Source organism: Apostichopus japonicus, chromosome 5, assembly GCF_037975245.1.
Source record: "Apostichopus japonicus isolate 1M-3 chromosome 5, ASM3797524v1, whole genome shotgun sequence".
Lineage (NCBI taxonomy): Eukaryota > Metazoa > Echinodermata > Holothuroidea > Aspidochirotida > Stichopodidae > Apostichopus > Apostichopus japonicus.
The window spans coordinates 13,256,500-13,374,259 of NC_092565.1; the positions used below are offsets into that span (position 1 = coordinate 13,256,500).

The 117,760-nt window shown below is 41.9% G+C and overlaps 2 protein-coding genes and 1 non-coding gene across 4 annotated transcripts; 1 reads left to right on the forward strand and 2 right to left on the reverse strand.

Moving 5' to 3' along the window:
* Positions 1-42,249: 42,249 nt before the first annotated feature.
* LOC139967721 (catenin alpha-2-like) lies at positions 42,250-63,816 on the reverse strand. Of its 2 annotated transcripts, none has more exons than XM_071971754.1 (21): positions 63,672-63,816; positions 61,475-61,637; positions 60,658-60,844; positions 60,031-60,197; positions 59,611-59,730; positions 59,360-59,449; positions 58,305-58,481; positions 57,298-57,501; positions 56,189-56,272; positions 55,478-55,630; positions 55,037-55,129; positions 54,568-54,724; positions 53,811-54,011; positions 52,215-52,366; positions 50,633-50,699; positions 49,706-49,758; positions 48,831-49,012; positions 47,941-48,046; positions 46,898-47,032; positions 46,419-46,535; positions 42,250-45,726 (listed from the first exon to the last, which is right to left on the reverse strand). In XM_071971754.1, exons 2-21 carry the CDS (start codon positions 61,589-61,591, stop codon positions 45,565-45,567), a joined length of 2,724 nt encoding a protein of 907 aa, XP_071827855.1. In that variant the 5' UTR covers positions 61,592-61,637; positions 63,672-63,816; the 3' UTR covers positions 42,250-45,564. The 2 variants fall into 2 exon arrangements, with proteins under 2 accessions (XP_071827855.1, XP_071827854.1); XM_071971753.1 differs by lacking the exon at positions 63,672-63,816 and adding an exon at positions 63,381-63,538.
* A 4,175-nt stretch (positions 63,817-67,991) lies between these two features.
* LOC139967724 (adipose-secreted signaling protein-like) lies at positions 67,992-116,858 on the forward strand. Its single transcript, XM_071971756.1, has 4 exons — positions 67,992-68,256; positions 78,310-78,561; positions 98,910-99,038; positions 105,788-116,858. Exons 1-4 carry the CDS (start codon positions 68,223-68,225, stop codon positions 105,892-105,894), a joined length of 522 nt encoding a protein of 173 aa, XP_071827857.1. The 5' UTR covers positions 67,992-68,222; the 3' UTR covers positions 105,895-116,858.
* LOC139968284 (small nucleolar RNA U13) lies at positions 71,911-72,009 on the reverse strand. The gene has a single exon (XR_011793291.1). It is a non-coding gene; the product is annotated as a small nucleolar RNA U13 (small nucleolar RNA).
* Positions 116,859-117,760: the final 902 nt, after the last annotated feature.

The window sequence follows — 117,760 nt, forward strand, 5'->3', positions numbered from 1 at the left end:
TATTAGGCCGATTAACTAATACTTACAGCTCCCCATGTAGGCACGAGCTGTAAAAGATCGGCAAAAGACGCACGTCATCGGGGTTCGAACCACCGATGCAAAAGAGAGTCTCGCTCATCAGCTCGTACAGTGCGCCAAGCCATCGCGCCACTGTATGGACTGAGATATTAGGCCGATTAATTAATACTTACAGCTCCCCATGTAGGCACGAGCTGTAAAAGACGCACGTCACCGGGGTTCGAACCACCGATGCAAAAGAGAGTCTCGCTCATCAGCTCGTACAGTGCGCCAAGCCATCGCGCCACTGTATGGACTGAGATATTAGGCCGATTAACTAATACTTATAGCTCCCCATGTAGGCACGAGCTGTAAAAGATCGGCAAAAGACGCACGTCACCGGGGTTCGAACCACCGATGCAAAAGAGTGTCTCGCTCATCAGCTCGTACAGTGCGCCAAGCCATCGCGCCACTGTATGGACTGAGATATTAGGCCGATTAACTAATACTTACAGCTCCCCATGTAGGCACGAGCTGTAAAAGATCGGCAAAAGACGCACCTCACCGGGGTTCGAACCACCGATGCAAAAGAGAGTCTCGCTCATCAGCTCGTACAGTGCGCCAAGCCATCGCGCCACTGTATGGGCTGAGATATTAGGCCGATTAACTAATACTTATAGCTCCCCATGTAGGCACGAGCTGTAAAAGATCGGCAAAAGACGCACGTCACCGGGGTTCGAACCACCGATGCAAAAGAGTGTCTCGCTCATCAGCTCGTACAGTGCGCCAAGCCATCGCGCCACTGTATGGACTGAGATATTAGGACGATTAACTTATACTTACAGCTCCCCATGTAGGCACGAGCTGTAAAAGATCGTTAAAAGACGCACCTCACCGGGGTTCGAACCACCGATGCAAAAGAGAGTCTCGCTCATCAGCTCGTACAGTGCGCCAAGCCATCGCGCCACTGTATGGGCTAAGATATTAGGCCGATTAACTAATACTTACAGCTCCCCATGTAGGCACGAGCTGTAAAAGACGCACGTCACCGGGGTTCGAACCACCGATGCAAAAGAGAGTCTCGCTCATCAGCTCGTACAGTGCGCCAAGCCATCGCGCCACTGTATGGACTGAGATATTAGGCCGATTAACTAATACTTACAGCTCCCCATGTAGGCACGAGCTGTAAAAGACGCACGTCACCGGGGTTCGAACCACCGATGCAAAAGAGAGTCTCGCTCATCAGCTCGTACAGCGCGCCAAGCCATCGCGCCACTGTATGGACTGAGATATTAGGCCGATTAACTAATACTTACAGCTCCCCATGTAGGCACGAGCTGTAAAAGATCGGCAAAAGACGCACGTCACCGGGGTTCGAACCACCGATGCAAAAGAGAGTCTCGCTCATCAGCTCGTACAGTGCGCCAAGCCATCGCGCCACTGTATGGACTGAGATATTAGGCCGATTAACTAATACTTACAGCTCCCCATGTAGGCACGAGCTGTAAAAGATCGGCAAAAGACGCACGTCACCGGGGTTCGAACCGCCGATGCAAAAGAGAGTCTCGCTCATCAGCTCGTACAGTGCGCCAAGCCATCGCGCCACTGTATGGACTGAGATATTAGGCCGATTAACTAATACTTACAGCTCCCCATGTAGGCACGAGCTGTAAAAGATCGGCAAAAGACGCACCTCACCGGGGTTCGAACCACCGATGCAAAAGAGAGTCTCGCTCATCAGCTCGTACAGTGCGCCAAGCCATTGCGCCACTGTATGGACTGAGATATTAGGCCGATTAACTAATACTTACAGCTCCCCATGTAGGCACGAGCTGTAAAAGACGCACGTCACCGGGGTTCGAACCACCGATGCAAAAGAGAGTCTCGCTCATCAGCTCGTACAGTGCGCCAAGCCATCGCGCCACTGTATGGACTGAGATATCAGGCCGATTAACTAATACTTACAGCTCCCCATGTAGGCACGAGCTGTAAAAGACGCACGTCACCGGGGTTCGAACCACCGATGCAAAAGAGAGTCTCGCTCATCAGCTCGTACAGTGCGCCAAGCCATCGCGCCACTGTATGGACTGAGATATTAGGCCGATTAACTAATACTTACAGCTCCCCATGTAGGCACGAGCTGTAAAAGATCGGCAAAAGACGCACGTCACCGGGGTTCGAACCACCGATGCAAAAGAGAGTCTCGCTCATCAGCTCGTACAGTGCGCCAAGCCATCGCGCCACTGTATGGACTGAGATATTAGGCCGATTAACTAATACTTACAGCTCCCCATGTAGGCACGAGCTGTAAAAGATCGGCAAAAGACGGACGTCACCGGGGTTCGAACCACCGATGCAAAAGAGAGTCTCGCTCATCAGCTCGCACAGTGCGCCAAGCCATCGCTCCACTGTATGGACTGAGATATTAGGCCGATTAACTAATACTTACAGCTCCCCATGTAGGCACGAGCTGTAAAAGATCGGCAAAAGACGCACGTCACCGGGGTTCGAACCACCGATGCAAAAGAGAGTCTCGCTCATCAGCTCGTACAGTGCGCCAAGCCATCGCGCCACTGTATGGACTGAGATATTAGGCCGATTAACTAATACTTACAGCTCCCCATGTAGGCACGAGCTGTAAAAGATCGGCAAAAGACGCACGTCACCGGGGTTCGAACCACCGATGCAAAAGAGAGTCTCGCTCATCAGCTCGTACAGTGCGCCAAGCCATCGCGCCACTGTATGGACTGAGATATTAGGCCGATTAACTAATACTTACAGCTCCCCATGTAGGCACGAGCTGTAAAAGATCGGCAAAAGACGCACGTCACCGGGGTTCGAACCACCGATGCAAAAGAGAGTCTCGCTCATCAGCTCGTACAGTGCGCCAAGCCATCGCGCCACTGTATGGACTGAGATATTAGGCCGATTAACTAATACTTACAGCTCCCCATGTAGGCACGAGCTGTAAAAGATCGGCAAAAGACGCACGTCACCGGGGTTCGAACCACCGATGCAAAAGAGAGTCTCGCTCATCAGCTCGTACAGTGCGCCAAGCCATCGCGCCACTGTCTGGACTGAGATATTAAGCCGATTAACTAATACTTACAGCTCCCCATGTAGGCACGAGCTGTAAAAGATCGGCAAAAGACGCACGTCACCGGGGTTCGAACCACCGATGCAAAAGAGAGTCTCGCTCATCAGCTCGTACAGTGCGCCAAGCCATCGCGCCACTGTATGGACTGAGATATTAGGCCGATTAACTAATACTTACAGCTCCCCATGTAGGCACGAGCTGTAAAAGACGCACGTCACCGGGGTTCGAACCACCGATGCAAAAGAGAGTCTCGCTCATCAGCTCGTACAGCGCGCCAAGCCATCGCGCCACTGTATGGACTGAGATATTAGGCCGATTAACTAATACTTACAGCTCCCCATGTAGGCACGAGCTGTAAAAGATCGGCAAAAGACGCACGTCACCGGGGTTCGAACCACCGATGCAAAAGAGAGTCTCGCTCATCAGCTCGTACAGTGCGCCAAGCCATCGCGCCACTGTATGGACTGAGATATTAGGCCGATTAACTAATACTTACAGCTCCCCATGTAGGCACGAGCTGTAAAAGATCGGCAAAAGACGCACGTCACCGGGGTTCGAACCACCGATGCAAAAGAGAGTCTCGCTCATCAGCTCGTACAGTGCGCCAAGCCATCGCGCCACTGTATGGACTGAGATATTAGGCCGATTAACTAATACTTACAGCTCCCCATGTAGGCACGAGCTGTAAAAGATCGGCAAAAGACGCACGTCACCGGGGTTCGAACCACCGATGCAAAAGAGAGTCTCGCTCATCAGCTCGTACAGTGCGCCAAGCCATCGCGCCACTGTCTGGACTGAGATATTAAGCCGATTAACTAATACTTACAGCTCCCCATGTAGGCACGAGCTGTAAAAGATCGGCAAAAGACGCACGTCACCGGGGTTCGAACCACCGATGCAAAAGAGAGTCTCGCTCATCAGCTCGTACAGTGCGCCAAGCCATCGCGCCACTGTATGGACTGAGATATTAGGCCGATTAACTAATACTTACAGCTCCCCATGTAGGCACGAGCTGTAAAAGATCGGCAAAAGACGCACGTCACCGGGGTTCGAACCACCGATGCAAAAGAGAGTCTCGCTCATCAGCTCGTACAGTGCGCCAAGCCATCGCGCCACTGTATGGACTGAGATATTAGGCCGATTAACTAATACTTACAGCTCCCCATGTAGGCACGAGCTGTAAAAGACGCACGTCACCGGGGTTCGAACCACCGATGCAAAAGAGAGTCTCGCTCATCAGCTCGTACAGTGCGCCAAGCCATCGCGCCACTGTATGGACTGAGATATTAGGCCGATTAACTAATACTTACAGCTCCCCATGTAGGCACGAGCTGTAAAAGATCGGCAAAAGACGCACGTCACCGGGGTTCGAACCACCGATGCAAAAGAGAGTCTCGCTCATCAGCTCGTACAGTGCGCCAAGCCATCGCGCCACTGTATGGACTGAGATATTAGGCCGATTAACTAATACTTACAGCTCCCCATATAGGCACGAGCTGTAAAAAAACGCACGTCACCGGGGTTCGAACCACCGATGCAAAAGAGAGTCTCGCTCATCAGCTTTTACAGTGCGCCAAGCCATCGCGCCACTGTATGGACTGAGATATTAGGCCGATTAACTAATACTTACAGCTCCCCATGTAGGCACGAGCTGTAAAAGATCGGCAAAAGACGCACGTCACCGGGGTTCGAACCACCGATGCAAAAGAGAGTCTCGCTCATCAGCTCGTACAGTGCGCCAAGCCATCGCGCCACTGTATGGACTGAGATATTAGGCCGATTAACTAATACTTACAGCTCCCCATGTAGGCACGAGCTGTAAAAGACGCACGTCTCCGGGGTTCGAACCACCGATGCAAAAGAGAGTCTCGCTCATCAGCTCGTACAGTGCGCCAAGTCATCGCGCCACTGTATGGACTGAGATATTAGGCCGATTAACTAATACTTACAGCTCCCCATGTAGGCACGAGCTGTAAAAGATCGGCAAAAGACGCACGTCACCGGGTTTCGAACCACCGATGCAAAAGAGAGTCTCGCTCATCAGCTCGTACAGTGCGCCAAGCCATCGCGCCACTGTATGGACTGAGATATTAGGCCGATTAACTAATACTTACAGCTCCCCATGTAGGCACTAGCTGTAAAAGACGCACGTCATCGGGGTTCGAACCACCGATGCAAAAGAGAGTCTCGCTCATCAGCTCGTACAGTGCGCCAAGCCATCGCGCCACTGTATGGACTGAGATATTAGGCCGATTAACTAATACTTACAGCTCCCCATGTAGGCACGAGCTGTAAAAGACGCACGTCACCGGGGTTCGGACCACCGATGCAAAAGAGAGTCTCGCTCATCAGCTCGTACAGCGCGCCAAGCCATCGCGCCACTGTATGGACTGAGATATTAGGCCGATTAACTAATACTTACAGCTCCCCATGTAGGCACGAGCTGTAAAAGATCGGCAAAAGACGCACGTCACCGGGGTTCGAACCACCGATGCAAAAGAAAGTCTCGCTCATCAGCTCGTACAGTGCGCCAAGCCATCGCGCCACTGTATGGACTGAGATATTAGGCCGATTAACTAATACTTACAGCTCCCCATGTAGGCACGAGCTGTAAAAGACGCACGTCACCGGGGTTCGAACCACCGATGCAAAAGAGAGTCTCGCTCATCAGCTCGTACAGTGCGCCAAGCCATCGCGCCACTGTATGGACTGAGATATTAGGCCGATTAACTAATACTTACAGCTCCCCATGTAGGCACGAGCTGTAAAAGATCGGCAAAAGACGCACGTCACCGGGGTTCGAACCACCGATGCAAAAGAGAGTCTCGCTCATCAGCTCGTACAGTGCGCCAAGCCATCGCGCCACTGTATGGACTGAGATATTAGGCCGATTAACTAATACTTACAGCTCCCCATGTAGGCACGAGCTGTAAAAGATCGGCAAAAGACGCACGTCACCGGGGTTCGAACCACCGATGCAAAAGAGAGTCTCGCTCATCAGCTCGTACAGTGCGCCAAGCCATCGCGCCACTGTATGGACTGAGATATTAGGCCGATTAACTAATACTTACAGCTCCCCATGTAGGCACGAGCTGTAAAAGACGCACGTCACCGGGGTTCGAACCACCGATGCAAAAGAGAGTCTCGCTCATCAGCTCGTACAGTGCGCCAAGCCATCGCGCCACTGTATGGACTGAGATATTAGGCCGATTAACTAATACTTACAGCTCCCCATGTAGGCACGAGCTGTAAAAGACGCACGTCACCGGGGTTCGAACCACCGATGCAAAAGAGAGTCTCGCTCATCAGTTCGTACAGTGCGCCAAGCCATCGCGCCACTGTATGGACTGAGATATTAGGCCGATTAACTAATACTTACAGCTCCCCATGTAGGCACGAGCTGTAAAAGACGCACGTCACCGGGGTTCGAACCACCGATGCAAAAGAGAGTCTCGCTCATCAGCTCGTACAGTGCGCCAAGCCATCGCGCCACTGTATGGACTGAGATATTAGGCCGATTAACTAATACTTACAGCTCCCCATGTAGGCACGAGCTGTAAAAGATCGGCAAAAGACGCACGTCACCGGGGTTCGAACCACCGATGCAAAAGAGAGTCTCGCTCATCAGCTCGTACAGTGCGCCAAGCCATCGCGCCACTGTATGGACTGAGATATTAGGCCGATTAACTAATACTTACAGCTCCCCATGTAGGCACGAGCTGTAAAAGATCGGCAAAAGACGCACGTCACCGGGGTTCGAACCACCGATGCAAAAGAGAGTCTCGCTCATCAGCTCGTACAGTGCGCCAAGCCATCGCGCCACTGTATGGACTGAGATATTAGGCCGATTAACTAATACTTACAGCTCCCCATGTAGGCACGAGCTGTAAAAGATCGGCAAAAGACGCACGTCACCGGGGTTCGAACCACCGATGCAAAAGAGAGTCTCGCTCATCAGCTCGTACAGTGCGCCAAGCCATCGCGCCACTGTATGTACTGAGATATTAAGCCGATTAACTAATACTTACAGCTCCCCATGTAGGCACGAGCTGTAAAAGATCGGCAAAAGACGCACGTCACCGGGGTTCGAACCACCGATGCAAAAGAGAGTCTCGCTCATCAGCTCGTACAGTGCGCCAAGCCATCGCGCCACTGTATGGACTGAGATATTAGGCCGATTAACTAATACTTACAGCTCCCCATGTAGGCACGAGCTGTAAAAGATCGGCAAAAGACGCACGTCACCGGGGTTCGAACCACCGATGCAAAAGAGAGTCTCGCTCATCAGCTCGTACAGTGCGCCAAGCCATCGCGCCACTGTATGGACTGAGATATTAGGCCGATTAACTAATACTTACAGCTCCCCATGTAGGCACGAGCTGTAAAAGACGCACGTCACCGGGGTTCGAACCACCGATGCAAAAGAGAGTCTCGCTCATCAGCTCGTACAGTGCGCCAAGCCATCGCGCCACTGTATGGACTGAGATATTAGGCCGATTAACTAATACTTACAGCTCCCCATGTAGGCACGAGCTGTAAAAGATCGGCAAAAGACGCACGTCACCGGGGTTCGAACCACCGATGCAAAAGAGAGTCTCGCTCATCAGCTCGTACAGTGCGCCAAGCCATCGCGCCACTGTATGGACTGAGATATTAGGCCGATTAACTAATACTTACAGCTCCCCATATAGGCACGAGCTGTAAAAAAACGCACGTCACCGGGGTTCGAACCACCGATGCAAAAGAGAGTCTCGCTCATCACCTTTTACAGTGCGCCAAGCCATCGCGCCACTGTATGGACTGAGATATTAGGCCGATTAACTAATACTTACAGCTCCCCATGTAGGCACGAGCTGTAAAAGATCGGCAAAAGACGCACGTCACCGGGGTTCGAACCACCGATGCAAAAGAGAGTCTCGCTCATCAGCTCGTACAGTGCGCCAAGCCATCGCGCCACTGTATGGACTGAGATATTAGGCCGATTAACTAATACTTACAGCTCCCCATGTAGGCACGAGCTGTAAAAGACGCACGTCTCCGGGGTTCGAACCACCGATGCAAAAGAGAGTCTCGCTCATCAGCTCGTACAGTGCGCCAAGTCATCGCGCCACTGTATGGACTGAGATATTAGGCCGATTAACTAATACTTACAGCTCCCCATGTAGGCACGAGCTGTAAAAGATCGGCAAAAGACGCACGTCACCGGGTTTCGAACCACCGATGCAAAAGAGAGTCTCGCTCATCAGCTCGTACAGTGCGCCAAGCCATCGCGCCACTGTATGGACTGAGATATTAGGCCGATTAACTAATACTTACAGCTCCCCATGTAGGCACTAGCTGTAAAAGACGCACGTCATCGGGGTTCGAACCACCGATGCAAAAGAGAGTCTCGCTCATCAGCTCGTACAGTGCGCCAAGCCATCGCGCCACTGTATGGACTGAGATATTAGGCCGATTAACTAATACTTACAGCTCCCCATGTAGGCACGAGCTGTAAAAGACGCACGTCACCGGGGTTCGGACCACCGATGCAAAAGAGAGTCTCGCTCATCAGCTCGTACAGCGCGCCAAGCCATCGCGCCACTGTATGGACTGAGATATTAGGCCGATTAACTAATACTTACAGCTCCCCATGTAGGCACGAGCTGTAAAAGATCGGCAAAAGACGCACGTCACCGGGGTTCGAACCACCGATGCAAAAGAAAGTCTCGCTCATCAGCTCGTACAGTGCGCCAAGCCATCGCGCCACTGTATGGACTGAGATATTAGGCCGATTAACTAATACTTACAGCTCCCCATGTAGGCACGAGCTGTAAAAGACGCACGTCACCGGGGTTCGAACCACCGATGCAAAAGAGAGTCTCGCTCATCAGCTCGTACAGTGCGCCAAGCCATCGCGCCACTGTATGGACTGAGATATTAGGCCGATTAACTAATACTTACAGCTCCCCATGTAGGCACGAGCTGTAAAAGATCGGCAAAAGACGCACGTCACCGGGGTTCGAACCACCGATGCAAAAGAGAGTCTCGCTCATCAGCTCGTACAGTGCGCCAAGCCATCGCGCCACTGTATGGACTGAGATATTAGACCGATTAACTAATACTTACAGCTCCCCATGTAGGCACGAGCTGTAAAAGATCGGCAAAAGACGCACGTCACCGGGGTTCGAACCACCGATGCAAAAGAGAGTCTCGCTCATCAGCTCGTACAGTGCGCCAAGCCATCGCGCCACTGTATGGACTGAGATATTAGGCCGATTAACTAATACTTACAGCTCCCCATGTAGGCACGAGCTGTAAAAGACGCACGTCACCGGGGTTCGAACCACCGATGCAAAAGAGAGTCTCGCTCATCAGCTCGTACAGTGCGCCAAGCCATCGCGCCACTGTATGGACTGAGATATTAGGCCGATTAACTAATACTTACAGCTCCCCATGTAGGCACGAGCTGTAAAAGACGCACGTCACCGGGGTTCGAACCACCGATGCAAAAGAGAGTCTCGCTCATCAGTTCGTACAGTGCGCCAAGCCATCGCGCCACTGTATGGACTGAGATATTAGGCCGATTAACTAATACTTACAGCTCCCCATGTAGGCACGAGCTGTAAAAGACGCACGTCACCGGGGTTCGAACCACCGATGCAAAAGAGAGTCTCGCTCATCAGCTCGTACAGTGCGCCAAGCCATCGCGCCACTGTATGGACTGAGATATTAGGCCGATTAACTAATACTTACAGCTCCCCATGTAGGCACGAGCTGTAAAAGATCGGCAAAAGACGCACGTCACCGGGGTTCGAACCACCGATGCAAAAGAGAGTCTCGCTCATCAGCTCGTACAGTGCGCCAAGCCATCGCGCCACTGTATGGACTGAGATATTAGGCCGATTAACTAATACTTACAGCTCCCCATGTAGGCACGAGCTGTAAAAGACGCACGTCACCGGGGTTCGAACCACCGATGCAAAAGAGAGTCTCGCTCATCAGCTCGTACAGTGCGCCAAGTCATCGCGCCACTGTATGGACTGAGATATTAGGCCGATTAACTAATACTTACAGCTCCCCATGTAGGCACGAGCTGTAAAAGACGCACGTCACTGGGGTTCGAACCACCGATGCAAAAGAGAGTCTCGCTCATCAGCTCGTACAGTGCGCAAAGCCATCGCGCCACTGTATATACTGAGATATTAGGCCGATTAACTAATACTTAAAGCTCTTCATGTAGGCACGAGCTGTAAAAGATCGGCAAAAGACGCACGTCACCGGGGTTCGAACCACCGATGCAAAAGAGAGTCTCGCTCATCAGCTCGTACAGTGCGCCAAGCCATCGCGCCACTGTATGGACTGAGATATTAGGCCGATTAACTAATACTTACAGCTCCCCATGTAGGCACGAGCTGTAAAAGATCGGCAAAAGACGTACGTCACCGGGGTTCGAACCACCGATGCAAAAGAGAGTCTCGCTCATCAGCTCGTACAGTGCGCCAAGCCATCGCGCCACTGTCTGGACTGAGATATTAGGCCGATTAACTAATACTTACAGCTCCCCATGTAGGCACGAGCTATAAAAGATCGGCAAAAGACGTACGTCACCGGGGTTCGAACCACCGATGCAAAAGAGAGTCTCGCTCATCAGCTCGTACAGTGCGCCAAGACATCGCGCCACTGTATGGACTGAGATATTAGGCCGATTAACTAATACTTACAGCTCCCCATGTAGGCACGAGCTGTAAAAGATCGGCAAAAGACGCACGTCACCGGGGTTCGAACCACCGATGCAAAAGAGAGTCTCGCTCATCAGCTCGTACAGTGCGCCAAGACATCGCGCCACTGTATGGACTGAGATATTAGGCCGATTAACTAATACTTACAGCTCCCCATGTAGGCACGAGCTGTAAAAGATCGGCAAAAGACGCACGTCACCGGGGTTCGAACCACCGATGCAAAAGAGAGTCTCGCTCATCAGCTCGTACAGTGCGCCAAGCCATCGCGCCACTGTATGGACTGAGATATTAGGCCGATTAACTAATACTTACAGCTCCCCATGTAGGCACGAGCTGTAAAAGATCGAGAAAAGACGCACGTCACCGGGGTTCGAACCACCGATGCAAAAGAGAGTCTCGCTCATCAGCTCGTACAGTGCGCCAAGCCATCGCGCCACTGTCTGGACTGAGATATTAGGCCGATTAACTAATACTTACAGCTCCCCATGTAGGCACGAGCTGTAAAAGATCGGCAAAAGACGTACGTCACCGGGGTTCGAACCACCGATGCAAAAGAGAGTCTCGCTCATCAGCTCGTACAGTGCGCCAAGCCATCGCGCCACTGTGTGGACTGAGATATTAGGCCGATTAACTAATACTTACAGCTCCCCATGTAGGCACGAGCTATAAAAGATCGGCAAAAGACGTACGTCACCGGGGTTCGAACCACCGATGCAAAAGAGAGTCTCGCTCATCAGCTCGTACAGTGCGCCAAGACATCGCGCCACTGTATGGACTGAGATATTAGGCCGATTAACTAATACTTACAGCTCCCCATGTAGGCACGAGCTGTAAAAGATCGGCAAAAGACGCACGTCACCGGGGTTCGAACCACCGATGCAAAAGAGAGTCTCGCTCATCAGCTCGTACAGTGCGCCAAGCCATCGCGCCACTGTATGGACTGAGATATTAGGCCGATTAACTAATACTTACAGCTCCCCATGTAGGCACGAGCTGTAAAAGATCGGCAAAAGACGCACGTCACCGGGGTTCGAACCACCGATGCAAAAGAGAGTCTCGCTCATCAGCTCGTACAGTGCGCCAAGCCATCGCGCCACTGTATGGACTGAGATATTAGGCCGATTAACTAATACTTACAGCTCCCCATGTAGGCACGAGCTGTAAAAGATCGAGAAAAGACGCACGTCACCGGGGTTCGAACCACCGATGCAAAAGAGAGTCTAGCTCATCAGCTCGTACAGTGCGCCAAGCCATCGCGCCACTGTCTGGACTGAGATATTAGGCCGATTAACTAATACTTACAGCTCCCCATGTAGGCACGAGCTATAAAAGATCGGCAAAAGACGCACGTCACCGGGGTTCGAACCACCGATGCAAAAGAGAGTCTCGCTCATCAGCTCGTACAGTGCGCCAAGCCATCGCGCCACTGTATGGACTGAGATATTAGGCCGAATAACTAATACTTACAGCTCCCCATGTAGGCACGAGCTGTAAAAGATCGGCAAAAGACGTACGTCACCGGGGTTCGAACCACCGATGCAAAAGAGAGTCTCGCTCATCAGCTCTTACAGTGCGCCAAGCCATCGCGCCACTGTCTGGACTGAGATATTAGGCTGATTAACTGATACTTACAGCTCCCCATGTAGGCACGAGCTGTAAAAGATCGGCAAAAGACGCACGTCACCGGGGTTCGAACCACCGATGCAAAAGAGAGTCTCGCTCATCAGCTCGTACAGTGCGCCAAGCCATCGCGCCACTGTCTGGACTGAGATATTAGGCCGATTAACTTATAATTATAGCTCCCCATGTAGGCACGAGCTGTAAAAGATCGGCAAAAGACGCACGTCACCGGGGTTCGAACCACCGATGCAAAAGAGAGTCTCGCTCATCAGCTCGTACAGTGCGCCAAGCCATCGCGCCACTGTATGGACTGAGATATTAGGCCGATTAACTAATACTTACAGCTCCCCATGTAGGCACGAGCTGTAAAAGATCGGCAAAAGACGCACGTCACCGGGGTTCGAACCACCGATGCAAAAGAGAGTCTCGCTCATCAGCTCGTACAGTGCGCCAAGCCATCGCGCCACTGTATGGACTGAGATATTAGGCCGATTAACTAATACTTACAGCTCCCCATGTAGGCACGAGCTGTAAAAGATCGGCAAAAGACGCACGTCACCGGGGTTCGAACCACCGATGCAAAAGAGAGTCTCGCTCATCAGCTCGTACAGTGCGCCAAGCCATCGCGCCACTGTATGGACTGAGATATTAGGCCGATTAACTAATACTTACAGCTCCCCATGTAGGCACGAGCTGTAAAAGACGCACGTCACCGGGGTTCGAACCACCGATGCAAAAGAGAGTCTCGCTCATCAGCTCGTACAGTGCGCCAAGCCATCGCGCCACTGTATGGACTGAGATATTAGGCCGATTAACTAATACTTACAGCTCCCCATGTAGACACGAGCTGTAAAAGATCGGCAAAAGACGCACGTCACCGGGGTTCGAACCACCGATGCAAAAGAGAGTCTCGCTCATCAGCTCGTACAGTGCGCCAAGCCATCGCGCCACTGTATGGACTGAGATATTAGGCCGATTAACTAATACTTACAGCTCCCCATGTAGGCACGAGCTGTAAAAGATCGGCAAAAGACGCACGTCACCGGGGTTCGAACCACCGATGCAAAAGAGAGTCTCGCTCATCAGCTCGTACAGTGCGCCAAGCCATCGCGCCACTGTATGGACTGAGATATTAGGCCGATTAACTAATACTTACAGCTCCCCATGTAGGCACGAGCTGTAAAAGATCGGCAAAAGACGCACGTCACCGGGGTTCGAACCACCGATGCAAAAGAGAGTCTCGCTCATCAGCTCGTACAGTGCGCCAAACCATCGCGCCACTGTATGGACTGAGATATTAGGCCGAATAACTAATACTTACAGCTCCCCATGTAGGCACGAGCTGTAAAAGATCGGCAAAAGACGTACGTCACCGGGGTTCGAACCACCGATGCAAAAGAGAGTCTCGCTCATCAGCTCTTACAGTGCGCCAAGCCATCGCGCCACTGTCTGGACTGAGATATTAGGCCGATTAACTGATACTTGCAGCTCCCCATGTAGGCACGAGCTGTAAAAGATCGGCAAAAGACGCACGTCACCGGGGTTCGAACCACCGATGCAAAAGAGAGTCTCGCTCATCAGCTCGTACAGTGCGCCAAGCCATCGCGCCACTGTCTTGACTGAGATATTAGGCCGATTAACTTATAATTATAGCTCCCCATGTAGGCACGAGCTGTAAAAGATCGGCAAAAGACGCACGTCACCGGGGTTCGAACCACCGATGCAAAAGAGAGTCTCGCTCATCAGCTCGTACAGTGCGCCAAGCCATCGCGCCACTGTCTGGACTGAGATATTAGGCCGATTAACTAATACTTACAGCTCCCCATGTAGGCACGAGCTGTAAAAGATCGGCAAAAGACGCACGTCACCGGGGTTCGAACCACCGATGCAAAAGAGAGTCTCGCTCATCAGCTCGTACAGTGCGCCAAGCCATCGCGCCACTGTATGGACTGAGATATTAGGCCGATTAACTAATACTTACAGCTCCCCATGTAGGCACGAGCTGTAAAAGATCGGCAAAAGACGCACGTCACCGGGGTTCGAACCACCGATGCAAAAGAGAGTCTCGCTCATCAGCTCGTACAGTGCGCCAAGCCATCGCGCCACTGTCTGGACTGAGATATTAGGCCGATTAACTAATACTTACAGCTCCCCATGTAGGCACGAGCTGTAAAAGATCGGCAAAAGACGCACGTCACCGGGGTTCGAACCACCGATGCAAAAGAGAGTCTCGCTCATCAGCTCGTACAGTGCGCCAAGCCATCGCGCCACTGTCTGGACTGAGATATTAGGCCGATTAACTAATACTTACAGCTCCCCATGTAGGCACGAGCTGTAAAAGATCGGCAAAAGACGTACGTCACCGGGGTTCGAACCACCGATGCAAAAGAGAGTCTCGCTCATCAGCTCGTACAGTGCGCCGAGCCATCGCGCCACTGTATGGACTGAGATATAAGGCCGATTAACTAATACTTACAGCTCCCCATGTAGGCACGAGCTGTAAAAGACGCACGTCACCGGGGTTCGAACCACCGATGCAAAAGAGAGTCTCGCTCATCAGCTCGTACAGTGCGCCAAGCCATCGCGCCACTGTATGGACTGAGATATTAGGCCGATTAACTAATACTTACAGCTCCCCATGTAGGCACGAGCTGTAAAAGATCGGCAAAAGACGCACGTCACCGGGGTTCGAACCACCGCTGCAAAAGAGAGTCTCGCTCATCAGCTCGTACAGTGCGCCAAGCCATCGCGCCACTGTATGGACTGAGATATTAGGCCGATTAACTAATACTTACAGCTCCCCATGTAGGCACGAGCTGTAAAAGATCGGCAAAAGACGCACGTCACCGGGGTTCGAACCACCGATGCAAAAGAGAGTCTCGCTCATCAGCTCGTACAGTGCGCCAAGCCATCGCGCCACTGTCTGGACTGAGATATTAGGCCGATTAACTAATACTTACAGCTCACCATGTAGGCACGAGCTGTAAAAGATCGGCAAAAGACGTACGTCACCGGGGTTCGAACCACCGATGCAAAAGAGAGTCTCGCTCATCAGCTCGTACAGTTCGCCAAGCCATCGCGCCACTGTATGGACTGAGATATTAGGCCGATTAACTAATACTTACAGCTCCCCATGTAGGCACGAGCTGTAAAAGACGCACGTCACCGGGGTTCGACCCACCGATGCAAAAGAGAGTCTCGCTCATCAGCTCGTACAGTGCGCCAAGCCATCGCGCCACTGTATGGACTGAGATATTAGGCCGATTAACTAATACTTACAGCTCCCCATGTAGGCACGAGCTGTAAAAGACGCACGTCACCGGGGTTCGAACCACCGATGCAAAAGAGAGTCTCGCTCATCAGCTCGTACAGTGCGCCAAGCCATCGCGCCACTGTATGGACTGAGATATTAGGCCGATTAACTAATACTTACAGCTCCCCATGTAGGCACGAGCTGTAAAAGACGCACGGCACCGGGGTTCGAACCACCGATGCAAAAGAGAGTCTCGCTCATCAGCTCGTACAGTGCGCCAAGCCATCGCGCCACTGTATGGACTGAGATATTAGGCCGATTAACTAATACTTACAGCTCCCCATGTAGGCACGAGCTGTAAAAGATCGGCAAAAGACGTACGTCACCGGGGTTCGAACCACCGATGCAAAAGAGAGTCTCGCTCATCAGCTCGTACAGTGCGCCAAGCCATCGCGCCACTGTATGGACTGAGATATTAGGCCGATTAACTAATACTTACAGCTCCCCATGTAGGCACGAGCTGTAAAAGATCGGCAAAAGACGCACGTCACCGGGGCTCGAACCACCGATGCAAAAGAGAGTCTCGCTCATCAGCTCGTACAGTGCGCCAAGCCATCGCGCCACTGTCTGGACTGAGATATTAGGCCGATTAACTAATACTTACAGCTCCCCATGTAGGCACGAGCTGTAAAAGATCGGCAAAAGACGCACGTCACCGGGGTTCGAACCACCGATGCAAAAGAGAGTCTCGCTCATCAGCTCGTACAGTGCGCCAAGCCATCGCGCCACTGTATGGACTGAGATATTAGGCCGATTAACTAATACTTACAGCTCCCCATGTAGGCACGAGCTGTAAAAGATCGGCAAAAGACGCACGTCACCGGGGTTCGAACCACCGATGCAAAAGAGAGTCTCGCTCATCAGCTCGTACAGTGCGCCAAGTTATCGCGCCACTGTATGGACTGAGATATTAGGCCGATTAACTAATACTTACAGCTCCCCATGTAGGCACGAGCTGTAAAAGATCGGCAAAAGACGCACGTCACCGGGGTTCGAACCACCGATGCAAAAGAGAGTCTCGCTCATCAGCTCGTACAGTGCGCCAAGCCATCGCGCCACTGTATGGACTGAGATATTAGGCCGATTAACTAATACTTACAGCTCCCCATGTAGGCACGAGCTATAAAAGATCGGCAAAAGACGTACGTCACCGGGGTTCGAACCACCGATGCAAAAGAGAGACTCGCTCATCAGCTCGTACAGTGCGCCAAGCTATCGCGCCACTGTATGGACTGAGATATTAGGCCGATTAACTAATACTTACAGCTCCCCATGTATGCACGAGCTGTAAAAGATCGGCAAAAGACGCACGTCACCGGGGTTCGAACCACCGATGCAAAAGAGAGTCTCGCTCATCAGCTCGTACAGTGCGCCAAGCCATCGCGCCACTGTATGGACTGAGATATTAGGCCGATTAACTAATACTTACAGCTCCCCATGTAGGCACGAGCTGTAAAAGACGCACGTCACCGAGGTTCGAACCACCGATGCAAAAGAGAGTCTCGCTCATCAGCTCGTACAGTGCGCCAAGCCATCGCGCCACTGTCTGGACTGAGATATTAGGCCGATTAACTAATACTTACAGCTCCCCATGTAGGCACGAGCTGTAAAAGATCGGCAAAAGACGCACGTCACCGGGGCTCGAACCACCGATGCAAAAGAGAGTCTCGCTCATCAGCTCGTACAGTGCGCCAAACCATCGCGCCACTGTCAGGACTGAGATCTTAGGCCGATTAACTAATACTTACAGCTCCTAATGTAGGCACGAGCTGTAAAAGATCGGCAAAAGACGTACGTCACCGGGGTTCGAACCACCGATGCAAAAGAGAGTCTCGCTCATCAGCTCGTACAGTGCGCCAAGCCATCGCGCCACTGTCTGGACTGAGATATTAGGCCGATTAACTAATACTTACAGCTCCCCATGTAGGCACGATCTGTAAAAGATCGGCAAAAGACGTACGTCACCGGGGTTCGAACCACCGATGCAAAAGAGAATCTCGCTCATCAGCTCGTACAGTGCGCCAAGCCATCGCGCCAATGTATGGACAGAGATATTAGGCCGATTAACTAATACTTACAGCTCCCCATGTAGGCACGAGCTGTAAAAGATCGGCAAAAGACGCACGTCACCGGGGTTCGAACCACCGATGTAAAAGATAGTCTCGCTCATCAGCTCGTACAGTGCGCCAAGCCATCGCGCCACTGTATGGACTGAGATATTAGGCCGATTAACTAATACTTACAGCTCCCCATGTAGGCACGAGCTGTAAAAGATCGGCAAAAGACGCACGTCAACGGGGTTCGAACCACCGATGCAAAAGAGAGTCTCGCTCATCAGCTCTTACAGTGCGCCAAGCCATCGCGCCAATGTATGGACTGAGATATTAGGCCGATTAACTAATACTTACAGCTCCCCATGTAGGCACGAGCTGTAAAAGATCGGCAAAGGACGCACGTCACCGGGCTTCGAACCACCGATGCAAAAGAGAGTCTCGCTCATCAGCTCGTACAGTGCGCCAAGCCATCGCGCCACTGTATGGACTGAGATATTAGGCCGATTAACTAATACTTACAGCTCCCCATGTAGGCACGATCGGCAAAAGACGCACGTCACCGGGGTTCGAACCACCGATGCAAAAGAGAGTCTCGCTCATCAGCTTGTACAGTGCGTCAAGCCATCGCGCCACTGTATGGACTGAGATATTAGGCCGATTAACTAATACTTACAGCTCCCCATGTAGGCACGAGCTGTAAAAGATCGGCAAAAGACGCACGTCACCGGGGTTCGAACCACCGATGCAAAAGAGAGTCTCGCTCATCAGCTCGTACAGTGCGCCAAGCCATCGCGCCACTGTATGGACTGAGATATTAGGCCGATTAACTAATACTTACAGCTCCCCATGTAGGCACGAGCTGTAAAAGACGCACGTCACCGGGGTTCGAACCACCGATGCAAAAGAGAGTCTCGCTCATCAGCTCGTACAGTGCGCCAAGCCATCGCGCCACTGTATGGACTGAGATATTAGGCCGATTAACTAATACTTACAGCTCCCCATGTAGGCACGAGCTGTAAAAGATCGGCAAAAGACGCACGTCACCGGGGTTCGAACCACCGATGCAAAAGAGAGTCTCGCTCATCAGCTCGTACAGTGCGCAAAGCCATCGCGCCACTGTATGGACTGAGATATTAGGCCGATTAACTAATACTTACAGCTCCCCATGTAGGCACGAGCTGTAAAAGATCGGCAAAAGACGCACGTCACCGGGGTTCGAACCACCGATGCAAAAGAGAGTCTAGCTCATCAGCTCGTACAGTACGCCAAGCCATCGCGCCAATGTATGGACTGAGATATTAGGCCGATTAACTAATACTTACAGCTCCCCATGTAGGCACGAGCTGTAAAAGACGTACGTCACCGGGGTTCGAACCACCGATGCAAAAGAGAGTCTCGCTCATCAGCTCGTACAGTGCGCCAAGCCATCGCGCCACTGTATGGACTGAGATATTAGGCCGATTAACTAATACTTACAGCTCCCCATGTAGGCACGAGCTGTAAAAGACGCACGTCACCGGGGTTCGACCCACCGATGCAAAAGAGAGTCTCGCTCATCAGCTCGTACAGTGCGCCAAGCCATCGCGCCACTGTATGGACTGAGATATTAGGCCGATTAACTAATACTTACAGCTCCCCATGTAGGCACGAGCTGTAAAAGACGCACGTCACCGGGGTTCGAACCACCGATGCAAAAGAGAGTCTCGCTCATCAGCTCGTACAGTGCGCCAAGCCATTCCGCCACTGTATGGACTGAGATATTAGGCCGATTAACTAATACTTACAGCTCCCCATGTAGGCACGAGCTGTAAAAGATCGGCAAAAGACGCACGTCACCGGGGTTCGAACCACCGATGCAAAAGAGAGTCTCGCTCATCAGCTCGTACAGTGCGCAAAGCCATCGCGCCACTGTATGGACTGAGATATTAGGCCGATTAACTAATACTTACAGCTCCCCATGTAGGCACGAGCTGTAAAAGATCGGCAAAAGACGCACGTCACCGGGGTTCGAACCACCGATACAAAAGAGAGTCTAGCTCATCAGCTCGTACAGTACGCCAAGCCATCGCGCCACTGTATGGACTGAGATATTAGGCCGATTAACTAATACTTACAGCTCCCCATGTAGGCACGAGCTGTAAAAGACGTACGTCACCGGGGTTCGAACCACCGATGCAAAAGAGAGTCTCGCTCATCAGCTTGTACAGTGCGCCAAGCCATCGCGCCACTGTATGGACTGAGATATTAGGCCGATTAACTAATACTTACAGCTCCCCATGTAGGCACGAGCTGTAAAAGACGCACGTCGGCGGGGTTCGAACCACCGATGCAAAAGAGAGTCTCGCTCATCAGCTCGTACAGTGCGCCAAGCCATCGCGCCACTGTATGGACTGAGATATTAGGCCGATTAACTAATACTTACAGCTCCCCATGTAGGCACGAGCTGTAAAAGACGCACGTCACCGGGGTTCGAACCACCGATGCAAAAGAGAGTCTCGCTCATCAGCTCGTACAGTGCGCCAAGCCATCGCGCCACTGTATGGACTGAGATATTAGGCCGATTAACTAATACATACAGCTCCCCATGTAGGCACAAGCTGTAAAAGATCGGCAAAAGACGCACGTCACCGGGGTTCGAACCACCGATGCAAAAGAGAGTCTCGCTCATCAGCTCGTACAGTGCGCCAAGCCATCGCGCCACTGTATGGACTGAGATATTAGGCCGATTAACTAATACTTACAGCTCCCCATGTAGGCACGAGCTGTAAAAGACGCACGTCACCGGGGTTCGAACCACCGATGCAAAAGAGAGTCTCGCTCATCAGCTCGTATAGTGCACCAAGCCATCGCGCCACTGTATGGACTGAGATATTAGGCCGATTAACTAATACTTACAGCTCCCCATGTAGGCACGAGCTGTAAAAGACGCACGTCACCGGGGTTCGAACCACCGATGCAAAAGAGAGTCTCGCTCATCAGCTCGTACAGTGCGCCAAGCCATCGCGCCACTGTATGGACTGAGATATTAGGCCGATTAACTAATACTTACAGCTCCCCATGTAGGCACGAGCTGTAAAAGACGCACGTCACCGGGGTTCGAACCACCGATGCAAAAGAGAGTCTCGCTCATCAGCTCGTACAGTGCGCCAAGCAATCGCGCCACTGTATGGACTGAGATATTAGGCCGATTAACTAATACTTACAGCTCCCCATGTAGGCACGAGCTGTAAAAGATCGGCAAAAGACGCACGTCACCGGGGTTCGAACCACCGATGCAAAAGAGAGTCTCGCTCATCAGCTCGTACAGTGCGCCAAGCCATCGCGCCACTGTATGGACTCCGATATTAGGCCGATTAACTAATACTTACAGCTCCCCATGTAGGCACGAGCTGTAAAAGATCGGCAAAAGACGCACGTCACCAGGGTTCGAACCACCGATGCAAAAGAGAGTCTCGCTCATCAGCTCGTATAGTGCACCAAGCCATCGCGCCACTGTATGGACTGAGATATTAGGCCGATTAACTAATACTTACAGCTCCCCATGTAGGCACGAGCTGTAAAAGACGCACGTCACCGGGGTTCGAACCACCGATGCAAAAGAGAGTCTCGCTCATCAGCTCGTACAGTGCGCCAAGCCATCGCGCCACTGTATGGACTGAGATATTAGGCCGATTAACTAATACTTACAGCTCCCCATTTAGGCACGAGCTGTAAAAGACGCACGTCACCGGGGTTCGAACCACCGATGCAAAAGAGAGTCTCGCTCATCAGCTCGTACAGTGCGCCAAGCCATCGCGCCACTGCATGGACTGAGATATTAGGCCGATTAACTAATACTTACAGCTCCCCATGTAGGCACGAGCTGTAAAAGACGCACGTCACCGGGGTTCGAACCACCGATGCAAAAGAGAGTCTCGCTCATCAGCTCGTACAGTGCGCCAAGCCATCGCGCCACTGTATGGACTGAGATATTAGGCCGATTAACTAATACTTACAGCTCCCCATGTAGGCACGAGCTGTAAAAGACGCACGTCACCGGGGTTCGAACCACCGATGCAAAAGAGAGTCTCGCTCATCAGTTCGTACAGTGCGCCAAGCCATCGCGCCACTGTATGGACTGAGATATTAGGCCGATTAACTAATACTTACAGCTCCCCATGTAGGCACGAGCTGTAAAAGATCAGCAAAAGACGCACGTCACCGGGGTTCGAACCACCGATGCAAAAGAGAGTCTCGCTCATCAGCTCGTACAGTGCGCCAAGCCATTGCGCCACTGTATGGACTGAGATATTAGGCCGATTAACTAATACTTACAGCTCCCCATGTAGGCACGAGCTGTAAAAGACGCACGTCACCGGGGTTCGAACCACCGATGCAAAAGAGAGTCTCGCTCATCAGCTCGTACAGTGCGCCAAGCCATCGCGCCACTGTATGGACTGAGATATTAGGCCGATTAACTAATACTTACAGCTCCCCATGTAGGCACGAGCTGTAAAAGATCGGCAAAAGACGCACGTCACCGGGGTTCGAACCACCGATGCAAAAGAGAGTCTCGCTCATCAGCTCGTACAGTGCGCCAAGCCATCGCGCTACTGTATGGACTGAGATATTAGGCCGATTAACTAATACTTACAGCTCCCCATGTAGGCACGAGCTGTAAAAGATCGGCAAAAGACGCACGTCACCGGGGTTCGAACCACCGATGCAAAAGAGAGTCTCGCTCATCAGCTCGTACAGTGCGCCAAGCCATCGCGCCACTGTATGGACTGAGATATTAGGCCGATTAACTAATACTTACAGCTCCCCATGTAGGCACGAGCTGTAAAAGACGCACGTCACCGGGGTTCGAACCACCGATGCAAAAGAGAGTCTCGCTCATCAGCTCGTACAGTGCGCCAAGCCATCGCGCCACTGTATGGACTGAGATATTAGGCCGATTAACTAATACTTACAGCTCCCCATGTAGGCACGAGCTGTAAAAGACGCACGTCACCGGGGTTCGAACCACCGATGCAAAAGAGAGTCTCGCTCATCAGCTCGTACAGTGCGCCAAGCCATCGCGCCACTGTATGGACTGAGATATTAGGCCGATTAACTAATACTTACAGCTCCCCATGTAGGCACGAGCTGTAAAAGACGCACGTCACCGGGGTTCGAACCACCGATGCAAAAGAGAGTCTCGCTCATCAGCTCGTACAGCGCCAAGCCATCGCGCCACTGTATGGACTGAGATATTAGGCCGATTAACTAATACTTACAGCTCCCCATGTAGGCACGAGCTGTAAAAGACGCACGTCACCGGGGTTCGAACCACCGATGCAAAAGAGAGTCTCGCTCATCAGCTCGTACAGTGCGCCAAGCCATCGCGCCACTGTATGGACTGAGATATTAGGCCGATTAACTAATACTTACAGCTCCCCATGTAGGCACGAGCTGTAAAAGACGCACGTCACCGGGGTTCGAACCACCGATGCAAAAGAGAGTCTCGCTCATCAGCTCGTACAGTGCGCAAAGCCATCGCGCCACTGTATGGACTGAGATATTAGGCCGATTAACTAATACTTACAGCTCCCCATGTAGGCACGATCTGTAAAAGATCGGCAAAAGACGCACGTCACCGGGGTTCGAACCACCGATGCAAAAGAGAGTCTCCCTCATCAGCTCGTACAGTGCGCCAAGCCATTGCGCCACTGTATGGACTGAGATATTAGGCCGATTAACTAATACTTACAGCTCCCCATGTAGGCACGAGCTGTAAAAGACGCACGTCACCGGGGTTCGAACCACCGATGCAAAAGAGAGTCTCGCTCATCAGCTCGTACAGTGCGCCAAGCCATCGCGCCACTGTATGGACTGAGATATTAGGCCGATTAACTAATACTTACAGCTCCCCATGTAGGCACGAGCTGTAAAAGACGCACGTCACCGGGGTTCGAACCACCGATGCAAAAGAGAGTCTCGCTCATCAGCTCGTACAGTGCGCCAAGCCATCGCGCCACTGTATGGACTGAGATATTAGGCCGATTAACTAATACTTACAGCTCCCCATGTAGGCACGAGCTGTAAAAGACGCACGTCACCGGGGTTCGAACCACCGATGCAAAAGAGAGTCTCGCTCATCAGCTCGTACAGTGCGCCAAGCCATCGCGCCACTGTATGGACTGAGATATTAAGCCGATTAACTAATACTTACAGCTCCCCATGTAGGCACGAGCTGTAAAAGACGCACGTCACCGGGGTTCGAACCACCGATGCAAAAGAGAGTCTCGCTCATCAGCTCGTACAGTGCGCCAAGCCATCGCGCCACTGTATGGACTGAGATATTAGTCCGATTAACTAATACTTACAGCTCCCCATGTAGGCACGAGCTGTAAAAGATCGGCAAAAGACGCACGTCACCGGGGTTCGAACCACCGATGCAAAAGAGAGTCTCGCTCATCAGCTCGTACAGTGCGCCAAGCCATCGCGCCACTGTATGGACTGAGATATTAAGCCGATTAACTAATACTTACAGCTCCCCATGTAGGCACGAGCTGTAAAAGACGCACGTCACCGGGGTTCGAACCACCGATGCAAAAGAGAGTCTCGCTCATCAGCTCGTACAGTGCGCCAAGCAATCGCGCCACTGTATGGACTGAGATATTAGTCCGATTAACTAATACTTACAGCTCCCCATGTAGGCACGAGCTGTAAAAGATCGGCAAAAGACGCACGTCACCGGGGTTCGAACCACCGATGCAAAAGAGAATCTCGCTCATCAGCTCGTACAGTGCGCCAAGCCATCGCGCCACTGTATGGACTGAGATATTAGGCCGATTAACTAATACTTACAGCTCCCCATGTAGGCACGAGCTGTAAAAGATCGGCAAAAGACGGACGTCACCGGGGTTCGAACCACCGATGCAAAAGAGAGTCTCGCTCATCAGCTCGTACAGTGCGCCAAGCCATCGCGCCAATGTATGGACTGAGATATTAGGCCGATTAACTAATACTTACAGCTCCCCATGTAGGCACGAGCTGTAAAAGATCGGCAAAAGACGCACGTCACCGGGGTTCGAACCACCGATGCAAAAGAGAGTCTCGCTCATCAGCTCGTACAGTGCGCCAAGCCATCGCGCCACTGTATGGACTGAGATATTAGGCCGATTAACTAATACTTACAGCTCCCCATGTAGGCACGAGCTGTAAAAGATCGGCAAAAGACGCACGTCACCGGGGTTCGAACCACCGATGCAAAAGAGAGTCTCGCTCATCAGCTCGTACAGTGCGCCAAGCCATCGCGCCACTGTATGGACTGAGATATTAGGCCGATTAACTAATACTTACAGCTCCCCATGTAGGCACGAGCTGTAAAAGACGCACGTCACCGGGGTTCGAACCACCGATGCAAAAGAGAGTCTCGCTCATCAGCTCGTACAGTGCGCCAAGCAATCGCGCCACTGTATGGACTGAGATATTAGTCCGATTAACTAATACTTACAGCTCCCCATGTAGGCACGAGCTGTAAAAGATCGGCAAAAGACGCACGTCACCGGGGTTCGAACCACCGATGCAAAAGAGAGTCTCGCTCATCAGCTCGTACAGTGCGCCAAGCCATCGCGCCACTGTATGGACTGAGATATTAGGCCGATTAACTAATACTTACAGCTCCCCATGTAGGCACGAGCTGTAAAAGATCGGCAAAAGACGCACGTCACCAGGGTTCGAACCACCGATGCAAAAGAGAGTCTCGCTCATCAGCTCGTACAGTGCGCCAAGCCATCGCGCCAATGTATGGACTGAGATATTAGGCCGATTAACTAATACTTACAGCTCCCCATGTAGGCACGAGCTGTAAAAGATCGGCAAAAGACGCACGTCACCGGGGTTCGAACCACCGATGCAAAAGAGAGTCTCGCTCATCAGCTCGTACAGTGCGCCAAGCCATCGCGCCACTGTATGGACTGAGATATTAGGCCGATTAACTAATACTTACAGCTCCCCATGTAGGCACGAGCTGTAAAAGATCGGCAAAAGACGCACGTCACCGGGGTTCGAACCACCGATGCAAAAGAGAGTCTCGCTCATCAGCTCGTACAGTGCGCCAAGCCATCGCGCCACTGTATGGACTGAGATATTAGGCCGATTAACTAATACTTACAGCTCCCCATGTAGGCACGAGCTGTAAAAGACGCACGTCACCGGGGTTCGAACCACCGATGCAAAAGAGAGTCTCGCTCATCAGCTCGTACAGTGCGCCAAGCCATCGCGCCACTGTATGGACTGAGATATTAAGCCGATTAACTAATACTTACAGCTCCCCATGTAGGCACGAGCTGTAAAAGACGCACGTCACCGGGGTTCGAACCACCGATGCAAAAGAGAGTCTCGCTCATCAGCTCGTACAGTGCGCCAAGCCATCGCGCCACTGTATGGACTGAGATATTAGTCCGATTAACTAATACTTACAGCTCCCCATGTAGGCACGAGCTGTAAAACACGCACGTCACCGGGGTTCGAACCACCGATGCAAAAGAGAGTCTCGCTCATCAGCTCGTACAGTGCGCCAAGCCATCGCGCGACTGTATGGACTGAGATATTAAGCCGATTAACTAATACTTACAGCTCCCCATGTAGGCACGAGCTGTAAAAGACGCACGTCACCGGGGTTCGAACCACCGATGCAAAAGAGAGTCTCGCTCATCAGCTCGTACAGTGCGCCAAGCCATCGCGCCACTGTATGGACTGAGATATTAGTCCGATTAACTAATACTTACAGCTCCCCATGTAGGCACGAGCTGTAAAAGATCGGCAAAAGACGCACGTCACCGGGGTTCGAACCACCGATGCAAAAGAGAGTCTCGCTCATCAGCTCGTACAGTGCGCCAAGCCATCGCGCCACTGTATGGACTGAGATATTAGGCCGATTAACTAATACTTACAGCTCCCCATGTAGGCACGAGCTGTAAAAGATCGGCAAAAGACGCACGTCACCAGGGTTCGAACCACCGATGCAAAAGAGAGTCTCGCTCATCAGCTCGTACAGTGCGCCAAGCCATCGCGCCAATGTATGGACTGAGATATTAGGCCGATTAACTAATACTTACAGCTCCCCATGTAGGCACGAGCTGTAAAAGATCGGCAAAAGACGCACGTCACCGGGGTTCGAACCACCGATGCAAAAGAGAGTCTCGCTCATCAGTTCGTACAGTGCGCCAAGCCATCGCGCCACTGTATGGACTGAGATATTAGGCCGATTAACTAATACTTACAGCTCCCCATGTAGGCACGAGCTGTAAAAGATCGGCAAAAGACGCACGTCACCGGGGTTCGAACCACCGATGCAAAAGAGAGTCTCGCTCATCAGCTCGTACAGTGCGCCAAGCCATCGCGCCACTGTATGGACTGAGATATTAGGCCGATTAACTAATACTTACAGCTCCCCATGTAGGCACGAGCTGTAAAAGACGCACGTCACCGGGGTTCGAACCACCGATGCAAAAGAGAGTCTCGCTCATCAGCTCGTACAGTGCGCCAAGCAATCGCGCCACTGTATGGACTGAGATATTAAGCCGATTAACTAATACTTACAGCTCCCCATGTAGGCACGAGCTGTAAAAGATCAGCAAAAGACGCACGTCACCGGGGTTCGAACCACCGAAGCAAAAGAGAGTCTCCCTCATCAGCTCGTACAGTGCGCCAAGCCATCGCGCCACTGTATGGACTGAGATATTAGGCCGATTAACTAATACTTACAGCTCCCCATGTAGGCACGAGCTGTAAAAGACGCACGTCACCGGAGTTCGAACCACCGATGCAAAAGAGAGTCTCGCTCATCAGCTCGTACAGTGCGCCAAGCCATCGCGCCACTGTATGGACTGAGGATATTAGGCCGATTAACTAATACTTACAGCTCCCCATGTAGGCACGAGCTGTAAAAGACGCACGTCACCGGGGTTCGAACCACCGATGCAAAAGAGAGTCTTGCTCATCAGTTCGTACAGTGCGCCAAGCCATCGCGCCACTGTATGGACTGAGATATTAGGCCGATTAACTAATACTTACAGCTCCCCATGTAGGCACGAGCTGTAAAAGATCGGCAAAAGACGCACGTCACCGGGGTTCGAACCACCGATGCAAAAGAGAGTCTCGCTCATCAGCTCGTACAGTGCGCCAAGCCATCGCGCCACTGTATGGACTGAGATATTAGGCCGATTAACTAATACTTACAGCTCCCCATGTAGGCACGAGCTGTAAAAGACGCACGTCACCGGGGTTCGAACCACCGATGCAAAAGAGAGTCTCGCTCATCAGCTCGTACAGTGCGCCAAGCCATCGCGCCACTGTATGGACTGAGATATTAGGCCGATTAACTAATACTTACAGCTCCCCATGTAGGCACGAGCTGTAAAAGACGCACGGCACCGGGGTTCGAACCACCGATGCAAAAGAGAGTCTCGCTCATCAGCTCGTACAGTGCGCCAAGCCATCGCGCCACTGTATGGACTGAGATATTAGGCCGATTAACTAATACTTACAGCTCCCCATGTAGGCACGAGCTGTAAAAGACGCACGTCACCGGGGTTCGAACCACCGATGCAAAAGAGAATCTCGCTCATCAGCTCGTACAGTGCGCCAAGCCATCGCGCCACTGTATGGACTGAGATATTAGGCCGATTAACTAATACTTACAGCTCCCCATGTAGGCACGAGCTGTTAAAGATCGGCAAAAGACGCACGTCACCGGGGTTCGAACCACCGATGTAAAAGATAGTCTCGCTCATCAGCTCGTACAGTGCGCCAAGCCATCGCGCCACTGTATGGACTGAGATATTAGGCCGATTAACTAATACTTACAGCTCCCCATGTAGGCACGAGCTGTAAAAGATCGGCAAAAGACGCACGTCAACGGGGTTCGAACCACCGATGCAAAAGAGAGTCTCGCTCATCAGCTCTTACAGTGCGCCAAGCCATCGCGCCACTGTATGGACTGAGATATTAGGCCGATTAACTAATACTTACAGCTCCCCATGTAGGCACGAGCTGTAAAAGATCGGCAAAAGACGCACGTCACCGGGCTTCGAACCACCGATGCAAAAGAGAGTCTCGCTCATCAGCTCGTACAGTGCGCCAAGCCATCGCGCCACTGTATGGACTGAGATATTAGGCCGATTAACTAATACTTACAGCTCCCCATGTAGGCACGATCGGCAAAAGACGCACGTCACCGGGGTTCGAACCACCGATGCAAAAGAGAGTCTCGCTCATCAGCTTGTACAGTGCGCCAAGCCATCGCGCCACTGTATGGACTGAGATATTAGGCCGATTAACTAATACTTACAGCTCCCCATGTAGGCACGAGCTGTAAAAGATCGGCAAAAGACGCACGTCACCGGGGTTCGAACCACCGATGCAAAAGAGAGTCTCGCTCATCAGCTCGTACAGTGCGCCAAGCCATCGCGCCACTGTATGGACTGAGATATTAGGCCGATTAACTAATACTTACAGCTCCCCATGTAGGCACGAGCTGTAAAAGACGCACGTCACCGGGGTTCGAACCACCGATGCAAAAGAGAGTCTCGCTCATCAGCTCGTACAGTGCGCCAAGCCATCGCGCCACTGTATGGACTGAGATATTAGGCCGATTAACTAATACTTACAGCTCCCCATGTAGGCACGAGCTGTAAAAGATCGGCAAAAGACGCACGTCACCGGGGTTCGAACCACCGATGCAAAAGAGAGTCTCGCTCATCAGCTCGTACAGTGCGCCAAGCCATCGCGCCACTGTATGGACTGAGATATTAGGCCGATTAACTAATACTTACAGCTCCCCATGTAGGCACGAGCTGTAAAAGATCGGCAAAAGACGCACGTCACCGGGGTTCGAACCACCGATGCAAAAGAGAGTCTAGCTCATCAGCTCGTACAGTACGCCAAGCCATCGCGCCAATGTATGGACTGAGATATTAGGCCGATTAACTAATACTTACAGCTCCCCATGTAGGCACGAGCTGTAAAAGACGTACGTCACCGGGGTTCGAACCACCGATGCGAAAGAGAGTCTCGCTCATCAGCTCGTACAGTGCGCCAAGCCATCGCGCCACTGTATGGACTGAGATATTAGGCCGATTAACTAATACTTACAGCTCCCCATGTAGGCACGAGCTGTAAAAGACGCACGTCACCGGGGTTCGACCCACCGATGCAAAAGAGAGTCCCGCTCATCAGCTCGTACAGTGCGCCAAGCCATCGCGCCACTGTATGGACTGAGATATTAGGCCGATTAACTAATACTTACAGCTCCCCATGTAGGCACGAGCTGTAAAAGACGCACGTCACCGGGGTTCGAACCACCGATGCAAAAGAGAGTCTCGCTCATCAGCTCGTACAGTGCGCCAAGCCATTCCGCCACTGTATGGACTGAGATATTAGGCCGATTAACTAATACTTACAGCTCCCCATGTAGGCACGAGCTGTAAAAGATCGGCAAAAGACGCACGTCACCGGGGTTCGAACCACCGATACAAAAGAGAGTCTAGCTCATCAGCTCGTACAGTACGCCAAGCCATCGCGCCACTGTATGGACTGAGATATTAGGCCGATTAACTAATACTTACAGCTCCCCATGTAGGCACGAGCTGTAAAAGACGTACGTCACCGGGGTTCGAACCACCGATGCAAAAGAGAGTCTCGCTCATCAGCTTGTACAGTGCGCCAAGCCATCGCGCCACTGTATGGACTGAGATATTAGGCCGATTAACTAATACTTACAGCTCCCCATGTAGGCACGAGCTGTAAAAGACGCACGTCACCGGGGTTCGAACCACCGATGCAAAAGAGAGTCTCGCTCATCAGCTCGTACAGTGCGCCAAGCCATCGCGCCACTGTATGGACTGAGATATTAGGCCGATTAACTAATACTTACAGCTCCCCATGTAGGCACGAGCTGTAAAAGACGCACGTCACCGGGGTTCGAACCACCGATGCAAAAGAGAGTCTCGCTCATCAGCTCGTACAGTGCGCCAAGCCATCGCGCCACTGTATGGACTGAGATATTAGGCCGATTAACTAATACTTACAGCTCCCCATGTAGGCACGAGCTGTAAAAGACGCACGTCACCGGGGTTCGAACCACCGATGCAAAAGAGAGTCTCGCTCATCAGCTCGTACAGTGCGCCAAGCAATCGCGCCACTGTATGGACTGAGATATTAGGCCGATTAACTAATACTTACAGCTCCCCATGTAGGCACGAGCTGTAAAAGATCGGCAAAAGACGCACGTCACCGGGGTTCGAACCACCGATGCAAAAGAGAGTCTCGCTCATCAGCTCGTACAGTGCGCCAAGCCATCGCGCCACTGTATGGACTGAGATATTAGGCCGATTAACTAATACTTACAGCTCCCCATGTAGGCACGAGCTGTAAAAGATCGGCAAAAGACGCACGTCACCGGGGTTCGAACCACCGATGCAAAAGAGAGTCTCGCTCATCAGCTCGTATAGTGCACCAAGCCATCGCGCCACTGTATGGACTGAGATATTAGGCCGATTAACTAATACTTACAGCTCCCCATGTAGGCACGAGCTGTAAAAGACGCACGTCACCGGGGTTCGAACCACCGATGCAAAAGAGAGTCTCGCTCATCAGCTCGTACAGTGCGCCAAGCCATCGCGCCACTGTATGGACTGAGATATTAGGCCGATTAACTAATACTTACAGCTCCCCATGTAGGCACGAGCTGTAAAAGATCGGCAAAAGACGCACGTCACCGGGGTTCGAACCACCGATGCAAAAGAGAGTCTCGCTCATTAGCTCGTACAGTGCGCCAAGCCATCGCGCCACTGCATGGACTGAGATATTAGGCCGATTAACTAATACTTACAGCTCCCCATGTAGGCACGAGCTGTAAAAGACGCACGTCACCGGGGTTCGAACCACCGATGCAAAAGAGAGTCTCGCTCATCAGCTCGTACAGTGCGCCAAGCCATCGCGCCACTGTATGGACTGAGATATTAGGCCGATTAACTAATACTTACAGCTCCCCATGTAGGCACGAGCTGTAAAAGACGCACGTCACCGGGGTTCGAACCACCGATGCAAAAGAGAGTCTCGCTCATCAGTTCGTACAGTGCGCCAAGCCATCGCGCCACTGTATGGACTGAGATATTAGGCCGATTAACTAATACTTACAGCTCCCCATGTAGGCACGAGCTGTAAAAGATCAGCAAAAGACGCACGTCACCGGGGTTCGAACCACCGATGCAAAAGAGAGTCTCGCTCATCAGCTCGTACAGTGCGCCAAGCCATCGCGCCACTGTATGGACTGAGATATTAGGCCGATTAACTAATACTTACAGCTCCCCATGTAGGCACGAGCTGTAAAAGACGCACGTCACCGGGGTTCGAACCACCGATGCAAAAGAGAGTCTCGCTCATCAGCTCGTACAGTGCGCCAAGCCATCGCGCCACTGTATGGACTGAGATATTAGGCCGATTAACTAATACTTACAGCTCCCCATGTAGGCACGAGCTGTAAAAGATCGGCAAAAGACGCACGTCACCGGGGTTCGAACCACCGATGCAAAAGAGAGTCTCGCTCATCAGCTCGTACAGTGCGCCAAGCCATCGCGCCACTGTATGGACTGAGATATTAGGCCGATTAACTAATACTTACAGCTCCCCATGTAGGCACGAGCTGTAAAAGATCGGCAAAAGACGCACGTCACCGGGGTTCGAACCACCGATGCAAAAGAGAGTCTCGCTCATCAGCTCGTACAGTGCGCCAAGCCATCGCGCCACTGTATGGACTGAGATATTAGGCCGATTAACTAATACTTACAGCTCCCCATGTAGGCACGAGCTGTAAAAGACGCACGTCACCGGGGTTCGAACCACCGATTCAAAAGAGAGTCTCGCTCATCAGCTCGTACAGTGCGCCAAGTCATCGCGCCACTGTATGGACTGAGATATTAGGCCGATTAACTAATACTTACAGCTCCCCATGTAGGCACGAGCTGTAAAAGACGCACGTCACCGGGGTTCGAACCACCGATGCAAAAGAGAGTCTCGCTCATCAGCTCGTACAGTGCGCCAAGCCATCGCGCCACTGTATGGACTGAGATATTAGGCCGATTAACTAATACTTACAGCTCCCCATGTAGGCACGAGCTGTAAAAGACGCACGTCACCGGGGTTCGAACCACCGATGCAAAAGAGAGTCTCGCTCATCAGCTCGTACAGCGCCAAGCCATCGCGCCACTGTATGGACTGAGATATTAGGCCGATTAACTAATACTTACAGCTCCCCATGTAGGCACGAGCTGTAAAAGACGCACGTCACCGGGGTTCGAACCACCGATGCAAAAGAGAGTCTCGCTCATCAGCTCGTACAGTGCGCCAAGCCATCGCGCCAATGTATGGACTGAGATATTAGGCCGATTAACTAATACTTACAGCTCCCCATGTAGGCACGAGCTGTAAAAGACGCACGTCACCGGGGTTCGAACCACCGATGCAAAAGAGAGTCTCGCTCATCAGCTCGTACAGTGCGCAAAGCCATCGCGCCACTGTATGGACTGAGATATTAGGCCGATTAACTAATACTTACAGCTCCCCATGTAGGCACGATCTGTAAAAGATCGGCAAAAGACGCACGTCACCGGGGTTCGAACCACCGATGCAAAAGAGAGTCTCGCTCATCAGCTCGTACAGTGCGCCAAGCCATTGCGCCACTGTATGGACTGAGATATTAGGCCGATTAACTAATACTTACAGCTCCCCATGTAGGCACGAGCTGTAAAAGACGCACGTCACCGGGGTTCGAACCACCGATGCAAAAGAGAGTCTCGCTCATCAGCTCGTACAGTGCGCCAAGCCATCGCGCCACTGTATGGACTGAGATATTAGGCCGATTAACTAATACTTACAGCTCCCCATGTAGGCACGAGCTGTAAAAGACGCACGTCACCGGGGTTCGAACCACCGATGCAAAAGAGAGTCTCGCTCATCAGCTCGTACAGTGCGCCAAGCCATCGCGCCACTGTATGGACTGAGATATTAGGCCGATTAACTAATACTTACAGCTCCCCATGTAGGCACGAGCTGTAAAAGACGCACGTCACCGGGGTTCGAACCACCGATGCAAAAGAGAGTCTCGCTCATCAGCTCGTACAGTGCGCCAAGCCATCGCGCCACTGTATGGACTGAGATATTAAGCCGATTAACTAATACTTACAGCTCCCCATGTAGGCACGAGCTGTAAAAGACGCACGTCACCGGGGTTCGAACCACCGATGCAAAAGAGAGTCTCGCTCATCAGCTCGTACAGTGCGCCAAGCCATCGCGCCACTGTATGGACTGAGATATTAGTCCGATTAACTAATACTTACAGCTCCCCATGTAGGCACGAGCTGTAAAAGATCGGCAAAAGACGCACGTCACCGGGGTTCGAACCAGCGATGCAAAAGAGAGTCTCGCTCATCAGCTCGTACAGTGCGCCAAGCCATCGCGCCACTGTATGGACTGAGATATTAGGCCGATTAACTAATACTTACAGCTCCCCATGTAGGCACGAGCTGTAAAAGACGCACGTCACCGGGGTTCGAACCACCGATGCAAAAGAGAGTCTCGCTCATCAGCTCGTACAGTGCGCCAAGCCATCGCGCCACTGTATGGACTGAGATATTAGGCCGATTAACTAATACTTACAGCTCCCCATGTAGGCACGAGCTGTAAAAGACGCACGTCACCGGGGTTCGAACCACCGATGCAAAAGAGAGTCTCGCTCATCAGCTCGTACAGTGCGCCAAGCCATCGCGCCACTGTATGGACTGAGATATTAGGCCGATTAACTAATACTTACAGCTCCCCATGTAGGCACGAGCTGTAAAAGATCGGCAAAAGACGCACGTCACCGGGGTTCGAACCACCGATGCAAAAGAGAGTCTCGCTCATCAGCTCGTACAGTGCGCCAAGCCATCGCGCCACTGTATGGACTGAGATATTAGGCCGATTAACTAATACTTACAGCTCCCCATGTAGGCACGAGCTGTAAAAGATCGGCAAAAGACGCACGTCACCGGGGTTCGAACCACCGATGCAAAAGAGAGTCTCGCTCATCAGCTCGTACAGTGCGCCAAGCCATCGCGCCACTGTATGGACTGAGATATTAGGCCGATTAACTAATACTTACAGCTCCCCATGTAGGCACGAGCTGTAAAAGACGCACGTCACCGGGGTTCGAACCACCGATGCAAAAGAGAGTCTCGCTCATCAGCTCGTACAGTGCGCCAAGCCATCGCGCCACTGTATGGACTGAGATATTAGGCCGATTAACTAATACTTACAGCTCCCCATGTAGATTCGAGCCGTAAAAGACGCACGTCTCCGGGGTTCGAACCACCGATGCAAAAGAGAGTCTTGCTCATCAGTTCGTACAGTGCGCCAAGCCATCGCGCCACTGTATGGACTGAGATATTAGGCCGATTAACTAATACTTACAGCTCCCCATGTAGGCACGAGCTGTAAAAGATCGGCAAAAGACGCACATCACCGGGGTTCGAACCACCGATGCAAAAGAGAGTCTCGCTCATCAGCTCGTACAGTGCGCCAAGCCATCGCGCCACTGTATGGACTGAGATATTAGGCCGATTAACTAATACTTACAGCTCCCCATGTAGGCACGAGCTGTAAAAGATCGGCAAAAGACGTGCGTCACCGGGGTTCGAACCACCGATGCAAAAGAGAGTCTCGCTCATCAGCCCGTACAGTGCGCCAAGCCATCGCGCCACTGTCTGGACTGAGATATTAGGCCGATTAACTAATACTTACAGCTCCCCATGTAGGCACGAGCTGTAAAAGATCGGCAAAAGACGAGCGTCACCGGGGTTCGAACCACCGATGCAAAAGAGAGTCTCGCTCATCAGCTCGTACAGTGCGCCAAGCCATCGCGCCACTGTATGGACTGAGATATTAGGCCGATTAACTAATACTTACAGCTCCCCATGTAGGCACGAGCTGTAAAAGACGCACGTCACCGGGGTTCGAACCACCGATGCAAAAGAGAGTCTCGCTCATCAGCTCGTACAGTGCGCCAAGCCATCGCGCCACTGTATGGACTGAGATATTAGGCCGATTAACTAATACTTACAGCTCCCCATGTAGATACGAGCCGTAAAAGACGCACGTCACCGGGGTTCGAACCACCGATGCAAAAGAGAGTCTCGCTCATCAGCTCGTACAGTGCGCCAAGCCATCGCGCCACTGTATGGACTGAGATATTAAGCCGATTAACTAATACTTACAGCACCCCATGTAGGCACGAGCTGTAAAAGATCGGCAAAAGACGCACGTCACCGGGGTTCGAACCACCGATGCAAAAGAGAGTCTCGCTCATCAGCTCGTACAGTGCGCCAAGCCATCGCGCATTGTATGGACTGAGATATTAGGCCGATTAACTAATACTTACAGCTCCCCATGTAGGCACGAGCTGTAAAAGATCGGCAAAAGACGCACGTCACCGGGGTTCGAACCATCGATGCAAAAGAGAGTCTCGCTCATCTGATCGTACAGTGCGCCAAGCCATCGCGCCACTGTATGGACTGAGATATTAGGCCGATTAACTAATACTTACAGCTCCCCATGTAGGCACGAGCTGTAAAAGACGCACGTCACCGGGGTTCGAACCACCGATGCAAAAGAGAGTCTCGCTCATCAGCTCGTACAGTGCGCCAAGCCATCGCGCCACTGTATGGACTGAGATATTAGGCCGATTAACTAATACTTACAGCTCCCCATGTAGGCACGAGCTGTAAAAGACGCACGTCACTGGGGTTCGAACCACCGATGCAAAAGAGAGTCTCGCTCATCAGCTCGTACAGTGCGCCAAGTCACTGTATGGACTGAGATATTAGGCCGATTAACTAATACTTACAGCTCCCCATGTAGGCACGAGCTGTAACAGACGCACGTCACCGGGGTTCCAACCACCGATGCAAAAGAGAGTCTCGCTCATCAGCTCGTACAGTGCGCCAAGCCATCGCGCCACTGTATGGACTGAGATATACTTACAGATATACTTACAGCTCCCCATGTAGGCACGAGCTGTAAAAGATCGGCAAAAGACGCACGTCACCGGGGTTCGAACCACCGATGCAAAAGAGAGTCTCGCTCATCAGCTCGTACAGTGCGCCAAGCCATCGCGCCACTGTATGGACTGAGATATTAGGCTGATTAACTAATACTTACAGCTCCCCATGTAGGCACGAGCTGTAAAAGATCGGCAAAAGACGCACGTCACCGGGGTTCGAACCACCGATGCAAAAGAGAGTCTCGCTCATCAGTTCGTACAGTGCGCCAAGCCATCGTGCCACTGTATGGACTGAGATATTAGGCCGATTAACTAATACTTACAGCTCCCCATGTAGGCACGAGCTGTAAAACACGCACGTCACCGGGGTTCGAACCACCGATGCAAAAGAGAGTCTCGCTCATCAGCTCGTACAGTGCGCCAAGCCATCGCGCCACTGTATGGACTGAGATATTAGGCCGATTAACTAATACTTACAGCTCCCCATGTAGGCACGAGCTGTAAAAGACGCACGTCACCGGGGTTCGAACCACCGATGCAAAAGAGAGTCTCGCTCATCAGCTCGTACAGTGCGCCAAGCCATCGCGCCACTGTATGGACTGAGATGTTAGGCCGATTAACTAATACTTACAGCTCCCCATGTAGGCACGAGCTGTAAAAGACGCACGTCACCGGGGTTCGAACCACCGATGCAAAAGAGAGTCTCGCTCATCAGCTCGTACAGTGCGTCAAGCCATCGCGCCACTGTATGGACTGAGATATTAGGCCGATTAACTAATACTTACAGCTCCCCATGTAGGCACGAGCTGTAAAAGATCGGCAAAAGACGCACGTCACCGGGGTTCGAACCACCGATGCAAAAGAGAGTCTCGCTCATCAGTTCGTACAGTGCGCCAAGCCATCGCGCCACTGTATGGACTGAGATATTAGGCCGATTAACTAATACTTACAGCTCCCCATGTAGGCACGAGCTGTAAAAGACGCATGTCACCGGGGTTCGAACCACCGATGCAAAAGAGAGTCTCGCTCATCAGCTCGTACAGTGCGCCAAGCCATCGCGCCACTGTATGGACTGAGATGTTAGGCCGATTAACTAATACTTACAGCTCCCCATGTAGGCACGAGCTGTAAAAGACGCACGTCACCGGGGTTCGAACCACCGATGCAAAAGAGAGTCTCGCTCATCAGCTCGTACAGTGCGCCAAGCCATCGCGCCACTGTATGGACTAAGATATTAGGCCGATTAACTAATACTTACAGCTCCCCATGTAGGCACGAGCTGTAAAAGACGCACGTCACCGGGGTTCGAACCACCGATGCAAAAGAGAGTCTCGCTCATCAGCTCGTACAGTGCGCCAAGCCATCGCGCCACTGTATGGACTGAGATATTAGGCCGATTAACTAATACTTACAGCTCCCCATGAAGGCACGAGCTGTAAAAGACGCACGTCACCGGGGTTCGAACCACCGATGCAAAAGAGAGTCTCGCTCATCAGCTCGTACAGTGCGCCAAGCCATCGCGCCACTGTATGGACTGGGATATCAGGCCGATTAACTAATAATTACAGTTCCCCATGTAGGCACGAGCTGTAAAAGATTGGCAAAAGACGCACGTCACCGGGGTTCGAACCACCGATGCAAAAGAGAGTCTCGCTCATCAGCTCGTACAGTGCGCCAAGCCATCGCGCCACTGTATGGACTGAGATATTAGGCCGATTAACTAATACTTACAGCTCCCCATGTAGGCACGAGCTGTAAAAGACGCACGTCACCGGGGTTCGAACCACCGATGCAAAAGAGAGTCTCGCTCATCAGCTCGTACAGTGCGCCAAGCCATCGCGCCACTGTATGGACTGAGATATTAGGCCGATTAACTAATACTTACAGCTCCCCATGTAGGCACGAGCTGTAAAAGATCGGCAAAAGACGCACGTCACCGGGGTTCGAACCACCGATGCAAAAGAGAGTCTCGCTCATCAGCTCGTACAGTGCGCCAAGCCATCGCGCCACTGTATGGACTGAGATATTAGGCCGATTAACTAATACTTACAGCTCCCCATGTAGGCACGAGCTGTAAAAGACGCACGTCACCGGGGTTCGAACCACCGATGCAAAAGAGAGTCTCGCTCATCAGCTCGTACAGTGCGCCAAGCCATCGCGCCACTGTATGAACTGAGATGTTAGGTGGATTAACTAATACTTACAGCTCCCCGTGTAGGCACGAGCTGTAAAAGATCGGCAAAAAACCTCACAGGGTATCGAACCACGGAAGCAAAAGAGAGTCTCGATCATAAGCTCGTACAGTGCGCAAGCCATCGCGCCACTGTATGGACTGAGATGTTAGGTGGATTAACTAATACTTACAGCTCCCCATGTAGGCACGAGCTGTAAAAGATCGGCAAAAGACGCACGTCACCGGGGTTCGAACCACCGATGCAAAAGAGAGTCTCGCTCATGAGCTTGTACAGTGCGCCAAGCCATCGCGCCACTGTATGGACTGAGATATTAGTCCGATTAACTAATACTTGCAGCTCCTCATGTAGGCACGAGCTGTAAAAGACGCACGTCACCGGGGTTCGAACCACCGATGCAAAAGAGAGTCTCGCTCATCAGCTCGTACAGTGCGCCAAGCCATCGCGCCACTGTATGGACTGAGATATTAGGCCGATTAACTAATACTTACAGCTCCCCATGTAGGCACGAGCTGTAAAAGATCGGCAAAAGACGCACGTCACCGGGGTTCGAACCACCGATGCAAAAGAGAGTCTCGCTCATCAGTTCGTACAGTGCGCCAAGCCATCGCGCCACTGTATGGACTGAGATATTAGGCCGATTAACTAATACTTACAGCTCCCCATGTAGGCACGAGCTGTAAAAGATCGGCAAAAGACGCACCTCACCGGGGTTCGAACCACCGATGCAAAAGAGAGTCTCGCTCATCAGCTCGTACAGTGCGCCAAGCCATCGCGCCACTGTATGGACTGAGATATTAGGCCGATTAATTAATACTTACAGCTCCCCATGTAGGCACGAGCTGTAAAAGACGCACCTCACCGGGGTTCGAACCACCGATGCAAAAGAGAGTCTCGCTCATCAGCTCGTACAGTGCGCCAAGCCATCGCGCCACTGTATGGACTGAGAAATTAGGCCGATTAACTAATACTTACAGCTCCCCATGTAGGCACGAGCTGTAAAAGATCGGCAAAAGACGCACGTCACCGGGGTTCGAACCACCGATGCAAAAGAGAGTCTCGCTCATCAGCTCGTACAGTGCTCCAAGCCATCGCGCCACTGTATGGACTGAGATATTAGGCCGATTAACTAATACTTACAGCTCCCCATGTAGGCACGAGCTGTAAAAGATCGGCAAAAGACGCACGTCACCGGGGTTCGAACCACCGATGCAAAAGAGAGTCTCGCTCATCAGCTCGTACAGTGCGCCAAGCCATCGCGCCACTGTATGGACTGAGATATTAGGCCGATTAACTAATCCTTAAAGCTCCCCATGTAGGCACGAGCTGTAAAAGATCGGCAAAAGACGCACGTCACCGGGGTTCGAACCACCGATGCAAAAGAGAGTCTCGCTCATCAGCTCGTACAGTGCGCCAAGCCATCGCGCCACTGTATGGACTGAGATATTAGGCCGATTAACTAATACTTACAGCTCCCCATGTAGGCACGAGCTGTAAAAGACGCACGTCACCGGGGTTCGAACCACCGATGCAAAAGAGAGTCTCGCTCATCAGCTCGTACAGTGCGCCAAGCCATCGCGCCACTGTATGGACTGAGATATTAGGCCGATTGACTAATACTTACAGCTCCCCATGTAGGCACGAGCTGTAAAAGACGCACGTCACCGGGGTTCGAACCACCGATGCAAAAGAGAGTCTCGCTCATCAGCTCGTACAGTGCGCCAAGCCATCGCGCCACTGTATGAACTGAGATGTTAGGTGGATTAACTAATACTTACAGCTCCCCGTGTAGGCACGAGCTGTAAAAGATCGGCAAAAGACCTCACAGGGTATCGAACCACGGAAGCAAAAGCGAGTCTCGATCATCAGCTCGTACAGTGCGCCAAGCCATCGCGCCACTGTATGGACTGAGATGTTAGGTGGATTAACTAATAATTACAGCTCCCCGTGTAGGCACGAGCTGTAAAAGATCGGCAAAAGACCTCACAGGGTATCGAACCACGGAAGCAAAAGAGAGTCTCGATCATCAGCTCGTACAGTGCGCAAAGCCATCACGCCACTGTATGGACTGAGATATTAGGTGGATTAACTAGTAATTACAGCTCCCCGTGTAGTCACGAGCTGTAAAAGATCGGCAAAAGACGTCACCGGGGTTCGAACCACGGATGCAAAAGAGAGTCTCGATCATCAGCTCGTACAGTGCACCAAGCCATCGCGCCACTGTATGGACTGAGATATTAGATGGATTAACTAATACTTACTGCTCCCGTGTAGGCACGAGCTGTAAAAGATCGGCAAAAGACGTCACCGGGGTTCGAACCACGGATGCAAAAGAGAGTCTCGATCATCAGCTCGTACAGTGCGCCAAGCCATCGCGCCACTGTATGGACTGAGATATTAGGTGGATTAACTACTACCTACAGCTCCCCGTGTAGGCACGAGCTGTAAAAGATCGGCAAAAGACGTCACCGGGGTTCGAACCACGGATGCAAAAGAGAGTCTCGATCATCAGCTCGTAAAGTGCGCCAAGCCATCGCGCCACTGTATGGACTGAGATGTTAGGTGGATTAACTAATACTTACAGCTCCCCGTGTAGTCACGAGCTGTAAAAGATCGGCAAAAGACGTCACCGGGGTTCGAACCACGGATGCAAAAGATAGTCTCGATCATCAGCTCGAACAGTGCGCCAAGCCATTGCGCCACTATATGGACTGAGATATTAGCCCGATTAACTTATAGTTACAGCTCCCCATGTAGGCACGAGCTGTAAAAGATCGCAAAAGACGTCACCGGGGTTTGAACCACCGATGCAAAAGAGAGTCTCGTTCATTCATTTATTCATTCGTTTTTTTTCACATATTACAATGTGATAAATTAGTACCTACAGAGGGTTTATCGGAGTTAGGTCTCATCCAAAAACTGACATCCAGACTTGCTGAGGTAAAGACCAACTATATTGCAGAAGTTGTTTCTGAAGTCTGTTCAAGAGATTTTACTTGGTGTTAGGATATCATGTTTGTCAATCACCACTATTTCATTGTAATTGAATAAACTAGGTCAGTGAGCTAAGGACAATTTCCTCTTATCATCATCACTCTCGTAATTGTACACATACATGTCAAGGGACTACAAAACAAATTTATTTACACACACACACAAAATTCCATAGAGAAGGCAAACAATCATATGCTAGTTTTCTACTTTATTCACTTTCAGGAATGTGCAATATAGTGCAATGATTGCCAAAGTAGTCCACAAGCTTAGAATTTATAGGGTTAATTAGAGTAAAAGTAAGAGTCCATTGTTCCATGGAGATCTGAAACAAGGATATCACTAGTGCAAGAAAGGACAACAACAGGTCTGAGAGTCCAAGGACATCACCAGTAAAACATTATTGACACAAATGCTCAATGACTGCTGTAGTCTACAGACATAACTAGTCTACATTGGCATCAAAAGGAGTCATGGCCCAAGCCATTATGTGTTCCACAGACATCACTAGTACAGAATGGGAGATATAATGGCCCAAAGGGCTAATGAAGTTCATAGCCATCACTACATAAAGCTAACTTGACTTCAAATCAAGCCTATTTTCAGAGAATAACATTCTCCTTTGATATGACTGAATTTTGAAGTTTTTGTATTTGTTCTGAGAGAGGGAGTACTGAACTAAAACATCATCCTCATTTCTCCACTGAGGTGACAGTGTATAGCTATGGACCCAGAATGTTTCAGTCCTTTCCATGTATTCCATCCCATTAATCTTTTGGTCAGTTTTTAGTTACAAAGCACATTAATCACTAAAAGTTCAAATGCAAGTACCTAAATGTAAAACGACATCATTGTTCTAGACAAAGTTCATAATGATCTATACATGTAAAGCTCTGCTTCACATGTGATAAAAATGCAGTCAGAAAACATTCCAAATTTTTTCCGCAAATAAAGTCCGCCAGAAAACTTTATAGGCAAAAGTAACGGGGGTAGCATTTTGAATGCTAACTGAAAATTTATTTAAAAAAGCCAAAAACAACCAAACTGCATACTTAACTTTTCCAAATCTGTGTGCTAACTTAAAGAAAGATGTGAATGAAATGATCAAAGGAAATCTCTCTTAGTTAAACTGAAGGATGCTATTTTGTGGAACCTGAAATATCTTCAAAAACTAGTACTGCAAGTACTGCATGAATTTGGTACTGTTATCACTTCATATTCTATTGAAAAACATGTAAGAAACTAATCAAAAAGCTTGTTTCAGATTTAAGCAATCATATAAGTCCATTTCAGCACCTCAACATTACCATCAATATACTCTTCAACATTACTCCGCCAAGAAAGCAACTGTTACTTCATCTTGTACTTCAAAGTCACAACCTAGCAGAAAGCCACTGCCTTTCAGTAGCCTAACACAATCAGCTTAACCTAACTCTGACCTAACTACAAAGAAAAGTCACTATACAAACCTAGTCAAAACCTAGCAGAAAGCCAATGCCTTTCAGTAGCCTAACACACTCAGCTTACCTAACTCTGAATTAACTACAACAAGAGTAGTCACTACACACCATAGGGAATATGAACCAAACATTTTGACAAAGAGTGACTGCTTGTGATATTCCCTTTGGAATCTAAACTCACTTCTAACCAGGAATATTTTATGCAAACCACAAATATAAAATCTTCGATAAAGAGATAAGCCACGCTGAGAAAGCAGCCATCGTAACCCATCTTAAAGATAGTTCTACAAACACTCAATTTCAAAGTAAAAAGATGCCAATTTTAATTCTTAAAATCAGTAGCTCCCAAATGAAAAATAATCAGTAATTTTTAGAAGCAATTGTATTCAGCATTCCTTTCTATTATTTCAGAGAAAAGGAAGAGATCTATTTAATGGCCATCTTATTTTTTTTAAATTTATGCTATGTTTGGTGATAACTTCTTTGTGTTTTGTACATGAGGCGAACATGTCAGCAAAACATGCTCGTTAGTTAGTGATACAGTAACGAACACCAAGGTAAAAAGTTTTTCAAAGAAGTCTACATTTTACTAGATTCTTTTAGATAATAGTCAGTACATTGTCTCATTTGTTTTTTGTTTTGTTTTTAATTCCTGTGAGGTGTTACCTTTCAAAGAAGAGAATTCTCCCCTTATGGACATATCCTTCTACCTGAATTTGCTATTACTTTGTGTACTATTCATGGGAATTTTTTGAGTACTTGTTCTTCAAATGAATGTTAATAAAATGGTTGGTAACAATTACACAAAGGCATCCAAGGTTGGTGACCTTAGCATGCCCAACCTAGAGAAATCTAAGAGTACAAATGCAGTCGAATACAAGGAACAGCTGCCCTGTATAATGGAAGCTAAGCAAATAAAATAAAATATAGAATACCAAAAAACAAGTACTGCTGGAGGATACAGCCATAGTGTCAGAAAATCTAAAACAATTGATAAAAAGTTACCATGTGAAACACCATTGGCAGAATACCAGAGAAAATGGGCTCATGTACTGTGAAAATTTCAAAGATATAAACATATTACTTACAAAACCACAAGTTACTGACAAAATTTTGTTTTTTAAATTTTCCTAGTTAAATCATTAATTCAAGGCACTTATCTATACAGCATTAACAATTTGAATACAAACAAGGTTGGAATACTCTCCACTTCCATGAATACAATTTCTATTACTCATAATTCTGCATCTCAATAAATGTTTTCCAAAAAGAATAGTTATAATAAAAACAAAGGAAATTTCATCACCATTTTTAAGCATGTAAAGTTTGTACCACTAACTGCAGTCACCAAATAACATATTAACCTAAGTTTAAGATGGAAAAAAAACAAATTAAAAATAGGGAAAAATTTTAAAAGTCTTTTGGCTGGAATATCAAATATGAAATTATCCGCATTAATTGCTTGAAGGTAAAGTGTTTGACTCATTGCTAAGCATTTCCAAAGAACAAAGTTGTAACGGCTCGAAATACTAAAAAACGTACTGATGTCTTACTTCTTGAACTGAAAAAGACTCTTCTACTAGCTTTAGAAAGCCAGCATGCAGAAACATTGCAGATAGTTTTCCAATCCAAATATGGCTTAAATAGGGTTTATTTAAAGGCAAGCACTGCTACAATGGTGCAGTGGGAATTAATCAGTATGTTATGCTCGTCAGTCCATGCAAAAAGGGGCTTTTGTTTGCACTATTATTGCCACTTGTGTCAAAGTTAATTCTCAAATGACCTTTGACATCAGATATTTCAATTGCAATTACCTCATTTCACAAACCGGCTAACAACTTCACGGTGGATTTACTAAGAGTGAAAAAGCAAATGCAGCGTGGTAACTGATTAAACTATTCAAATATACAACCCATGGAAACCTCAAGAATTTTAAAAAATTGCTTCGGAGATCCTAAATTTTGGCAAGTCGGCTTTCTTGTCAGAGACACTAAACCCTCCGAGAGCCTTTCAGTAATCATTGACCCTAACGATGACTAAATTCAAGGGAAATTTAAAAAATCCCCTTCTCTCTAAATTCACTGAGAGCTTGCACTGGGTTGATGTCCTTCTTCTTGGCCGACTTTCTGATCCGTGCTTCAATATCGGCTGAAGGTTCCATCGGTACCAGCGGCTTCTTCTCTGGTGCTTTCATCTTCCACTGTACGGATTGAAGCTGGAAAAGAACAAAGAAGAATTCTGTAGTGAAACGAAAACGGTCTGGTCCAAAAACACTGATAATGTACGACTCACACAGAGAGAGGAGTACAGAGGGAGAATCAGTGTACTTTAAATACTTTGAACAGTTAGAGATAAAGATTTATAACATTTTAGACCATCTTACGTAACATACACATGTCAAAATAGACAATGTATGATCATACTCTTTCAAACATTATAGCGATTGCCTAATAATTCCAGAGATGAGGAATAATGGCCACAAATGCTTCTCGGCCCACATTTCAGGGTTGTACGGAGAGTGGATACAATTTGTGGTCAAATGGGTTCTTCCTTTAATTGGTGTCAAATCATCAACTCAAAACAATACATGACATGATTTCTGTATGTAGGTGTAGGGGACAGATTGAGCGGGAATGACTTATAGGGAAAATGCCATGCAAATTACTATACAAGTAGCAGAATGTGTAACAGTTTTATACGCAGGAACATTAATACTTTACGAGAGACAAAAATTCATAGCCGTCAAAACTGCTACACAAAATTTGATCCCTAAATTATACCCCTGTGGAAGACTTCTTTGATTGTGTGGAGTGGCGTGGCAGTAACTTTGGGCATTATGGCAGATCTCTACCAGAGACAAGCATTATTTCTGGCTGTGACGTCACTCACACACAGATTTTTACTTACATCTATTCCTGACTTGCGCTTGTACTTGGTAGATGCCACATACGAGGCCTTCACGGTCAGCACCACTGCTATCATAAGATTCTTGGCAGCTTGAATAAGAGACGTTGCACTCTCCAGCTGAAGAAGGGAGGAAGAAGAAAAAAACATGATATTTTCCAGATATTAATTTCGATATCATAAGCAAACAACATGCATATTGCAAAATGGCATGGCCTCTTCAGGTTAGAGCGACAACATGTCTGCGTCTTCTCCGAAGACTGACCGAAAAAGAATGTATGATACAACTTGGTGTTCATCCAAGACCATTGCTTTGATGGGGTTTTCTACTACAAAAATATTGGCTTTCTAACTCTTGAGATATATTTAGCTAACATATAAGTTTATTACTGAATAACTACAGATAAATTGCAGTACTCCTCCCCCACCCCTTCCCCCCCTCCCCCCCATTAATCATGTTTTTATATAGACAAACTCCCTACCCCAGACACCACGACCTCTCCGCTGATGCTCTGTATCTCTGCTTTGACTTTGCTGGTGATGTTCAACTGGTGGCAGTAGAGAGCGATCCTCTGAAGATAAGCAATTAGATCCTCTTTGGAAGATGAATGAGGACACTGCAATAAAACAAAGAACACATGAATCACAGCAACTGACTGGATTAAAAATACCTCATACCTGCTAGAAATCTTTAATTTAAATTACTTTAGTTATATTATGAGTAAAGAAGGAGAAGAAATCAACTTGCGACTATTGATTTGAAATACCATATAGATACAAAATTCATTCTTGCAATTAAATTTTTATCCTACATTTGCACTAACATTAAAGTGCTCCAAAGAGGCTATGTAGATATATAGCATACATATAACTAGCAACTGCGATTAAAGTACACTGCTGTTAGTATGTAGGCATATAGATAAATCATTCGGACTACCTACATCAAAAGCTGAAGTGGCTAGGATATTAGAATTCTATGTTTCAAACATTGACGATTCTGTGCATTAAAATTCTGTGTCAGAATCATATGATTCTTGATATAAGAATTCCAGAACCTAGTTAATGGTGTTAAGGATAGAATTCTATGTTTCTGATTATTCTGTTTCAGAATTCAATGGTACTAGGTATGAAAATTCTGTTTCAGAATAATATGAGTCTAGATATTAGAATCTCAGAAACTAGTAAATGGTGCAAGGGATAGAATTCTATATTTCTGAGTATGAAAATTCTGTTTCAGAATTCAATGGTTCTAGGTATTAAAATTCTGTTTTTCAGTATAATATGACTCTTGATATTAGAATTCTACGTTTCAGAAATCTGTGCTTCCAAGTATTTAAAATCTCTTACAGAATTCTGTGAGTTTGAGCATTAGAATTTCGTTTTCAGAATTCAATTGATTCTTGGCATTGGTATTCATCGTGCTATTTTATGTTGCCCTTTATCATCCTGCTGAGACTAAAGATGTCAACAAACTCAGAGATGATTCTGTCTCTAACATCATCATGATGATATTAATATATCTCACCTTATCTGCGATATCCCTGGCAAGTTTATCAAGCTTGGAGCCAGCATCTGCAATCTTCTTGGCAGCATTGATCACATCCATGGTTGTCTTTAGTGGTCCTTTACCTCTGCAAAAGATGCACAAGAAGACCGTGTAGTAAACAAGTAAACAACTCATTAATAGCAACTACTTTACTGACAGATCATTACAACCATATTCCCATTTTCAACCATTTTATTTTTATACATGCAAACAACTAGTGGAATGCTCCCTGAGAATAATACAAAGTATTCCACCATGCCCCAAACTGGCTGAACTGAGATTTTGTTTGTTTCAGATATTTTTGCAAGTTGACAGTTTTTCTAAAGTTGTTGCATCGTATTCAAATTTGTCAAATTGATTATTAGATATGATTATTGTAAAGAGACTGTGTTGGCAATGTGTTCATGTTCAGTACATATTAATACAAAGGGGAGATTTTATTTAAATTGAGGGGTGGGGAGAGGGGGGGTATTTCTTATGTTTTTGACAAATTCGGAAGGTTTCTACAGTTCTCATAATTTACTTAATCTGAAGTATGCAACTGTTTCATAGAGGTGTGGGTCCTCCCTCCTTTTGGAAAATAATTCAGATATGCTTTGAAAAAAAAAGAACTTTTCTTATCCGATCTTTCGGTACAATACAGTTGGGAGAAGATCGATGCAAGAATTGAAAGGTAGCAGTGCGTGCATCATGTGTGGCTATCCTCCAAATATCAGAAATATCCCTGCATCCAACAAGATACTCAGACACTCAGAGAAACCTCCCAGGAAAGAGCTTTGGTGGCATATCCACAGGGGAAAGGGAAGAAGGGGGAGGGGGGGTGGGGAGGAGGAAACAAGAGGCAAGGCCATCTCTTGTTTTGTTCATACCTGGTGAAATCTGTCATTTCCATCATGATCATACACATCTGTCTGGCCAGGATGATGATGTCGTTGCCGCTGTCATCCCACTTAGCAACCTCTTGGTCCAGTTTAGCTTTCTCGATTCTAAACAGCTCCACCTGTTCTAGAATCTTCTCTCTCTCTTCATCTGGTAGTTTTCTCATCATGGCCTGATGAAGGAAAGAAATAATGAACAATTTAATTTAATTTAATGATGGTGAAGAATGGTAGTTTTCTCATCATGGCCTGATGAAGGAAAGAAATAATGAACAATTTAATTTAATATAATTTAATGATGGTGAAGAATGGTAGTTTTCTCATCTTGGCCTGATGAAGGAAAGAAACAATGAACAATTTAATTTAATTAATCATGGTGAAGAATGATATCATAAGAGACGAATGTGGTACTACAAGGTAGCCTGCCCTCACCCGCTACTCAGTAACATGAATCCACATACCACAACGTTTATCCATCATTTACTTTCTTTGGAGTTTAAGTGTTTAAACGCTAAGGGTGTCAACCTCATGCACACACACCCACACAAGCAGATGTGTTTTACTTGTATTCAGACCGAGGACCCCATTGTTTTTTCCATAGTTCAAATCCACGTTCCCTTACATTAACAATACCCCATAACAATAGAATTCTTTCGAGGAAGTGGTGATTCTTTAGAAATCACATCCGAGGACCTGGAATACTTTTGTTCAAGTCCTCAGTCAGAATACAAAACAAGTGCACACACACACACAGGTTCACAAGAGATCAGTTTCTTACCTTTCTGTGTGTTACAGCATATCTAAATTACGAGAAACAGTTAAGTGGGAAACACAAGCAGCTGCTTGACGTTTAATATGCTACTCACCCTGGAGGTTACTCCTTCCGGTAGGTTTTCCTCCGCCTCGGTATGGTAACTCGCTAAACGGAGAAACAAATTTTAACAAACAGAAAATCATCAGTTACACTACCATCTTTGTCATCAACTCAAGTAAGACTTTCGTAACAGAAACTTACGTTTATTTTTCCACTTTTGTACCAGAACTGAACACATTTATAAACATTTCAAACAGGTTTAGGAATAAAATGTTCTAGTTTTGTTTAATAATTTCTGTTTCTCATGCCATCATGGATCACTCGGGATTAAACTTAGTCACAACTTGACTATTGTAAATTTGTCAGTAACAAATATAACAACAATGAAGAAGAGGAATTCTAAATACAACAGCTTCCATAAAAATTTAAGTTTACACAAAATGTTTTTGAAAAACGTTTTTGGCCTCAACAGAAAGATGTAATTCATGAGACCAAATGTTAAACCACATGGATAGCATATGATTATCCTTAAAAAAAAGAATGCATATGGAAAAAAATGACAGTAATGTAATGTTTACAGTGTGTGAAATGTCCCCCCCCCCCCCCCAAGGGTACTCTGTTGTTTATATGAAGTTGAAAAACATGTTTGGGTTCAGTTATTAGAATTTATACAACAATGGATTAACATTTAGGCCTGCACTAAGAAGCTGACCACATTATTAAATGTGGCCTTAAAGGAGCATTTCTGATAAAATAAATACCTACTGAAATTGTCCTAGCCATTTTTTATTTTTTTTTATTTTGGGTTTTGACAAATCAAGACTGAAATTCTACCTAAAGCCATCCTTTATACACCAAATGAACCCCTGGAAAAATATCAAATTTACATTATTGGTAATAATGAAAATTAAATAAACCATACAAGGTGCAATGTTGAAGATTACAGTAGTAACACAAAGGAAATAAAAATCCAGCTTACATTTACTCCTGTTATCGTAAGGCTGCTGTTCATATTCTTCACTATCTGATTCAATCTCATCCAATGGCTACAAAGAAACAGAATGAAAAGGGTATAAAATATTTAAGAAGATCATGTAAAAATCCATGCAAATAGCAATTGATCAGCAAGAATGACATAAATATTTGAAGGAAAGTAAAAATGTATTTCATAAATGAGGAGACTATATTTACATTGCTGATATATGCCAGGCTTGTAGCGAGCCTGTAAAATATTTGTCATTAACTTCTACTGTAAACTCTGGGTTAATAGAAACTAGTACAAGAATATATACTCATACTTGCGATTACAGTCTTGTACTCATAAATGGTACTCATAAATGGTACTCACACCAACGAGAATTCTACTAGTACTTGTACTCATCTTGTTTATACTGGTACTAAAAGTCGAGTACATTTTCTGATAGATTACTAATGGATACTGAATATAGCATTGAATTTATAAGGTGTAACTAATACAGCACAAACGTTACAAAAAGGAATCTAACACACTTTCCTGCAGGTGACTGGGAAGCAGAGTGAAATTGTCACAGGGCTGATGTTTAGATGAGTACACTTTCATACAGACTTGGGTAATCATTCTTGCCACTTGAGGCATTCTGTAAACACTGAACTAACTGAAGTTGAGTTTCCCTACAGGCCTTAATATTGATGTAGAACCTATTCAGATGTACCAGCAGCTAAGCTTTCTTGACACTACTTTATGTGAATTTTCTAATGTATCAAATGGACAGCACAATGCTGAGATATAATATTTCATCTGATCCATAACGCTTTTCCGGTGAACAATCATCGACATGTCCCGTCATTATGAGACCTGTCCACAAGAATCAACCCTAACGATGGCCTCCCACACCAGTATCTTCCATCCATTTAATAACATCTACAGTACTTCTCACATACGCCTCTACCCCCACCCCCCCCCCCACACACATGTACCATTCCCGTTTGTATTAGCTTTTCAAACCATTCTAAATTAGAGACAAGAGGTTTACATTCTCACCCTAATCATAAGCACTGTCCTCCCACACCAATATCTTCCATCCATTTAATAACTTCTACAGTACTTCTCACATACGCCTCTACCCCCACCCCCCCCCCCCACACACATGTACCATTCCCGTTTGTATTAGCTTTTCAAACCATTCTAAATTAGAGACAAGAGGTTTAGATTCTCACCCTAATCATAAGCACTGTCCTCCCACACCAGTATCTTCCATCCATTAATAACTTCTACAGTACTTCTCACATATGCCTCTACTACCACCCCCCCCCCCCCCCCACACACACACATATACCATTCCCGTTTGCATTAGCTTTTCAAACCATTCTAAATTAGAGACAAGAGGTTTAGATTCTCACCCTAATCATAAGCACTGTCCTCCCACACCAATATCTTCCATCCATTTAATAACTTCTACAGTACTTCTCACACACGTCTCTACCCCCACGCCCCCCCCCCCCCACACACACATGTACCATTCACGTTTGCATTAGCTTTTCAAACCATTCTAAATTAGAGACAAAGAGTTTTAGATTCTCACCCTAATCATAAGCACTGTCCTCCTAATCTCCCTAACCCCATCATAGACCATCCTGGAAGCATCGATGAACTCGTTGTCGTCTGGGTCTCGAGGTGGTTCCATTGTGAGAGCCTGGATGGCAACATCCACCATCCCAGAAAAGTTTGGGATAACTGTACAAGAGGGTAAACATCATAAATCTCTTTAATATAATTGACAGTAATTGTTTTTTTTCCTTCTCTCTCACAGTCTCTGAAATGCTACTTTTTCAGATATTTGTCATCTTTTAATGAATTAACTACATACATGAGAATAGATATCAGGGTTCCTATATATTAGCAATTTTCGACCTGTCATCAAAACTCAAACTAAGTTTACCTATGACCAATTGTCTGAAGAATTTTGGGCAAATAATGAAGCATTGTTAACAAACAGGATATAGTGTACAAAGTAGCTATTCATGTCATTGTTCTCACAACAAAAGTTGGTTGGGTTCCTACTAAATGTAGACATTACAAGGGCACAAGGATGTGTTACCAACCATCCAAATACCACTCTGAAAATCATTAAAACGTTTAAATTGCGACCATTATGAACTAAAGGGGCATATAACAGAATACCAATCGAAAGGTTTCAATCAAGCACAACAATAAAACTATGAGTAACGCTTCTTAGAATGGTGAGGTTATATTGAGGTCAAATTTGTAAACTGTTTTAATGGAATATGAACAACCTTTCTGTGATATGTAAGATACCTATGCACTAAATCTCCTATAGAAATATTCTAGTGGCTTGAATTCATTGTCTATCAAAAATTAGTGGAAATTTTCTAAACGTTCAGATCGAAACACAAAACCTTCTAGCATTCTGTATCATGGCGATAGAAATTCTTTCAAATTTGGTGAAATTTTTATGACTGAATTTGGTCGATAATTGAGTTAGTAATATATCATCGCAGCATTTGAGCTGACATGTTTCTTGTTTATCTTCATTTCTTCTTTTTGTGTAAATCAATTATCCACTTTGGAAAAGTATATTCTTACAAACAAGTAACATATATCCGAGGAATTCTCCATGTAGACAACATTGAAAAACTTGGTACACATTGCAAATGTATTACATGGACAATTCAACAACAACAACATTGTAATAGGAAACAAATTAAAAGGCTCTCGAAGGAACTTTGCCATGACGACATCACAGACCAATTACTATGATCAACTTCCAAAAGTAAAGAATGGGGGATATCTGGTGAAAATAGTTTACTTTCAAACGACCAGCTCCAGAATCAGAAACCCGATATTGAAAGTTTTTGACAATATTTGACAAATATTGACAATATTGAGGGTTTGAACTAACTTTACAGTGTTTCCTCTTACCTAAACAAAAGTCTCACTTTGTCTGCCAAGGAATATTCTTACTAAAGTCCATCACAAAGTCCTATGAGTAATTTTATGAACATTTTGATAGATAGTTTTTGGCAGTCAAGGATACTTAGTCCAATCAGGACAGGAGTGAGGAGAGGGCCTTGGGGTGGTAGGTGCCATTGTCGGTGTTTATCATTGCGGCTCTTACGAAAATAAATGTATACATCAAGAAATTGTAGAAATATGAGACCTTGTTCTTTTAAGATCAGTACGGCATCACTGACTTTGTCGGTGTATAGTCCAGGCTCATAGTTTAACATTTCGGCATCGACCACGGCACAGATGCGGGCGGAGCGTCCCTGGATGTTAGCTGCCGTACGGTCCAAGGATTCTGGATTCTGAGTCTGCAGAGCCATTACACACTGGTTTACGTCTTCCAATATGTGACCCTCTGTATAAGAAAACGAGAGAGAAGGAAAGGTTTCAGAGTGGAGAGAGGGAGAGAGTAGGATTCTTTGGATGACATTACGGTAGTAATCTGATCTCTATGGTATTTTCTATCATGTGTAAAAGTAAGTTGGCCTGACGTTTCGATCCTAGCAGGATCTTCTTCAAAGGCTAAATGACAAGTAACAGTAACAGAAGGGACAAAAGCATGCACAGAATACACATAGGTTAATGAGCAATAAGCAGTTTCCTAACAGGTTTTATTTTATTTATTTTGTATTTTCTATAGGACATCACAATGTTGACGAGCGTCATCCATTAACAGACGAGCGTGGAGAGAATCGGAATGTTTACATTGTAAAGTTTGGATGATAACAGCAGCGAACAAAGATAAATCGGTTGTCACCCAGTCCAGAGGAATAAATATATTTACATACTTGAGTTATTGAAATCATAATATAAAAATATTTCAATTCTAAGAAATATCAGGTAGCATAAAGCATCATAAAACAAGTTGAACAAAAAATTGCAAAACCTTTCCAATAAAGTTTACAGCTTACCTGACACTGCCAGGAAATCATCGATGGTTGTGATGTCATCGACTGCTTCGGTGAGCAGCTTGACCGTTGCCTCCCATTGGTCCTTGAAGACGTCCATGTTGTCGAGCGCAGCCTTACTGCGGGGCCGAGCGGCCAGCGTTCTGGCTGCATTTATCACCTGTAGTGAAAGTGAAAAGTGAAGCATTTTCACATTTGTAAATAAAATGTCTCTCCTTAATAAAGAGTGGCATAAAACCGAATGGTCAGAATAGAATTCTGCAGAAGGATACACATTTTCTCCATTATTTCTACAATAGTTTTATAATCCAAATAGATTTCTGATTCTTCAGTGGTACTCCTACAACCTTAGTGGTATCTTGAAAATATATCTTGAAAATATTAGAAGAATGATGTACAATAATGACACGAACATTAATAACATTACAAGAAAACAAACGATAACATTAACACTGGGGAATAGTGGTCTTACCTGAGGGCAAAGAGTATCTATCTGAGCAGCCGCCATCCTCACCATCTTAACTCCTTCTTCATCACTAGACATGGAACATGCCAGGTTAGCAACCTGTGAAGGACACCAAACCAAATGCAAATATTGATAAATAATAACAACATATGCTTCACCTAAATGCTAGTTTTGGTTTAGACTGTTAAGCATACCAACAAATCGAACCAATACATATCTATAAAATATGCTTTGCCTAAATCCTAGATAAGGTTTACAACCCAGGGATAGCAGTCAGCTAACAATAATGTACAAATTTACTTTGTACCAAATTTGCAATGACTACATTTACATAGAACATATGCTTCAACCTGGTAATCGATACAATTGACGGCTCATGTGTACTGGAAAGGCACAGGGATGGGGAAGGGGGGGGGGAGGAATTAAAATCAAGAATATTTGGCTCACCTCAATAAGTTTATTGGCATGTTCCTGGAATATTTTAGCATACTCCTCCACTTCTCTCTCGTTGCCACTCTTGGCGGCTTCAATCAAAATCAGAATTGGAACATTGGTCTCCAAGAACGAATCTGACACGTGGTCCACGACAGCTTTGCGAAGCTAAGAAAAAACAGATGAGCCGCGAATGCATTTGGTGACAGTTTGCCAAGTAACACTCTAAACTGAAAAAAGACACCTTATCCCACTAATGGTGTACTAAAGGGTGTATGATGTGAAACGTCTTCAGAAGAAGAGCTAGTTTTGTTTGAAAGCTCTAACAGAAGACCGACACTTTCTTGGACTATCGATATATCTTAAAGCTGCTACATGCTGCACAATTTAAAGCATTACAGACGGAGACTATTTCGAATCAAGGTTTGACAAACATTTTGCAAACAGAAAGTTCAGACATGACATTACAAACTTGGGAATCAAACCCTGAATCATAATTTCAGGATCTTTGACGGTCACTCTAACATCCACTCCAACACCCAGTGTTATATTCACTTTAGCAGTCACTTTAACTACAGCAGCAACTCTCAAATCTCTCAAACATCCATTCTTAAAAAGCCACTGACAACCACCCCAATAGCTCCTCTAACTGCCCCTCTAAAAATCACTTTAACAGCTATACAAACAGCCGTCCTAACAGCCACAGTTACAACTCATATGTCTTACCTGTCTTCGCAAGTCTTTGGTTTTCTTGTACATTTTATCAATTGCATCGTCCAGTGGATCACTCCTTTCCTTGCCAGCATGGGCCTGAAAACAATCAACACATAACATCAAGGTAAATATTGTTTCGTCAATTGAGCAAGTTTCAAAATAATTTTTCCAAAGGCATCCCATTGATTCGAAGGGGTAGTAACGGCGAGCCATATTCATGTTCTTCATATGCTTCACATGCTCACAAACTACATGATATCTTCTTGGTTGGATTGTAAATTCTGCTCCGGAGAGGAGACTGTTCCTTACCTAAGAACCATATCCACTGATTTTACATCATTTACTTTTTCCTTTGAGCTTTTGCACTTGGATGAGCTCTTTCTCATCTGTTTAACAATTTTCTATCTAATTATACTTTAACTTCCATCAACTCAGTATTTGCAAATGGTGACACAAATAACCTTACTTAATAATGTACTGCAGCTGTTCTGCACAAAGTTATACAGGAAGAATTTTAAAAAAAGAGGAGAAAAATCAAAACAAGATAAATATTTCTTTTGTTGCAACTGTAGAATCTTTATCAACAGCTACATGCTATTAACAGTCATGTAATGGGGCCTCTAAACACACATCCCCTCTCCTCCCCCATGACAAAATCCCTCCAAGGCCAATAGACATCTCTGAAACTTTCCATAAAGCAATACAAACTTTCTATTTAAAAGATTAGTCCAGAGGTTTCAATCTTTACTACAAATAACTCCAAAAAATGCAAGACAACACTTCATCAAAGCATCCTGACATTACAAAGTAACCTCAACAGTCAACCCCCACCCCCTCATAAATGTTTAGTAATACAAACATGACTTATTTACATATTTATTTATTGTTACAATGCTATTTTCTCTCAACCAGTTAGTCAGATATGCATATATATGCTTGTAGTGATGTTTTGCATATTTTTCTTTTATCTATCATTTGTATGACAAACCTCTGGACTAGTCTTAAAATAAGAGGGGGGAGAGGCAGGGCATAATGGTGCCTTAGGGTGCACTAGAGAGTGTTGATCTAGCTTTATCATTAACTGTAATACTATTCTCACGATCACAGTCCTGAATACCTACACAGTTCATGTATTCCGATAACAGATCTTGTAACGCCTGTCTGACGGCGTTACATTCCGCCACAATCTTCTCCCTGCGGTTATCTCTCGTGCAGGACGAGTCCGCCATGATAGCGGCACCACTGATGATGCTTTCCAATCTCTCCTCCAGGGACGGACGAGTCCGAACCTCGTTGTACTCCAATGGATTCATCATCACGCTTCTCTGCGGTACCGATCAATAATAAAAAAGAAAAACAATTTGCAAATTAACATTTGGTCTTTGGTATTTTTTGATACTGTTATTATTATTTTTGAAAGATTATGCAGAACAAATTTCATCTTTACTAAGGATGACTTAAGGGATATAAATAACAACGCATCTCACTTTTCTTGCCAGTAAATTCTTTGAAAAAAAAAGTTTGTCATTTTTCTGGATTTGCTTACAACTGACAATGTTACATGATTATCTTAACATGAACAATCTCTTCTGTTCACTATAAAAAATTGTTTTTTATATCATTACAGGACTTCTCCCTCTTGTTTTTTGTTTAAATTTTAAAGTTTCTCCATTTCTGAATCAAAGTTTGAGAATATCAAGCAGCATACATGTAATGTTTCTATATGAAATTTAATGCAAAAAAGTTTTAGTCTGATATGCTATATACCAAACAATAACTATCACTAGACATCAGGTCACATGCAAGACTTCATACTTTTTTATTCATTTCCTTTTCGCTATTTCTCAATATTTTTCCGAATTATTTTGTGTATTGATCAGTTGTTATGTGTCAGACAGATATGAAATACTTGTAATTTCACTCATATGGAATCTATCGGCACGTCCTTCATCCTGATATATCTATTGTTTTCAAATACTCAAAGTAGTGATCTCGCATATCATTTCATCCTACAACGAGATATTTGAGCCAGTCACTCATTAATGAGACACATTTTGAAAATATAGAATTTCTAAAAATTCCACAAGGACTGTGCTGTAACCGGTAAACAAGAATTTCGATCACTTACGTCAAATCCGTCGAGTGCTGCTATCAATTCTCCAGCGCCCTCAATATTCATATCTGGCTGAGAGGCACCGGTTGCCTGGGTTACGTTGGAGATTGTATTCATGGCATCTTCCATCTGCTGGAAGACAAAGTCTCGATTCTCCCGAGCTGCGGGAACGTCTGGATGGCGTAGGTAGGCCTGGGAAGGGATGAATTACTAATTAGCTAACGCCTTCATGTGTGAGACACGGATCATTGATATGTTTTACTGTACTTTTTAAGGTAACAAACAGAGGGACTCTTGAGACTAATGTGCTATGAGGGAGATTGAATTTAAATCACATCAATTTTTTGACAGTGACACTGTAAAGGAGTATCATTCAGAATATCAAAAAAAGATGAATTGTTTGACGATTACAAAAATGGAAAGGTAACAAAAAAACTGCCAAGTTACAGATAGTTTCATCAATATAAAGTGATATGAACATTGTCCCTTAGCTTTTTTCCAACACAAATAGTCAAATTAACTCCATTATGCTAATATTCTCAGGCTACTGTTGTGAAGGTTCCAAATAAACCTTTCCAAAAATAAACCTTCCAAAGAAAGAAGTTTCCAAATAAACTGGTTATCCTGTGACATGTTTGGTTGTTGCTTAACTATTTAAGCTTGACCAGGAGAGCAACAAAGATATCTGACTGTTTGGTATATACAGCATTTAGGAAATTCATTTGAATTATATGTTCAAAAGTAGCACAAAGATGAAAAGTATTATTGAAGATTGTCATTCAATGACATGTCACATGGGACCAAACACTAATAATACCTAATGGAAATTATTCCAAATACCTGCTGTAGAGGATGACTCTCTCTCTCCTCACTGTGCATTGAGAACCAAAGGTCATTGGCAAAACCGTATAAAGCTTTTAGGTCATAAACTTGGCTGTTAAATTAGAAAATATTAGTCATTTCTTAGAACCACTAAGAACATTTACAAGAAACAGTAACTATGATCCTAGTAGACTCTTATACTTCTCGCATTCCCCCTCCCCATCCTCCTTCCCACCTAGCTTACTTACCTTTGAAGATGTGAAGAGCATAGCACTGTGTTTACGAAGATCTGCTCTAGCGGCTGCCATTTCATCACGTCTTCTGGGGTCTTTCAAATCCTGAGAAATGGAAAAAACACAGAAAATCCATGAAAAATGACAATGGAGGGAACTCCTTTCTATGGTTTTTACAACTATCAAAAAATATGTCACAACAGAAAGGGTTAATTCACACTGCCTTGTGTCGAGGCAGTGTGTAGCCAACTTTGGACTAAACTTACATTTTGTCTTCTACCAGAGAGTTCATTGAACTCCATCATGTTCCTTCCAAAAGCCTTGAAGTTGCCGACAAGTTCGTGCTGGTCCCTGGACTGCTTGATCCTCTCCAAGTCATCTTCAACCTGCAGGAAAGAAAATAGTAAGGATAAATAGCAGAAGCACATCAATGGGTTTCAAACAGTGATACAGTGTGTTAGTGTATTAAGCTAAATGCCTCAATGTTCAGCAGTAGATGGGGAACAGCCCAGCCACCAGGCAAGTTCCCACTTTTCTCTTGCCAAGAGGGAATAGGGGTTTTTTGGAGGGTATATTCATAAGTTCAGCAGTAGATTGGGAACAGCCCAGCCACCAGGCAAGTTCCCACTTTAATAACCTTACAAAACATTTTCATAATCAAACGGTTAACTCTACCCGTTACTCACATCCATCAAAGTCCTCAGGAGGAGATGTACGTCCACCATGTCAGCTAGAATCAGGAGCCTCGTAACTGCCGACAAAAGTGCCCGGGCCGCCCTCACCATGGCCCCACGCTTCATGGATGAGCAAGGGTCGTCTGCAAATTCTGATGAGGCTTCTCTCATCTCTTCACCTACGACACGGAGACAAATAGCAAAACAGAAGAAACTGTAATTTCTCCACACACTGAAGTGAATCATTTTCTGTTAACTACTGTTGTACGGTATGTAAGATGTTGACAACTAACTTCCAAGGAAGCAGACTTCTTTTTGCATCAGTGTCAAACAACACTTCCAGTTTTCATCTTTCTTCATGTGAAATCTTACTTACCCTTTAAATATGAGAAGATCATCAATTATAGTGGCTTGACTAGCTACACAGACTTAGATGCCAGCAGCTAGCAAGCACTAAAGAGCAGCGAGACTTTAAAAACTTAAGACAATTTTGGTTTTCAAATGCTTTAAAAAGTTGGTTTTCCAATTTAATCCTTGGGTACCATGTCGTTTTTTAATCAAACCCTGAATCCATTCTGAAGCATATTTGCTTCAATGGGGTATTTATCAATTTATCTCTGGTTAAAAACTAGTACTGACCAGTTTGCTTGACTTCATCAACAGCTTTGAGAAGTTCTGCCTTTATCTCCGGAATCTCTGGTGCAATCTCCTCCCCCTTTTCAACAAACTTCTCGGTCGCTTTGATGACGGCTGCTACTAGCACGTGGGCTTTCTTGGACCGACCTTTCTTCATGTTAGACGTGCGAGTGTTGACGAGGGTGGTGACCTTTGTTGGAAGGGAAGACGATAAACCTTTGACACGTTTTAATCAACCACCAAATTAAAACAAAAGGATGGAAGACAATAACTTCTACTCATGTACACATTCCAGGATCAATGTTATCTCATGAAGTTAATTTCTAAGCATTGTGTGAGAATGTCACATTTTACCGTTGAAATTCACCGGAATAATTGTCAGAAAGTCAATTATATTCAAATTCCAATATAGCATTTTATTGTCTGCCTAAAACCATTTGACCTTATTGAGGTATTATATTCTCTTTATCTTCACAATCCTTGTTGTCTGCAAAAAATTGAAGGGCAAAAACCACAAATACCCTCTTACTGTGTACTTTTAGCAATCATTAATATTGCAAGGAGATAACATGCCTGGAATATAGAAACAAATGTGTGTAAGTATGGAGCTATTTTAATGCCATCAGGTACACAGTCCACTGTGAGACATATACCACCATGTAGAGACATATCATTATTTTCCTAAATCCTACCATTGGGATAATATTACGGGAAACATTCATTACAAACACAACAAAGATTCCTACTTCTTATATCACACATGCTCTGCAGATCTGTCTGCCACAACAGTGAGGACATTTAGGTTAACAACAGACAATACCTGCGTAACCAAGGGCTCTAATGTCTTCTCTACAGAGAAGGTCCTTATCTCCAGATTCTTTGGGTCCCATTGTAAGGTTAATGTCCCTGTTGGAGTAACAGTGGCAGTAGTTGCCATGTTAGCTGGCGATGTGCTCTATTTTCTTATCAGCAGTCACCTTCACCTATTTGAGAAAATCATAAATAAAAGGAATAAGTGAAGTATGATTAAGGCAAATGTAACACACAGGCTACACCTCAAAGGGCACCAAAGTTTGCAAGAAGAAAGGTCCAGAAAATGTCTGGATTTTGTCAATTTGATTATGATGGCAAAATTCCACAAAAAAGTAAAGATTTACACGTTATCAGATTTAAAATGATGAAGATAACAAAAGTAGGCTGTATATTAAAACTGATGACCAGGTTACTGACTATAGTGTAAGTATAAGGTTTTAATACAAATTTAAAATTTGCTGATAGTCTTGATCATCTGAAAAGAAAAAAAACCCAACAAAGTTGATCGTCTGAGCATTTCGTGTATTAACCTATATACACAGGCACTGTTGCATGTACCTGGCCTACAAACATAGGAAAAACATAGAATTGTCCATACTTTGAGAGGAGTGTAGGTCATTTCAAGTGTTATTATGAACCTTAAGGTCATAGTGACACAACTTTGGCATTTGATTGTATAATGAGGAATGATTAGGACATGTAAAAACATTTATGATTATCTACTGGTTGTAACCACACATAAAACACAACACCAATGTACTCTTAAATAATTCCACAGTTCACAAATGCTGTGTGATTTCATGGCAAATTTTTTATGGATTTTTTTCGGTTGCCCCTTGGACAAGAGGTCTTACGTTTGGTTGTTTGAATAGCTACTTGAGTTGTCTGAAAAAAGGAACTCACTATTGCCTAGGCTTAGTGAAACTCTCCTTTGGGTGGATCATAGGTCGAACAATATTTTTTATATTATGTAGGGTGATGCAAATTTCTCATGTTACGTTTTTGAGGAATTTGATTTAAACAACTAGTAAGTAGCCAGATGACCACCAAAGCTGATTTTGGCTGACAAAACAGAAATCTGATCATCTCGGAAACTGAATAAAAATAAAAATAATTGCCTAGAGGCCATTAAGGTCTTTAGTGCTTATAATATATGTGGCATGCTCGTGTGAGAATGATACCTTGCTAGATATGTAATTTACGATGCTACTTTTCTCATGTTATTATACTATCATCTATTTCATGAGAGTGTCATTTTGAACCCAGCAGACTGTAGATAGCCTAGGCATGTAAAACTTACTTAGGCTATGTATTCCAAAATGACGACCAAACATGGCTAAAACAGATACCGAAATATAAAGAAAATCTATATTGTATTTTGTGCCACTGCCATGAAATATTTCACCCATACACAAGAATGATGTGGTAACTCATGCCCAATGTTAGGAAAATATTAATTATTATGTCCTTAGGCTAAATATTTAATCTCATTCTGATGAATCATAACAAACCATGGCTGGAATCAGGAGAGCAAAATTATGATGAGAGACCATCATTACCATATCATTTAGAAGAACATTTGTACAATTCTCTTAGAATGGTGAAATTAGTGTTGGCTATACTACCCTATGCCAAATACAACACCATAGGAGAACCTAGGCCAGGTCTATCAAAGTTGGTATTACTGAGTATAGCCTATGCCTATAAGTTGTAAGTATAACATCGGTTAGGCTAAACTACAGGCTACAGCAGAGTCATATATGGCTCAGAACTACATTAGCTTAGCCTACACTACAGTAATTCTATCTTACTGTAGTAGGACTATGCGGTTATGACATAATTTTTGATTGCCAGCCTAATACTAGGTGAGATCAGCATGGTCCATAAAACGAGTGTTATCAATAAAGACTTACAAACACTTTTCTATTCGAATCAAGCCTTCAGAAAGAAAAATCTCTTCCCTATGTCGAATCTATTCTCAACTTCACATTCGGTGTTTGTGTTTATTTTGAACAACCACTGCACTGTCCAAACCGTACCGTACACCGGTACATTGTCATTGTTGACTCATTGTGGGTGTCGACATTTTTTGCCCTTCCAAATTCAAATTTCCTAATGACACTTTCAGGATAAAAAGAATATTTGTAATTTTCGTGCTTATACTCTTTCCTTCTTATATTTAAAATATCATCTGCCATACTTACTCAAATGGAACTTAATTTATAACTCTCTAAATCTTGAATTTCGACGTTACTCACGGGGAGGAAAACGGAACAGCTCTTACATTCCTGCAATACCGAATGAATATATCATAGCGTCAAACGGAACATAATCAATGTATGGTACGCCATTTGAGAAAAAATCCCGTTGTGGGCAGGTGGGTTTCTTTTTCCGCTAAGGTATATTACCCTGACCACTTACAAAGCTTTTCACTGGCAATAATCAACAGACGGCAAAGCCAAACCATCGCCTTTTCCCTTCTTCATTTGGTTGCACAAGTGATACAAGACAAAGCTACTTTAGTTTGCGATGTAAAATGAAGGCAAGCATTTCCATTTTGCCGTATAATATAGTGCCTTATACTCTACAAAAAAATACAAAAAAAAAAAGACACACATACATACAAATGCAATCATATCTTCTATTTTTAAGCAGGATTTATTTATTATTATTGATGAATAAATTTAACAGTTTAATCAAAATCAATACTAGTCCAGTCAGGTGGGATTTCTTGCACACCATAAAGGGCAAGGGCGGCGGAACCGGGGGGGGGCACAGGGGGCACGTGCCCCCCCCACTTTTCCTCAGGTTAAAAATGTGCCCTTTTTCTACATAAAAATTCAGGTGTCTCAAGTTAGCAAGAGGCCAGGGAACCAGAATGAACACTCGGGAAGGGCCGTTTCCGGCCATCTGAGGGGTTTATAAAACCAAAAATTTTCTTGTACGCTCCGCGCCAACCGATGGTGGCGCTCCGCTCAGATAGTCGTGCATACAACGTTGCAAATCCTGGCTACGCCCCTGACTTTTAATGAATTTCTGTGGGTCAAACTCAAAGCTATTTCGAATGGAAAAAAAATTGGTTAAGATATTAACAAGAAATAAACTCTAATTCGGAAGATTCCTTCATTAGCAACTAGCATGATTTCACCTCATTTTGTCTCAAAAGAAAACTAGTTCCTTGTTTCCCAATTTGCACATTGGATATTGCAGTGCTAGTATGCATATTTTCCTTGAGGGGGGGGGGGGGGGGGGCGGGACGTTGATGGAGTGATGTGTATACGCAAATAAGTTAATACAATAAGAGTTATCAAGGGTACTAAATATAAGGCTGCATCAGTCCAATCGAATTTCTGCAAAGTGCCCTTTGATGTCGGTGCCCCCCCCCCCCCCCCAGATTAAAAGTGCTTCCGCCGCCCTTGATAAAGGGGCTTGAATGGCTATACTTGTACTACACATCTACAGTATGAATATTTACAATATAACATGTATTCCGTCAAGGGAGTCATTACGGCTTGATTGTTTGAGGCAACTATTGACTCGGGTATATATTTTGACCTGAATTTACTTCACTAATCTGTTGACTGAACTTGATTTATTGATGAATAAATTTAACAGTTTAATCAAAATCAATACTGCTCCAGTCAGGTGACTTGGATAATATCGTCGATAACTTGACTGAACTTGTGACTTCGTCGACCTCATTTTGATTCGACTTGTGGAGCTATTCAATGGAGACTATATTCACAACACTGACTTTCAGGCTGTATAATGTAACATCACACGTTTATTTCTTGTGTCAAAGCTTAAATCAATGCAAGTTATATATGATACCCTAGTCTTGGGATTTCTGAGGAAAAGTTATACAATGATATAACTTAATATGTATCGAGATCCCATTCATTTTGAGCAAATTGGCATTCGGCATTTCGAAGGAAGTAACCGTGGAGCCCATAACAACAACACTAAAGAAAACATGCGTTGGATATGTCTATCGTAAATACCAACTCGTGAACTTGAATTTCTGTCGAAAAATGCCCTGTACGTCATTACACAACAAAACTGGTGACAATTTTGTAATATCTGTTGCTTGAAAACTTTCACAATCACACACGTAAACATAAAACAATTTTGGGTATTTCCTTTCAATATCTTGATAACGAAAACGCAGTGTACGGTTTCCACACTATATATAAACTATTCACCATTTCCTTTGATCAAGTGAACATCTTCATATCATTGGGTTGTATCATACCAGGGAGCTGCTACTCCAACCATGGAAGTATTACATTTCAATTCACAGGGTGAAAGTATAGTAAGCCCAATACAACGGTCTGAAAAGAACTCCTATTGTTCGCCTGCCACGAGTCAATGGCGACTAGTATATGATTTCATGTTTCACGTCAGCGCATTTAAATATTTACATATAGCTAGCCACACCTACTATTCGTACGTGAATCCCCTTCCAATGGTTAGCTTCCTATACCCCCCCCCCCCCCCGCTATATAGTCATACGCCGTACTTTATAATAGCCTATACTGTTCATCAGCTCATGACGTTAACAATAACTGAAATAAAAATAAATAAAATCTTTTCTCCACCACTCCTCACAGGCAAGGTGAGATGGTAACAACACTTAATGTTTTCCGGGGTCATCGCATTGAAATATGAAATAAGTGGCCACACCTTCAATACACTTTGAGAGTCCCCACCCACAATAGCTTCCTTTCAACCACCCTAGGTTCATATACCGTACCGTCAGGTTGAGTACACTGTGTATATATAACTGTAACACTAGAAAGGTTTCACTCATCACCCCCCCCCCCCTTCACGTCACTACCTCTCTCTCTCCATATATGGCATATCATGGACGATTCGTGTCGATATTGGGCACTCGGAGTGGGGGGGGGGGTGTGGTGGGGTATATTACAATTATTGTGCCATTTGACCATTTCGTATTGATTGATTTTCATTGTATCCATGGTCATCTGTCGTTCATGTCGTCGTTCAGTAATTGTGTCCACCCTAACAATTTTTCGTTTTGTAGATGATGCGATGGCACAAATGGAACATTTGTCATCTCACAATATCGACTATTTTATATCCAAACTTTCTACTACATTTTCAAAATTACTACTTTAAAATAAACATTTTGACATGCTCCTCAAATTTTCGATCTTGTTACTATACAGTTCGACTATTTTATCTGAAAATTTCGAAAGTTTGACCAACTTTATGTCTAAATGTCCGAATTTCGAGAACAAAATATCGGAAATTCGTTGAATAATAAGATATTTACCCCCCTCCCCCTCCCCCTTCACTTCATTGCCTGGCCCTCTGTTTGTAGTAAACGAGTTGCAGAAGTACACTCCTGCACACCCCCATAAAACATTTTAAAGTGAGACGACAGGTCATGTGTTCCAGTACGACAATATACAGGAACGAACTTGGTTTAGCCTCAGAAACAACATTGAGGAGAAATAATGGACATTACTGAGTTTATATTGATTGAGTTAGTTGACGTACCATTTATAACTTTGAAACTATCTTCTGTTAGCTTTATATGTTTGTATCCTCTTTTGGTTTTACAGAGGATAATTAATTAGGCTATTCTCCCGCTCGGTTTACTCAACTTTAATTTGAACTGAAGTAATCACTGCTAAGCAGAAATGTTCTTCAGAGATCATATCAATCTGGCACCAAGTACGGTCAGAACGGGAACATGGTTTTCAAGTCCCATGAAGAGTATAATAACAATGGAATAATTAACTGGTAAAATTTTGTGTTGCAGTTTTGAAGACTTTGAAAGTTAGCTGTTAAGAATTACTATGATTCTTGTGTACAAAAACTGTAATACATCTTTGGACTTTGGACTTTTGGACTTATAGCAATTTGATAATTTTGCATTGCATCTTGAGATGCGATACTGAAGAAATTATTTCTTGATTATATGATTGTTATAACGACAAAGTCTTTGAAAATCACTGAATGCAACCTAAATCATATATACCTTCAAAGAGGCATCATAAATACATCAGAGTTGTCATATTAATCATATAATTATAAAAACCTAATAATTGCAATTTCGATAGTCAAGCTTTAAAACAGCAACCCAAGATACTGCTTGGACAGGAAATGTGAAGCGTTTTTGTTTTGTCATCGAAGTGGCCAGTCCACTTATGTAGGTAATGTGAACATAACAATGGTTTATCTAGAATGCAAAACCATTATTCCATGGGAAAGAAAACATAATCTCTAGTCAACTAGAATTCAGCCGACAAGCATACTCTTTACCATTATTAGTCGACAAGTGTTTTCAGTTTGGCGGTCAATGTAACGGACCTTTGGACTACTTTCTCTGAGTAAAAAGTATAGTGTGCCACCCGTGATAATATAAAAGTGACCGATATGTGACCAAACACGTTCTAGGACTGGCGCCATGAGCTGCCGCCTGGTTCCAACAGTCAGAAAATAATATCTACGCTGGCGCAGTCTCAGTACTTACGTACCTGTAGTAATCTTTCATTGTACTGATATTGACATGAACGAGACCGAACAGTAACTGTATGCGGTTGATAAATTATTCGCACATTGGCTTACTATACTGCACTGTGCCAAGGATAATTCACCTGTGCATAGACCACAAGTAAGATTTGCTCGCAACTTTTGGATCTCCAGCACGAAACCTTTGCGAATTGTCATATGATAATATGATTGATTTATTCAGGTGTAGCTTTTAACAGATATCACATATCAACATGGATGACACAAAAATACAAGCAGACTTACCAGGTAGGCGTTTGTTATTTGATAATATTTAATATATTAAGAACATCTAACTTTACTTGTATTATACTATTGTATAGGATACAATACTAGTCTAGAGTAGCCTCTAAGTTTTACCCAAAATAACGTTAGGCTACTTTGTAAGATTGAAAGCGATCACAGTGGTATATTACTGTCTGTAATAATAATATTTCTTAGTGCTGGTACAGTAACTTTAATTATTGTGTAAACCTGTCAAGGCTTTACGTTGGTAATTGAAGACATCATTACTTGCTTGGAAGTTGGATCAGATGTAAGTTGTAACCTAAAAGAAAGTTAGATTACAGTGGGACAAGTTCAACTGAGAACTTAAGCCTGGGACACTTAGAAGTTAGATATATGCTATATCCTAGTAGTATATATATGCTAAATTCTGATTGCTTTTTCTGTCAAACTTGCATTCAGTGAATCAAAAATAAATATGTCTCTACCATGTTGTACAAACATATATATGAGAAATAAATTTGAAATTGATATATCAAGCAACACCTGTAGGCTTAGCTAGAGTTGAAAAGAAGAATATAAAAAAGTTTAGAGGATACAGACAGTTAAAACTGCTCACCAGTGTTCAAATGCATCTAGGCATAAAACTGCTTGCAGTTGCAGTTTTAAAGTGAAGTAAGATTGGTTACTTTTATAAGACAATAGTCCTTATCACTTGATAAAAAAAGAAACTCTTCCATGGCTAGCGATTGTCTATATCTGCTCTGTGATTTCCTTTTTAGAAATTAGCCAAAACTGTTTAGTTTCCCAGGGTTTAAATAGTTTTTAGATAGGAAATGCCTAATTTGATACTTGTACACCATTTTAAATAGTCTGCAATTAAACGCAGGATTCATTTTGCTGTCAAGTGTTCTGTATAATTCAGTAAAAATTGACACAGTTTACGAAGCATCTGTACTTCGACCATATTAATTCATTTACTAAAAGCAAGATAAAGGATTCATGATGAAAATGAAAACGTGAAGTTTCAGCCAATAAATAGAAGTAATTCAGGGAATAATTAAGTGCTTAAATATCAGTATGAGGTTTATTAATTTTTGCTTTTTAAACATAAAATAAAGGAAATGATTTGGTGTTATACATAACATGTACAAGCTGCTACAGTATACATAAATGTATATTTGTGAAGTAGGTTTGCCCATTTTGTTTCACATTATGCTATGCAATATCTGTGTAAGTATACCCTTAGTTCCAATTGGCATTGTGTCTTTGAACATTTTTTTGTTTTTGATTTTGATACTTGTTCCCTACTGTACAGCTCCAAATCTATCCACAAAGTGTATACATATGAGGTCAAGCAGTTAAATAAGTTATCATATCCTTATCCTAAACTTATGTAAAAGAAAACATTGGTACCTTCACTGTCAAAATTATATTTTACAATATCCTAGTTATAGTGGTACACTTACAGGTAGCTAGAACATGTCTACTTTTACACAGGGTACCAACATCGTCCCCAAGGCCTACAAATGCTGAATCTGCCACAACATCTCCATATTTAGGAGTGTTAGCTCAGTGGTTAACGCCGGTGCCTTTCAATCATAAGGTCTCCGTTTTGAGTCACTTCCAGATTAATGTATATATGTCGTCCAGTTACAGAGTTGTTGACAATTGGCAATTCATAATCATGGACGTTAAATATGAATGTAAGAGACTGACTTCGGTCAGCTTGTGGCTTTGATAAGCCAATGATGGCTCCTGCTTGCAGGATCTAAAATACAAATAAATACATTTACAATAGAAGCTATGCACATGGAAATTCAAACTACTAAGTGATATATTATGCTGATATTAGTCCTGCTGGTACTTTATGTTAGTTAATAAATATAGGTGGAGGCGAGAGAGAGAGAGAGAGAGGGGGGGGGGGGTGTTTACTGGACAAACAGGCAGATTGTCAACTTTTGGATCAAGTCTCATTCAGATGCTATTTCCCACCTGGGTACCATTAGCACTGGTGATTAGGACTAACAGCTAAAGTTATGACCTAGGTTTCTCATTAGAATTCTGTCATATTGTTAGAGATTAGGATTTCCAGAGCATACCAGAGCCCCATACCTCATATATGAACCTAGTCCTAACCACCAGTACCAGCACACCACAAATTATAATAAGCTAAGTAGAGAATCAAGTAAGTAGTTTTCCTGTAAACCATATTTAAAAAACAAAACCACAAATTCTAATTCCAAATCCCATCCCATCCAAATCCCACAAACTGAGTACACAAGTTGTTAACAAGCCCATTCCTGTTATGTGGCATTCTAATTATGAGGAGGAAATATACAAATACTATTGCAGAAAATTTCCTCTTTGATGTTTGTAATGTTTTCCTTCGTCAGGAAGCGTTTAATTATTCCACCTAATTGTTGAACTTAAAAGATAATCATGCTGTTCATGGAGAAGAAGAAACGACTTCTGATGTGTTACATAATATAAACATGATTATTCCTGTTCGTTATCAATTTTTAAGTGAATGAAAAGCAGAAAATTGATTGGGAAATTTTCGACAATGGAAAAGAACAAAGAAATTTAGGGCTAGAAAGAGATTCGAACCAGTGACCTCTTGGTTACAACCCCAGCACTCTACCAACTGAATTCTACCAAATGAGCTTGTAACCCAGAAACCACTGGTGCAAATCCCCTTCTAGCCATAATTTGTTTTTCTCTTTTCCATTTAATAATGTTAAAAGTAAATGATGTTTTGATTCTAAACAAAAACAAATGCAGAGAGTTTATCTCTTGCGGCTCTTTCGCCCCCACTGCCCTTTGTACTGTCTAATCTTGTTGACTATTAAAAATTAAGTTGTTTGTGGGTTCATCTGTCTGTTGTAGTATGCCCTTAGTCTGTTTTTGCCACAGTACGCCTTTGAAGAAATTCCTGCTAGGATTGAAATGTCACGCCATATATACACGACTTTGTCAGAACGATACAAGAATTTGTGTAACAAATAACAACTCAAAGGGAAAACAGCAAACATGACATTTATTCTCTAATTGGCCCAATTCTCTAAATCTCATTTTTGTGAGTCCACAGAGGGTTTATCTAATGTCTTGATCAGAAATTTAAATTGAAGCTAATAGAACGTTATAAACTCAAGTTTCAAAACCTACATTTGTGATAATTTTAGCTGTGCATGGGGCAAAATGGGATTGACAAGCATTACAGTACCTATGGTGTAGTGGTTATGCGAGAGTAGTATGAGAAGGGTCAAAGTCAATAGCCCATTTTCAGGTCTTTCACTGAACAGATATTGAAAATGTATGTTTGTGTTATTTTTAGTTCTTGAATTATTAGACATTCACTATAAAAAACGAGATATAAAATTATACAGTATCATAAAATAGTAACCAAATTGGAAATTCATAGCAGAACGAATTTTAACTTGTGACATATGAAGATTGTCCACAACCAGAATTGATTAATTTTAATTAAGTAGTTTTCTCTTAACTGACACCTCAATTTTGTAGTTCTTGTCAGAATTATTATATGTAGAATTGAACAACCAGTGCAAATGCACCAACTTTCAGAAATGCTTGGTAAGTCACCTTGTGAGACTAGGAGTTCCATTTCCAATGACAAGTGTAAGTTGAAATAGACATTTTGAATCCTAATAGTATACAGATCAGAAGGGTAATGTGCCAAGCGTAACAAGTGGGTGCACATGTCATACATAAAGTATGCTCAACCCAGTCATCATATCATATGATACCTAGAAGGATCAGAAATTTGAGTGAGAAATTTGGAGCTTATATAAAAGTGGACAGGATGTAGAAAAAGTACAAGGATAGAATTGTTGCTTTCCAACTAGTTAAAATGATCGTAAAGTCTTTAAAACTAGCTTGAATGGTGTAATAATATTTTTTTGACAAGTTCCATAAATTGACATGTCATTCATTGTATACATTTTAGAAATATACAGAAAATGTCATTTCTGTGATAGAATTTGGATGCCCCGCCCACATTTGCCTCTTGCATATTCAGAGTTGCTAGAAGAGGCACTACTGTACCAGTTACTACATACACTACTGTACAAGTGAAGGAAAACAAAATATTCACAGTCAAGTATGCGACAAGATCATTTTGTAGTTAAATACTTTAAATAATTAAGGTACTTGTACACATTTATACAAATCACTGATATTAATATTAATGAGTGGGCGGAGCCAAGTGTGGCAGGTTGCACTATTAAATCTATGCAGCTATGCAATAGCAGTTTGGAAGGACTATGGTTAAAATGATTATGAGTGCTTACACTGTAGACTTCAATATATAAATATTTCCATACCAGTATATTATCATGTAATTGGTAGAATTAGATCCTTAAGCATAAAATGTAATCCAGCTGTGAATTTAGGTAAATAATAAAGAATTTAATTAGGTAATACTGTACATTTGATAGAAGACAGTAGATATACATGATGCTTGTTACAAGCTATATTATGTGTGCTATTTGATCATAATAGTCATTTTTGTTGTCTTGTGGGAATGTGTAAAGCTGGGGTAGTTGGTGGGTGGGGGTGGAAATAGGCTGAGAATAGGGTGTAATAGCACCCTAGCAATGATGGTGTAAATTAAGTTTGATTTCCATGCTTGCTGTCATTTACTTTGTGGTAATGGTTTGACTTATTTATTCAATGCATCATCGTGCACAACATTACTTATGATCAGAGGTATGACATGTATGGGGAGGGGGTGGGGGAGGAGGGAGGGGGAGGATGGCAGAGGAGACTGGAGATTATTGCCCATTGATTTGTCAATGTATTCATTAACTACTTTGAAAACTTGTTGTACTTTTAAAATTTCATAACTGATGTTTATCTTTTGCTTACTGTATGTTTAAATTTTTAGTTGGACTAGAAAATTTTAATAGGATGTGTGGATAGAGAGATGACAGATTTGCCTTGGGTACATCAAACAGAATTTCCAACTTCTATTGCATCTATTACTTCCTTGTAAACAGCCGTTAATGTTCCATTTTGCTCTGAGAATGCAGCAAAAAAAAGTCATATAGATTCTATAATGTGCCAACAAATCTATCATTACAGTACTTTATGTATGTAGGAGATTTTATTCGAAATCAATACATCAGGCTTCTTTCTGTCTGTGGTTCGTTCAACTTTGTCTAGATAGTTGAGACTGTGGGCGTATTGTACCGTAGAATAGTAAGGTAGAGATGATTGTATTCGCAAGCTATGAGTTGTGCTTCAAGGCAGGCAAACCACAGCTTCCATGAAAATGTGAACCGGCATAAAAGAAATCCTTCTTCCTCTGGCTTTTAAAAGCAATCTTATCCAAAAAGCTTCTTACGTTCGTGCAAAAAAGAATCTCTCTGTCAGTCTGAGGTTCCCTCTCAAGGCATGGCATAAGACCAGAAATAATTTCTTCATCACTTACTTTGCGAAATGTTCTTATAACCTTGGGGATTTAAGTATTAAAAGAAATCTTTACAAAAGTAGAGAATATTCAGGAAAAGCTGTGATATTATACTATAAACACTTCTGATATAAACATATATTTCCTATTAAAAGTGCCTTTTAAAATTCTCTAGTAACCAAATGTGCTTGAATTCCAGCTCATCCTTATGATGATCATTTCAGTTTGTAGTGAAATATGGATCTGTGAATCCAAGAGGTAAATATGTTGTTTTAACATACTAAAGTTCAATGTTATACATACATGTATGTTAGTGAAATACATGGCTGATAGTATATTGAATGCAGATTTATAGGTGATCTGGTCAAACAAAATTATTTATCATAATTTGTATTATATTATACATAGCAGTGTATAAATTTAAGAAATTTGAAGTGGTTGTCCCCAGGACAACCAGCTCACCAATTTATGGTTGTCCTGCTGAAATTTTGGTCGTCCTGTTAAGCTATAGTAATTTATCTTCAGAAAAAAAAATCCTAAGAAACCATGAATGTTGAGCGATTTCATGTATTCTAGATCAAATTCTGTGTTTATTTTCTAATAATGCTGACTGTAGCAAAGATTGTGTACATTAGTTAGGTACATGATGTTTTGCTGCAGGGCGTAACGATACAATAACCACGTGGTATCCTGTAGGTGCGTCATAGTACTGGTCTAGTGTTTCAGTTTCAGTAATGCTATTTGCGAAAAAAAGTTTGCCTCCCAGGGACGCAAGCCCCCGAAAAAGTTTGTGTCCTGTAAAAAAAGCTTGCGTCCCGATCGAACACCAGTTACGTTTATTGTATGACCTACTGTACTATTACTAGTGTAGTATCAGTGCCTATACTTTGTGAATGTCATACACAATATTACAGGGCAGATGGCTCAGTGTCTTAGCTTCGGTGTTTGACAGGGGCGGCCCGGCCGACTCCTCCTTTCGCCCACCCTGACGTTTTAAAAAAATACCCCCAGCCCCCTCCTTCATCCGCCCTTGTACTTCCCTACTCGCCAACTCTGTAGTAGCTCCATGCTTTGACCTTGCAGCGCATCCAACAGCCAACTATTCAAAATCACTGTACCTACAGTGTGCATATCTCTCGCTAAATTCCACACTGTACTACTGCAATTACATAGGCCTGTTCAAACTTCATTTTCAACTACACTTGCGCAAATCTTTAAAATCTGATCCAACATTTATCCTGGGTTCTTTGCAAACAATCATCTGTGCGAAAATTACAGTATATGGCCTATGTGAATAGATTTTTACGCAATGTCGATAAAAAAAATACAGAAGTAAGTTTACACACGAATGTTACGAATGTCAAAATAAACTTTTCTGAAGCACTTGGTCAATTGAGCCGCGAAAAAGTTTGCAACAGAAACTACTGTGGTATGAATGCACATTTCACATTAGCAACTCTTATTGCAGAGAAAAGAAACATTCTGTGAGATAAAATATCCTTTCCGGATCAGATGTAAGCTTCCCACAAAACTCATAACATTTTCTGATCAAAACAATGATTAAAATATTACGTGATAGTCTCAGAAACAATTCAAGTGCATCTTCGTACCAGCAGTGATTGTTGTCAAAATGTACATTACAAATATGAGACAAGGCCTAACGTTATGATATTTGAGTGCACATATATGATAGCCTTTACCACAAACTTTGTTATCTCTACACAAAGGAAAGTAAACGTTGCAAGTAATTGTTGTTAAACAACTTACTTCTTGTTCATTGAGCACTGAAAATTCAAGAATGTTTGCAAACAATCGGTAGGGACTATTAGCCAATAAATCATGGGAATCTTGGTAAAGCATCATTGTCTATTTTTAGCATGAAAATATCTGTAATGAAGTTTTGGTAACCCTGTACCTTGCAGTTGATTGTTATGATATATTTATTTTCAAACAAATTTAATGATCTGTAGGAGTTGGAGAACTTTTGGTTCTTGTCAGAAGAAGTTGTGGTTTTTTTAAAAGACATAATGAAAGATGTTCCTTCAAAAATGTGTTTTGTTATGTTTTCCGTTGACCTAGTTGTGAGTGTGTACTTGGTGTTCGTTTCTAAAAAAATGTGGTGGATGGGCGGGGTCTTTGTCCGTGGGGTTAAACCTGAACTCTGATTGGCCTTTGTTGACAAACGGACGGAACAGAAAATACCATGAAGCTTGGTTTGAGTGGTCCATGTCAATGTGAGGGCTTGGCCTTCCTACGTACTGTATATTATTTATTAGATGAAGGCGGAGTTTGGAATGAGTTTCTTCTTATTTGAAATGTCATTTTAAGTTTTTGGTTTCACGCTTGTTTCCGTGTCTTTTTCCGTTTGTTTCACGGAACATTAACCAGCCTTTTTGAAAGTTTTTGGTTGTCCGCCGGGCAACCAGTACTTCACGATTTGACAAGTTTTGGTTGTCCGGCAGGTAATTTGGTCGTCTCGGACGACCGGACGACCGCTAAATTTACACACTGCATAGGGAGGTGATAAGTGGCACAACCACCATTTTTTGTGCTTGAGCAATGAGAATATGTGTCTTCTAGGGAAGTGGTCTAAGTGGAGGGGTGGCCCCTCCACTTTGAGAAAGTTTGGTAACATGGAGGATGCTTGGATGCAAAATGATGCAATATATTTTTGCATTTATTGAAACGATGTCGAAGAATTTTTCAACTGCTTAGGTTGTACCGCGTATACATGTATGTACAGTATACTGTATAAATGTACTGTGTATGATAAATGTTTGAATAATCTGTCTGCCAGTGGGAAGGAGAGAGAGAGAGGTGGGGAGGGGGGGGGGGAGGGGGAGGAGGATTTGCTGATCCCTACTGGATTTTAATCAGAAATATACTTGGTTGTGCCCCTAGCAGGGATCTGGACAATATTAATTTCTGTTATGTATTCATTTTCATTTGTTGTCAGCCAAGCATTAGACTACGGTGTAGTTAGTACTAGAAATAGAAATTTAAAACATTTACATCAGCTCTTACTGATAAAATTCAGGAGCTAATTTTGGATGTGTGAGTGCACTATTTAAAAGGTTTTGTTTTATAAATTTTAACAAAATTTAACATGATGTGCAAGGCACCTTTACATCAGCAGTACATACTGTAACTAATTTGATTTGTTTAGAAAATATCAATTTCAATATGTAAGACTTTTGTTCAAAGTTTAGCAATTTTAGAATGTTTTCAATATACATATATTTTTTTTGGGGGGGGGGGGGGGATAAGGATGACCTCTAAGCATCTGCTGTAACGTCAATGCAACAAACCATGTAATTGTACAGATCGTACTGTTCAAATTCATAAAGTTATCATTGAAAATGATATCAGCTGTTGGCCTTAATAGCAAACTGAATGTGTGATTGACCCATGGATCCCTGCAAACTAGAAATTCATATTGTGTGCAAAGTTGCCTGTTTAATTGAAAACAACCACCCGCAGATCTGCATGTTAATTTTGTTTTTCCATGATTTAGATCCGTCTATAATCATCTAGCTTCATCATAGATCGACAGCCATCTACCGTTACAGTATGAATAGATATCAATTTCCTGTCTCTGGGTGGATTTCCTGTTAAAGATTAATAGGCTCACAAACAAAACAGGCTGTTGTTGAAATTTGACCACCTCTTGAAGGATGAAGATGTTTTGAATTTCGTTCTTTGCAATACATCAAGTTTGCAACACAATCCTGCCATTTTTTGCGGAAAATTAAATTTAAAGTTATCTTCCTGAGGATATGGGCGTTTGAAAGTTGGAAAAAAATAAATGCTGCCGAGAGGCAGAAGTTTTGGCTGATACCATCTGGTATTCTTATGTTTGTCAAAAACAGGTCATGAATATTGAGGGATCCTCAAATTTTTGAAATGCAATAACTTCATCTCACAAACAAGGAAGGTGACTAGTTCTGCACACTCAATAGGAACTAAAGCTAAGTCTCCAAAGTGGTAATATACAGTACTTGCTCTCTAAGGTCCTGTAAAAGTTTTGTTTAATTTTTCTAATGAATGTTTGAAATTGACAGATTTCTTGCTGTGAAGCAACTGAATTGCAATGAAAGACTGTCTTTCTCCACTAATTCTGTCCATATAGAACAATAAAGATATGAATATCAATGTAAACTAACCAGAGACATGCTGAAAGTGAGTTTCAGTCTCCAAAGAAACATGGCCATAAATTTGAGTATTTTCTCAAATAATTTGGGAATCATGATGACAACGGTTCCTCGAAAAGGTGTTTAAGCGTGCTAAAATTGCCGAAAATATTTCATTTGTAGCCAGCTGCCTCATCTGTTTCCCTGGAGCAGGATATGGCCATAATTGGACATAATTGGCAAGTGTTGCAACTGAAATTATGATGAAATTAGACAATAAAATATGATTTTTGCAGTAAAAATGTCTGTTGAGGTTAGATCCCGATCAGTGACCATCTTTTGACATTCTGACAATATTTGGGACCTGGGAGCAATTAACTAATGACCTTTAAGTTAAATAATATTTAAAAGTTGTTGCTTTTATCTATCAGCTGTAGTTTGGATGCAGTGTATCCTCAACTTCAAGTTTGCTCAATTTTGATCCAATGATTGCCAACAATCATATTCCTCCTACAGCAACTCCTACGAAAGAGAGACGACGATCTCGTACCAATTCCAGGGTCCATTTCCCGGAAGATGTACACGACTCTCAAATCCAAGCATCTCACGAATACAACGCAATGATAGACGTCAACCTGGGCTTTTTACAGACGCATCATATTTACGAGGTTCAGTTCACCGTACGGGATTCTGTGACAGGTCCAGTCACCGCCTCCATCGACCGTCAAGTTATTGTGAAGTCAATAGAGGCCTTCCCGACACAAGATGGTAAGTGTTTTTTTTTCCTTTTTTGAATGTTTCAAGTACATTACGACACAAGACAGGAATATATTTCAAACTTGTCTCAATTGTCCGTCTCAAATTCTTTTCTTCAAAGTATCGATAGTCAAAAGAGGTGTAAGGTGGGTGTTTTTTTGCTTTTTTTTGAGTGTTTACTTCAAAAGATGTTCAGTACTCACATGACACTGACAAATATTTCTGAGAATTTGATCTGATTGGAATATAAAACTTTTCAAAGGTATGGCCATATTGTACAGTAGCTGGTGCCATTTGTAACATAATAATCCTTGCCTTAAAAGAAAAAGGAGTTTCCAAGATGGTTCCATTTGATGTCACAACTGATGTCTACAAAATTTAGAGCAAACATGTTAAATCAAACAAACATCTGCACGAGTATATGACCACACTTTCACAGTAGTGTTATCTAGCCTAGAACGTACTTATCATGTAACAACTGAGGCTAAAGTTATTATTGTTAGCAAATCTATTTGAAAACAAACATGTGTTGTGACTTACACCCACCTGCATTGTAATTGCAGCTCTGTTTAGCATTTTACATTGGTCACAAAGTCTGAGCACTTTTATCTATAACCTTTGAAGTGTACTTCTCAAAATGAATGTTTTTTGCACCAAGTTATCAAGTAATCACAGCAAGTTTTATATTGTATTCCTTGCTTACTTGTCTTGATACTCTCGTTATGAACTCTGACCTACCAAGCCAATCGTGCTCTCCAGACATGTCCAAAATTAATAACGGTACCGTTAGTTGATCACAATTCACAAGTACTTAGTACATAAAATTTCTTTTGGAAGATATTTTCCCTAGGTATTAAGTCAAGCTGATGTTTGAAGCAATTCAGCCTGGGGGTGTCTAAAGAATTTGTGTTCATTCGGCTAAGTTGCACAAACTTGTGGAACCTTGAACTAGTCGATCCCACTGTGCGTCTGTATGCAAATTTATCGGGGGTGTTTGCGTGCTTTTGAGTGATCATGTCAAATTGATTCAGAGCTTGTATGTTTTAGTACAGATTATGCACAGGAGGACCAATATGATAGCACCCTCTGTAGGAACCAGAAAGCCTCCATTATTAACGTTTTTGATACAATTGCACTCTCTCAGCCAACTACCTTCTGCGGCTTCAAAGCAGTTCAATTGTTGTTTTCCAGACATATTCTTTCCTTCCTTGTTTTGACAGCGAGACTCTTCAATAAACACAGTTGATCCACAATGTCTCCAGTTCATTGCTTATATTCAAGTCTAAATTTAGAATGTTTTTGTAAAATCTATTCTATTTTTAGTTAATTTCACGTAACTTTTCGTATACTGTACCATATATACTTATTTTTACAGTGCTGTGCATTTTTAGTGCACCATTGTGTAGTTTAAGTTTATACATTATTTGTGAGGTTGGTTGGGCGGTTCTCTCTGTGTTTATTGCATTCGATTAAATTTGGCCATGCAGGTAATGTCTTCAAGTGTGCACTGGACATAGGTCTCAGCTGACCAGTGTTCTATGGTGCAATTATGGCAGATGACCTGCCATAGCGGCAGCTGACTTGCCATGATGGCAACTGACTTATCATCATGGCAGATGACTTATCATAATGGCAGCTGACTTGCCATCACGGCAGCCAACTTGCCATCACGGCAGCTGACTTGCCATGATGGCAGCTGACCTGCCATCACAACAGCTGACCTGCCATCACAACAACTGACCTGCCATCATGGGGCAACCGACTTATCATCATGGCAGCCGACTTGCCGTTATGGCAGCTGACTTTATATCTTTATTTTCCTTTTGATAAATTTCTGGGCAGACCCATGGAGTTACTTTACTAAAACCCGATTTAGAATTGCCGGATCCAAAGGGAACATAACTGTTTCTGAAACTTGGCACATTCTACAGAACAATTTAAAGCAGTGGATGTATTTATTTTCAGTCAGGTGAAATGGTGGTGAAAATGTCCAAAATATTCATTACAGAAGTTGCAAAGATGTTTTGAGCTGTTCTAATGTTCGTGACAGAAAAACCATTCAGCAGTTGTTTCTATGATTAATCTTGTCTTCTTGTGCTGTAGTTTTCCTTGAAGTGTGACACATTGTAGAATATTTGTTACTCTATAAATCTATAAGTCCTAGCTACCAGGTTCATGGCATTCTCAAAATGCAAATCATTCGTTTGAGCAAAGCCATATCCTCTGTGGATTAACAATTTATACCTCTCAGTGTAAACCGAAGACATCAATTTAACACTTTAAGGGTAAACCTGTCATGATGAGGATGATATTTATGATGCAGCATTCCCCTGCTTCTCAGATCTTTTAATACCTTTTCTTTTTTCCGCAAACTTAAAAAATAATCCATATGTCTCAACGATGGAACATGCTACATACTGTAGAGACAGTTTTGATCGAGTGGCTCCGAAATTGATAACGTAGCAAATTTATAAAATATCAGTCTCTGTCAACAGAACATCTCTGTAAGGGTCATTTAGTGAGACCTCAACCATGGATGCTAGAAAGACAAATATAACAATAATAAATATCTTTTGATTGTTACTAGAGGATTGTGAACAATCTGAGGAGGCCATCCCCCCACCCTCCCGACCCCCTAAAAGTCTTATGGACAGCCAGTAGAGCATGTCACTCCAGAAACCAAAAATATATTACTCGCCATCGCAAATCGTCATGCATCTCGTCGCTACCAAACCATTCCATTGTTGGTATGAAACAATTGTAAATCATGTCTAAATTATCAATTTTTACTAAATTTGAACATGATTACAATGAGTTCTTGACTGAGTTGATTATAGGAGCTGTAACGTTACTATGAGATTTTAGTATCGTAAAGCATCGAAAAGAAATTGACCAAAAGTCAACTCAATGTCCTGCATTTAAAGGCTCAGTATTTAAACAAAATTAATCTATTTCATTACAAGCAGTAAATCAACTTTAATCAGGAGTCTATAATCCAGTTCGCAGCGCTCTGAAAATTATGTTCAATGGTGACTTTATGCACAAAATTAATTTTGATAAGCTGTAGCCTATTAATTAATAACCCAAGTCTGCTACCATCAGTTCATACTTCACTTTCAATTTGAATTGAGAAATGTCGCTTCAAACATTTGAAACTCATCTAATAACAGTGGAACTGGACTTTACTTTCTCTGTATTAAACACATGTTCTAAGGTCAGTTGTAACTCATTTGTAACACAAAACACAATGGGAGAGGGAGGGGGTGGGTACAGGGTGGGTACAGGGTGTGGGGGAGACAAGACTTTTATGGTCTTGTATGTTATGTTTGCAATTCATTACAAACTTGTCAAGGAAAATTGGGGTTGAATGTCATTCAGGAGATTTCTGACATTGTTAATAAAGAGAAGTTAAAGAACGTGTTTTGGTAGAGGCTAGAGCTATTAGTATTTATCAAAGAATGTAATTAACGTTAACATTTACTGTAGGCCTGTGTGGAGGAGTATCAATTAAAGAAGCTCTCCAGATTTTTTGTACATGTTTCAAAAGGTGAACATCTTAAAATCGGAGGGATAACTATCGAAACATCACTTTAAATGTTTCACTCAAATTTTTCTTCTCTCTTGTACTACAGTATGACATGTACATCAAGACTTAACATTCTGCCTTAAAAACTAGATCCTTTAAACACGGAGAGCAAATTAGACGATGCAGTAACTTTGCCATTTAACAGTGGCTTTTAAGGTCTATGTTCCATGCTCGGTCTATCAAACTAGATTATCATTCAGTAAGCTGAGGCCCCCAGGTTGAGGAAGGGATTTCCAACATCATGTAATCATGTGGATTTTATTCTGCCCAAACCAAACGTTTTACCTTTTTCAGGTGTAGATCAGTTTACAACATGTACGTCTGTTCGTGATGTCAAAGAAACTTCAGCCTAGAGGAACATAATTATGTATTCTCCTTTTTTTTTTGTATGAGTGACAATACAGTGCCTGTCAGTGTTAAAATTATACAATACTGATGTTGTGTTGACTGCTGTTTTCAGATGGAAATTAATGCTCTGTTTAAACTGTCTCAGGTAAATCGATGGTGAGAATACATTTAACTCCCCATTTGAAAGTTTATAGACCAGACCGTATTTATGGGAATGAGTGATAAACAGGGGAATGACCTTCCCATACCGCGGTCCTTTAGTAGAGGTACAGTAATTATTGTGCCATTTCTGTAATGGCAGCATGGCAAAGACCTATATTCATGCAAGGTCTGAAAATGTTTACAAGATGTGTTTGTTACCACTTTAGGCATCAACCCTGATTTTCAAGTGAGTTTGTAGTAACATCTGCAGGTTTTGAGACAATCTTCACTTTGTTGAAGCAGTTTGTTTTGGACTTGTTCCAAAATTTCACCAAAGATTAGATTAGGTTGTTTTTCTCAAACTTACTCTGTCGGTTGTCTACATATTATGCTGATGTAAGCTATAGTTCCTCTGCCAGATTTGATGCAATTTACGTAATATACATCAAACTCCTTCTGAGAGTTATTAAAGTAACATCGCAATTAATTTACCTGCAGTAGGGTACAGACTTGAAGCCAACCAAGTTATGCCAACATGTCTTGTTACTGTAACTCTGTTTCATCTTTGTGTGTGTGGAGTATGTATATCGGTACACATGTACACCAATGAGATTGGTCAAGAAAACATGAATATTCATTAGCTGCATGTCAATGATCAGCCAAGTTGCAACAATTTTTCACTGCTAATACTGTACCACACAATACTGTCCTATCACATCCTTGCTTCAGAGCACACTTACTGACAGTAGGAACAGTTCCTATCCTATTTTCTGATGGAAATTAACATGAAATTGATCTGCTCATATTGTCAGTTCGAGTGTTTTGAAGCATGGCGTGAAAGAACAGTATATTTTGTCTTTAGTGGGTGTCAATGATTGGTTTCATCGTCAGAGTGCCAGGATCACAATTAAGAAATTACTGCTGTCTGTGAAGTCGTATAATTTAGGCTGAAATTTAGAGTACATTGTCTTGTTCTAGAGATTTACTTTGCCTCTCTCTTACAGTGTCTTAATTGAGGCTATATGCACTTGACCATCTGTGTATTAAAGTTTCAGCTCTTCGCCCCCTATGTCGCACATCCGGGACTCTGCTCACTTTCTCCTACAAATTTCTCCACCATTCAGAAAATTAACCTCTCCCAGGATCAGCCAAATGTACTCTTAGCTGCAGATTAATCAGAACTATTATTAACTATTTGAATATTACTAACTCTTTGTCAGCCAAACGACAAGAGCTATGGTTCTCACCATTTGACTGAACAGACAGAATTATTGTTAAAATTGTCAACTTTACAGTAGTTTTTTGAAAAACTTACTTCAATCCGTTTTTAATCAAGTTCTGAATGACAGTGGTCTCAACAATAACCGATACTTAAGCCAACTCAAGAAAATTCTTCAATTTACTTATGCAATTGTGCGACTGTTTTTAACCTTACCAGATGGTATACATTACAGTTGAAAATTATCCCGAATGTCGGAAAAGAAGTCTATTTCTTGCAGACCAAACTTTGTCACTCATTAAAGTTGTTTACTATAAAATGAAGGAAGCATACATATGACATAAAATGGGGTCATAAATTTATGAACTCTGACATGGCAATTGTGTTTAATATTCTTCTATATTTGGGATGTAGGAATAATAATTCCCCCTCATGTTGTAGAAATATCAAACAGTATTTATGCAGTATATCATTTTATACCCCTGAGGGGAAGAGGATGTTTTGTTATATATTTTGAAGACTCTGAGACTGTGACAAAGACAAGGTAAGAAGCAGAAAGGAGGAGCTGTCCGAAAATTACAGGCATGTGTGACAGTCCATCAAAATTACATTAAATAACTGTCAAAAGATGGGGGCTTCTAAATTCTCTTCAAGTTAAAAGAAAAATTGTCAAGGAAAAATTTGCTTTTTTAAGTTTCATTTTATTTTTGATCACTGCTGCTTCATGCATATGAAGTTTAGAATGAAAGAAGACACACTCAGGCTGAGAAACCTTTGATATTTCACGATTCTGTCTTCTAGAAAATTGATGGACATCAAAGTATGAAAAGTTGGAACCTTTGATGGTGACATTTAAAATTCAGCATTGGAAGCATTGGAATGTGTAGAAAAGCTTTGTTCCATGTCTAGCAACCTTTATCAGATATTTTGCATTCAATTGGATTTGGTCACTGTGTATTTTGGGTGGGGGGGGGAGGGTGGATAAGGCAGGGAGGGTGAAGGTGATGAGCAATTTGATTTTGAATTTTTAAGTACAATAATAATGAAACACCTGTTCATTTTTTACTTCTGTGAACCAATTCACTTTGACAACCAAAAACTCCTTTCGCATCCAGCCTTTTGATAAATATCCTCTCTTCTTTGGATAAATTAATGTTCCACAGGACCTTGGTATTTTATTCATTTCTACATGCATACCGTAAGTTTACAGTCCCCTCCCCCCTATCCCTTTCCCCTAATTGCCGCAAAGAAGAAAAGGAAACAAACAAACTAATTGCTTGTCTCAATTTACATGTCATTTTCAAAGAAATATATGATTCCAGAATAATGTGTCTTGAGCTTCTTCCATCTGTTTCTCCATTTTTGATCCTATCAAAAGAGGAATTGTATTTTTCTACAGTACTACAGGACTACAGGACTACAGTACAAGGTACTCTAGCTATGCTTGCTTTCATCATCTTCTGTAGTTTTTGTTTGTGAAAATTCCCAAAATTTAGTGGGTTTGGATATAAACGAGTGACAAGCTTACCAGTCTCCTCACAAAGGTTATACCAATTCGTTCTAGGCACCTTAAAATTAAAAGAATTAAAAAAAAAAAAATTAAAAGTGTGCTGAGTTTGTGAGGAGACAGGTAAGTGAGGAGCAAAGTAATTCTGATGATTTGTAATTTGATTCCTTCTTGTATCCTTGCTTAAAAATTTTCTTGAAAAAAGACGCAATTGTAAATTTTGTCCTTGTGGAAAATTTCAGAGGCCGACCATATAAGCTTGCATCTAATATAGTTAATACAAGTATTATAGGAGGAAATGGAAGCTGCATCTATTTTTGAGTTTTTGGCCCCCCTTTTTGTTTTGTTTTTGTTGTGTCCAAACTTTAGTGCTGTTTATGGACTGGAAAGGTCATTATCAAATCCGGAGTCCTTCCCGAGGGACTTCCACCCTGAAGGACAGATCGATACGTAAAAAATGTTAAATGTGATCTAAGGGATAATATCTCATGAAGTTGTGACATTTCATATTTACTTCCAAGTTGTGAAAGTAGAATTGTTTTTGTCATTTGATCTGTAATGTTGGCAACTCTTTCAGCCATATACAGATTCACTATGGCTATATATTCATTATAAATACTACTCCAGGCCAAAAATAAGAACAACTTAGTGCAAATCATTTTTATTAGTCTACAGTAGTTTGGTTTTTAAGATTATTCACTATCTAAAAGATGCAAAATCTCAGGAATGCTCTTGTATGGCTAACTTGATGTAGACATTAGCTAAGGATACATGAACTCAGGGAGGGTGGACAGGAAGGGTCCTGCAAGTTCAGCACAATGTATGGTGTGGAGTGGAACCAAGGGGGGGGGGGAATAGATGGAATGTCCAAAGTAAGTTTGATGATTTATCCTTTTCATATAATAGTGCAGTCTTGAACAAATTCAATGGAGGGCACTGTCATAATTGTCCAATCTAGTTTCTCAAAACTTGACATGCTGTTTCTATGAGTTTTAGTACCGTAGACATGGAATCACCTTCAGTAGCATAGAGCGGTATTATGAGTTGAGCTCCATACGTTTGTTTGTAAATGTTGAAGAAGAGATTGTTTAAAAATATTTTTCATTTTTTCGAAATTAGTAAATGTCAAACAAAGGGCTTTAAGTACCATCCATAACTGGGGTTCCTCAAACATGCTTTTTCTTTTGGCGAAACTGCACGAAATGAAACTTTGAGAGAATTATCCAGTGCGTCTGGATAGAAAATTCCCTGGAATGTCTGCATGCTTGTCATAGCCATGTACTCCCATACAACTCTGTTATTTTGATTCAGATATTTGTAAATACTACAAGTCACACACATTAGGACCTATAAGACAGCGCCCTCGGCTAGAACCCTGGAGCATCTTATTGTATGTATGTATGTATGTTTGTATGTAGTTTTAGATCCTCCTGCAAGCTTATCAAAGCCACAAGCTGACCGAAGTCAGTCTCTTAGATTCATATTATAACGTCCATGAATATGAATTGTCAATTGTCAACAACTCTGTAACTGGACGACATACTGTACATTAATCTCGGAGTGACTCGAACTTGGGACCTTATGATTGAAAGGCACCGGTGTTAACCACTGAGCTAACACTCCCTAATATTAACATTGATCTCTACTAGATATCCACATATATATTACAACTTTGCTGTAATTTTGATCACAAAGTTGAAACAAACATTATATTTATCTCACCGTATAAAAATCTTATCTAATCCTACAGTACCTCTGAAGGTGTTAGCTAGTATTTGTGATTTTAGCTAGCAATTAAGCTGAGACCCGAAATCACATTGTACTTCCCCGGGCTGTAAAATCGCTCAAGTGCATGCCGTTAATTAAACTCTGCATTTGCAGTCCTATTGATGTCCCTTGCTATCACGGAGTTATAGCAAGGAGTTCCATAACAACTCCCTGGTTACAGCCACCTGAATTTGGTTTTTGAACTATCTGATGGTAACTATGGCGACTTAAGAATAGAATTGTCCATTTTGGACATGTTTGTACCTTACTGTACAGCTGTCCATCCATCAGAGTAATATGTCTATCAGTCGTAAGAAGACAATTCTATCAAGACAGAAGACCTCTGTTCATCGAAACAGAGGCCGAAATAACCCGAAAAAGAATCAAATCGATGGTAATCTAATAATCTTGAATAGCCTGTGTCTCAAGGATCAATACAAAACTTCTCTGAACGTAATGAAACAGAGTAGTAAACAAGTTTAAGCGCTAGCCATTAAAAGTTATTTCCTGGTTTGCTGAAGTTGATTGCCTAGCAAAAACTGTCTGAAATGTTTATGAATCTTTATTAGTCCAAAATATGAATGTTTTTTTAAGGTCTGTGATATTTTGTCAATGCATAGGTCTGGCAACAACAGACTGGACGATGTCGTCAGGCCGCTTTGAACGGCCGAATATGTCTCTGTTTCTCTATATTTGTCAATCATTTACCCATGCAGAAGGGGAAGGAATATTTCTATTCAAAACGATACATTTTAATAATACATAATAATACATAATAATAATACAATTATATAGCACTAAAAACAACTCTTGAAGAGCAACGATCTAAAGCACTAAACAAACAAAAAATCAGTTACAAAGTTTTGTAGAAATTCTGTGTACAGCGAGCTTAGACAGCTAAACAAACATTCCAAAATGTATCAAGGTTTCAAGGATAAATCAACAAGAAAATTAAAAGAGAATAAGTATAATGCTTTTGTGGAGCATTTTCCCAAAAGACACCACTGATGCCCTACTGTGATCGAACTTCCTGGAGTACTTCAAGGTTTATCCAGTCTAAAATATGTAACATTAAATGAACCATATATTTCAAGTTAGGCCGCAGGGAAAAGAGATGGGAGTTCAACTATCGGTGGAGGATATATTTTCTCTCCAATGTAAGTTTCACATTGTTCGTCACAAGAAAATCCTGTCAAACCACAGGAAGTATGAATTTAGTTATATAGTGTACTGCTGTAGTATTGAAGTTCAAAAGAATTGAGGCACATGCTGGGAAAAGTTGCAAAAGTCATTTGAGCTACAATATCACTCATGTTTTAAAGTTAGTGTAGTACAATGGTCCTTTGATGTCAGTGTAACAGAGAACAATCTGTGGCCTCTGAGGCCCTGTAAGCATGATATCTGAAGAGGCTTCAGGTATTAGAGTAATAAAATAAGCAGCTAAATATCTATCATTAATACTTAAAAACATCAATGTATCTTAAAAGATAGGAGGCTTCAGGTATTAGATTAATAAAATATGCAGCTAAATATCTATCATTAATACTTAAAAACATCAATATATATCTTAAGAAAGGAGGCTTCAGGTATTAGATTAATAAAATATGCAGCTAAATATCTATCATTAATACTTAAAAAACTCAATGTATGTCTTAAGAAGGGAGGCTTCAGGTATTAGATTGATAAAATATGCAGCTAAATGCATATCATGGATACATGGAAAACTCAATGCATTTTAAGGTATCTTTGGAATTGATTTGATACACTGTCAATATTGCTTGACAGTAAACTCTAGCTCCAGCTCAAGACCAGCATTTCAAACAATGAGGAAATCTTTCTTGAAATCAAATGTTTCTTGGAATGAAAACATTTCAAATGTTACTACTACTTATAATGAAGAGTGTGAGCATCAACGAGAGTGCTAAGGTTGTGGGGAGACAGGTAAGCGAGGAGCGAAGTAAGTATGACTTGTTAAGTTGGAGATGGGCTGACTGTGAGGGCAGGGATCCACATACCTTTTCACAGAGCAGTGAAAAAATGGTATTTCATCCCTATATTCATCTGCATGACAAAATTTATGTAATTTTGCCATACTTTGGAGAATAAACTTTATGCATTAAGGAAGCTTTTTTCCTAATGTTTGGTTTCATTAGTTTATCCTTAATCTGAACAAATTGGTACATTTTCATCATTCTTTACTTTTAATCTGAACAAGTTGGTATTGCATATACTCATTTATATGTTGCGAACATAAAACTGATAAACCAATTAGAATAACCATTAAAACTTATCATCATGTCTCTTTCATGATTACATCCCTGCCATTTTCAAATTAGATTGTCATATTATAAATGGCATTTTCTGAAAATTAATCTGTTCGAAAAGGAATTTAATAAAAAAATAAATATTTAACTTCATTACCAATCAACCAATCACCTAATCAATCAATCTGTTCTGGTGTCTTGGTATGCATATTTTAACTTCATTAACTCCACTGTGGCTGATCCATCAACAATATCTTCAGCTGCAGTGATTTGTCATTGTGTTCCTTTGCGTTATTAACTCTTCTGCCAGTTGATGCATCTGTAACTCCCCCCCCCCCCCCCCCGCTACTGTTACTTCTGCAAGATTTACTTTGTTCCTCGCTTTCCTGTCTCCCCACAACCTTAGCACCTCATTCTACTTTGCCTAGAATGAAGTGGTAACCTTTTAACACTGTGCACCCTCTATGACCGGCTCCTCGGGTCAATGCCCTTCTCTCTCATTCTACCATGGAAAGTGACAACATCGTGCGGTTTGGGGAGACAGGTAAACTTTTCACTCGTAAATGTCCAAAGCAGTAAGTACTGGAATTTATAAATATCAACACTTGTCCGAGTGACTACCATATAACACTCTGTAGGCTTGAATCAGTCATTTCTTATTTGTTTGTACTTGTGAAGTACATCAATACATTTAATTTATACTTAGATTGCTGTCTGACAAATTACATTATTAAATCGTTACATACCTACAGTACTCTGATGTTTCGTATGTACTGTACATGTATACAAAGTTATCCTCCTTAATGTGATTTGTTAAATCATGATGGTGTGGATGTAGCAACCAGCATATTTTACAGTTCCTATTTGTGTTTCACCGATGCTTTTTCTGGTTTGTGTAACTTGAGATTCACTGCTTAATTCATGTACATAACATAATTTAACTTTAAAAACTCAGTATAAAGTTCACTTAAATGAAATATAAGAGTTAATTTAACCAATCTGGTTTGAAACATTAGTCTTGTTCATACCTTTGTCAATATTTTAATTACTGTCATTGGAATGGTAATATAGTACCGACTCAACCAGCAGAAATGTAAAAGTTTATATTAAAATGCCATACCTATCGTTTATAGCTGTATTCTGCATCAAGTTATTAATTATGCACCATGGCAGCCTAAGGAAATAAATTCCCTTATATGGAAACTGAAATTTTATTAAGTGAATGCCTGAATGCATGCATATTCCTGGCACTGTTAAAATGATTGCCATCAATCTGTATCTATAGGGCAACTCCCCCCCCCCCCCCCCCCACAAAATATGCATTTTATCTATCAGGTGTTGTTTAAGCGTTGAAAGGATGTATTTTTCATATCAAAATCTTGCAATCTGTTGTTGTTCATCAGTTGTATGTATTAAACAGCCTTCAAATAGGATACACTTTGTCATTTAAGGCCTTATTCATGGAGTCCTGAGGATATGGAAGGGTTTTGTTTATGATTCAACAACAAAATTACCTGTTTGATACTTCTCGACAACCTTATAAATGTCAAAACACATAGCTGCGTACAGTTTGTAGACTATTTTATGTTGACATTCAAAAAGTCATTCTGTATTAATCGATGTAGACTTTGCAACTTGAATGAAACCACTATTACTCTCCCTGAAATTGATCTTGGTCTCTCAACCCATGTCAAGTGGAAAATATATAGTGTATGACTGTTCAAGTGCCAGAAGTCGATGTGACTTTTTTAGTAAATAACGGCATTCAATTAGATCATGATTGACACTGTGTCCCTGCATGTAACTAGCTATCAATTTTGACATAATTTATGCGAGGGGAAACATCCATCATTAGCAATTGATTGTGGGTGACTTGCTTTACAAAGTGTAACCTCCAATTAACCCTTGAACATGTTATGAAGACGGCAAGGATACATGTTGTATAATTGCCTAGCTTTGTGAAAAATATATATATGCAGGGAGGTTAACTATGCATGTAGATATGATCGAAATGACCAAGTTAAAAGGAGAAGCAAACCTATGCAACCACATGCAAATCTTACCTTATTTAATCACAATTAAAATGTGATTAAAATAGTCATGTGAACTATATATCGCAAGACAACTATGTGAACTATATATCGCAAGACAACTATAAAGTAATATATTGTTGTAGCTCTTTTTGGGATATATATTTTAAATTCCAAAGTTAGTGTTTTATCTCATAATGCCATTACATGAAATCTATTACTTTAATTGCCTTTGTTTAATCTTGTCATATTTGTGAGGTTTTTGAAGAACAGTAAAACAGAACAGTACATTATAGTAACATGAATGGTAAAAACATAGTAACATGAACGGTAAAAACGTTATAGTTACATGAACCGTAAAAACATTATAGTAACATGCATCATGACTGCATGAACAGCATTTGCAATTTATACTAACACTAAAGAAACTAGATAAAGTAAATAGTTAATAGAGTAAAATCTTATTTGCACCAGTGGCCCAATGCATATTATTCTTTGACTCTTTCAGGTGAAAGTCTTCATTCAGGTTATTTTATCTTTCTCTTTCTTTCCAGTCTGTCTTCACGGTGTGGTTTAGTGTTCATCTTAAGGCTGATATCTCTCAAAGCAGGCAAATTATTAATCTTATCATTTGGGATGGATTTGTTCATCATAACCAGTCAATTACATGGATTAAGTGATGATGGCCTGTATCGGGTTTAGCTGCTCTTTTTATCCTTACAGATTAAATTTCCAAGTACTGGGGACTGCTTGATGATGTCATGTTTAGACTTAGTCAAGTCTTCAATCTGATGTATGAATAGTCACTTAATAGCATGCATATCTCTCAAATGGCCAAATTAATCTTATCTGCTTGGAAGGTCTTTGTTGATCATAAACAATTTTCATCAGATAGATAAAAATGATAATGGTGGAATTTGCTTCTCCATCTCCTGGATGAATTAATACAAATGGTTTGGTATATCTATTGCTCCGAACTCTTCCTGATAAAAATCCTGATCACCGTACAAGTGATCTGGTTGTCACGGAGATCAATGCTATAAGTAATTGCTCTGCCAACTGTCACAGAAATAATGTGTTGTGCTGTATGTACAGAACATGTACATACAGTCAACAGCATAAGTGTTAAGACCGCTGGAGTGTATAAAGTGCTTGTTTTCAGTCACTTGCTCTCTGCAGTAAAAGAAGATATCATGGATGCAATTTCAGTTAAATGGGACCACTCTGGTAGAATGAAAGATCTCTCCCCACCCCACCCCGCTACTCCTCTCTCTCTCCCTCAGTGCATGCTTAAAGTGCAGTTACTTTGATTTAAACAATGCAGATAACTGTCACTCAATATGTCAATGGACATATGAAGATTGGGAATCAAACCATGAATGCTGCTTTAACAAACACATCAGTCACTTCTGTCACTCTCTGCTGGATAAAATATTAAGAAGTTCAATCTGCACTTTCCTCATTAAAAGGAGTCTTGATTCAAGATACGTGATAACTTTCCTAAATTCCTTGCCTGGTAAATTATGTTGTATGGCTGTATACTCTTTTGAATGATTTCTAGCCGATTCGTCTTTAATGCTGTCATGTTAGCAATGAGTGAGCTTGATACAGTATATCTGAGCCTCTTGAATAAATAGCTTCCATCAACCATCAAATTCCTTTTGAGGCCTTTAAATAATAATCTATTCTTCTTTCACAAAGACATAGCAAACATTACTCTTGGCTACAGTATGTAGTTATAGCTCTCTTTCTTGGCAATCTATGGCAAGTGTTTCCTTTTTTCCAGTTAAGTATTTTGTGCCCATGAAAATCTTTGGTATTGTTGGAAGAAGACCTGTGTGTGCAAAGGTCATTGTTCAATCTGTTCCTCTCCCATCCGAGACGCTTTTCACGACCGATATAGAATCAGTCGTGGAAATTACTCTTTATCGGGCCAGCTGAGCTTCTTTTATGAGACGATGTAATGAGCGTGGCGACTAATTAAAACCGCCCACAGCTGGGTAGCACTATAATGTAGTATTACTTAGGACAAACCATTGGGAGATTCTTTTAAATTAGGTCATTGACAGAGAGGATGAATAATTTACCATTTAATTTTCCACTCTAGTCTTTGATTTCAAGAGCTCTTCGCAAGTTTGTTTTAGGCGGTAAATTGAACCGAATTAAAACAGGTTAAATTATACTGTAATGCAGTATGCATGGTGACACTATAGCTACAGTGTGTATGTAAGGAACGTAATCATGGAGAGTTGTCATAAAAGGATTGTCCAGTCGTAAAAGGATCGTCCAGTCTCTTAAAAGGATCGTCTAGATGAAAAATTATGTTTTGACTCATGATCGAAAGAAAGAACAGATAAATATATATACAGTTCTGTGCAAGTGAGCATACTGGTGAAATTTAAATGTGAGTCCTATGATGAGGATGTTGTTGGGGGTTGAAATTGTCATATTTACTTTTCTCCTCGCATATCTGTCTCCTCTCACAACTTTAGCACCAGGTTTTACTGTATCTAGAATGTCCTGGTAACCTTTTAAAACTGCGCTCTCTATGACCGGCTCCTCCAGTCATTGCCCTTCCTTCTCGTTCTACCATTCAAAGTGTCCAAACAAGTTGTTTTTCGAGCGGATTTTCTTCCTTTATGTCATATGTCATATTTTTGTATTTGCCCATAAGTCAGCTTGAAGCAAACCTAGGTTGTTATAGCTGCACAGTGACAGCAAAACATTTTTATTATTTCATGTAATTTTGACCGAAGCTGCACTTTTTGATAATATTGCTCAGATGAAATGCAGCAAAGATATTATCATATACCAGAGAAATATTCCATACCAATGTTATAGAACTTTACTAGCATATCATTTCCTATAATTTCGACTGAATCACGAAAGCTGCACTTTTTGTTAATATTGCTCAGATGAAATGCATGAAAGATATTATCGTATACACTTACCTTGAGGAGCAGATTAGCCATTAGATTCGAATCTCTATAAAGTGCTAGTCGGTTGGTTGATCGTTTGCAAAATTAATGAATGTAGGAAAGTTGGATATTCATCGCCATAAAACTTAAATTTTATTTTAACTTCTTGTAGCATTATATTATGATCACAAATCAATTTTAATCTCAGAATCACTCATATATATTTTCTAGCCTTAAGTGATAATTAATTCACATGAAGAAGATATGAATAATAGTAGTTTCCACAGATTCAGCTGTCTCTATTGAGCTTCCTGTGTTAGGCAAGACTATGTATATTTGCATGCTGTTGAATTGCGCTCAGGTGCATATCATTAAGAGCTGCCATGATACTGCCATTGATGGGCAAGATTTACTGCTAGCTCTCACTTCATGTCACATATTGTCATTCAAACTTTTTTTTGGCATTTAAGTTGCAATATCATAGCTAATGCACTGAAGAATGCATTATTTTAATCATTTAATAGCGGTTAAACTAGACATGATATTTCTAAAACATTGGTCATCTTCTCTTCGTTTTATTACATTTTCAGCATTGTTGTCGAATTAATTGTATTTTCCACACTGTATTCTCTTGTTAATTGAAGAAATAAACACTTACATTAGGTTTATGTTCACAGAGATCAGTAGCGTCTTGCATCACATGGCAAATGGTTTACAGGCCATTTGTCCTGTTAAAGAACCCTCAAATTTCAGTTAAATAGTCCCAATTAGTGCAGGGGTCTGATAACAAGCACAGGGTATTATGTAACCCCCGAGGGGGGGGGGTGGGGTTCTGATCCTTACTGTAAGTGCCGCCTTTAATGCCTAATGATGTAGAGGGCAGCACACAAACAAAATCATATTCCTTTCAATTGACTCTGCAATGCTACAAGCAAGGTCCAGCTAATGGCTGCAAGAAGCATCGTTGTCGTAATAAATTCAATGAAAGATGACATGCCTGTCCAACCCCTTCAAAATGAACATATTTTTTTCCCCTGTCTAATGTCTACATTTTACTTAACGGCTTAATTAAGTTAACTAGACAGCTACCCAAGGGAGAAGAATTGGTAAAAATTAATGGAGGACTTTGTCTGCCTTTGATAAAGCGACGGATGGAAAGACAGTTTTTTTTTTTTTCTAAATACAATGCCTCTCAAAAGGTGTCCAAAAATTGAAGAGAATTCTATAGCAGATAACATTGTTATTTACTCATTGGAAGGGTTACTTAAAGGTGAGATCAATATTTCACAAGAAAACGAAAAAAACACAAACATACGAAAATGACAAATGGCTACAGGCTAGACCTGTAGGGTTATTAAGAAGGGTTTTCTGGTGAGAAGATTGTCAGTAATGGATGCAAATTGTTTGTCACTTGAAAACATGGCCTTAGATACTGAGGACTTGATTACATCAAAACAACAGGGCTAGGAGGAGAAGGAGGTGACCAGTTGCAAATAGATCTGGAAAGAAAATGATGTAAAAACATCAGTTTTTACTGGAATATATCTAAAACATAAAAAGAATGGTTTGAAATTTCAGGTGCCTACTTTATATTTCTTCTTAATACAAAATATATGAATACTACTACCTGAATTGGTTTGTGGATTTTCCAATAAAATTTTAACAAATTGTCAGTTGTTGGATTGGTATTTGCATTTTTTCTACATGGTCAGTACCTAGGGCAAAATATGTAGATATCTAGGAATCATCAAATGATGAACATAGCCAACCTTTTTTTATGATGTCTATATATAAATTATATGCTATAAATACCAAAGTTGTATTTTGTCTTACAAGGGACTTTCCAACTGACCAAGAGGTCAGATCAGTCTGACTATTAAAAGTTGTACTATGACATTAAAGGCATTGAAGACTCGCCCCAAACAGCGTGCCACCATCTATAAAAAGTTAACTTTCCGTTGCTTGCAAGTGAAATTTTTCTCTTGTCACTACAAAATGCAGACAGTAATGAAACGTGATAACTTGTTATCTTTAGCTGGACCTGAGATGTCCATCGCTGTATTGTTTGTACACAGTGCTGTGGGTATTGACCGCAGCTGTATGTACTGACTGTACACTAGTGTCTAATTACCGATGGTAGCAAGCTGTGTGTGTATTTTCTGGGATCGATGGTGGTGTCTAACACTTCTGTTACACCTCATTTGAAACTAGGTCAGATTACCGGCATCAGACGTTTCTTTTTGCGCGAGTCTTCACACCCTTTGATGCAATGACAAAATGGCAGTTTAAAGCCAGGCTCGACCTTTTTTTATTCAAACCATGAGATCTCCCTCATGGAAGAAGATTTGGCTTGACTTATTCGAGGAGTTTTTCAAGGAAGAATCGAAGCAAGCTTTTCTATCATACAAGGTGAAAGTGATGGTTGAGTTATAGTTGTGTTTGTGTCTTCTTCAGTTGAAACGGAATGGAATGGCTTTATATAATACTTCCTCCCATCAAATATATATATATATCTTCTCTTCAGAAAACATGTTTCTGACCTACAGTATTTTGTTATTTGGAAGGAGGACATTATTCAGAATTTGCAAGTAAATATCCTGTCTCTCTTTGACTCATATCTCACCCAAAACAGTAAACAAGTGTCGAGTACATATCACGTGTCTCCTCCGTTAATTTATAGTAGTAGCTATATGTATGTCTTGGTCATACCGTATCTTGTTACAATCTGAAGTGAAGCCAAGCCCTTTGCTTGCCGGTTGGAGAAGTCTGTTTTCATCATCCTGTTTGAGTGGGAGACACGAAAGTTACAGCTGTAGGGCCTGACATTTTTTGATACTAGCAGAATCCAATTCTTCAAAACTGGTGAAACGGAAACTGGAGTTCTACCTTTTAGATCAGTTCTAAGTGTTAGTGTGACCTCCTTATAGTAGACTCTCAATAGACACTTGTTTTATGAAAAGTGTCTCTTCATTTAACACTGAAAGTAAACAGGAGTCACAGTGCATGACAGGATGGGAAGGGGGGTGTTGGCTGGGAGGAGGAGGGGTTGGCTGGTAGGGTTCTAGTTAGTGAGCCTGTGGTACCTTACAATATTACTTATCACAAACAGTGCATCAGTTGATACATAATCTTGCTTCTAGAAATGACTATAATCTGATTTCATTATAGGTCAGGTATCATACAGTAGGTATATCTTAATGTACTTGGATACAATATTAATGAACCATATGAGCCACCCAAAATATAACCTCCACTCCAGGCAAATTTATCCTTTCTCCTTGTGTATTCCCCCGTATCCGTCCCAACTCCCTACACCTCTCTACTAGAGACATGTGCCTAGCTTAGTATGTTACATATGATATATATCATATTGAGTTGCTTCTGAAGTTATACTTGTATGCAATTTAAAGCTGTACAAATCTTAAATCACACAGAGTTAACTCTACATCAAAATTAATTCTCTTGAATAAATTAAGCATCATAGTAACTTGACAAAGATCTTGACACATAAAGTAAACAATGGAATTTTTAAAGGTCAAAATATATTAGCATTTTTCTCAAGTGTATTAATTTTTCATAACGATTAAGAAATTCTTTTTTGATGTAAGTAATGTATATGGGTCTCTTAAGGGTTCTCCTTGAGTCCCCCCCCCCCCCCCCCTCTCCATATCTCTTGAGCATGTCTTTGTTTATGCATTTATGTTTGTATACCGATTTCACTTTTGAGCAAACTTTGTACTGTGTACTGTATATAGTTCTTCTCCTAATTTAAGAGCAATTCGTCATTTGCCATTCTTACAAATAATTTGAAGAATGCAAAGTGCTCTGATTGGTGAATTAGATGGAACATATTACTAAATTATGTTAATCGCAGCATCATGCATACAACAGGGATTTATGAGAACTCAAGAAGGTAGATGGACCCCCAAATTTTGGCCTTTCCCCCCTTTACACTCTCCATCTTTCATAAGAACAAAAGTGAACTGTAACATTTCATGTTATAAATGGGAGTTTTCTTTAGTATACAACTTGATTTCTAATTATTTGAAGCAAAAAAAGGAATTTACTGAACCTTTTAATGCCTCTGATGTGTATTATCTATCTCATCTTGATGAACTTATCATGTACTGGCTTCTCCATTATCTAAGTTCTGTCTGCCTCTGATGTGTATTATCTATCTCATCTTGATGAACCTATAATGTACTAGCTTCTCCCTCATCTAAGTTCTGTCTGCCTATGATGTGTATTATCTATCTCATCTTGATGAACCTATAATGTACTAGCTTCTCCCTCATCTAAGTTATGTCTGCCTCTGATGTGTATTATCTATCTCATCTTGATGAACCTATAATGTACTAGCTTCTCCCTCATCTAAGTTATGTCTGCCTCTGATGTGTATTATCTATCTCATCTTGATGAACCTATAATGTACTAGCTTCTCCCTCATCTAAGTTATGTCTGCCTCTGATGTGTATTATCTATCTCATCTTGATGAACCTATAATGTACTAGCTTCTCCCTCATCTAAGTTCTGTTTGCCTCTCTGACTGGCGTTCCTTATTTTGTTTTCTCTTTTCTCAGGAACTGGGCATGACGTCATTCTCACAGTACTAGGACATAAGGATGGTATTATTAACGAGTCTTTCAAATTAACGAGTCAAAGTGATCCTAACCAGAAAGTGACGGTGATGCTGCACACAAAGGTCTTGGGTGAGTTATCTCTGTCAGATGATCTCTGACGACAGCCTTACTATAATTAAAACAGCCTTGTGGGTTTGATTAACAGTTTGACAAGGTAAAGGAAAATTGTCTTAGAATAAAATAAAAATAAAAATAAACAAGGAACCCCTGTCTGACCACATCCTGGGCTAGTCTGTCAACTTTTTCTTTCCTTCAGAATCTTCCATTTAGAAGGTTAACCTTTGTCTTTCAACTGACTTTTTATAGAATAAGGGGCCAGAGCAGCTTAAGCTTATCTGTGCTGAAATGTTACCAAGTTGTAACAGTAGGTTAGGTAGAAATTGCAAAAGTAGAATGGAGTCAGGTCATTAAGTATATTACAACTCATCAATTCTTAAACCAGTAACTAAGTTTGAGGGAATTTCTTGTACTGTGAAAAGTATCAAAATATTAATCAATATCAAGGCAAATAAAGGCTGAGCTGTAAATATATATCTGGTTTACTAATATATTGACTTCAAAATATTAAAAAATAAAATGTCAAAATATAAAAGGGAGACAAGAGTTCTGTTTGTCTGGGTTTTGGATCACAGCAATTCTCAGAACTGGAGAAGATGAAATTACAAAAAGGAAAAACAACTCTTGAACTTTTGATCTAAATTATTCTCATTGAATTAAGGTATCAGGAGAATTATTTGAAAAGATATAAACAAGAGGTACAGTTACTTAAATTTGTTCTGATATCATTACCCTTTGCCTGCCTGATATGATTTACATGTTTTATTGACAACAGACAAACAAGTAGAATGAAGTGTATACTTTCTACTTCAACATCAATTACCAGTCTGTTGATAGCTTCATTCAGATCCTATAAATATTGATTAGTGATTTGTGGAGATTTGCCTCAAATTAAGAGCAAATCAGTAGTGATGAAAGAAATAATGGAATAAAGAAAGAAAAAGATTATGAGAAAACACTTTATTCATTGCTGTTGTTATCTTTTTGGCTGGATATATATTACCAGAAAGTAAGGCATGGGCTTATATTATATTTTTAGTCATGTCTGGTGTTGTACCATTTTTATTTTTTGGATTTTGTTGTTCCAAATCTATGCTTGAATTAAAAATTTCCTAGGTGTGTGGGAGGTGGGGGAGGGATTGGGATCCTGCAAAATATTTATTAGTGCCTTGTGGAGATTTACCTCAATTTTTGGGCAAAGTGGTATGCAGTATATAGTGAAGAAAAGACAGGAATTCTATTATTATGAGAACACTTGATATTTTGCTGTTGTTACCTTGTTGGTTGTATTTATTACCAGAAGTCAAGGCACAGGCTTATATATCCAGTCATTTCTGGTGTTGTATGTTTCTGTTTTGTTTTCTTGTTGCTCTAAATCCATGCTTGAATTTAAACTCTCCTAGATGTGAAGTGAGGTTTGAAAGGGGGGGGGGGGGATTGAGAGGCCATGGGGTCATCAGTGAAAACCTTAAGCTCTGTTTTGCTTTGAATGTGGCACAGACTGCTAATGCGTACATGTCCATGTAAGGAAATATGAAATACATAATTTGCTTCTTTAGTAAATTTACCAAACTCAGTCCAAGAATTCTGAAATTAGTATAAGAGCGTTAGGAATGCTATTTTAATTTTTATGCAATTTTCGTTCTTAACATTGGATCAATTAACATATATATGAATACAATACAACACAGGGGAGCCATTGAGGGTATTGCTAGCTTCACATTGCCTGAAAGCAAAGTTGGAACCCACTTATCCATTGCAAGGTGTGACAATTTCAACTTATCAATTTATCTGGAAAATGAAGCGTAACTTCATTAGTACTGTATGCAACTTCATTAGAATGCTTAGTATGTTCATCTCTGCATGCATTTGAAGTCAAAAAATCAAAATTTTCCTTTGGAACTATCCTCAAATGAGAAGCACATGCAGTCACTAAAATAGTTGTACTTTGTAATCATGATGGTATAATTTTGTTTCTCAGTCTACTGTATATTCTGTATTTGAGTCAATCAAACCTGAAAACCCACAACAAAACATCAGCTGCACTTGTATCCTGACACCTGCCAATAATCTCTGAATCCCTGAACCAGGACTTCCTACTTTGCAAGCCCAGCTACCATTAACTTCGCTGCCCTTAATCAGAGACCTACATCTGTATCTTAACCAACATGTAACGTTAGGTGCCATCAACGGGTCGCAGATGGAATAAAAAGATGGAAAATGAAAGCAGAATGTTGTGTTGTCTAAAAGGTCCTGTATGAAACTGTTAATAACCCTATTCCATATTTTCCATAACTTTAAAGGTGCAGCTAGTTGGTTGTAGGGCATAGATCAGTCAGTTTCATAGACTGCCAGTATCAGATAGGTAATAGGGAGGGGTAACTATAACAGGATGTCAATATTTGAAATCGCTGGACAAAATGCAGTTTTTGACAGTTCTAACATGTTATCAGGATTGCTAATTTTTGGCCTTTAGTGCCTATTTAGATTTCAATAGACCATATGTTGCAACCTACTGTAAATATCACCATTTCCTGATGAAATTATAAAGTGTAAACAACATTCCATAAATTCTTTGAGCAGCAACAAAATGTAAAAACCTGGTTTGGAATTGATGTCTGGTAACTGATTAAACAGTTATCTCCAAAGTCCTATCTATATCTATATATGAACTTTCCTCTCTATTTCAAGATAATGGGCTTTGATTATTGCCAACAGAAATGACGGAAAATTTGTGTCACCATAATTATAGCAGATCTGTTTGTAAAATATGTAGCTTCATTGCCTTCTTCATGGATGATCGTCTTTGCAGTAGATTCGTCAAGGTTATAAGGTTATGCCATAGAAAAATAAATTTCTCATATTGAATTTATTTACTTTCAAATCAGCTATTCTTTTAGTTGGTTTCAATAAATTTTAGATGACGTTACACTACCTAGGGTAGAATCCCATAAGAGGGGAGCTTCATTTCAAATATTGGAGTAAGTTGAAAAAAGAAAAAAAAAAAGAAGAAAAAAAAAAAGAAGAAAAAAAAAAAATCAATTTTCTATGTATACACGTGTGGTTAATATCAATGGAAAGTGTCGAGCTGGTGTTGGCAGTAAAATGGTTAGAATACTTAAATCGATTCATTATTGGGCTTAATGGTATTTTAATTTTAAACTGCAACGTAACTCTCCAGCCACGCTCAAAATCAACAGAGTGGTCTGTCACATCGGTCCTATCCAGGACCGTGACATGTGACAAGCTGCAGCCTGTGACTGCAGATCAAAACGATACTGTCAGCTGGCTGATCACTAGTTTATACATACAAGTTCGTTTGTAGCTATACATTTGTGAAGAAGAGATCTTTGAAACCAGATTTCTTGGTGTTTAAATTAAGTTAAAGATATTGGTTTATTAAGCACCTTAACTTAATCACTGTCTTTGTCCAGCCAAACTGTGTAAGTGGAGCTTAATTGACCTGGACTCCACCGTCCAGTGAGTCTGTATCCAAGTTTCTTTCTGGCATGTTCACCTGCTTGTGAGGGCGTCAATGCGATTGTGTTAAACTTTAATTCAGAGATCTGTCCACAGTATACAGATCACTTGCATTAGGGAAAGATAGGACAGCTCCCCCTCCTGTAGAAAAACATTGAATGAAGAGCCATACAGTATTTGCATTGCAATTTTGCACAATTAGCTAAATATGCTTCACCTTGCATACACATGTATTAATTATCTGCATGACTAGCTTTACACAGGGTACTATACTTGTAGTGTGTATGGACTTGCCACCACCCTGACCAAACTGAGCTATAAACCAGGTTGCTTTAATACTAATTCCCCAGTACTGTTTTCATCTATACTGCACTATCAATGCTCTGTTTGAAAGCAATTCAAATGTATTAAAAATATAAGAGGAAACCTGTCTGCAAATAGTTGATTAGAAGTGAACCTTGGACTCTTCTTTTTATAACTCTTTCAAACAACCGTGAGTATTATAAGAGGCAGGAAGCAAATTTACCGGTGGTCTCACCATCTCATTTTTTGGCCGAGCGCTACATGTTTAAATTTTGCCAGATCAATTGGATGCGACCTTCCAGACGTTGTTTGTCCTAAGATTAAAATGAAGAGATGATTTTCCACTTAAGATCACTCTGGATGCAATGTCATACTGTTATATCCCAGATGAAATGGAAGTACAATTTGGAATTACCCCCCCTCTCGCCCCCCCAAAAAAAATGCTACTTGTTTTTTTTCTCCTTTTTTGTTGTTGTTGAGAAATTATGATCAGTCAATGTACAGCTGATGGTTGATGATATTAATGGCTGTGGTCATTTGACAGCAAGTTGGGGCACTTAAAACAAAATTTGAGCTGTGATTGGCAGTTTAATCTGTGATGAAAGAGGTACCTTGGAGGCCTGGAAGATGCAGTTTTTTTTTCACATTCTGTTACTGCCCTCAGCGTGCATTCCTAGTAAAATAATTCAACAATTAAGTCACCTGTCCATTCTTCAGTGGTTTGATAGTTCAAAGACTATATGAGGTGATAGATGTATCATGCCCCTTCACTAAGGCAACTTTGGCAAGGGAGTGGAGTAGGAGGGTCAAGGTTGTTGGAGGCAAGGGGAAGAGTTTTCAAAGTTTATGAGTGATGTTGCAATTAGCAAAGTACTACAGTATGGTGCGGTAGCAAATATATTTGCAAAGACAATTTAGCCTCTCAAATATATGTCTGCCCCCCTTCTCCCCTCCCCAAAAACAATTGTCAGAAGCAAGGTATTTTCTTAGAAGCTTTCCTCCCTATCAAAGCATTGGGCCCATACAAAGAGAATTGTAGAGCTACACCCCATGGTCTCTAGTCTACTGAGCCAACCGTAAATTGGTGGAATTCTAAATGTCGGATATAAAGGGGTGTGTTGTGAAGAGAAACTGCAATACTATTCAATGGCTACAGGTTTGAGAGGAATGATGTAAGTAACTAACCCGGTAAGTGTAGGGGGTTTGTAATTCTTTTATATTACAGTGAATCAGTATAATATATTTGGAAACCTATGCCTACCACATCACCTCTCTGAGCCTAGACCTTTTATTCAATATTGATTCCTAACTTGTCTGACTTCAACCCCAAAATTTAGGAGTTACTTAAGGTTGTTGAAGTAGCTGCAGCTAATGTTCCTACTTGGAAGCCATGCAGCTTACGCAACTTTGCTTGAAAGCTCCCTTTGATATTGTGCTTGAAAACTTCCTTTAGTTTAGTGCTTGAAACTTGTCACTATCTCAGTACTTAAAAAATTGGATGCATGTGCATGTGCACGATTGACAGTAAAAGAAATTGAAAACAGTCAGTTGTTTACAATATTTTGAACTTAGCAAATTGTGTGCATAGAGAGCATGGACTAACTACAAACAGGGCCTAATTGTATGTAACAAATAAATTAGACTTTTATTAATGTACTCTTACATAAATTTCCTCTTTGATGATTAGTTTGTGCTTTTCTGACAAATTAATTGAGACTTCAATATCCTATTTTAATTATATTTAATAAGGTTAATTAATTCAGAAGGTCCTATATATGCTATTAGGAATGTGTAATTTAGCTGGAGCAGGATACTGCAAATATATAACCTTGTCCTGTAATTATGATGACTTAATTAGTGCTTGAACGTAATTAAATGAATCGTGGTGACCTCTTTGGCCAAGAGATTGATTATCTTATACTTGAATGAAGGAAACTTAGCTCACTCACGTACTGAATTTGTTGTGATTTACTGTGCTCCTCTCTTATACCTGACTCGACTCTACGATTGCACCTTCCTGTTTACCTGAACCCCCTTTACCCTACTCTTGGTCACCACCCATCACCTTTTCCCATACGAGAATTGTCATCATCAGTCAATGAATCGGTTAGATGATTTATGAATGATAAGTTATATACCTTTTGATCACTTATGTGGTTGGCTATCCTTCTAATTAGTCACCCAAGTCAGTTGTTAGCAGGGCATGACAATTAGTAATTTAAAATAGACCCTTGTCTCTATATCATCTTTCACTCTGCTCTCCTCCCTCCCTCCTCCCCCTCCTCCCCTCCCTCCTTCCCCTCCCACCAAATCCCTCCCCACTGCTGACACCATTGATATCTCTTGTACGTCACTTTAAACCAGGCTTTCCCAACTTTCAATGTGCATGACGGTTCGCCTATATGTCAGTCAAAACATCTAATGCAATCAGAGAGAAAAGGTATTACAATTTGAGTGCATACGTTTTTTAGAATTGAAGTAAAACTCATTATCTTTAATTTCACGACACCCAACAAAAAGTAATGATAATAATGTAGTGATATATGTTTAACTGTGTTATTTTGTATGCATTTTACAACACATCTGCCATTAATAGCCTTAAAGATCATCAACCTACCCTCCCCCCCTCCCTCTCCTCCCTCTCCTCCCTCTCCTCCCTCTCCAAACATGCTAGTAATTAAAAAGTTAAGTTGTTTTTCGGCCTCATCATAACATATTTTTCCTCATTGAGACATTTGTTCGTTTACTTAAAGACTCTTCAATGTCTGGGAATCATTGTAGGGTCAGAACTTCTAGGAAAGTACCTTTTACCTTGATCCTCTTTTACCCTCTCTTTAGCACCTTTAAGCTGGGTCACACCCTGATCCCTGTTTTAAGTTTTTGATTGCAGAATGCAGGCCATTGCCTCAATTGTAATATTTGGATAAAAAAAATTAATTATATAAACAAAAAAAATTTCTTTCAATTTTTCCCATCAGGAAAGGATCAAGGAACACCACTTTTGAAGGACGGTATACATTTGGTAGGGACAGAGGGCGGCGATGAGGCATCTGAGAGCAGCGATGCTTCTACTGCTGCCGAATGAGCAAAAATATTGCAGACCTCAACCGGCATATGAACATCACCGTGTCCTACTGTATGTGGGGAGGATAGTGGTGTACTTTTTTAAATCTTTGTTAAATATCATGTCACACTGTAGCAACACCAATCACCACGGCGATGACCTGATCGAAACATCAGCCTTAATTCTTCACTCACCCACTTCAGACAGAGTGATCATCATACTATAGTGGCGGTCAAGGAATAGGACTTTCAGTCAGTAGAGGGCATAAGTCTTGAAATGGCAGAAAGATTTGAAGACCTCTCTAGTATCCATGGCACACTGTTACAACACAGACCACCATGGTGATGGCATGATGCAATCAAGTCTTCAATTAATGCTTGATACCATTTTCATGAAGGTACCATTCAAAGTCATTTTTTCCCACCCACAAAGAGGCCTTGGGGAATCCCTCAACTTTAGCCCCCCCCTCCCCCTCCTTCCAAGAAGGAACTACTAGTTTCCTTTCTTTAGATCTTTTAATGGTAAAACCCTATTTGTCCTATTGGTCTTGCACATTTTTTTGCAAAACCAATTCAGTCAGAAAGTTGAGAAGGCAGTATTGGGATATGGAATCCTCAACGAATTTGGGATCTCTCTCTCTTATGTATATCCGCCCTAATCCTTGCGTCATGGAGAAAGAGACTGTTGCCAGGGGTTTCCTCCAAATAGCTCTGTGTACATGCAATTCCAGTCTTCATCTTGCATGGAAGTTTAAAAACAAAAACAGAAATGCTCGTTGTTATTCAGTTCAAACATCCACAGTTTATTGGAACCCTGAGCCAAAAAGGAGGTTTGAATACCAGGGATATAACTTTTGAGCACATTAGTTCACTCTATGTCACAATTATTTTTTTTACTGTCTTCCTTTTGCTTTTCAACTTCTTCCAACATAATTTGACTATGGAGGGTGGAGGGTTCGGGTGGGTGGGTGTATTAAACATCTGTATGGCATAAATCCTTGGTAACCTGGAGAGGTTTGCTTTTTCAAAACCAAAACATTTTGTTCTTCAGGCCTGCAAAATATTGTCATGCTTTGTGTATGGAACTCCCAGTGGTATCAGGTGATACAAAATACCTTCCATCCAATTAGAGAAATTAATCTACAGGGCAATCAAGAGCAACCTTAAATTGTAGTAGGCAATCTTCTCCATTTTTTTTTACTTATTAATTAGTGATGCAAATTTTAATCAGGGAACCTGACTGTACCATCTCTAATTGCTTTCTTGGAGTGATGGGTAACCGCTGCCCGTGGTACCTGTAAGTGCTTTAACTGTTTGGAGGTAGGGTAACTCTGGGCTGTCAAAAATGACAGGAACCGGCGTGATTCAGGAAATATGTTTTCTCTTAGGTCTTTACATTCTCTGCAGCTGCATGCTTTATTGTTGATATGCCCTCTTTATTCTCTGTCAAAAATATTGCTGGAGTTTCTGAACAATCTTTGAGCCTGGATTTAGTTTGATAATAAAGTTTACTGATGGAGATAATTATGAGGGTACCTTGGACAAATGGATCAAGATGGGGCGTGGCAGTTAGACCCGTAATGGATGATTTTAAAGGCATAATGACAAGTCAGGGTAGGGGGGGAACAGATCAGGCAAGGGTGATTTCTGTTGAACCCTATTCCATATTTAACTACTGATATGTAATTAAATGTCTTAATAAGTTAATTGTGGTGAAAAGTTTTACTGGGAATGGTGAGACATTTGCTTTCGTTTCCCCTTCCCTGTATTTCCTTCACCCCACACCCCCATGGCATCTAACCTTCACCCTACACCACCCCATGGCATCTAACCTTCACCCCACACCACCCCATGGCATCTAACCTTCACCCCACACCACCCCATGGCATCTAACCTTCATCCCCCACCATCCCATGGCATCTAATCTTCACCCCACACCACCCCATGGCATCTAATCTTCGCCTCAACGCAATCAATTAATTCCGTTTTATTACTTAATTACAGCACACTTGATTCTGCACTGCTGGGAAAAATAGCATCCAAATGGTCGTAATATACCTTTGAATGAAAATGTCTCGATTCTTGTAAATATTGAATCACAGTACAGTGACCGCTTAAGAATTTTTTAACGTAGAGTGACAGGCCCTCTGGCTTCTAACAAAACCTGTTAAAGTTTAACTGTATTGTAAGACTTATTTTGGGTGGTGGTATTGATTGTGGCCAATGATTTATTGTCATTGCTCCCTCCATATATTTTTGTTCGAGGTCTTTACAACATCGATTTCTGTTGCTTCCTGGACGTCTTCCATCTGATGGCTAAAACCCCAGGCACCCTAAAAGATTGCCCTTCAATTTCATTTGATGCTAATTTTGAGCATAAATTATCACGCCAGTTAGTTTTTATGATCGTAAAGCGATCAGTTTAGAAGTTAGAACTAATCTGGACGGCATCGTTCTTGTGATTTCCATCTCTCCTTTCACCATCAAAGAAGTTCTTTAAAATACTGAGCTTTTTTTAAATTATATGTGTTTCCCATCCCTTACATGTCCCCTCATCTCATCTACCAAGAACTCCATTGTTAAGGTATCAATTTAAAGGAACATAATTTACAAGAGATATGCATCTGCATGTCTGTATGTTATTGATGTGTTATTTAATATCAAACCATCTGCTCCATGCTTAAAGACTTTAAAATATTATATATAATATTGTAAGGTAATTATCACGACATAACAATTATGATGAATATAGCCAGAACATTTGCATGGAACACACAGGGGCCCGAGGATATAAAAATATGACACAGTGCCGCCTTCTTGAAGTCTTTAAATTTTCGTTATGCATATTATGAGAACAAGAATAAACCGTTACTTATCCCATAATACCCCTATATAATATATAATACCCTGGAGCCAGAGGTTCATAACCCCCCTGACAACCCCCTCCCTTTTATCAGGCCTGGGATCAAAGTTAACCTGCAACATTTATTGTGGAAGAAATTGTTGTGACCAATATGACAACATTTCTACTCCTTTTAGGAGTTTTGAAAGTATTCAGCCAAATATGTGTGGAACAAGAGAAAGGTGTGATAAGATTTTATTAACAACACACTAAAGCTCCCTAGCTTGGGTCTTCCTGTTAAGTTTTCTCCGTTCAATCAATCGATCAATTTGAAAGAATTTGTTGTCAAGATATTACGTTTCATGATACTTGAGACAACCAAGGTTAATTATTACCGAATGAATGCATATGTACAGTTTGGTGATTATACTAATCACTGTAATCAGTTAATCCACTGCTCTTAAGCATTGTTCTTTCATGTAGACTATGTCTCATATTTTTAGCAAAAAACAATGAAATAGCAAAAATTAGAAATTTTCACAATTTATCTTCTTGCTTTCCCTTTGGTGTATTATATCAAGAGGATAGAATTGACATAATATTAATTAGTCTTATAGCAGACTGGAACAAAAGATGTTCGATGTGATTTACAGGTGATGTCAGAAACAAAGAAAGAAATAGACAACATCCTATAATAGCAAATGTGAAACAAAAGATGAGTTTAAGACGATGATTGAACTGGTCCAGAGACCTAATATCTGCTGGAAGTGTGTTCCACAAATGGGGGCCCAGCATGATGAAAGCTGCGATCACCAATCGCTTTCAATCGAGACACTAGAACATTAAAGCAAGTTGTTGAGATATTGTGATCTAGATGGCCTATTTTTAGTTTTTGATGCAAGATATCAGATAAGTAACTTGGGGTATTTAATTTAATAGCATGACAAGCTAAAAAACTGCCTGACTATGTGATTTTACATTAAAGTTGTAAATATTTTGTTATAATTATCAATGTAAAGAAACACTGTTATACTCATTAACAGGAAGATGAAAGGCAAAATGTTAAAAGGATTTACAGTATTCACTAGTCCGTGTCTTGCAGGAAGTATGTAAGTACCAAGATGTTGTTATTGAATTTATGCTAGCTTAACCGTGAAATTACAATGAGAAGGTAAAATTTCCTGAGTTGTCATGAAAAGTGATAAGAAAAGGGCACTAATTATCAGTCTGTTATTGCCATGTTTTGTCTTTTCTCTATTGCCGTTTCTCAATTTGTTTTTTTTATTGCTTAAATCTTGTAATACGAATTGTATTTTTGTCCAAAACCTGAGCCAAACATTTCTCAAAACAATATATCAAATTAGTCCCCTGAGATGCTGTTTGAAGGTTCATTTTCTAAATTAATGCATGTATTTTGTTGTCTGCAAGAAAGCCTGGTGAAAACAAGCTGTTCTCTCTGCGTCACTGGTTTCTCCACCAGTTGGTAGTGAAGAAAGGTCAGAAATAGAAAACTTGAAAATAAGCTTCATTTGTAAGATTCTCTGGCATGATATTGGTGAGAGGGAATGGAATTCGGTGTCTTAAATAATAAAGTGGTGATAATTTTCCACTAGCACCTTGCAAGAGAAATTTCTTCCAGACGAATTTATTTATTTATGTCTTTTCTCCAGCAAAGTGGGATGGTGTACTTGATTGAAGAGTGCCATTTATGAAGAGCACTGTTTTTTTACTAAGTAAGAATGAAATTTGATGTCAGCTTGGGCCCCCCACTGTCGGTTTTGCTTTCAACAGTTCAAGTGAGGATTGAATCTTAACTTTGCTGAAGCACATAAGCTGAATGGTAAACTAAATCATACCTGTTTCTGTCAATTTTTTGGGGGGGAGGGGGGGCCAGCTACCGGGCTTGGTTAGTGGGCGGCAGTGTGGTGTTGTCCGATTAACACGGGCAAAGTGTATTTTATACCTTAAAGTTTGAATGATTCTTGGCACAGTCTTTATTTCCCCCCGCTTCTGAAACTATTTCTGCGGTTGGATTGTAAACTGTGAAAGGAAGTGTTTGAGTGAACAATTAACGGTTGGATTTAAAATACAATGATGAAGGTACTATTTTGTAAGAGCAGATGTCTGGCTCTGAGTATAAACTCATATTTTGGTTGATATAATATAAAATCAATACTGATATTGTTAAATTCTGTTATCATTATTACCTTTTAATTCATTAATTCTCTGGGTTACCACTGGTATCTTTGGAAGGAGGTTGTGAGTGGTGTTGAGTTTGTGCCACTCTGCACCAATCCTCTTATTTTCACACTTAAATTGGACGAAGATATCTAAGTGGTTGTTGCCATTTGGTTGCATCTAAAAAGGGCTATTCCAGTGGCAGACAGTGTAGGCCTTAGACTTGCATTGTTAATTTGAAAACCCCATCTCAATATATCTTGTCACTAACTTGCATATGGTCCTGATTGAATGTAACCTATGTTCACTAGCTAAACCTATGATTGGTCCCTGGAGTGGATCACAGTAGGGGGTCTTTGATGTCATCTGGACAAATGATCTTGACAAGCTTTACTAAATAATAATAATAATCAGCAGTTATTTACGACGCTTAAGCGACCACAAATGTGGGAGAAAACCTGCAATGGCTTATGGGTTACGACTTACACGTCGGGTGGCTTCCAATTCAACATTTTGTCTCAAATTTGGAATCTTTCCAATTTTAGAAAGTCATTTTAGAGGGGAATACCATAAATTGCTCTTGGATGAAACACCCACCTTACTATGACCCGGCCGGGTATCGAACCCGGACCTCCCGATTGCTAAGCCTCATTGCTTAGGTTATTATAATGTTATTGTTGATTTATCTTTAAACCTGAATCATGTGAAATGTTTGCTTAGCTGTCAACATTCTCAGTAAAGTCACAATGATATCAAAATGCAACTTTTTGTACACATTTTATCATTCTCTGTGTATAAATGATTGAAATATTATAAAAGCAAAAACAGAGACATTTTTCATCTGAATTGCCCTGATGACATCATTCTTTCTGCTATTGCCAGATACATTTGACATGTTTTGTTTCTTGTGCTCTTTTAGTTAGCATATATAGCTATTAGTACATTGAAGGAAATATACAAACTAGTATAGACTTTATTAGTACCCCACAATAGACTGGAATTTGCCCTGGATTAAAATTGTTGTGATACTACAAACATTTTGCACTTAGCGGAAATTTTCTTTCACAAAGCGAAAACACCTCAAACTGTGGGTTGTTTATATCCCTTCAAAACAACGGAATGATTTGACGGTAATGAACACCAGCTAGGTTGCTTAAGGGACAAGTACATCTGTCTCATATTGGTTGCTATGGCAACCAGCTAAGTTCCTCTGAGCTGCAGGATAATGAGTTAAGGTTGTCGGAGATTGCGGTCTAATGATTGATAGGGGATGATGAAAAACTGCCTGAAGCAGAACCCGAGGACACCTTCTCTGTGATGCTTTAAAATATTCTTTCAAAATTATGGAAGTAAAAATCATTCTCCATGTGGCTGAAATTGGATTCCTTGTCGTATCTGGCAAATATTTCTTCACTGTGTAACGCAAGGCTGTGGTTTGGGATGAGGAGAAAAGTAAGGAGGGTTTGGAATAGGAAAGGGGGGGTTGGGCAGGGTTGGAGGGGGGTGGGAGAGTCCACTGGTTTGAAAATAAATATATTCTCATTGCTATGGTTCCCATACAATCTAGAAAACAGAAATGGCAGTGAAAATCATCTGGGTCTTGAATGAGTCCCTGGATTTTTTTGAAGTTTACTCTGGAAAAGTGAGGAAAATCCATATAATGAGCCCTTGTTTATTGTCATGACTACTTAATATAAAAGGTCTCTTTTCCTGCAAAGAGAGCCTATGTTTTCCAGAGTGTTCAGTTTCAGATTTATACTCTGCTGTCATTTGTATTAATTTCCTTTTATTTGCATACAGTTTGCAAGAGTTTGAATTATTAAGCCTATACTATAGGTAACCTAATGTTACGTCCCCCATTAATGTGGATCAGGCTATGTACACAGTAAACCGTAAAACATATTTTGGTCCAGAAAAGTGTGGAATTTGATTTGTCGAATAGTGTGGCCGGAAATCATGAATTGCTTTCAATGAATTTTTGGGATGTTGCAATCGGGTAAATGTTAGATTTCTTTCTGATCGATGGAGTCACCCGTGACAACTTTTCCGATTCTGAAAATCCAGCTTAACAAAAATAGTAATACCATCCCCTGCCCCCCCTCCCCCCGGCCTCTACCTCCTCTGCACTCAAGTTTTTTTTATCACACATAATAACCAGAAACACTTTGCTGAAGTGTTGAAGGAAAAATTAATGGGTAATCAGTATTCACATGTATGTTCCAGTATAATGGTTATTTATGCAATTTCATCTTTTTATCTGGGTTTGGCAATATTTGCATATTTTAGATTTCTTCATTTAATCTTCCAATTCCTTTGTTTACTGTTTTTTGTTTATCATTTGATAGTCGTATACTCAGATTTTAATTGAAATATTGTTTAACTTTTTGTTTTTAATTTAGTTAAACGTCATTGATAATTTGTTAGTTTTCTCAGCTAATTGTGAACTTTCTCAGCTCATTGTGAACATTTGATCCTTCAAAGTTAGAAACTGTTCAGTATTAATTGTTAGCCTTAAACATCAATAGCAAAACTTTTCTGTCTCCTCTTATGTCAAAGTTGTAATCGCTTATGGCAAAAAAAACAGACCCCAATTGTGGAGGAGGGATTATGGTGTGGTGTTCTTTTGAGAGGGGGAGGGGGGAGGATGGAGAGGTTAGTTATGGATGTCACAATATTCTTGGCCTATATACTACATAACATGTTGATGTGAAAAGATTCCTAATCAGTGTCACTAACCTTTATGTTAGAAACCTATCCCCCCCCCTCTCCCTTCTCGATCCCATCCACCAAAGGAAGTAGGAAGAGAAAGGTATGGTTTTGGTGTAATTTCATGCATAACAATATACATGAAGGTTTATTATGGACAACATCTCAAGTCTAGCTAGGTACTTTAACACTATCTTACTTTTCTTAATCTGATGTAATTTTTTTATTTTATTACTGGCCCGGCATGATCATTGCTCATAGTAGTAAATACTTGTACATGTGAATACACATGAACTGTCATTCAGATCAGAGGTGTCGATTTCTCCCGAAGGGCTATCAGGTACGTTACATTCTCTGCTATGAATGGTCATTGCTGTACTGCACATTCCCAGATGAAAATTATTGCTGATTTATGTTTGTATATGAAAAGTGGAATGTAAACGGTTTTTAAAGTACAGTTCCAACCTATATCAACCGAAGTGTATGTGTGAAGGTTCACATCAATTGTATATTGTAACTGCAATCAAAAAAATTAAATGTTTGGTCATGAGCATGGGGTGTATATTTAACTAACAGATCACATTTTATGTAGCATATTGTGCTGTCTGGTAAAGGCACAGAACCATGTGAGATGTGCACTTCCCACCCCCCTCCCCACACTTGAATGCAGACAAAAATAAATAAAAGTACTTATTTTATACAATCTTGCAGATAGACCTAATTTATAGCTAAATATGCAGATCCATGCACTTCAAAGGCCAACCACCCTCCATTTTACAATTCTGTATCCACTCCTGTGATATATTTTCAGGCCCTAGGGCAATTAAATCAACCATACCCCTCTTTGAATTTGCCATTCTTCCTTATATATATAAGAAAATGCAAATACTTTCAATTTTTTATTTATCCCATATTGCCTGAGGGCTATATTGCCACCCCCTCCCCCTCTGAACCTGCCTCCACTCCCTCTCAGGCCTGTCTCCCACCATCAATATTGGATAGGGGTTAGGTAATAGGGATTATTACTCAAATCTTTCTGTGATATGGCAGTCCTTGAAACTGATACAAAGTTGACATGCTACCATACACCTAGTCCATTAGCAATTTAATATTGCCTGCATTAACAAAGTCATTGTTGAGCCGAGTAGAGGATCTAGTTGTATGGATCTTCTCCACAAATGTTATGACAAAAGTCACCAATTGAACCCAACAAGACAATTTAATTAATGACTAATAATATCCATAATTCACATGGCGGTCCAATTTATGCATGTCAAAACTATGGTTTTTATTCATTAAATTGCCATTACGTTTTTTTATCCATTTGTATCTGTGTGTATTTATGAAACCAGTGAGTCGTTATGGAACAACTCGCTGATGAAACTAATTTGATTCCACCTACCTGCCTGTGCTTGAACACTCCCTTCATGTGTTTACAGTTTTTGCCTTGGATTTTGGTCAATTCCCAAACAATGTATATGTCTTTTATTTTTACAAAGTCTGCGATGTCAGTCTGGTATAATATTACCATTGCATTTACAAAGAGGAGGATCTCGAAAGGAAATTAATTCTATTTTTTAGGTCATTTTCGTTTTCTGTGTGCCTAAAACTAGTTATCCATAAATTCATGTCCAGACATCAACACATATTTATATTACACCATGTCAGTCTGTTCTAAGAGAGAAAATCTTGAAGGTGACAATAAATCTCTTACATTTGAATATGAGTAACCATAAGTAGTATACTTGATGGCTAGATGCTGATGACTATAAAATCATCATTAACTGAATTCATTCCCATTTGTGAACCAAACTATCTTTTAAAAAGTTAAGTTAAAGGTGTGTTAAAGTTGAGCCTTTATACATGTCACAGCTGCCAAGATTTTTCATGTGTAGTAATGCATTTGTGATTCCCAATACTTTTTTTTTTTTAAATGTATATCGCAATAGATTTTAGGGGGAAAAATATGAATATATTGGCAAATTATTTTCATTCTCACAGTGTCTTCTCTTATTGCTCTTAACTGTGCAGCTTATGAAAGTATTCAATTTTATTTCAACATATTTAATCAGATCTTACAATATGATATGCATGAAGGACTGCAAGGTTTTCCAAATTACCTTTTATTTTACTAGAACTGCTTTGACTGCATTTTTCAACATTTTGGTTTGCATTAGTTGTACCATCATCAAGTAAGTTACTTCAGTTCAGCAATCGATTAAAGGAAAACAATGCCTTTGTGTCAAAGTTCACAGGTAGAAGATATTTGCTTTAGTTGAAGCTAAAAGCTGTCATACCCCTGCTATCCACAGGTCATGTAGCAGTTGGAGAAAAGTTTCCAAGTGGTGCAATGTATGTTCATATTGCAAAAAAAAGTTTTGTATGTGCTTTACATCCTCCCCCTCCCCCCAATTTGAATTTGACCCAAAGGTGGAAGGGATGTAAGCTGCAATGTGGTCTGGTCCAACTGGGCCCTGGCAATGCTGTGGTTTTGGAACAAGCGGCACATTGGAAGATGATAGCACCCATCATGTCCAAGATGAAATTGGCACCATGTGCATATCATTAAATCTTTAGAGGAGACTGTGCTCTGAAAATTTAAATTTTCTTTCATTTACATACTAATGCTATCGCGCTTAAGTGAATTTGCACCCCCCCCCCCACAAGACGTGTGTCAAACACAATCAACTGCTGAATGGAAGATACTTGAGCTCAGAGGATATAAAAAAAAGGACAAGAAAACCAGTTACAAGAAATAACACTTGTTTTATTTCTCTTGCCTTTTATGCATTATTTACCAAAAAGAATGAAAATCCAAAGGTACAAACTGTTAGTTTACAAGGGGGCAAGACAGCACCAACATCTGTTCTTTGAGAATGGAAGTATTTTTATGGAAGTTGTTACGGAAGGAAAATGTAAAGTTGTGAAGTCGGTAGGTTGGTAACGATACGTGAATTTACCAAATAATCTAACTAAAAATTTTGTGAAAAATATCACAGCAACAGTTAAATTGTTATGACCTACAAACTGACAAGCTTTGTTACTTTGTTTACATAAATCGACCGAAAGGACCTAATTATAGAAAAACTACATACACTTAATTAACATGCAATCTATGCAGTCAAACTTAAAACTTACACATAGGATTACATTTAGGCACAAAAAAAGAAATAAAAAAGCTCAAAAATGATAAGAATCACAAATATTGCCTTCCAGCAAGTTGTAGATATCTTGTAAGGCACTGTATGAAGATAGAAAAATTAAGTGTCTTTGTTATGCAATACAGCAGTAAACACACATTCCACTTGTAATTAGCGAAAAATAATTTGAACAAAGGAAAACAAATTAAGTTTCAAATTAGAAAACTTATATGTGTTTTATGTAGTTATTTTTGGCAATTTTAATACCCATGATCAACTGTAGAGAAAAGGAAACTCATGTTGCATAATCATCAGAAAAGACATTTCCTTTACAACAAACTTTTGCAAAATCAAACTCTCAGTCACAAGGTTATCAGCAATTTTTAAGTACCCTTTGTGGCTTCCTTTTTACTGCATAAATTTAAAAAAATGCAGATATGACAATACACTGGCAGTAATTTTACCAACGTTTTGAACCTGCTATTTTTCATCCAATATTGTAAGAAACAAGAGAATAAAAAAACCCACACAATAGATGGAGAATTTCACATCATAATTATCTACAAGCAAAAAAAAGAATGCAGAAATTAGTTAAGGCCACTTTGGCAGTAGTATTTCACAAAATGTTCTGTACATGGTTTATACTGTACGTAGCCAGGTATGCAGACATTGCTAAGTCCTGTTATTACAGTATGGCCAGAAATAAATAAGGGAGAGGCAATTCATCCATCACTGTTTGCAAAGGACCAAATGTAAAATTAGTCATTATTTGGTTTTTAATTGTAGTCAGCATAAACCGGATTGTTTTATATAAACACAGCAGCTGTTGGTTTACATCATCCATCATGAGTTTGTCAGACATGATATGCAATGGGAGAGTTTTACTTCTTCTACACACGATAATATTATCACAGACTGCAGAAGTACAAGACATGTCTTCACTGCCAAAAAAAAAAATTCTAAGACCATGAATTTTCTTTCTATTCTGGACTTGGTGAATGTTAGAAAGGACAGGTGAATTG

Excerpts from the sequence above, each read along its gene's own strand:
- LOC139967724 (XM_071971756.1), top strand. The coding sequence starts at position 68,223 with ATGGATGACACAAAAATACAAGCAGACTTACCAG. Across the intron at positions 68,257-78,309 it reads AATACAAGCAGACTTACCAG|CAACTCCTACGAAAGAGAGA; the intron begins GTAGGCGTTTGT and ends TTCCTCCTACAG. Across the intron at positions 99,039-105,787 it reads GCTGCACACAAAGGTCTTGG|GAAAGGATCAAGGAACACCA; the intron begins GTGAGTTATCTC and ends TTTTCCCATCAG.
- LOC139967721 (XM_071971754.1), bottom strand. The coding sequence starts at position 61,591 with ATGGCAACTACTGCCACTGTTACTCCAACAGGGACATTAACCTTACAA. Across the intron at positions 59,731-60,030 it reads TCCTGAGGACTTTGATGGAT|GTTGAAGATGACTTGGAGAG; the intron begins GTGAGTAACGGG and ends TCTTTCCTGCAG. Across the intron at positions 48,047-48,830 it reads GAAATGACAGATTTCACCAG|AGGTAAAGGACCACTAAAGA; the intron begins GTATGAACAAAA and ends CATCTTTTGCAG.